We start from the raw sequence: 144179 nt of genomic DNA on the forward strand, positions 1-144179 counted from the left end.
CTGGACAGGGGCCCTGGAACTCCCCAGGCCATTAACACGAGGGATAAAGGGGAGGACAAAGCAGAGTATTCCAGAAGCAGACCCAGGGGCGTGGAGGACTGCATCTGGAGCTCACCCTGCTCTCAGCCTCATGCTATGGAACACAATATATTTCCTTGGGGCTTCAGGAAGTTGGAGTCAAGGTTTCTGTGGCAGAAAACTTCCAACCCTACAACAGCCAACCCTGCTAGAGATGCCCTCTCCATCCAATCAGGTTGAAAAGTCACCCCTGCCAGGCTGGGGATTACACCCCTCTTTCCCCACCTGCCAATCATCACCATAGAAATAAATCCTGGAAAATTCAGGATCTGATCTAGAAGGATGGGGTGGGTGGTTGGGTGATCCTCACTGGTGAGTGATGGGAAGACGGGACCACCTTTTCTTTCTAACCTATAGTTCTCTGGTGGTTGCACAAGGCTCAGGAAGTCTTGAGCCACCTATGATCTCTATTAGGAAGAATTTTTTTGACCAAATAGTGTATCCTGCCCACAGCATGAAGTCCTTTCAGGGCCCAAGGGAAATCTAGGCCATTCTTTTTTTTTTTTTTTAAGGCTTCCACTATATTAACATAAAGAAGTAATTCCACTAAAGTTTGTAGAAATCAGGGTACAGTTTAAATGTTTACTTTCTGCAAAAAAATGTTTCACCTATCTCCATCTGCCACGTTGGCACACACAAAATGCACTGGAAAAGATCTGGTTACGGGAAATGAATTTAAAGTTGTAGTTTGAACATCTTCCTTTTCTAGTTTTTTTTTTTTTCCTTAGTAGGATCTAGGCTCCCTGTGAGCCTTGAACTCATAACCCCAAGAGATCAAGAGCCCCATGTTCCACCCACCCAGTCACCCAGGTGCCCATGGATAGCTTCGCTTTTTTTTTTTTTTTTTTTAACTTAACTTTTCAGAATCCATTTCCCGCATTTGGTGCACCAGCACCGCTTCCCACCAAACCTAACTCGTATTCTGAGCTTTGGGTTCCCAGCTTCATGATGCAGATTATCAGGGGCAGCAAGGACCATCCTGATCACTAGGAAAAAAGTAAAACTTCCAGCAGCTTAGGCCAACGATGAGCTGAGGACCCTCCAAGCTCTCAGGATGCTGGGCCTGGGCTGCTCCCAGGCTCTGGGAAAGGCTGGACCAGGGTTTCATCTTAGCGAGAACTTAGAGACGCTGACTACAGTTCCCTCATTTGCCCCCTCTGAAAGTAATACGGACTTTAGCCAAGAAAGCTGGCTCATCTTATTACTTGAGAGACTTCATGATCCCTTTTCTGAAGCAGGAGAGTACCGTGGTTAGAAAGCCGGCCCCTAGACCTCGAGTTACTTTACCTCGTGCCTCAGTGTCCTCAATGCTGAAACAGTAATTGGGTTTTAGGAGTAGGACGCACCGAGGCCAGGAAGCCCCGCTTTGGAGAGCGCTTTTGTTTAGAAAAATAAAGATTCCATGCCAGAAGCCCTGCTAACCGTGGGCTCTACTCCTTTCATGCAAGTAAAGTTCATGCAAGTAAACAACACTGTGATTCAGGCTTCTGCAGGAAGCAGGGGATGGATGGCTCTCGTTTGGTGACAAACAATAATAAATGGCTTTGCCTGTCTAGTCTCTTTTCCAGAGTCAGGGAGGGAATGAAATGACCAGTAATTATCATTGAAACTGCTGTTTTATCTCATATCAATCAGAGCTATTCATTCTGGTTACTCTCAGACCCTTGGGCCCAAACCACAGTAAATCCGGGTCACAGCCAGTGTGAACACAGAAGGCCAGCCTTTAAGTCTCTCGGTGTGAAGGGCTGGTACTGGATGCCACCGGCCAGCTTCCATGAGGAAGCCAGCGGAGATCCTCATCTAGGAGCCGATGGTTCTCCATGGGGCCTGTTACCTGGTTTTTAATATTCTGCATTCGATGGCACCACAGCTGTAAACAACTCCTCACTCCCATTTCTCCTGGAAGTTAATTTGCACTGTGTCAGCACTGGCGGGCTTTTTGCATATGTTCAGGACAAGCTGATATGAGCAGGCCTGGAATGAATAATGTTTAGTAAAATCAATAAACCCTATTATTAGTCACTAAGGGGACTGATTTTATGTCTATAAAAGTAAAACAATTAGAACCGTATTAATGGCAGATTCATCATAGTAATATAACGGAGCCAAGTATGCCTGCCTTTTGGGAATCTTTAATTTACCATTCAGTACTGACTATGTACTCAGCTAGAGAACCGGCACACATAATATAAACAAACCCTGGCCTTTGGGCAATTCATGTTGTCATAAGCAAAGACAACACCATAACAGTTCGGGCGAAGAAACAAAACTTCATTTAGTGATTAATGTAAACCAGTCGTGAATAATGTTCCGGTAAAAGCCTAGAGGGAGAGACTATTCAAATCACATTGTGCTTTTGGCCATATATTTCTCTGCACGTCTGGGCACTCCTGTTTATCACAGTAGCAGAGCGAAGCATGGTCAGATGCACCTACTTACACTCTATCCACTTAGGCGCCTAACTAGTAGTGATCTAAAAGGCTGATTGGTGTGTCCTCTGCACACACCCAGTCACTTTGCGCCTGCAAGGCAAGATTGGCTTTCACGGAGTTTTTTAAAGATGCTTATTACTAAAGGCAGGAAAACCATCCAGAATCCATAGCATCACCCAGCCGCCACAGGAACACGCGATTTCAGCAGAAGATGTAAGCTGACCTGGGTCTGAATTGTTTGGTCTATTCTGGAATTGCAGCAGTATGTAGGCAATCAACAGACATACTTTAAACCCTATTCTTGACGGAGGAAACGTACTGGCTTAAACAGCATGAGAAAAAATTACATCGACTATTCAAGGACTCATCAAACTGAAAACATCTGATAACTTTAAAAAATGATGAACAGTATGTGAAATTTTCATATAGGTAGGAAAAACCACCACTACCGAGGTTCTCAGAAATAGTCACATGGATGAAACTCAAAAGACAGGCAAGCTGAAAATTCAGAGAAAAATCTTCTTCTGGAGAAATCTATTAAGAACATGGACAAATGTGTAAGGCACCCGCAAACGTAACACTTTTTTTTTTAAGGCGATTTTCCAAAAGCAGAGAAAACACTTTGATTACTTCGATTGCAGGGATCTATTTATTCGTCTGAGAAGCTAAGGTGTCCAAGGAGGAGAGCTAACCAAATGAATACCAAGAACAAAGTTTGTCAACGTCAAGAACGTTTTAGAACACCAAGTGAGAGAACTGCCATTAGCCGTGACAGTAAAAGAAGAAACTGGCAGCTGGAATTGAAGCCCTGAGATCAACCAGCCCAAACGCCTGAAGCACATGCACACTACATGGTTTCTGCTTTGCTTTTGCTTCCAGCTGCAACGCCTTCCCCCCCAGATCTGGGCAAGGACTGCTTGCTTTCCTGTCTCCTGTGGTGAGGCTTCCCCCATCACTCTAGAGAGTCACAGACAGCCCCCCCTCGTATGCTCCCAATACCTACTCCCACGCTCTCTGTCCACAGTGTTGATCAACCATCGAACACGCTCTGGATTATTTTATTAGGCTTACCACACCTAATAGAAAATGCAACTTTTATGAGGACAGGAAGTTTTATCTGTTGTGTCCATGGCTCTATCCCAGTACCTACACAATGCCTGGGATAAAGGAGGTGCTCAGTGCTTATTCGAAGGGAGGGAGGGGGGCAGGAAGGAAGCTCATTCTGTACATGTGGCATAAAATATGCTAATGAAACAACTCAGTGACAGGTTAAATAAATGGCTGGCTGACCAACTTTTCTACAGTCCACACATCACAAGTCTTACATCTTTGGAATATCATTTCCTATCACAGAAATCTGGAACTACTGATTTGTACCAATATTATGCTCCATGTGTGGAGTAAACACCCAATAGATATGCACATGTCCACGGAATTAAATATACCACTTGGATGTTATACCTGTGTATCATATGAGAAAACTCGGTATGTGCGTACATTATCTTTTGAATTGAATATTCATAGTAATAAGAAGCCTTTCTTTGAAAATTAGAATCACCATCGGCCGTCTAGAAATAACATGAGTCAGACAAGAAGCCGTTATAAAAAAAAAAAACCTTTTTAATTCTGATTGCCAAATTATTTAAGGCAGGTATAAAAAAGGAAAGCATTCAATATACATTTTACATAAAATAAACTAGATTACAGCATAAAACAAGTAACCAGGCAATGGCGTTAAAGTCTCTCTCTTCTAAAACTGGATAATTGTAAACATTAAAAAAAAAAAAAAAAAGGACTGCAAGACTATTCAAGTAATAGAACAATCACAGATGTCTCTGGTACGCAGGCTATTGGGTTATTTGCCATTCAAGATTATCAAAAAAATGACACCTCATTATTCACAGATGCTCATTATTTCCCCATTTTAATCTTTACATTATATACAACACAGTTTTTGTGGTACTGGCAACCCCATGCCTTCCAAAAGTCTTTTTTCCACAACACACAAGTACAAACAGTGACTACAGGAACATTTCACACTGATGTGTCTTTAACGGGAGCCACCAAATAGACATCTAAATTGTACCCAAGCGTCATCATCACAGCCAGCCTTTCTGAGGGCCTTACAGGGTATCTATGAAGGATATGCAAGGTTCAGGCACACTGATACAGAACGTCATTTATTTACAATCGAAAAGGAAAAGGAAAAGGAAAAGTAAGCAGCCTTTTGTGGCTAACACTTCTTCAACATGACAAATACGTTTTCTTTATTTCCTTTACTGAGTGGTTTGCGACTTGGCAGCAGACCCTGTGTGTGCGAGCCTGGTTACTGATACAAAAAGTAAAGAATATATATATATATATGTATATATACATATATGTATACGTATATATATATAAAACAGAAGTTTAATTACAGCAACATTTGTTACTCTGTGATAAAATCTGTAATTTACAAAAATGAAATGACTGGTTTTTGCCTGCCATTAAAGGCATTTCAAATTAACACCATGGAACTGATGTCTGTATAAAGCGCTTCCCCATGTGATCCAGTCACATGACAACGTACATTTCCGATCTTGTTATTCTCTGCAAAAGAAAAGAAGACGCTTAGCACAGGGTTCTGTCCACATGTGACACTGCAAATATGAAAACCCCAAGACTGATAGACTTATCTTAGTTCTAGTCCTTTCAAGACATTCAATTCTACAGAAAGTGAATGAACACAAGGGTAATGATATACACTGCAGAAAAAGAAATTATTTTCCCTTCTAAAACAACCTGAGGGACAATTAAAAGTATCAAAGAACAAACATCACCTTTAGCATTATGAAAATAAATAGCTCCCTTTGTGACTTTATTTTTAAGCAGGATAAAACAAAGGGGGTCATGGAGGGTTATTTTAAGCAGGCTGTGAGGACAACCTGAGAGACTTCCAACTGTTCAAAAACAACAACAACAAAAAAAATTAAAAACCCCACAGATTAATTACTAACCTACATTACAGTTAAAGAAAGGAGGGTCCTGGAAAGTAAGCTGTACCTGAAGCACCAGAGACAGAGAGGTACATTCGTTACAGTAATATAAAACCCTCTGGGCACCTGGATGGCTCAGTGGTTGAGCGTCTCCCTTCCACTCAGGTGGTGATCCCGGAGTCCTGGGATCAAGTCCCACATCGAGTTCCCCAGGAGGAGTCTGCTTCTCCCTCTGCCTGTGTCTCTGCCTCTCTCTCTGTGTCTCTCATGAATAATAAAATCTTTATATATAAAAAATCCCAAGGAGCCAAGTGTTTGCTCTAAAAAGCCTAGACTTAATTTCCTCCCACCCATCATGCTGTCTCCCTGTAGAAAACGGATTCCAAATGTACAGGATACTTACCTTCTTTGTGCAGGAAACATTCCTGATGCAGATGCCTGGGCAGCCACCTGCTGAGAGGCAACGAGGGCAGCGGAGGTCAAGCCTAATGGGGAAAAAAATGCAGGGTTTCTGTGACATTGGGTGAGAGAAGAGCAGGTACGGGTCACACAGTAAAGGGCTACAGCAGCAATCTGTCCTTTCCTAAACACGCACGGTATGTTTCGCTCAGCAAGGACCGAGCACAGACCACTCAGCCTAACCAACATCTATCCATTTATCCCATACTCTGTAGTTTTCTTAATAGCTACTCAAAGGGAATATAGAGCTTTCCATCTCTCAGACTCTGCATGGTGCTAAGTGGTCTGTACGCATTCCCAAATACGAAGCTCAGAGCTCAGGAGAAATAATAGGCACCAGGTCACAAGAGGAATCAAAAGTCACGGTAAATGATGGAAACAACACACTATTTGCTTAGAACACAGTACTTTCTTTTTTTGTTTGTTTGTTTGTTTTTTCAGTACTTTCATCATAACTTTTATCATTTCAACATTTCCCCAGTGAAAGAAGACAACACATTCCGTAAGGCACATGCAATCAGTGAGTCAAACTTAGAAATACTCTTAAGTTGTACCCTGCAAGAAGAAAATGGCAGTCAGAGAATGTAAGAGCTCCAGATGGCATAAAGTTGCCTAAGAGGAAGCAATTTTTAATTCTACAGAAAACAATCCCGAGAAAAATAGAAAAAACAAATGCTAACCTAGGGAAAATTACTCTCCTTCTATGTCCTCTCTGGTCTTTTTTTTTTTTTTTTTTTTAAGATTTTATTTATTTATTCATGAGACACACAGAAAGAGAGGCAGACACAGGCAGAGGGAGAAGCAGGCTCCCTGCAAGGGAGCCTGATGTGGGACTCGATCCAAGGACCCCAGGATCACGCCCTGAGCCAAAGGCAGATGCTCAACCACTGAGCCACCCAGGTGCCCCTCTCTCTGGTCCTTCTTAATGCCACTAGTTGACAGCAGGCAACATGGGCTGAATAAAACAAAAACAAAAACAAAAACAAACAAAAAACAAACCAAACCAAACCAAAACAAAAAACATGGGCTGAATAGAGAAAAAAGAACCTTCACATTTGTAGAGCACTTCCCACTTTTGGAAGTACCGTTAGGCACGTAATCTTATATTCACACAGCAGCATAAGGGGCAACATGGCAAGTGTAACAACTGTGTCTCTCCAAAATTCCTAGGTGGATGCCCTAACCCACCAATGTTTTTGAAGACAAGACCCTAAATAATTAAGGTTAAATGAGGTCATAAAGATGGTACCCTGACCCAACATCAGCATGCTCTTACACTCTCTCACTCTCTCTCTCTCTTTCTCTCTCTCTCTCTGACACACAGAGAAGAGGTCATGTAAGTACAGAGTAAGATGGAAGCTATCTACAAGAAGGCAGAAACAGAGCATTCACCACAAGCGACCATGCTGGCACCCTGATCTCAGACTCTCAGCATCCAGAACTATGATAAAAATTGCTGCTGTTGAAAGCCATAGAGTCCATGACATTGTGTCCTGGAAGTCTGAGCTAACTAGGAGAGCAAGAACCTGGCAAGTGGGTCGCTGGTAGAGATAGGGCCAGGACCCACCTCCCCCACCATGAGGTGTCCAAGTTGGGACAAGTGGCACAAGCTTAGCTAATAACACCACCAATCGAAGGCTCTCTCACGTCGATTCTATGGCTTTTCAAAATGTTCCTCCATCGTGAAAGTCAGGGTAATGATTGGCTGCAAACAGACCCTGAATTAGAGGTGATTAAAGGTGTTAAACCTAAACACATCACTCCCATTACTTCCGGGGGCGGGGGTGGGGGGGTGGGCGTGGGGTAATGAGAAAGGCCTGCAGAAATCAGCACAATTTCACCCAAGCCTCTCACCATCCCTTCCTTTTTCTCCCCGCAATTTTCCTCGAGGAGCTATATCTGATCTCCTGATTGTTATACTCGGTGCCCCAGACAGCGGCCGCCACCTCGGTCTGGGAGATAACGGTAAGCCGCCGATAACATCAACCAGTGACAATTATTAAGTGGGAGCCATCTCATGTCTCAATAGAACACAAAAGACACGGGCGATCGTCTCCGTTGTGTCACCAGGGAATCGGAGGAAATAAGAATTAGGAACTTATTTACTCCCCAGAGTTCAGGTTAACCCAAAGCTCAATGTATTCATTTTAAGACATGAAATGTACTGTGGGCACACGGTTTTCCCCAAGCAGAACGAGCCACACGATAGCGACGGAACGGCTGACCTTGGAAAGGGTCATATTGACCCGGGATTAGTGGGTAACCCATGCCAACGTGGGTGTGGTGATGTGTGTGCAGGTGCCGCTGGCCGAAGGGGGAGTGGCGGTCCCTCTCTCTTTCGGCCTCCCGTTCCCGCTCCGCGGTGGCCTTTTCCACGGGCTGCAACAGAAAAGAGACACAGGTCCCGCTTCAAACTCTGAAAAACCACCAGCAAGGGTCCTAAACCACCTCCGTCCCTTGAGCGGTGTGTGTTAATGATTAAGGAACGAAGGCGCAGGTAATTCACATTCCTTATTAATTGACGACAATTTCCAAACGCAGGCAGGGATTGAGCCAACCCTGAAGCAAGGCTCCCACCCACAAGTAAACCGAGCGGCATCCACGTAGGTTTCCCTCGAACTGCGGCAGGAAGGGGACTAACTCTTGGTTCTCGCTCATACCCGCAAGGTTAGGAGTGGCCCGATCTCTTCCCAGAAACAACTTTCATACTGGGGTCAAGGCGGGGTTGGGGGTCGGGGCGGAGGAGTTGTGGACATTTAAGTCAAGTTTTTGAATTATCCTGGTCTTTTACGTACATTTGGTGGGGAGAATCTATCTCGTAAAGTTAAATACGCCTGTCTCTGTTTTCGTCTGTTGAAAATACACGTGTCGGCGCTGTATGTCAATACCGAGTACAGGAAATTGCTGCCCTCTGCCTCTGGAAGCATTCCAGAACCTGTCCGTTTTTGAAGGCGCATAAAAAAGCTCTCAGTTCTGCCAAATAACAGTTTAGTCAAGGACCGTCTTTCCCGTACGTTTCTGCCCACCAGAACTCCGCCAGCCGAAAGTTCTTTGTTCTCACTTGAAAAAAAAAAATCTTTGCACTAGAAGGAGTACCCAAAGAAATAGACTCCTAAATCATCTCTCCTCGCTTCTAGAGTCTCTGGTCGGCTCATTGACAGCACAGATCCTACATTTTATGCCACACTTCTCTTTTCTAGGCAAGAACTACCACATCCTTTGTCTCTTTTCACAACAGCCTCTGGAACTAGCAGATTCCCTTTTCCCTTTTCCTTGGCGGGGGAGCGGCGGGGAGCAGTGAGGGTGGAGCTGTCTTTCACAAAGCCACTTGTTTGCAGGGCTTCGGGAAGTTCCAGGGACAGGACAATGGGTCAAGGCCAAAAGACTCTCACGTGATCACCCTGGCAGACCAGTGTAACAATAGGTCAGGCGTCAAAAATCCTCCGCACCGAAAGTTGGTTCCTATGAATTTAAATGTCCACCTAACAAGCACCCTCCTGGGGAGTCAAGGGTACAGTGCCTCTTGCAAAAGAAAAGCTCGTGAGCACTGCACACATACTTCTGACAATTCCCCCCCACCCCCCGCTCCCCGCCCCGTGTGAAAGCATCTCACTTTTGAACATTCCCCGTTCTTTATGTGTGAAGATAAAACAGCATCTTGAAATCACAGCTGGGTTTGAAAACCATTTATATTTCAAGACCGTTTCCTAGCTTGTCCCCTTTCCTCGCCCCCCAAAACATGGTACTTTTAAGTAACAACAAAAGGAGGCTTACGGCAGGAGACTTGCTGCGGTACTGGTTGGCATGCTGCTGTAGCAAGTCCAGGGCTTTCGATTCCGTCGTTGTTTTCGTGTTGATGCTAGGGCTGCTACTGACTTTCTCTGCCTCTTCTCTCCCTGACATCTTCCCATAAACAGGATAATGAAATCCTGGAGAGAGATAGGCCCCTGCAGATACACAACAAATGCCACATCAAGTTATGGGCTACATCTTTAAAAACAAAAACAAAAAATAACATCATCTGGGTTACATGAACTTGGGAGAAGAGTCGGAGATCTTAAAATAGGGGATTATATTAAGAGTGGGCTACATCATCGTTAAAACTGTAGGTAGGCTCTCCGATTTTCTTCTCCCAGTTAATTCATCCTGATGAACGGAGGTTATAAACAGAATTGAGCTTACAGCCATTTCATACATTTATGTGTCCGCTTAAGTGAAAGGAATAGGAACTATAATGATTATGACAGTAAGTGCTTAGAATATTTTCATAGGCAATAAAGTATGTGTCAGTCTAACAGCTAGAGCAGACCATCAGAGTCTGCACAAACGAGAGCTGAGGACGCTTGACATTTTACTTAAACAAAAACAAAACCCACTCCCCCAAAAAACCTCATATGAAGTAAGTTTCACCTTGGGGAACTGAAGCAAACTAAAAACAAGCGAAACAAAGGTTACTGTTGAAGCGTCTCATTTATCCTGAGTTTTTCAAACAGCTAATATTTGCACGCAGCCTGTTCCCTCCAATATAGCGAGAACCCGCAACACGTACCAGGGTAACTGTGCATTAGGACGGGAGAGACAGCCCGGTATGCAGGGTGGCTGGGGTCATACATCTGTGGGTAAGGATAAGCATGCAAGTACTGTATGTAGGACTGATGCTGACTCATGGGCGAGGACACCGCCACTCTCGCTCCCCGAGAGTCCTTCCAGTTCATAGGCGTCTTTCCATCATCATTTTTCAGCTTGTTCTCCTCCAGAGACTGAGAGTCAGGACGCTTGGCCTCCTTGGGCTCTTCTTTAATGCTTGTTAGTGATACAGGAAGGCTGGGCACGCCACCCTCCTTAGTGGGGGTCTTCCTAGGACTATCCTCTTTTAATTTCTTTTCCCTATCAAGCTCTTCTGACTTTTGCTGATCCAGGTACTTGGGCTGGTATACGTAATGATGCCATGTCCTTGAATCTGGATCCTGATTTTGAGGGAAAAAAAGAAAGAAAGAAAAGAAAAGAAAAGAAAAGAAAAGAAAAGAAAAGAAAAGAAAAGAAAAGAAAAGAAAAGAAAAGAAAAGTGGGGGGGAGATTTGTTTTAAAATTTCCATTTTGAAGCAAAACCCATTAATCACCATGACAGCATTATTACTCTTACTTCTAATACTAAGTTAACGTGTATTTCTGGGTTTGCACTGTGCAAGAGCATTACCTCCCTCTTTCCCCAAGTCATGACGTCTGCGGTAGGCATCATTATTAATCTCTTTTACACAAGACAAAACCAAAGCTTTTAAAAGCTCCAGGAACATCAGGGTCGCACCATTGCCCAGGATGGAGCTGGGCCCTTCGTGGGATCCTTCAACATTAAACAGCACGCTCAGACATAATTTAATCGAAAACTCATTTTCCCTTTACTATCTCACACAGGCAAAAAGAATTTTAAAAACTCCCAACTCGGGCTGGCTCATAGTAAATTTAAATCATCATCATATCAATTAACATCAGTTAGTGGGGGAAACTCTTGGTTTCCTAACATATTTTCTTCACCTACAACAGCTGAGGCTTAATACACGGGCTCATGTCTCCTGTGCAGACATCTTAATCAAAACAAAATTTCAAATTAATAGCACACGTTATAGCTTTTCTCTTAGAAAACAAAGGCATCTCTAACCACCCCCACCCCGTGCCCCCAAAGCGTAGGGTTCTAACGCCCTTTGAAGCTACGGCCTGGTTCAGGCCTCCGCAAGTGGGGCAAGGCCTCTGCAACCCCCATCCCAATCATGACAAAACCCCACTGGGTATATTTAGGTCCTGAGAGAACATTCATCCTTGGGCCTACATCTTAACTTCTGGGCAGTAACGAGCATGAAGACAGGATTCTGTGACTCTGGTTCCCCAGGGACAAAAGCATGGGGGTGGAGAGAGGGGTCGGGATGCCAGAAACCTCCAGCGTTAACTCTTAACTCTCAAGAGACCACAGTGAGTCAGGACGTGTGCGCTAGGACAGGAAGTGCCAGCACACGTGTGATTTCACAGTGGCTGGTTTTCAGGTGCCGGCCCATGGAACCTCAGGCTGGCTGGCCAGGGGGATCCGGGAGGACTACGGGAGGCCCATGCACCCAGACACCCCCGCCATACTCCACACTTTGCCTCACAGGCGATGGGCACCGAGCCCTACTTTGGGGCTCTTAACATCTAGGCATCTTGGACACCGTGTGGAAGATGGCTGGGCCCCAAGTTTTATGAAAGAGACGAAAGATGGGAAATGTGGACCGAAGGGCCCAGCCTTAATAATATCCCTTGGAGGTGCCAGGAGAAATTTGGGGATGTAACAGAACAAATGTTGTAGAGACCAGGCTCAGGATCTCAGCAGCCACCAGAGTTCCCTCACTCTGGACTCAGTTAAGAAATGGGGGGACCTCATCAGATTCACAGTGAGTGAACGGCACAGAACACCAGTCTGCCAAGCACACATCCGAAGTTCCTGTTACCACACAACGCGACAAGGCAATAGTGAGGACCGCGACGCTTGAGAGGTATGAAAGAACTCCTGAGGGAACCTTGTCAGATATTTTTTAGGAGGAGAGGGGATCGACCCTAAGGAGCCCCTGGCTTATTTCCTGCGAAGACGTCTAACCAGATCAAGCCCAGACACATCCAAGTCTCAGACTTGCTCTCTCCCTGTGGGGGCCACGCTCCACAATCTTACTTGTTTAAATCTCGAGGTTGGATCTACACCTGTCTGCTTCATAGAGTCCATGACAGATTTCATTTCTACAGCCTCCTTAATAAGCTGGTGGTTTTCCATCTGCTTAGCTTTGAAGCTGTCGGCCTGAAGCTGCTGCTGGTGACTGGGGAGAAGCTGTGATTTACCTGTCTCCTCAGTTTTATTAGGCACTGGCGGCCCTAGTTTAGAATGGGTTTTGTTAGGCTCCGGGGTAGAGGGAGCTTTTGAGATTGTGGCAGACGGCAGGTTTTTCTGTTTACTGTCCTCCTTGCCCAGCTCTTTCAAGGGGAGCTCGTTTTTCCTGTCGCAATCTCCTCTGCCAGCCTGGGCCAGTTTCTGCTCTGCCAGCCTCTGATCCTCATAGTACTTCTCGTACTGCTGTCTATAGGCAGGGCTGGTGGCCATCAGGGACTTCTGGTCCATATAGAGCCCATAGGCGTACTGGCCGTAGTAAAGTGACTGCGCCAGGGCAGGGTGTCTCTGTGTGATCACTGACTGGTGCTGAGGCTGTAAGGGTGCTGAGGTATGGTCCACTTTCTTGGCATCGAGCTGCTCCACCTTGTCTTTCTTGTCCGGGTCCTCCTCAGACTCCTTCTTGATCTTCATCGCCTGCGCGCTGGCGCCGTTCCCAGCTGCAGGGACTCCCACCTGCCCGGGGTGCATGTAACTCGGAGAATAGTAGGGATCGTAGCCATGGTAGTAGGGTGAATGGGACTCTTTCATCTGAGATGATTGTGCTGGAGCCGAAGGATGCCCTTTGACAACACCATCCTTACTGGAAACGATGTCCGACGGGGAACTGGCCTTGGACCTCATGCCCTCCGACCGGCTGTCGGAACCGCCATCGTCTGCAGCATCGGAGATGTCCGAATAGGCGGGGCTGCTGGTCTTGGCCGCGGACCCCTCTGCGCCGTTCTGGGTGAGCACGTGCAGCGGGGCCAGGGGCGCCTGGCCGTTCACCAAAGTGCTACATTCCATCCTTGAGGCGCTGCCTATGGAGGGGCTGGGGGCGTTGTCCGTGAAGGTGTAAACCTTGTCAGCCTCGGCTTTGATGCTGGCCATCCGGCTCTCCTGGGACTCTGACAGCCCGTTGGCCAGCCCTTCACTCTTGCTGAGATGGTCCTTTAAAAAATGCCCAGATAAATCTTTGCCAGCCCCCTTGGCGTCCTCGAGTTTGCCCAGCTTGGCATCCAGCTTGGGGCTCCCCGACTCTTTCCCCTCTTTGTCCTTCAGCTTCCGCTTCTCCTTCTTCTTTTTGTCTTTGAGGGACACAAGGGCGGGGTTCACGGTGATGGGCTCTCCCATGATCGTGGGCTTTGGCTGAATGGGTTTCAATGGAGGGCTCTTTGGTGTGGCCTGCACGACGGTCGTGGTGAGGGAGGGCAGTCCGGGGATGGTCCCCGTGGTGGTGCTCGTAAAGGTGGCAGTGGGGATGGCGATCAGCTGCGGAGGGGCGGGCGCAGGGGCCGGGGCGGGGGCAATGGGCCGGGCAGTTTTAAGCTTGGAGAGGTTTTTGTCCATTTTGCAGTTGTTGGCTTTCTTGCCCTTTTCTTTGTCGCCCGCGTTCTTCTTGTCGATCAAGCCTTCTGCTTCCAGCTTAGGCATCTCGGCGGCCAGGCCACCGTCGGGCGCGGAGCAGCTGTCCAGGGTGGTGGTCATGTTGGAGATCACCGGGAGGTTGTTCAGCTCACTGTGGAGGCCTTTCTTCTTGCCCGAGTTCTTCCCCGCTTTTGAGCCGAGGACAGAGCCCGGACCGTTGCTCATCAGCTCTCTCTTCCCCTTGGGGGTGCCCGGGGGATGCCCGGGGCCGGGCGATGCGGGCGCCTTCACCTGCTCGTAAGCCGAGAGGCTGGTGCTGGGCTCACCGCACTCGAGCGCCACGTGACTCAGAGCCTCCTCGCAGTCCGAGATCTTGTCCTCGCTGTCGGGCTCGAACTCCAGCTTGTTCTCTGGGTCCAAGTGTGCGTGAGCCTGGTGGTACCGCAGGCCGTTAATGTGCTTGTACTTTTTGTTGCAGTTGGGGTGGGGGCAGTCGATTAACACTGGAGAGGAGCAGCCTTGGTCCAAAAAAGTAGTCTCCGGCTTCCCTTGAGGAGTGGTGGGAGTGCTTCTGGAATTTGTGCGGACCCGCTTCCCGGGCTTATTGTCCTCGGAGCTGGAATTCAGGTCCAGCTCCATCGGGGGCTTGTTTTTCCTTTTGTTGGTGGAGGAGGGGCTGGCTTTGACGTCCTCAGCGGCACAGTTTGGGGGTGTCCTGCGCCCACTGGCGTTGAGGCTGCCCCGCCGCCCCTTCCCATTGGCACCCCCTCTGTTCTTGTTCTGCAGCCCCCTGGACTCGGTGAAGCTGGCCTCTGAGCCCGGAGCCGCCGCGGCAGACCTGGCTCTCTTCCCTCGGCCCCGGCCCCCTCGCATCTCCAGGTCACTGGTCGGTGACTCACAGAACCTAGGGAAGAGCAAGCGACACATGTCAAAATGAGCACTCCCAAAAGAGCCGGTGAAAACACCAAAGCCACACAATGCAGGCAAGGGTGGCCAACACCCCCAGCAGCTTGAGGGCTGGGCCCAGAGAGGGAGAACACACCCTCTTCTTCCGCTATTTCAATCCCTGCGAAAGAACAGGCTAGGGAGGGTGTATATGCTTTAGAACACCAAAGAAAAACGGCTCGGATAGCTAGTTCAAATCCAGTTCCAATTCCCGTTTTAAGAGACAGAAAACAAAGGAGTGAGGGAGACGGGGCAGGGAGGAGAGCTCTCGGTGACAGAAAAGAAATCCTGCATCTGCATTTCACTGTGTGCAATCCTGAATTGCCCGTTTCTCTTTTGCCTGGTTTCAATTACAGGCAGACTTTTATGCATTATTAATCTATCTCTCAGGTTTCTTTGCAAAGAGAGGATGGGGGAAAGGAGAGGGGAAGGGGAAGGAAGAGAGAAAACAGAGCCTGAAATAAAAGGCCCTGTGCCTACCTGGGAGGGGCCCAGTCGTGCTTGGTGCAGTCCAGTAGGGTCCCTACGTAAGTTTTGTTCCGCCACGTGACATTGACCACTAGAACACCTGCGGGAACGGGGAATGAAGGAGGTCAACAGTTAGCACTGATTCCTCTATTTCCAAATGATGAAGATGATGATGATCATGATTTTACCAGCAAAGTTCTGCTCTCATTTGCTTTCAAAAGCTGTGGTTTGCATTCTTCCTCTTTCTGGTTTCAGTGACCTCAAGTGAAAACCCACAGGAAATTGTGTGTGTGTGTGTGTGCGCGCGTGTGTAATGCCTGTGCGCATGCGGTACAAAAGGGTAAAACTGTGTGTGAGTGTAATCAAGATACTGCTGACAGAAGGAAATGGTTTTTGCCATGTCCTGCTGTAAAACAGCAACACTCACCTCTTAATTTTTCTATTATTACACATAATTGCTCTCGTTTGGCAAGCAGCCAACAAAAACTAAGCGCCAGTTACCAGTGCTTAAACCAGAAGGTGACTGAAAGGCATCGGCTTTGTTTCCAATTCAACAATATAAAATGGTGATTTTTATTTAGGAAAAGATTATGTGGGTGCACAAAAATACACGTAGAAGGGGAGTGTGGGGGGGTTAGAGTCCAGATAGCAGACAATCAGCTATAATTTCTCTTTCCTAATCCTCCCCTCTCTGGCTTTGTGAGACAAGAAATCAGCCACGGTATGGTATCTGTTTCACTGTTTGGTCTTGTTTCATATTAAGGACTCCTAAAATAGCCCTCTTAAGAAAATAAATGTGCACAATAGGTTTGCTCTTGGGGTTATCTTTAGAATCAACTTTAGTAAGCATTTGCCACAGAGGATTAGAAGAAAAATCTCAAAACCAACACACTTGTTTCCTGCAAGCCATTCTGCTTTTCCCAACTGCTTTGCAGACAGACAATTTAATTTAGCACTGCATCTGTGAATTACTAAACTTAAGTGCACTTAGTGTACCAAATGTCACTGGAAAACAAAATAGAACGTCCTCTTTATTTCTCCAGAGGACCAGCGCTGTATATTTTTTTAATCACTCCTTAAAATTAAATGTATAATAAAAGGACCTAGGATTGTGAGACATACCTAAAACATTAGGGTAAATAAAGGAAACACTTAAACGAGCCTTTGTTTTCTTTTCTGTACCTACAACCCATTCCATCTTGGAAACACCAAGGGACATTAGTCAAAGTCTACTTCTAGCTGGTTTGCTCACTCGCTCACTGCCATTGTGAATTGCAGAGGAAAACCTGTGTTGCACTCCTCTATGGTAAGGGACACCTCACAAGGTAAGACTAATTGTCCTGGGAGCCTTTTAACAGCAGGGGAAAATATCTGAATGGTTGGGACTCAGGTAGTGGGGGAAGGCAGGCTTTCTTCCAAAAAGTCTCAGGAAGAGATTTGAAAATTGTTTCCCATATGGTCTCTGTTGCTATTAGGTGACAGCTGAATTTACTCACTGTAGCAATGGGGGGGGGGGGGCGTGGGGGGGGGGGAGGAAAGGGGACTGGAATGAAGCAAAGCAAGCATTTCCTCAAATCACGGGTTGATTCCATTCTGATTCCCTCAGGGGAAAAAAAAAATCCTGAAACCACTGAGTATAAAAATTCATATTGAGATGAGAATCAATGGTAATTAGGCATTTGGTCAAAATTTGCACAAGACAGAACAATTGGAGGAAAGGATTCTTTATGAGCACATCCCTCCAGGAAAAGGGAGGGGGTGGGCGGGGAGGCGAAGGGGAAGATGGAGCTGGTTTTCTCATCATGTGCTCTCTGGGGCCCTGTGTGTGGTGTCAAAGACCTTTGCAGCTGCTTAAAATTCTTCAGCATGTCAGCTATATTTACAGTGCGGGAATATATCTGTATCGCCAGAAGGTTACTGCATTTGGGCTTTCGACGCAATAGGCTGAATCACCGCGTTCCAGAGTCCCTGATGTAGCACAAATGTATAATTAAAATTGCTTGAAAGGAAACATGAAAGAAACAACAAACCCTCCATTCTTGCAGTAATAAAATTAAAAACAGGAAAAGTCTGCACAGACACTTAACATTTGTCTGCAGTGAAAGGCTTTTGTTATTGCTTTTCCCCTAAGGGGCTCGCGTTTCCAGCGAGCGGCGGCCGCCCATTGGCCGGCACCTGCCGGGGACGCTCGCGTCTGATTGGCTGGGCCCGGGCGGCCGCGGCCCGGGATGAGGGCTCGGCGGCGGGGCCTCGGGGCTGCTCGGGGCTGCTCGGGGCTGCTCCGGGGGCTGTTCGGGGCGCGGGGCCCCACGCCGCACCCCGGGAAACGCGGGGGCCGCCCGCGCCGGCAGTCGGCCGCCGGGAGCCGTCACAAAGGCTGAGCTCGCGCTGCAGCAGGCACGCCCCGCCGGATGCGGCCTCTAGAAGCCACGCGGGCAGACCTCGTGTGCGAGCCCCGGTGATGCCGCGAGGTCCCTCATTATCTGCACCGGCACTGGGGGGGGGGGGACCCCGCCGAGCCCATTCACAACTTCCAACGGGGCCTCGTTCCAGCTGCCCTCGGCATTTGAGAATGCTCAACCCAAACGCTCCGCTCCCGGGGAGATGCTGACGAGCCTCCATCAGGCCCGGCTGATGGAATACGTGTGCTCGGGTCTATTTTTCTTTCTGCCACAAGAGTATTTCTGTCTGCCCAGGATTCACGTGCGAATACACACACACGCACACACGCACGCCCATGGTGACACAGCCACACTGGAAAGAAGGCTTCAGGAATGCTGCTCTTATAAACTACAAAGTGTACTGTTTCTTTGTAAGGAAGTCTGTGTTTAGACAACATCCCATTGTGCGGGGCCAAGGAGAAGGGTGGCGGTTTAGCTCTAAAACATGCAAACGGTTTCTCCTTTTGCTCAAGTCTCAACATCTTGAATGCATTGTAACCCAACCACGGGGGCATGTCAAGTGGACTCCACTCTTTAACTCACCAAAATGGAAATGAGTCCTTTAAAAGTTCTACTTTGAATGTCATAAATCTGGGCACAGTTGTGTTTCTCGTTTATCTTTTGTACGATGGAAATAAATACACATTTATTACGAAAGGACTTAATATTTCTTTTAATGCACATTTATTCTTCCAACCGCCTAGCCCATGACCCAGGTGCTGGGGACGCTCTACGCCAGCCTTTTTCATCTTTATAGTCTCCAGGATCCCTCTACGTTTACTGTCCTCCTCTTCCACTCATGAGGATGCTGTTTCTCAAAATGCTGGTAATGCCTGCCCTGTAACGTTTTCTTTTCCCAAAGATCTTATTTATTTATTCGTGAGAGAGGCAGGGACACAGGCAGAGGGAGAGAAGCAGGCTCCATGCAGGGAGCCTGATGTGGGGACTCGATCCCGGGTCTCCAGGATCACGCCCTGGGCCGAAGGTGGCGCTAAACCGCTGAGCCACCCGGGCTGCCCCGAAACGTTTTATATTTGAGAAACATCTGAAGATTGTTGCCAATTACAAATACAGCTGAAGACAGCAATGGATGATTTGTGTGTGCTCACCACACAGGGTTTTCCTATTTATATTAAGGCTCTGAATTAGATACTGATCTAAGAATCTAAGCTACTGCCCCATAAAACTTGTATTATCTACAGGACATTCATAAGAACGTTCTCTGTGTTCTGTGACCTAAGCCTAAGGTAACAACCTTAACTCAAGCCAAAAGAGCCCTGAGATCTTGTAAGGATTCCACAGTCACAGGGTTCTAACTATTATTTGCTCTTGTCAATACTTAGCAGTTAAGTGCTCCCAGAGAGACGATCAGGCCCATTAAGCATTTATTGTGTATCTTTAGGTTATATACACTAGATACTTATTTGGTGCTATGGGATCAGCCACATTCTAGCGAGACCTCCATCCAAAGTCTATTCTGCAAGAGCCTGCAAACTTCTAACAGAACCAACACAGGCATACCTGTAATCCAGAAAGGGAAGTATAGATTATGGATTATCCATACCTAGAGAGCAGGCTCCTTGATCCATCAAACTAGACCCTGGATGAGATTTTCCCAGGGTTTACCTTGCCCACAGTCTCTGCTCAGAGGGTAGTTTTAGGTGACTAGGCTCCTAAGCCAGTAATCCTAACCCTGGCCTCATCTGATGTGTCCAGTGATGGGCATCTAAAGCTGAGGCAACCAGAGACTTATTCTGGGAATCAGAGTCAGTCGTAAGGCAAATTGACAACATAAGTAGAAATCTCAAGGTCACAAGGTACCAAAGGCTGAGAGAATTTAAGTGGATCAAAGCCCCAAGGATACAAGAGCTAGGAGATGAAGAAGCCAATGGGTGCAAGACCCTTAGTACTGGTGTGTTCCTTCTTTCTCCTCTTCATCAGTGATAGGGGCTCAACAGCACCCAGGATTGCCCCATTATTTTCCAGCCACCTTGGTAAAAAGCTGTTCCTGGTTCTCAATTTAAATCTGTCTCTGAATACCTTGGCTCCTGCTCGTACCTTCCGATACCCTGCAGAGAAAGTCTACCTAAAGTCCAGCCAACAGCCTTTCACCCAGGCAACGGCAATGGCCATGGTAACATTTTCACCCCCAGCTCCCTCTCCTTTTCCCCGCTCCAGCCTACGTGAGTTTCTTCAACCACTGTTTATGCCACAATTTTAATCCCCGGACGATGTTCTATTCCAAATCTCCAAGGAGAGTTCAAGTTCCTAAAGAATCAGCACCAAAGAGAGACAAAGGCAAATGTTATCTCTTCTCTGAATGCTCTCCACTCACACACTGGTGGTGCACGCACATCAAAAAGCAGTTACCTCCCTTCTGAGTCTCCCACGGAACTCTATACCCACAGTCATCTGACCAGTGGATGCTCACCAGAAACCACACTTCCCTCCGAGTCCACAGCTAGACCCTTCTTAGCCTCCCGCCCAGTCAGACACGGATCTGTGGCACATTCAGGTCTAGGACAGCTGGCCCACAACAATCCCTACCCCACCCCGTATGTCCTTCTCATTTCCTCCTCTTTCTGGCTGGCTGGGACAGACTAGGGCAACCATGAAGACCACCAGAGGATGGCAGAGTGTCCTTCATCTGGGACCCAGAATGACAAGGAAAACCCACCAAAGGACTACCAAACTCAGACTATTAGGAAAGCAGCAAATAAACTCTTCCCACATTTGCATGCCACCGAACCTGTCTTAACCTAAATGCACAGTCCCTTGACATCCTACTCCTCTCACAGACAGTCTGCCTCTCCTCCAACCAGAACACACTCCCCGAACACAGGAGCAGGGTCTGCACCCACCGTACCTGGGAGCACAGGACCCAGCTGACAGAGAGAGCTCGCTCAACACCTGGGCATAATGACATGGTGACAGAAGGGAATCTAGATTTGAATCCTTCTTTTCACGGTTACCATACTTTTTCAATAAGCATCATCTCCCACTAGCATACAGATGATAGAAATTCTCTGTGGAAAGACTGTACTCCAAAGATGTTATAAATATGGTTTATGAATTACTGTTTCTGGTATTCGTGAAGATGTTTCCTCAAGAACTGGGCAAATGCCTGATTTCCCAGCGGATCAGCATAACTCTGTTTGTATTACAGTTTAAAGACTGTTTCAGAGTCTTTAAAGTACCTCATCCCTGGGACAGAAGTCTCTGCCAAGCATTGCAAATGCCAAATTTGGAATCAGACGTCGTTTTTTTTTTTTTTTTGAACTCCTATTCAGACTACCACATCTGGATGGACTTGGCGTGCACTCATGCAGAAAACAGAAACCTCACTCTAATAGCACCGAAATGTAACCCAGTTATGCCACAACCCTTTTTTTTTTTTTCAAGTTTACACATTTCTTTCCTTTTATATATTTTTTCTAGGGGAATCATTAGTGACAATAAAAAGGCCACATTACGCTGGTTTCATGAGTCCAGGATAATGTTCATGCATTTCAGGTATCCTATTACCTATATCTTTATGCAACATGACTATTGTACCAGGTATGATTTATCACCATTATTCCTTTGTACTTCCACCTCCCTCCCCCAACATTTTATTTTTGTGGTTTCATTGTATCCAACCCTAGTACCTTCTTTAAAAAGACTGAGTCTTGTGTAGTACACTTGTTCCTTTTTTTGCCTTCAAAGCATCTAACCTTCAGAAAGTTCTTTCTTCAAAGGACAAAGTTGAGTTTCTAATTCTTGGGGGGAGGAAAGGAGATGTTTAATTTATGACTGAGGCTGCCAATGAAATCTCTGACAGCTAAAGAGCAGAGGGACTTTCCTATTCTCCATGCCAAGTATCTATGGAGCACTAAGGACAAGAAAAATATAGTCACATGACCAGAAAATGCAGGTTTTTTTTTTTTTTTTTTTTTTTTAAAGAGCCCTACTGCGGAGCTGAATGTTTGAAGAGTCACTTTAACCACATCCTGTAATCAAACCATCTGGAACACAACGCTGCGATTAGTCACTCTGAACACTGGGCTTTATCTGAACAAATAGTGTATGGCAATGGAGCATGGGAGATAGGGCAGCAGCAACAAAGGGGAGTGTAATGAAACACTTTATGCCCTAGTGTGCCGCCACCCCAGTCATAAACCCCAGACACACACTGCTCTGGTGTTAATGTACTACTTTATGAAAGCACAGTGAGCTTAAAGATTAAAGAACTGACAGGATAAAAATTGCTGGTTTGGATAGATGTTCCCTGTTGGCGGCTGGAATATGTTGGCACCGCTCTATCTACGTTAATTATAACCTCTCCGACGACAATTCAGCATTCCTTTTAGGGTCTGGTGTTATTTTCAGGGCATCAGGAACAAGGTTCGCTGAGGGGAGGACAGTAATGATTCTCCATTTGCCAGAGGTTCATCTGAACAAGGAGATACTGCTTTTCGGTTCGTCCAAACCCAATCCATAAATAAAGGTGTAGCCGCAGGAGATCCACTGGCTAATCGAACACCAGAGAGCAAAAAGCAATGGCAAAATGGTGTTGTTCTAATCTACATTTTAAAAGACGGCATTCTTCTTTGAGCTTACTTATCTCTTTCAAAAGTACATTTGATCACTGGGATACCATCTATGGAAATTTTATTAAAAAAAAAAAAAAACTGAAAGGTTTCCCCTCCCTTAATACACTGAATAAACCCTAAAAGGGGAGGAGGGGGGGAAAAACATAGCTAAAGAAACCTTGTTTCCCCATGGGCCTTATGGTTTAATACACAAAAGAACACAGAGCCACTTCCATCACTGTCACCTCCCCCGCAGCCTTTGTTCTGAGGCCTGATGAGCTGTATTGATTTGGGAAAATCATTGAGCTTCTTGGAAAACTAGACTCTCGCTTATTCACTGCCATCTATTTCTTTCCCATGAAGACAGGTGGTCAATATCCAGTTGACTGGTCAGCTAAAAGAGGCTCTTGCTGCTTTTCTTTTCTTGCTTCCCTAGTAACATTATCCTTTCCCACTTTTAGAAAATACAATGACCTGTTAAAAAGTCTTGTGGGTAAGAAGAGGGAGAAGAAATAAGGCTTTTGTAAGGCACCTCAAGCAATACTGAAGTGCTGTCCTACACATTTGCATGGGAGCCTGCACTGCATATGCGGCTAATGACAAGATTTTCACTGACCAAGCATTATACAAGTTTAAGTATTAATGAAAAGTCTGATAGCCCAAGACAGAACTTTAAGAAATATACCAAATCAAACCAGATCACTAGAACTTAATGTTCATTTCAGAGACATTTTCCTTTAAAAAAAAAATGAGTACATAAGTTTCATTAAGTTTCTTAATTCTTAATTATAAGATGGTCTAAGTGTCATTATAGACATCTCAGGGAACCAAAAGCATAATGGAAAAAAAAAATCACAGGGAGACCTTTTACAAAGTAATTTAAACATGATGAGAACAAAAAGCACTTGATTTCAAGTTAGGCAGACACAGGCATCCTAAGGAAACATTATCCTTGCTGCTTGAGGCTCTTTATTTTATTTTATTTTTTTGAGGCTACTCTTTAAATATATATACAATACAACCACTCACACCAGGATTTTGCAGAGGTGCAGGGAGTCCCCCGCTCCCACCTGGGGATAGACAGGAGGACAGGTTTCAGGTGACAATGTTGGGAACTCAGGCTTGTCCCCTCACCCCACCCCAGCTAAGTCACACTCAGCCAGGCTGCATCAGAAGCTATCCCTGCAACCCCAAGGGGATGCTCTTCAGCCTGTGGTCTATCAAGGCTCAGCCAACACACAGTAAAATGAAGTGATAAGCTCAAGTAAAAGATAAAAGATGAAGGACAGAAAAAAACCCCACAAAGTCTTGAGACAGGCATTTGGAAGAGTTTCAATGCATAAAGTGACCATGTACACATACGGAGTCGATGTATATAGGTATACACTTGTATAAAGAGGTTTCTTGTCTTTGATCAAACTTTCCAGTAAGTAACGCCTTGAGGCTGGCTGGCACAGAGATAAGCTATGGCACCACTCAGATTTCTGGTGCGAAGTTTGAAGCCTGGATTTTTCTCCTGCTCCTTTGCAGGCATGCATTCATATCTCTGAAAACTGATGAGTTCAGATGAATGATTTTTAGTTCCTCAAACCCTCTCCTTTTTTAAGGCACAATTTCCTCACTAGAGAAGCAGGATTTCTCATCCCTCCTCCTCCCTTTCTTCATGGAAAGACCAGGGGTTCAGTGCCAACTGGAACAGAACAGACTCATCTCCCCTACTCCAGCCTCATGAGCTTTAATTATTAGCTCATTAGGAGATCATTTTTTTTTTCTTTCTGAACATAATAAAAGCATTCAAAAGTTTGGGAAAGTTATCTCACAAGCATTTCTTGAAGTAGGCTTACTCTGAGCCATGGTCACAATACGATTCTTATCCTATTAACTCCTAATATGCTGTTCCTTTACAAGTGTTATTTTAGGAGGCAGCTGTGTACAAGGGACCCAGGCCCACAATGCATAGCGAGGATGCCCCCCACCCCAACCTCACCCAGAACGGAAGGGACACAGTCTCAACACAATCCCACTGTCAGACCCGCCTGCCACCAAAGATAAGCAGCTGAAAGAATGCAGGCCTTTCGTTTCCTGTGCTTAATATTAACCATGGCATCTTTTCTGCTTACAGCTTCTACAGCGGGGACCTCCACAGGGTCGTTGGTTCCCCTTCAGAGACAGGTAAAGAGAACAGCAAGACCAGACAAAAATCAAACTATCCTGCAGGCAACAAGCCCAGCTCTACACCACTGCCCCTAGAAGAGAGTGTTCTGAAGCCGAAAGCGGGAAGAAGGGTGCAAGATGCTCTGAATTTGAAAAGTCACTGACTGGGTACTTGTACTGCAATGCCAGGTACAGACAGCAGTCTGTTTCTTGCCCACTGCTCCCCGCCCCCAAAAGCCCCTCCCAGGCAGGAGCAGGGTAGGGAGGGGCACTGCGGAGGCCAAGCAATCGCTGAGCTGAATGAAATTCCAACATTCCAGGGAAATAAAACCTAAGAATGAAAAACCTCATATACTTTGGGGAAAGGGAGCAAATTCCAGGAAAGTAATAGGGAGGGACCTTTCTCCTGGCCTGGCTCACAAAGCTCTAGTGGGTCAATCTGGGTGGGTGATTAGCCAAGTTTCAGGTTTAGATGCTAGTGAACTGCTTGTCAAAATATGTGTAATACAACTCTAGGTTACAGGACTGTGTTTTCAAGTAATTTCCTACCATCCCCAGTCCTTGAGATACAGGGAGACAGTGGGAACCAAATGACAATTATGCTCACATCAAAAAGCCGCCACTGATGCATGCATCTCACTGGGACCCAAGAGCCAGGCTTCATATAAATTATGATGCTTTATTTAAAGTCAGAGCGCTTATTTGCTTTTGTGCCAGCTCTGGGCCTTTTTCATCTCCAGCTCTCGCCGGCCCAGGAGAGCACACATTCCTACAGCTTTGCTGGCCACCAGCTGTGTCCCCCATAAATCATAAATCCTCTGAACAAGCCATTCTTTACAAAGACCAACAGCATTTACTGGAGATGATCACTCTGCTATTATTCCACTTGCTGAAATTTAAAATAGCAATTTACAACAGCGGCTGAAAACCAGGGAACTGTGTGTATGTGCATGTGTGTACACAGGAAGGCTCTGCGTGTCTATGGCACACAGAGGGGCACATTTTGTGTGTCACCTAAAAGTCAGCTACTCTGCAAATCCAAAAAGGAAACCAGGGATGTGCCTGTCAGAGGAACCAAAGTCAGTACCCTCACAATTAAAGGCAGTGGGGTGAGTGAGGTGCCTGTCATGGAACAGTTCCTATTCTCACCTGGAGGCAGACAAGCCCTGCAGGCAGTGGGGGAGGGAGTTCGCACACTCTCCTAGTGAGGCCACACAATTATGGCTCCAGTTCAGACTGTAATAAGGAAAGCTGAAGGAATTAACTCCAATCAAGCTCACTCTGCAGGCAATTTTATTTTGAAGACTAGGTGGGGAAGACAGAGTAAGAGTGTTCAGTAATCCCAGTGCAGCATCCCAAGCGCCCGAAAAGATGTCTCTGGAGACAGGCCCACCTGGCTCCCAGCCCGCTCTGCAGCTGGGGCTTCAGCTTGAACTAAACTCTCTCTGCCCCTCGGTTTTCTCATCTATAAAACAGGGACAATCAGGGTATCAGATCATCTGGTGTGATTTCTGTAAAGCATGGAACACATGCACTGGCACAAAAGAGCCACCCAGCAAACGGACTTTGGCTTCCTCATCTTCAAAAGTCCCCTGGAACCCAGGTCAACAAGCTGAAGAATGGAGGGAGATGCCAAAATACTAGGAGTTCCGCACAGAGAGAACAGCCAGCAGCCATCCACAGTGCACTTCGTCCAGGTGAAGCACCCTCGGACACGGGCATCCACCCAAATCATCCCGGAGTCCTGGTGACCAGGCTGTCGTGCACATGGTACATCTGTCTTGTAGAATCTCACGAGCTGCGAATTCCAACCTGAAGGGCTTATGTTATTTCTACGCCTACCACCCATTTCAACCAACATCAAGTTCTCCTTCCTGACATCCCCACTGTTGAAAGCAAACATCTCCTCCTCCTCCTCCCTCCCCACACTCCAGACCACTACCAGATGAGACATGCAGTTCTAAGGCCCTAAAATGTCCAGTATGGTAATGGGGTAAGGAGACCTCACCCCCAGTTTGCAGGAACAGCCACCGAAACAGAATGCCTGGCAACTGTCTAAATGACAAAAGGCAAAACTAAAGGTCCCCAGTACCTGACCCACAGGAATAAGCCCCCGCAGCAAGGCTCTGGGGATGCGGGGAGCGCATTAAAGGCCAACTCATCTTTCCAATTACCATCTGAACAGCCGAGATTTCTCCACAATGGTCAGAGGTACCTCCCTCCACCCCCAATCCCAAGTCCCTATCTTTCAGGGAAGAAAAAGGCCCAGCAGAGTTACAAGTATTTCAATAATGTGCTTAGAGACCAGCCCTTTTCTGTAAACAAGCCTAATGAAGCGTGACTAATAGTGCTCTCCGAGCGCAGAGCGAGGGAAAGGGGCCTTTGTTAGCACTTACTGGACCAAGTCATCGTTTTGCTAGAGCAGAACAAAACTTGGCTGGTTATTGATTGACCAGTCTTGCTCGGTGTCACCGCTTTGCTGTCTGTTTCTACATGCCGTGTGTATAAATACATGTGTTTATGTGGGCGCAAGATGTTCTATACACACACGCATACAGCCACATGCAGCCACCAAGCTAACTTAGGGTGACACTGCTCTGCAGAAGGGATCGAGTCTTCAAGGCATTGCTCTCTTGATACTTGTGCATCTTCTGGTCCTCAATATTCCCCACCGTTTCTCTCCAAGCTGTCAGGACCATGAACCTCAGTTTCAGAGCCTGTAAGCCGATGCTCCCCATGGACACTTAATAGTTTCCAAAGTCACCATGATTTAACCCAACCTAGTTATTACGTTCTACAGGTGATTTACTTTTGTTTTTTAACAAATCCAAACACCTGGTGTTTCTCTCCCCAGCCCCCCACCCCCATTTTACTTCTCAATTCTGAAGCTCCTGAAACCTGGCTCCATGTAACTGCCAAGTAAATACACCTTCCACAGCAGCTCCAACACTCTTCTGCAATTAAAGTTCATCTTAAATGTTAGTAACACCCGCAACAATGATGGCAGGGAGACCCAAAGCTGACCTGGACTTCTCTTCTGAACCGACAGGAATTCAAGTCAAAACTTGGCTTTCCTTGCAACTCTTAAGCACAAATTTCCGTATAAATTATTGACTGCACTTTGGCCTCATCTGAAACATTAGCCCTGCAGGCTGATAAGTTCTGACCCCAGGTGGCACATCAACCCTCTCCGAAGAGGCTGGAACATTAGTGCTTTGCACTGGGGACTCAGGCGTGAGAGCCAATCAATCAAGCTCCTGACAGCTTTTACGGCCTCTGAGCATTAGGCCCAACTCAACCTCCAAGACTCCTATTGTTTGCATGATTCTCTTCTTCTCTGGTCTGATGAAGTTAGGGTTAAGTCCAAGGCTTCAGCGAGAGAGAAAGGCTATTGTGAGTAACTCAGTCTTTTATTGACTCTGACCTGCAGGGCAGCCAGCTTGAAGTCTCTTCCAGAAAGTAATGCACTGTTAATTGGTGCTCATCATCAGGGTGTGTTTTATACACCTCTTTTCAATGAAAGAAGACCTGACTAAACATTTCAACATCTTTTCCAGGTTGCCTTGTAATTCTCTCAAGAGTTAAATTCTCTCTCTCTCTCTCTCTCTCTCTCTCTCTCACACACACACACACACACACACACACACACACACGGACAAAAATCTGCTTCATACCCATCACGGTCCCTGGGCTGCTGAATTGAATACCACCATGAACAAGGAATGTTTGATCGCACAATGGTAACACTCGTGAGTTGGCATATGGTGCATTCAACTATTTTTTTTTTCCATGGCAAATATCTGTGGGGATTAGTACATGGCGGGGGTGGTGGTGGCGGGGAGCTGGAGAAATAAGATTGAAACATATTATTTCCTTCTGAGGTCCTCTGCCTGAAATAACCAAAGATCTTTTTTCAGCTGAAACTAGTAGCTGTGTTTGTGAGTAGCCAGCAATAGACTGCGTGGCCTGGGCAGGGAGAGGACATAAAGCCACACGGGCTTCATTTGAAGAATGCAGCACGCTGAAAGGGATGCAGAATTACTAGGTCCAAAAGCTTTCCAGTGTCCTTTGAAAGAAAAACCAGACAAATCATTATCCCTTCTTAGACAAACAGGCCTCCCAGGGGAGGGGAGAGATAAGGCGGCGGCCGGGCAGGAGTGAAGCCCCAGAGCATGCAGTCTGCTTCCCAGCAGACCTGGGCAGCAGGTGACCACATAGGTAAGCCACACACCAAGAGTCCCCCCAACACCTGTTGAAAGTATTGAACAACGGGCTACAAACTAAACACTGTGAAAGAGGAATTTTTTTGGAAATCCTTTTTCTTGGATACAGGAGGAAGAAAAGCACAAAAAAAAAAAAAAAAAAACCAACAGGCTTAGCTTTTCACTCAGCTTTTTTGCTTGAGAAATCTTCAGCCACAAAAATCCTACATTTAGCTAAGAGATTATGCTGTTTAATTTAGTACCTCCCAGAATCTGAATTAGTACACATAAATTAGGACATACTTTTCCAAATAAGTGAACAGAAAGCCACTTTTTCAATTAAACTCTGCTTCATTTGTGTGTTTGACGATATACCAACTCCAAGGTATATGAATGTAATGCTAGATTTGATAAGCTTTCTGAAAAGGTGGTAGTTAAGAGGGTAAACTGTGCTTTCAGACCTGATAAAGTGTCTTGCCACAAAGGACTACGTTTTCTGGTGCCATTCCGTTCGACTCAACTTCAATATCAAAGAAAATTAGAATGTTCTAATTCAATAAGAATGTACAGCCAAAGCACATGTAACTCATAAATATCATGTGCAATCAAATCTAAAGAAGTTGTGTGGACTAGTGAAGAAAACACTGAACGTGTGACCTGTTCATATAAAAGAACTTCCTTGAGTATTCCTACTTCTTTTAGCCCAGAAATAAGTTTGGAAAAGAAGCGGAGAAAACCCAACTACGGTATGCAAGTCATAAGGACCAATTTCAAAGGGTTAAGTCTCAAGTCACCAAAGAAGGAACCTGCAACAAAACAGGCATCCATGAAAATGTTTAAGCCTATGGACAAACTGAACTCAAGACAGAATAAATCCTGATAGAGTGGTATAGGAGGTCCCCTCGAAAGCTTCAAAGAAGGAGATTCAAAACTAATACATTTTCCACAACAGGGGTGGGGGTGGGGGGTGAAGACAGAAAATAAAGAGAAGAAATACAGTTGGCTTTGTTTTCTGCAGGCCACGAGAATACCATCATGGCATAGATGATCCAGATGATCTCATTTACTTTTCACCACCTACAGGCCAGGTTCTTTGATTATTACTATTTTACCGATGAGCACATTGACCCCACGACAGTTTATCTGACAGACTTGCCCTGAGTTGTTAGAGTCAAGAGATTAGAACACAAGCCATCTGACTTCTGATACCATGCTCCTACGTGCAATGTGTGAGGTCACCTAAACCTAAGTTTATAAATAACAGTTTCGTGAGGGAGCTGCATGTGTGTGCGTGGCAGCCCACGAGCTCAGCGAGGCCGTCTAGGTGGAGAGCGCTGGGATGCTTGGGGTTCTGTGCTGTGGATGTGCTTTTCTGTATCTCACACTCTCCCAGTAAAACAAATAGATTCGTTTCTTTGAGGCGTATCTTCCTGGCCCCACCTTCAGTGATTGCACACTGGAAGCTTATAATCGACCACAGTGAGAATATATACACCACAGACAGCAGCAAACATGACAAATCAGGGTTTCCTGCCACCACCACCACCACCACCACCACCACCCGCAACAGAGCCAGTTGTTAACAATTTACCAGCACACCAATGGTGATAAACCTTCATTTGATGAAATGCCATTCTTCTTTCCCATAAGATGACATGAAAGAATTAGTAGGGTCTAGGGAAAGCAGGGAACCTGGAAACCCTTCCATATTTATGTTTGGGTGCTTAGAAGTTATCTGAAGTGCAAAACTGAGGGATAATTCTAGAACTCACTATAGACTACACTTCTAACTTATAGCATTTTAGCTGTTGTTTCAAAGGAGTCACAATCTGCAATCCCAGACCTCTCCTTCCGTTTAACACTCAGACCTAATTGGTCACCAAGCTGTGACTGTTTTGACTCCCACTAAACTTCCTAGCTCCATCCCCTCCTCTTCATCCAGACCACTGTCCACAGTCGGGCCATGGTTACTTTTCCACTGTCACCACTCCCCTCTCCCCCACCTCACAATACCTCAAAGTGACTTTAGATGTACCCTGCACACAACAGGTTACTTCTGGCTTCATGCTTTCCTACTGCCTTTTACAGGGAGAAACTAGCCCACCTTAATCTTTAGAGCCTGAGTCCTGGTGCACAGAACTGCAGGACGCCTTGAGGAATGCCTGACTGCTCCCGCAGATATTTCTACCACAGGACTTAAATGACATTCAGAATGCCGGATTTTCACCTGTCAACCTCTGTAGGTGACTCAGTACCAGTACCAGTCTTTCAAAGTGCCTGGCAAAGAGCAGATGCTCAATTTTCCCCCCAAGGCAAATGAAATATTAAAATGAGTAGAAGCGTATAGAAGCCCCTGTGTTATTTTATGTACAAAATCAAAAGAAGTGAAATTGCAATGCCAATGATTATTTGTCACCTGAATCCGATTCCTCCCAAGCAAAGGAGCGCATCTCAGTGGATTCTTTCCAATTTTACAATAATTGGTAATAATATAAATGTAAACAATGTGGGTTTTGAGTTCTATTTTTATTGGAAATTTTTGTGAATTAAGTACTCTGACAAGTTAGAGAAACCCAGAACCTTCCTCTAGGATTGCAAAAGCCATCCACTTTTATTGAACTATTACAAAAGCAATTGATGAGCTACATTTGTCGCTCACCTGATGTAGAAGCTCTAAACACAGACCATAACCGCCCAGCCACGGTAGATCCGGACCGTTGGCCTCTCCCACTACTCCTTGCAATTTAATGAACAGTCATATCCAACAAATCTCCTCCCAATGGGCCTGCCAGTGGTTATTCTCCCAGACTCTGGGGCCCCAAAGACAGATTTGTCATTGCTTAAATAAATTTTACAGATGTAATAGATAAAGGCAATAAAGAAAACAGAGCTTTTATAAAACAAAGTTGACAGAGCAGAAAGCTATCTCTCCATAATGGGCACGTACGTGTGTACGTCCTGGGCTGCGTGGGTGTACCAAAGGGAAATAGACAATGAAGGTTAGGAAGCATGAAATGACAGCCTTCTTTGCCTTTTCAGGGAACGTAAATTTTATTTGCTGAATGTAAATCTTAAAGCCATGGTTTTCAATCTGCATGTGTGATCACCAGAAATTGATTTCAAGGAGATATAAAATTATTTCCCTTATTGCTCAGCAATGCAAATCTCATGTTACACATTCATGACAAGGAATAGTGGAAAACTCTTGTGATGGTGTCCTGTTGTGATCCTTCCTGGATGTGGATTATTTCACCCATCTTTTGGGTAGGCGTGCTACCAGAAGCAGTGCTGGTACTGGTAACTGGTACTAACTGCAAGTCAGCGTTACTGGAAGTGTGTGCATGCATCCTGGGTCCTCAACAAGTGGCCCATGACTTTTAATATGGACTTCCTTGGTGCCAGACGCAAAACTGTCTCTGCCAATGTGCTTTTCTGTATCTCACACTCTCCCAGTAATACAAATAGATTAGTTTCCTTTGAAAAGCATCAGATCTTCAGGCTGTGAGGCGCCTAATATAAAGGAAAGACAGGGAAAGGAAACTACTTCAATGCAGTTGCCTTCACAAAGTAGTAACGAGGCACTTTGTTTCCCCAGAAGACTGGGAACTCATTTTGACTTGTGTCTTCACAACTCAAATGATCCAACTCCAAATCAGGTTTGTTGTACGCGTTTTGATCTGTACAACAAACTGTGGTGTTTAATGTTTAATCCCAGTGAATGAGGTTAGTCTAGTTTTACGATACAGCATATTGTGAAACAGAAACTTGGTAGATATGTGTAAGTCACAGTTTGCACGTAAATATTCTACAAGATAGAACCAATAAAAAAGATTTTGGGGGGTAAAAACAGTCATGCTCTATGAGCACAGGTGTTATAATATATATGTCAGCAAATTGAATTTAAATTTTAAAAAATCTAAAAAAAAAAAAAAAAAAAAGCCATGCTAAAAAAACAAAAACAAAAAAACTGGGCCATAATAGCAACAGTGTAAATGCCAGCCATCCATACATAGGTAGATACAGTAATACAGATGCAGCATGTATCCTCTGGAACAGGAGATTATAAAGATGCAAATTTCCACTTATTATAAATTAGCAATTCAATTGAAAGCAAAAATGAATTGCCTGATCCCTGAATGCATGAGGTATACAGGATCAATCCTTCAAAATAACTTCTACTCAAAATGCACTTACAAGCACAGTCATTACATAAAGGAAATAAAAGAAAAATTTACGAAGATGGGTTTGGGGGCTGGGGAGGAGGCAATAAATATTTTTTACAAAGCATCTACATCTGAAGCACTGTTCCCCACCACGTCTTCTCCTGTTGTTTACATTCTAGGTGATCCCAGAGGAAAGGTACTTCTGACAAGCAGGGAAAACAGGCTCCGAGGGGAGGACGGTTCGTTCACTGCAGATCCCAAGATGCGGTCACTATCTGACCATGGCTCTTCTCTCCTCTCATGTCACCTTTGTTGGAGGGATCTGCAGCCAAGACACCTGCTAGCTTGATATGGCTGTCAGGACACACAGGGCAGTGTGAACACACTGTTAATAACTGGAAGAATATCTACTAGTATGAGCGTCTGCCCATCTTGTAGGCTGGAATCCCAAATTAGAGAGAACATGTTGGCAGGCTAACGAAGAACACTGCTGTCTCTGCCTAGAAAAAAAATACTACAATGCTGGGAATTCTACTTTGGCTTTTTTTTTTTTTCATTGAAAGTACATTTAATGCTGTGTATGAGGCATTATTTGAAATGTCTTAAAGTAGGCTTTCTAACAACCCAACGAGGAGAGTACTATATACTCCCCACTTTACAAATAATGGGCTGATGCATAAAGAAACAGTAAGTTATGTCCCAAGATCACAAAGGCAGGACCCCATGGCATTGCAATGGAACCCAAGGGGCCTGACTCCAGTCTGTGACAGTTACCCAGTGTCCTCATGGAGAAGACACCAGGGCATACACACCTGGCCCCCAATTTAAGGAGTCTTCCTCTTGCACTCATTTGTCAGGGTGCCAAATTCAAATGACAAGAAACACAATTTACACAATAAACTTCATCATATCATGTCCTGAATTCCCTCCAAAACAAACATATCATACTATTTTCAAGCACAAGAGAATCTTAGCTATCACTTATTCAAAACTTGCTCTCTTTATGAGGAAGTAACTGAAACCCAGAGATTAAATGGTTGATCCCAGGTACCCCCCGCAAGGGAGAAAAGGACCAAAACCACAGTTGGGTCTCTTACTTTCTTCTCTTCCAGAGATCCTGCGGGTCCATACAGAAGTACCCAGGATAGGTAGGCAGCAGCTAGAATGACATGGATGGGGCTCTCAATGCTTCTCTGGTGAGCAAGAGGTTCCTTTAAAGTCAATCACAGAGTCTGGGGCCATTGCAGAATTTTGCCCCAGTGAGACTAACACACATCCAAGTGATAAAAAGTTACTCTGGAGAAGAGGGGACAGTCAAGAAAAGGCTTCTTTGAGGTCTGGATAAAATCCTCTGGATTAAGTCCCAGAACAAAGTCCTGTGGTAGATGAACACAGGAACCAGGGATTTAACTTTTCATTTAATCAATCCTAAATTTCTTGGCCCAATTAGGAAGGCAGCTGAAGGTGAAGATCTCAAATTTATGGCACATAAAATGATTAAAAAGAATCAGAAGACTCCTTGCTGCAGAGGGCATAGTGGGCATAGTGCTAAAACACAGTTCATCTAGTGCCACATTTAGTGTACTGAGAATGAGGAAGAAAACAAGTCAGATAAAGCTATACCCATCTGCCTTCAGTGAATACAACCACAGGCTTCCTGGGACAGCACCCTGATAAGAAGAGAGGTAACAAGTCACAGAGGAGGGGTCTGGTGACTCCTATGGTCCCCCTCCCCCCCCCCCCCACTGCTACCAACACATTCTGCCAACAGACTGCATCTCTGTGCTGTCAGAAATCACATGACAAAAGGTTTATCTAGACTGCACTGAGAGCCTCTTGTTCTACTTCCTTTTATCACAAAGCTCAAAAAGTAGCTGCTGATGCCTGAAATGCACGTCCCCAGGTGGTGACTGTCTTTGCTTCGGAAGAGGTGGTGTTCTTGGAATGGCAATGGGTCGTCACCCCCTTCTGGCCTAATGGACATGGTACATGGCTATGGGACCTGGCGAGAGTGAGTGGGTAATGAGCAATACTCAATCCAAATGGAGCATTACTGACACCAAAATCCACGGGCTTCGAGGCTCTGGCTTTTTCTAAATGTTAAGAATCAGGGTTCCACTTTTGAAAATATAGAGCAGGTTTCCAGATGTGGGTCCCTGGCTGAACTACAGAGAAATCTGTGAATCTCACTTCTTTCACTCAAACACACACACACACACACAAACACACACACACACAAACACATGCATACACACCCCCTAGAAGATGGCACATGTGGTTTGAAACCCAGGCCTATCAGACTCTAATATTTTCCCAAACTCCCTGGGTGATAAAAATCCTCTTGAGTGCTTATTAAAAATACTGATTCTTAGCTCAACTCCAAACATCTAAGGTGATTCTTATCAGAGCAACTAGGCTAACAGACTTTAAAGGAAAACGTACATCACACAAAATAAGACATACATAAACCATGTTGAGTTTTTCAAGGACAGAAATGGGGAAGAAGGATTATGCTTAATTACCTTCCAGCATGCTGGGGGATAGGGCTGCAGGTGGGGATAGGAGGCATTATGCTATTCCTCTAGGAAAAGTCACCAAGGAGCCTGGAATGATGCTGAGAACTTTTCATCTGCCTGAGCCTTTGGACAGTAGTATTAATACAACAGCTTAACTTGGGTTTAAAGAAAGAATTATTTCACCATCCGCACTAATCTCTTCTGGCAAGAGGCAGGGCTCCGCTGTGGCGACTCACAAAAGATGATGGAGTCCGGCAATCCCTTCTTCAGAGAGGGGAATTGGGAGCTTTACAAAATATTAATATCATCTCACTTCCTAAGATAAAGTGATGCGCCAAAGCATTGGAAATTCTCACACTGGAGCTGCTATATATTTTCTTTTACTTTTTTTTTTCTTCTTCTTCTTTGAACAGAACGGAACTCCAAATAAGAGTGTCCGTTTTCACATCACAGCCTAAAATATTAACATCTTGATATGCTATGTAATTGTGTGCTCTTTTACCAGAAGTCAAATAATTGGACAGGTCACCGGGCAAGATAAAAGAAATTGTAGCTCGGAGCCAAGACTAATGACGCGGCTAGCTCTTCCACCGTTGCAGACAGGGGGACACTGGCATGGGTGAGGGGGGCTGTGTGCCTGAGGGGACCTTCTCACTCCCCATCATCACCCTGCAGCAGAATGAGAGGTAATCAGTGCTTTTCATTAGGTTTATCGAAGGCCTTTTCTTTTAAAAGGTTAAGAAAAAGACAGGCAGGCAGGCAGGCAGGCAGAAAGAGAAGCAAACGAGCCAGCCTTTTCCACCCTGCTCTACCACCAAAAAAACCTCTTGTGAGGTCTTCAAAAATAACAATTCAGCAAAAAGTGACAGCAGAGCAACCACTGAGTCAGCCCTTCTAAGTCCCCTTCAAACAGCTGCTTGCAGGGAATCAATTTTCAGTGTTGTTTCGGTTATCCTTAGAGAGAAAACTTTCTACCCTCTCTCCTCTCTCCTTTGGAAATTTGGTAACCATAGTTTCTGTATCCTGCTGAGACCTGATATGTAGAGCTCTATTCTACCTGCTATTAAGCTGCTGATAGCAGTGTTTCTGTTGCAATTTATGAGCAATGTCAGTTGAAGGCAGAGAGTATTGTACACACTATATTTTCCCAGCTGGAGATCTCCGTGAATGGAAAGCAAAAACATGAATACACATGCACTGTGGGCTTGAAAGAATAAAAAGGCAGGGGAAAAAAGTCAGCAGGCTAAAATCAGGTGGGTGGTCTTGATTATAAACCAAGTAGATAATAAAATATTCAAAGGAAGCTCTAACTAAAGGGTCGGGGGTGGGGGGAGAGAAACACGACATAAAGAGAAGCCCAGTCAAGTCTTTTTCTGCCTGAATGTCTCACTGTCAACTCGGAGACTGGTGATGTGCCAGGATGCACCTTGCCGCCTGGGGTTTTAAATAACTTGCCATAACCAAACAGTCATCTGAAACCACAAAGACAAATCCCATTCCACATTAAGTTCCTCATAAGGACCACAGCACAGAGGGAGCTCAACACATCGTTTCCAATCCTCTCCTCTCAATGTCTCCACACAATACCTCCAGAGCCAAATCTGCCTCATTTTCCTTAACCAAAAGCATTTTGTAAGGGGACAGAAGTGGGGTTTTATTTCTGTTGTTAAGAAACAGATACATCATATTGTTGCTGGGCCGTGAGGTCTGTGTCATCACAGAGTGCACCAAAGAGGGGATCGTCCTCACAGAGACCCAATTCTATAGAGAAAGAAAGGATCAATGATCAGTCACGAAACTACCCAGCAAAATTATTAAAAAGCCAAAAGACACTTTCTCTTCCTAAAAACTCTACTGAGAAATACAATATAAAATATTAATAGGCACCTTGTTAAATAAACTTGATTTAATTCTTTCCCACCAAAATAAAATGCAGAATTGGTCTGTATCAGTGGTTTCTGATTCTGCTGCATATCTAAAATATGGGAGAAAGGCTTTTTGTTTTGTTTTGTTTTGTTTTTAAACAACTGTGCCATGCCCTGACCCCTAATATTGTGATTTGGTTTCCTAGCACTTTTTTTAAAACGTGATTTTAATACTCTCCCCCTCCATGAACATATTAATTCCCTAAAGAATGAATCAAACTGTGCTCAATTATATCAGTAGGCTCTATTCACTGGGAAAAAGGTCTCCAGATACTAAAGGAAACCTATGTGCAAAAAAAAGACAATAACAGAAAGCGAAAGGATCATTCACTTATCAAAAATGGAGCATAGTTTATGATTTTTCCCAAGGAACGCTGGAACAGATGCGCAATTGAGGTAGTCGACTGTCCTCCTAATCAGAATTTAGTGGGGATTTTTTTTATTACGACCCTCATCTCGTAGTACCAACAATACAAAATAAAAATATTTGAGCCTGTTAAATTTACCAAGCTCAGAGCTAACCCAGGAGAAAAGTAATTACCATTTAAATAGCAACATGAACTTCTTTGAGGGAAACCGCCTTTTGATGTTAGCATCTCCAATGCTAAAAGGCAAAAACAAAGTAAGTAAATAAATAAATCTCAGATCTTAAACATTATTCACTGTTTTCCAACCCAGAGAAAACAAATAGGTCTCCTAAAAGTTCTCTCATCAGAAAGAAGTAGGAACCCCAGTCATTTATCATGGGCTTGTAGTTAGGACATGATGACAGCAATAGGGTCCTACAATAAGGACCTTATTTCACTCATTCTCTAAGAAAAAACTAAGAAGAAAAGGGAAGTGTAATCAACTGCCTTCTCACATGATGCAAAAAATGTAACATGAGAGTGGGCATACAGAATTAGTATATTTCTGGAGCTGCCCTCCAATGATGGGTAACCTGACTGCCAGACCTGAAGTCATGACACCCTCCACTAGGCTGGCCCGTTAACTATCATTCACCTTTTCAAGCTCTTTCCAGTGGATTCAGCACAAAGTTGGCTTTATTAAACTCCATCCCTTAACTCACAGGGGAGGATGGGGCTCTTCTGCCTACAAATGATGGAAAACCTCTTACAGATGACAAGAACCACCAGATAGTACAATGTAGCATATTGTACACAGCTGCCACTCTTATTGCAAGTGATGAACCAGTTGGTAGATTAAACAGGTTGTACATTATTCAGACACTGCAAGACATTCACATTTATCCAAAAACCACAAGACATGATCTTCTAATCTCTTTCCTAGTGGCTCACACAACACTAGGCACATAGTTAGTATCCAATCAGTACGACCCAACAGCTCTTGCTTTCTCACCTTTGCTTATCTACTTGTTTTTAATAGAATGCCACATTTGAGTATCTCGAAACTAGACTAATGAAAATAGAGCAAAACACAATCCAGATAACAGCCCCAAATTTTAAAAAGCCCAGGTGCAGGGGTAAGAAGAAGATCTTCAAGTACAATAAGACTTTTTTTTTTTCCATTGGTTTTGCCCTATGAATTCCTACATATTCTAATAAGTAGGTGAGGGTTAGCCATACTCCTGTGGTTAAATATGTATCTCAACAGGCTTTTTATTTCAAAGATTTATGCAACCTGTACTTAATTACCATTTAACTACAGAAAGAAAAAGCAATTACAAATGTCCACTGAAATGTCATAACTGACACATTTTGCTGTTTGTATACATTCTCCTAAATCTGAAATACTTTTGTTTTAACTGGTTTCTTTGCTCAGAGTCAAACCAAGCACATTATGAGAAAATTCACTCACAAGCATAAAATAATAAAAAGCTATATTGACTGGGCTCAGGCCAGGTCCCCCAAACTTGCATGATCATAAGAATCACTGATGGAGTGAGTATGGGATTCCCCAAGTATTCTTCTGGAGATTCTGGAGTGGGTCTGGGAATCTGCATTTTAGGAAGCATTCCAGGTTAGTCGTACCAAAATACAAAACTGTGCAGGCCTTCCTGCGTCAGCTCTGGGTTTATACAGCCCACAGTGGAGCACGGTGGTTCAAAAACTGGGGCGCATTAGCATCATGAGAGAAATCTTTTAAAAAAAAAAAATCCTGAGGCCCATCCTGCTTTAAATTTGAACCACTCTGAGCAGGCCCCAAGCATCAATATGTCCTCTCTTCCCAGAGAGATTCCTGGAGACAGATAAGTTTCTAAACAAATCATCTCCTCAAGTGGTTCTCAACCCTCACTGCTGATCAGAATAACCTCAAGAGTCACAAAGAAACTAACACACACACAAAAAAACAATGCTAGATTCCATCCTAAATCAACGGAATTGGAGTATCTGGATGTGAGGTCTGAGCCATGGCATTTCCCCCCGCAAAGTTCCTAAGATGATTTTAATGTGTGGTCTGGGTTGAAGAGAAAGGGTCTAGTAGATTCTGAGGTTAATACAAAGTATTTAAACAACTTAGTAATAAGCTTTTATCCAAACACTCTTTCTCTGCCTGGCACATGACTATGTTTGTCCAATGGAATCACAAATCACAAAGCAAAACAATCCTTCCTCTGAAGGATACTGCAACTTAGCTGGCAGATGAATAATATGCCTAGATAAAAGAACAAGAGAATATCACAAAGTATCAACAGGGGTCAAATTTCAAAACTCTGAATATCTAAGTGTAGATAGGAAAATAAAAATATTCTGAATAAGTTTCCAGTTCCTATGAGCTAAGTGCATTCAGACATGTGCATATTCTCATGGGAAGTTACTGAAGCTGCCTGGGAGTCACAGGTCAGAGAGAAATAGTCTTCTGGAGCCTTCCAAATGACAGGTACTTTTATTTTTGAAGACTGTTATTTACCTACAGGAAAATTCTGAAAGCTGTTTTTGTTTTTTTTTAAGATACTTATTTGAGAGAGAGAGAGAATATGAATGGGAGAAGGGGCAGAGGGAGAGGGAGAAGCAGATTCCCCACTGAGCAGGGAGCCCCATGCAACACATCTTTCACCTTGCTTAAAAAGGAATTTTATATCTGCTAATGTTTTATACTTACTCCATCCATAACCCCATTTCACAGATGAGAAAAATAACAAGGCTAAAGAGTTTGATGACTTCCTTAAGTCTCTAGTCTCTAGGACACATATAAAGACTACAGCCAACCTTTAATTAGAAACCTACTTAATCTGGGGCGTCTGGGTGGCTCCAGTGGTTAAACATCTGCCTTCAACTCAGGTCATGATCCCAGGGTCCTGGGATCGAGCTCTGCATCAGGCTCCCTGCTCGGGCATCTTCCTCTCCCTCTGCTTTACATGAAGTTCAAGAGAGGCCATGCAAGGCTGTTGGGAATACTAGTGGAGAAACAATCAGATCACCAAGTGGCAAGTGCAAACAAGAAATACTCTATGAACTCAGGGAGGAGAGGTGAACACAGCCCGTGTAGACAAAGCAGCCACTTCTTGTGGGAGGGTTTCTTTTCCCACGCTTATCTTTTTTATCTTAAAATTCCTTTTGACTCTTCAAGCTGTAGTTTTGACAAACATTAATGAAACGCATTTTGGAGCAGCAGAAACTTTTATCTGGACCACAATTAAGAGACAAGAAACAAAGCTATGTTTCCTTCACACTGGTGTGTAAATACAGGGCCTTTCTTTGAAGTGGGTAATAAGTGGTCATCTTACAATCTATGATACCTGAAATATTTTGCGGCATACCCTCTTGGCAAAATAAAGCTTAAAAAAAAAATACCAGCATAGTGTTTAAAATAGATTGGTTTGTTTAAAAACTGCCTCAGATACCAAGAGACATGCTACAAGAACGTTCACAGGGACACACGTTTGAAAGAGCAAAGAACTGGCCAGAATCCAAAAATCCATGGGCATAAGAAGGGATAAATCATAATGGTATATTCAAACACCCTGACCCAGCAGTAAAAATGAATCAGAGCTCAATGCTCAGTGAGAACACCAAGTTGAGAGAAGCACTGTACATGATTCCATTTATATGAAGTTCAAAAACATGTAAAACAATGTGCTTCCCTAGGAACTTATAGGTGCAGTAAAATGTGGAAATGAAAAACCCCACAAAATGCAGATTTGTGGTTTCACGGAAAGCAGAAATGGATGAAGGCAGGGGCACATCAAGGGTTTACAAAGGTCCTGAAACTGAGATTTTCTATTTTTTCATGGAGGTGGTAGGAAATACATGTTTGCTTTCATGTTATTCTTTACCATACACGTCTGCAATAGCATTTTGCATATATTATTTTTCTTTGCATTTGACATATATTTAATAAAACAAGTTTTTGGAACTGACTTTGAAGGGAAACTCAGACCTTCCTCGCCCAAATGCTGCTCTGGCTTGTTTCACATTTGTATGCAAATGCCTTTTTATTTTATTTTTTTAAAGACTTTATTTATTCCTGAGAGAGAGAGAGAGAGAGAGAGGCAGAGACACAGGCAGAGGAAGAAGCAGGCTCCATGCAGGGAGTCTGACACGGGACTCGATCCTGAGACTCCAGGATCATGACCTGAGCCGAAGTCAGACACTTAACCGCTGAGCCACCCAGGAGTCCCACAAATGCCTTTTTACAAACAGAAGCTGAACACTTTTCCATTTATCCAGTATGTCGGTGACCACAGCCTGGAGAAAAGAGAAGCACCTGAAAACGCAAGATGAATTGCAAGTGAGATCCATTTTCCCTGAAAAGCCATGGGGAACTGGAGCTGGTGCTCTCCCCTTGAACCAAGTGTAAAGCCTATGGGACCCCCTATCTAATGGACACCACACAGGGTCTGTGACACTTACTGCAGCAACGTTCGCTATTATAAGGGCATATTTTACAGGAAACCAAGGATTCATTTTCTCAAGGCTCATAGGCAAGAATCTCCAAAAAAAGGGGAAAAAATAAAATTATTACATATCCGTGAAAATCAAAATTCATAGAAGAGTGGCAGGCAGCCAACCCAACTAGCCCAGGTCTGCTCCCCCATCTGCTTGGCCTGTTAACTGTCGGAAAATACAAGCAAATCACTTCTTCTGCAACTAATTCTCAATAGGGCTCCTAAAAACCAGACTCCATGATGCAACTTTAATAAGACGGAACAGCTTATTATGATCAATAAAGCAAAGCCTTCCAGCATTGCAGAGCCAAAAGCTGGCTCAAATGCCTCTTGGACAGACATGGAGCATGAACACCATCCTTCCCCAGCACTGCGGAAGGCCCTGGGGCCAGGAACCACTCTGATACCAGGAATCAGCTCTGTCCTGATTCCCCTCTACAGATGAACCCAAAGGCGTTCTCATCCTGCTAGATTTTATTAGCCCCAATATATGGTAATTAATTTACTGCAGCCTCTTTATTCATAAATGGATCAAATAAAGCCTTACATGGCTTTTGGCAGCTAACCCTTACTAAATTGCGGTGACTAGAAGTTTGTTCAAATGCTGCACATAAGCCAGCCCCTTCAGCTTGTAAAGTTCAATTAGAGAGTTCTTAGCCTATTGTGTGCCTTAAAGCTTCAAAGAAGGCATTATTCATGCATTTGCCATTGCCAAAAAAGAAGAAAGCTGGCCAAGAGGCAATTCCTAGAGGGCTGATCCAGGCATTACCAAGAAATTTTCAAACTTCAGCTCTCAGTACCCAAACGCCTCCACTTTGGGACAAAATCTCAGTGGACTGTATCAGACAAAAATTAACCTGATTAACTGTGGAAATCTACATAATAATGAAAGTTCTGACCCAGAACACACAAACAACCACCTACTAGAGTTTCTTTTTCTATATTCCCCTTACAAGTGGCTGTTGGCAGGTTCCCGTAAATGTGGCCTCAACAGGCTGGAGGCTCAACCAGAGGCCAGAAAGAATGACCTGGAACCACCATCCCCACCACAATGGGCTGCCATCTTGGTTCCGACGGTCCTATCTCAAAACTGGTAGGCAAAGCCAGGGGTGAGGCCTGCTGCAGGTGGCTATGTGTCATAGCCAACTGGCATTTTCAGAGGCTGTATGTCAGGTGCCATCTGCATTTTCTCTGTAGGCAATCTACTTCAGGCAGTGCTTTGCCCACGAGAGGAGGCAAGAACTTTCGCTCTAATGCTCCCCTTCCCGGCAGGTTGGGTGACTGGACTCTAGTTCACCTTCCCGTGGGAGGTGCTGTGGTTGCCCTCACACATGAAAAGGGGTTGACGTATTTTCTCAAGAGCATGCCATTAAGTCAGAGAAGTCCCCGGCCACTGATCTCCATGCCTGTCTGCAAAAGAAGAATCTGGAGCCGCTGGTTCTGCAAACATCCAGCTTTTCCTACTGCGAGGCAGGAGACTAAGAGAAAGGAGCAAGAAAACAATCCCACTGTGAGCTACTGCCAGGAAGGCCAAGGCTCTAAATCTCCTGGAAGCTGAAAACAAATGAGCAGCTTTGCCTGTATCAAGCCGGCTGACTGCAAGAGGCTCCTTTTCACTTCAGAATTACAAACTGCTCCTCAAAGATAACACTTTTCAGGATATAAAACCATCTCCTTCAGCTTACTGCCAGCCTATTGACTCGACTGCTAGAACAGCAGGAAAGTTCCCAGTGAGCGCCACCGTGGGCTCGAGCATCGTGTGGAGAGGCAAGGGAAGAGAACAGGTGGCTTTCAGAGTCGTGCCTGGCCTGATCACCCTTCTCCTCACTGTTCATTCCTGCAGATGATTCTCTGTTCAATCCTGCAGGATTCATTCCTGCAGATGACACTCATTTGTTGGTGGCTGCCCACACGCTTGGCACCACAGGCGTGCACCAGTCAGGCAAAGAACACGGAGTAAGAGAGCAACGTGGTGTTTACCATGGTCTTTCACAGCCATCCCACTCAACATGGAAGTACTCTATATTCTGCTACAGTAGAGGGGGCTAAATGAGAAAAGCCCCTTTCTAGGCTGACAAGGAAAACCTGAAAATACAAATAATTAGTTACAAGTGCTTCAGGTAAGTGAGCAGGGTGCTGCTTCCAGATACAGTCTGCTCCAGCGCTGGGGTTCAGCACGGAAGTCCGCCAAGGAAGGGACCTTAGTTTTAACGAGGCATCTGCACAGCATCCATCCTTTGTAGAAAGAAGAGCTTATAAGAGACCTCTCTCAACCTCAGTGTCTTAGAGGTAGAGGTATTAAAAGCTTGGTCAACAACCAAGGGAATGAGACTTTTGCTAAAGGAATGGATTTTTTTTTTTAGACTTTTGCTAAAACAAGGAAAAGAATCTATTGGGGAGAACTTGTGTTGCTAAATATAAGATAAAAAGAACAGAGCTCAAGCCCAAAATAATGATCTGGCCAGGACCTGGGAGGGCAGCAGGTAGGGCTGGGATTGGGAGAGTCTGCTTCAGAAGCTACTAAATTTGGGGTCCCTCCGTGGCTCAGTGGTTCAGCATCTGCCTTTGGCTCAGGTCGTGATCCCACAAGGGGTCCTGGGATCGAGTGCCTCTGCCTATGTCTCTGCCTCTCTCTGTGGGTCTATTGAATAAATAAATAAAATCTTTTTTTAAAAAAAAAAAGGTGGAGAAGAAAAAGAAGAAGCTACTAAATTTTTTTTTGGTTTGGATAACCAGTGGGCAAACAACAACCAAAAAATAAGGCAGTTTGTTTTTTCATTTATATGCCTCTGTTTTAAGTTCCCAAATGTAGAGTCTGTCTGGAAACGAAGTATAACTCCTGCCACATTGGGGGCAGGGGACTAATAATAAATTGAATGACTTGATCTCCCTATGGAAGTTAAGTGATCATCATGATGGTACATTCCAAGTTGATTAAAACTATCTCAGCTTCAGGTCACGAAATAAATGGTAGCTACCAAGAAAACTTAACAAAGGAACCTAAAGCTCTTGAGTTTTCTCATTTGTATGTGGATAATACTATAGTTATAAAAAAAACGCAAACAGACAAACAAAAAAGTTAAGATTCAATTTTTACACAACAGGGAGTAAAACCTACAACCTTCTTCCTGAAATTGACACCAAAAAAGTCGGTGACCAGGAAATCAGAGAAGGCTTTTCTGGAGAAGCTGATCAAAGCAAGAGAAAAGGCATATGGAAACCCCCACCCCCACCCCTGCTGGGAGATCCCCTAGAGAGACATCCACTCATATCTTCCTAGACCTTCAAAATGCCCTCCCACACATGTGGGACTTCAAACCAGCTTCTAAGACTATCATCCCCACGCAGACAGCCAAGGATCATCAGGCGTTTGAGGAAAGTCTTGGAAGGAAAGGCTACAGACAAAACACACAAAGGAACTTAGAAACAAGGCTGACAAAAGGAAGGAAAGGAGGGATGGAATGAAGGAAGAAAGGATGGGAGGAAGGAGGAAGAAGGAAGGTAGGTCCTCAAGGAATAAGACACTGCAGTCATGAAACTCAAAAGGAGGCTATTAATCCCCATAACATTTAACAACAAAGAGGAGCTTTCAGAAATGAAAAATATGAGAATAGCTTTTTTTTTCCAAAGACAATATTTAAAGAATGAGGAAACTCCCCAAATCAGAAACTATGTCAAAAACTATAAACCAGAGATTTGAAAACGGAGAGAAAAGATCAGAAAAGTAGAAGACCAAGGGGCACCTAGGAGGCTCAGTTGGTTAAGTATCCAATTCTTTATTTCAGCTCAAGTTGTGATCTCAGGGTTGTAGGATTGAGCCCCTTCAAGCCCCATGTCAGGCTCCATGCTCAGTGAGGAGTCTGCTTGAGATTCTCTGCCTCTCCCTCTGCCCCTCCCCCCCCACTCCCACTCTCTCTCTAAAATAAATAAATAAATGTTAAAAAAAAAAAAAAAGGGAAAGTAGAAGACCGATACAAGAGGTTCAACCTCTAACTAAAAGCAGCTCCAGAGAGAACACGGAAACGGAAATTGTATCTCCTCCAAAGAAAGACATCTGTACAATTTCTAACACTGACAGGGCCCAAGTTCCTAATGAGAGTACCAAGCTCAGCACCAGAGATTAAAAAAGACTCATGCCAAAGGATGTCACAGAGATAGATCAGAATGCTGGAGACAAAGAAGAGATAAAGGCTGGGTGGATAGGGGGACAGCCATTACACTCAAGATCTCAAATCAGGATGGCGCTAAGCTTCTCAAGGACAACACTATGGAGAGTTCAAAGCAGTGGAGCTACGCCTGCAAGTCTGGCAGAAAATGATCTTCACCAACTCCTCATCTAGCCACTTCATTCATCAACTATGAGGGTTGAAGGAAAATGCTGTATGTGTGAACATCCAAGATTTCAACTATTTTACTCCCGGTGGACCCTTTCTTAGAAAACTTTTGGAAGATGGGCTTCACCAAAATGAAAGACAGAAACGAGAGCAAAGCATATGCCAATGCAGGAAATGGAGTATCCAACCTCAGGATGGGATCTTCAGAATGGTGTACAGAGAGCCCAAATTTTTACAACCATTTCACGAGGCCTCTGCATAACCCCTAAAATACCGGTCCAGATTGGAGCAGATGGGAAGACTCTGGAGAGACTGCTCCAAAAGATAAAATGCAGAGAATGCTGGCTGTGTTTCAACAAGTGAGAAGCAATTTATAATTCTGGCGTGACAGTTCTTGGTGAATTAGTGAGGGGTGCATAGAACACTAAGCAAATAAAAAGTGAGGCAACTATTAACTGCAGGTAGAAAGTTGAGGGAGAAAAGAAAAGTAATCGTAATACACTGCTCTGCTGTAAATAATAAATACATACTCATAGTAATGTAAACACTGAATACTGACCTGAGGAAGAATTATTTGTTGTAGGCAGTTCCCAAATGGTCCCAAGTAATTCCTACTTCTTGGTATTGACACCCTTATGTGATACCCTCCCCTCCTGGAACCTGGGCTTGACTTACTGACTCCTAAGGAACCGATTAAGTGGCAAAAGCAATGGGTTGTTCTAACGTGAAGTTATACTAACACTGTGATGTCCACTTTGGGCTCAGTGTCTCTTGGATCTCACCGTGGAAGCAACATACTCTGTTACGAGAACACCGATGGGGGAGGTTCCTCTTCTGACTACTGACCCACAGAAAATGCGAGATAATCCGTGTTTGCTGTTTTAAGGTCTTCTGTCTTGGAGTCATTTGTTGCACAGCAATGGATAACTCACAACTATATTGGGAGAATGGGGAGCAGTCAAATATAGTTGTGTTGGGGAGCTAAGTATGCACTAAATCACCAGTTTCCACCTTTTAAAAAGCCTAAAGCCACACAATGACATCACAAAATACCTACAGAAACATGTGTTTTCAAAATATAATGAAAATACCAATGACAAAAGTTTAAAATAGCTGCCCCTGGAAAGCAGGAGTAGGTGAAGGAAAAGATGGGAATTTTTCTGCCATCACATTCCTAGTAGAACTGGCTTTTTAAACTATAAACACATGTAATCTGAATAAAACTTAAAGAGAAAATTATACCACATTAAGTGTTTATGCTCATGCATCCAATAAATTTTCTGTTTTGCAGGCTTCTTTTGAACACTGTAAAGATTCTTTTCTTTTTCCTTTTCTTCTTTTTTTTAGATTTTATTTTTAAGTAATCTCTCCACCTAATGTAGGGCTTGAATTTACAAACCCGAGATCAAGAGTCGTACACTTGCCCCCCTGATAGAGCCAGTCAGGCACCCCTGGACGGTGAGGATTCCTAACACAAGGTGTAGATGGAGTAATGCAGAAGTCATTGGAGCTTGTGTGGGCCTTTTAGAGTAGGGGTTCAAAAATCTGCTAATGAAATTGATGATGCTACCTTTTAGGAATCTTTTCAGATAATGTCTTCCATGTGCTCATTCTTCTGTGGAATGTACCAGAGCGTAAAATAAATGTCAGCCTACTCAGAACAGACTTCACTTTACTTGCACAACTGCTAATAGTTCAATAAATGGTTTCAGTAAATAAAGAGTTCCAGAAATAGATCGACTTTGGGACACTCAAAGGCGTGGCTACCTGCTGTTCAACAGGATTTGGCACAAACCCAGAAGGTGATTTAAGGGTAACCCCATTGAGGCTCACTTTTGGCTAACAATTTTCTCCAGAATCTGCTATGTCTGAAATGATTCTGATAAGAACATTCTATGGGAGGCATCTGGGTGACTCAGTGGTTGAGCGTCTGCCTTCGGCTCAGGTTGTGATCCCAGGGTCCTAGGATTGAGCCTCACATCAGGCTCCCCCTTCGGGATCCTGCTTCTCCCTCTGCCTATATCTCTGCCTCTCTCTCTCTCTCTCTCTCTCTCTCTCTGTCTCTCATGAATAAATAAATAAAATCTTAAAAAAAAAAAATTAAGCACATTCTATGGGCTTCACACCACCTTTTGCCCCAAAGCTCAGGTAGCTCAGGTAGGTACCCTCAAGGGATTACATATTCTAAAGCCTCCCATTTTACAGATGAGGAAACCAAGGCCCAGGAACCAAGGAAATGCCCCTAGCTTTCAGGGTGGGCAAGGAATAATGTCCACAGAAGCAGAGAGAAGCAATAGGAACACTCTAAACGACCCTCATCAGGTCATTATGTATACGTGTATTTTTAGGGCACATGGGGATGGTGCGAAGTAGGCATAACCAATATTAGGGGACGTTTTCCCTTTTCTCTTAAGAACAATATACTCTAGTAACTGCAAAGTTTTAGCAATCAGATCATTTTGATTGGGTTTTTATCCTGGTTTAGCCACTTGTCTTCCCCCAGTTTTCCAAGCAGCAGTTACAACTGTAGTACCGAGAACTCCGGAGGATTCTACAATGGTACTTTTTTTTTTCATCTGCTAAATGGATAGATTTCAAACACTGCAGTGAAAAAAGATAAAGGAGAGTTTTTAACCAAAAAATTATACTGTTCCTTGCTGGATACACTCATGCCCTTCCAGAAGATCTGAATCAACACAGTATTTTGTATGAAATACAATACCTCTCACGGGAGATGATAAAGGCATGTAGCTTCTCATGTGCTTTTTTAGTCCAGTGCTGTCACCCAAGAGGCTTTTTACTAATCAAGTAACCAAAAGACAAGAAGTTAATGTGCAAAGAAGAAAGGCTTTGGCTGCTTCTGTGCAATTATGAATGTCCTGGATTCTAATCAAGCATATTATGCTTACCAACCAGCCTGGCTCTCCTCCTACCTCTTTGTCATGTTTCATTAATTACCAGAACGAAAGAAATAGGGCAACGGCACCTATTTCTGAATCATACAGGTTGAAGCAGCCAGAATTTGCAGAGAGAACACCACAAATTTAGACGCCCTGACAATCCCCTAATATTCCCTTGTAAACACAAGACAACTTTTCCTACTTTCCAAAATATGCAACGATTTACATTGAGCAAATACATGCAAGTTAAGGGTGCACGAGCCTTGGCAGAGTATCTGCATCGTCCTTGGGGCAAGTGTAGAATGAAGCCTGAATCTGCTAATCAGTCGAGGTCAGGGTGGGAGTGAAATGTGAAGGGGAAAAAAGACTTATCAATGAGTCAGAACCCAGACCCCAGAGGATATGGGTTAGCTGCCTGCCAGGTCTGAATTATTCCCCAGAAGACCCCACTGTGATCCAGCCCACCTTTCTCTGAAATTTTATGTAAGTCTATGTGGCTCACTGGACCCTTCCCCAGCCATCACTGAAGCTACTGGAGCTCTGTAGTATTCGATTCTCCTTTAGACCCTGTCTTGACTTCCACTGAAGTCATAAATTCCCCACAGTTTATTTTCTTCCCTTTGACAAAATGAAGACGAGAATGCTAACTACAGCCTCAAATACTCAGCAGTCACACTCAACATGTTACGCTTGGTTGAAATTCCATACTTGGAAATGTGCTACTGCAAGAAACTGCAAGCTCAGGAGGACTGGTATGATGGATGCTATTTATTTCAAGAAGATATTTAATTCAAAAGTCAGATATAAAGGGAGATGTCCTAGAGGTCATACACTTTGGATTCTCTAGTAACTGACTGAGGATTTTGCGGTCAATGCTCGCCTTCTGAATCACTCAAGATGAACATGCAGTCAATAGAATAGTAAGTAGCTCACCGAGTTCTGCTTCTTTGAAAGCTGACCCTCTGTTCCTCTAATCCTCCTGGGTTCATTTGTCCCACTATCAACCTAGACCTTACCACTTTTTTTAGAACTCCCTGGGAACACAATACTGCCTTCTGGTCACCCTACCAAGCAGAGGTTTTATGGAAGAGACAAGTTCAATATATAAGGAAGACTGTCATAGTTCTACTCTGTGGCTCTTCACTTGTCTGCCCTTGGGTATTCAAAGACTCTTTGAGCTCAAAGCATCTCACAGCGCTCAATTACTGCAGCCAGCTCGGTTCCAGGCTCAGAGTGCAAAGCCAGGGCCTTCAACCCAAGGTGCTTCCAGGATGTTGGGGTAAGAAATCATCTTAGAGGTGTATGCTCGAGGTGCCAGTAAGAAGCAGCTCACCGCGAGGCCTGCCTGGGACTGGCTGGCTTTTCCTATTCTGAAAAGCTGCTGGGTATTCTCCTGAAGCTGGGGAAAGCACTGGAAAGCAGTCTTTGTTGGTTCTCTTTAAACAAATTGGCCTGTGCTGCTACTTGAGGGAAATAAGACACATTAAATGTTCAACTTGACTTACTTCAAAAGTTGTCTGTCAACGTGGATATCGAGAAGACATAGACAGGACAACATACAAACCGTGCAGATGTACCAGAGAGTCCCCCAAAAGCTGGCAGGATACAAGCTGCCCACTGAGCCAGGAGAACATGTGGCACTGCCTCTAATGCATGGGAAGTGGTTGGCCATTTTTTCCCTTGTTATGAAATATGTAGTCAAAAACAACATTCTGGGTATTTTTGTAAAAATATTTGGTGAATATTAAATTTAAAAAACATCTCACTCTATAAGCCGAATTGAGTTCCCACATTTCAGTCAAAACCTCAAACTGACAAGCAAATGTTTATTTGCCTTTGAGCATATTTTTTAAATAATTGGTTACATTCATACATACACACACACACAGACTTAAAAACGAGGAAGGGCTGGTCATGTGAGGTACAAAACAAGAATCCAGAAAGGACACACAGACATATTATTCAGAACGGTCTGGGCCTCAGTTTCTCTGCCAGAGTAACAGGGCTCATGATGGGAGTCTTCCACATAAACGAGAAGATGCTATTTAGATGGTGTTGGCAGAGCCACGTAGAGGTCCCCAGGGAAAAGTGTTCGATCACTCAGACACGCCAAACGTGCCATGTGTCATGAAAAGAAGGCAGCCGCGTTTCTAACTTCCAAGGAGTGAAATACTCCACAACTGTTTCAGATACATACTTGAGTCAGAAAGCTTAATTTGAAATGAAGACCATACATGGGTGTGGTATGTTTATAATTGTTCCATTTACTATTCACTTATAAGCAATTATCAAATGAGGGGCAAGGGGCTCACCAACTCACATCCCTTTGAATCCTACCCGTCTCGGGTTTTCTCTGACTGTGTTACATCAGACTTTGCTAGGTACTCTGCAGTGGTGCCCACGAGCCTAACTCCTGCAACGTTCTTTGCTGAGAATGCTTTTTGCAACCTCTGATAGGCCTTCCCCATATTACAGCTTATTTTCCTTTTGCCAGAAAGGTATTAGCCATCTTATCTGAGGACAGAAGGGCAAGGGAAAGGGTATGTGTGTGAGAACACTTTGGTAGATTACTATTTTTAAAACTACCTGGACAGTTCTTGCTGCTGCAGCCATACAGGGCAGCAGCCAAAGGGAAGAGGCTAAGGAAAAAGAGAAAATGAACGTTGGAAGCAGGGAGGCAAGGCAGGGCTAAGGTGTGCCAGGGAAGAATGTGCAAACAGCCTAATAAGTCAAGTGACAAATGATGTATTGTCAACAAATCACAAGGTGCAAAGGTTTTCTGTAAAGATCTTGTCCTTAGTCTACCCTTATTCTGAAGGAGCAAAACTCAAACAGGACTGGCTGAGGTTGCTCCCCATTCAGAATGGATGCTTGATGGACCCAGTTTTGCCCCTGGGTATTTGAATTCCTCACACCCGGAAGTCTTTTTTAATTTGTTTCATTTGGGGGGGGGGGGGGCTATGTCAACATAGACAAAAACAGAAGTGATATCTAAACCTCTGTGTCATCCAGAACAAAGTCCTCCCAGGACTTGGGAGGGCTACACACTGCCTGGGGACCCTCGCTGGCACACCTGATTTCTCTGACTGAGCCACTGTCATTTTTATTACAAGGGGAAGAAGGTCGTGTTCCCTTTCTGTCTAGGGCAGGACCCTGGATGTGAGCATTGGAGACTATGCATTTGACTTACAACCCATCCCTTTTGCCACGAAAATGTCAGTGAGACCAAAGTTGTCAGAGAGGTTAAGAGAGAAGAGCGTTCTCAACCAGGGCCATGGACACTGGTACAATTTACCAGTGTCACCGTTCGGGAAAGCAGGTAAGCAATCAATAAATGTTTCAATGCATTGACACAAAAATGTTTGTGTCCTCTGGGTGATTGTTTCTTGAAAGCTGACCCTAGAACAATAACTGCAAATTAATAAAACAGTACAAATATTTCAAGTGCAAAGATACACTAAGCAGGGTGATATCATCTAAGAAGCTGAAACCAATGTAAATATCCATCCTTAGAGGAATTTGAATTAACTATTGCGTCCATTCCATAATGTGTTTTATATCAACAGAAAATGCATCTCAGAAAATGTTTTGATAACATCAGAAATGCTTGTTTTAATGTTACGATTAAAAGAAAAAGTATTCAAAACTCTATTTACCAAATGATCTCAACTATGTTTTTTAAAAAATGTATTTAAAAAGCAGAAAAAGGAGTAAACCAACAAATTAAAGAGACTGCCTGAACAGTGAGATTATAGATGGTTTTTTTTTTTTCTTCTACCTCTTAGGTGTTTTCTGCCCTGCGGATGTCCCAAAATGGCCAGGTATTCCTTCTAACATCAGAAAATTAAAACCATACTGAGAAAATGAATGACAGAAAAGAAAAAACAAACCAAATCATTTTGTTTCCCCCTTTTTTTGAGATTGGTCTAAGGAGAGCAAAGTTGGGAGGTGAATTTTAATACAGTGTAATCAGATTTTATAGTGGCATTCCCCCCCACCCCTCCAAAGGAAATCAGTGACAACGTCGTTTTCCAGAGCAATATTTTCCAGATTGTCTAGGCCAAACTTAATTCAAAAGTAACATATTCTTGACTAGAAAGCTATACTATGCAAACTTAAACAGGTATCAAGACCATATCACTTTGTTCTGTGAATTTATTCAACATTCAACAAATATGTATGGCACACTTACTCTGTGCCAGGCGCTAGAGATCCAACAGTGAACAAAACAGATGGGATCTGTGGACTAAAGAAGCTTCCAGCTTAGTGGGGCAGAAAGGGATGGTTTGTATACATCAACCCAGATGAAGCAGATTCAGTTACTCCTGCCAAAATCAGATGCTAGCACTATAAAGAATTTCCTATCATTCTGTGCTTAAAAATAAAATAAAAAACTCCAATTATTATGTAACATCATACTCTCTTCTTTCCAAAGAGCACTCTAAAATATACACGAACCTGTGTTCAGGGGAAATCCCAGGACTAGGTGTGAAGAGCAAGGAAGGGCTCTGCAAGGCCAAATAGGTGTGCGGTCTTGCACAGGTAAATCCCTTTCTTTTTTATTTATTTATTTATTTTTTTGGTAAATCCCTTTCTAAGTCTCCTTCATGAAAATACGGACTAACATGGTTTACTTTGGACTGTGTTTAAGGTTTAAAGGAAATTATTACCTGGCAAGCATGTCCAGCACAATGCCTGGTATAAGCACTCAATAAAACCACCTTTCCTCTCATCCATAAAATACACATAAAAACAATAAAGAATCGAAGACAAAGATGCATTAGATCAATGAAATTGGGATCGGGGCAAGCAAAAGGGAGTGAGTACCAATGGGTACAGGTTTCTTTTGAATCATAAAAATGCTCTATAATTAATTGTGGTGATGGTTGTAGGACTCTTAGTACATTAAAAAATACCCAATGAATTATACACTTTAAATGGGTGGACTGTATGCTGCGTGAATGATACTTCAATAAAGCTGTCATAAAAATTCTATTTTAAAAAATCAACGAAATCCTTTTAATCAATAAGCGGAGGTGGGCCAAAAGCTATTCTTTGCAACAATGAGAGTATCTCCATTTTGAAATTAGAAAATGCATCTTCAACTCAAGGTCGCTGTAATATTAAGACGCTTTCAAGATTTTCTTACCAAAGAAATCTTGGTAAACTTCAGAGAAATCTTCTCTCTTATAGGGAGAAGATAAATCAAGGGAGGACAATACTACAAATGCAAATCTTGTAAGACAACTTCTTAAATCTTTTACTATGTTCAAGTCTAAAGAAAAGTTGAGTTTTACACACCTCACATTCTGTATTCACATAGAATTTTAGCTACAAATACCAATCAACCTAAAAAGGTACTACTAAAAGGCCTTTAAAAGGAGTTTAGGGATGCCTGGGTGGCTCAGCGGTTTAGCACCTGCCTTCGGCCCAGCGCGTGATCCTGGAATCTTGCGATTGAGTCCCACATCGGGCTCCCTGCATGGAGCCTGCTTCTTCCTCTGCCTGTGTCTCTGCTCCTCCCCACCTTCTCTGTGTCTCTCATGAATAAATAAATAAAATCTTTAAAAATAAATAAATAAATAAATAAAATAAAATAAAGTAAGTTTAAAGCTGATGGCTTCATGACTTAAGTCACCACCAAAATATACACACAAATGACACAAAAGAAATATGTTTGGTCTAAAAACATGAAGCTGAACCCTACCTAAGAGCATCCTCTTTTTCACACTGACAAGCGGTAATGTTACCATGGTATTGCTTTCCAGAAAAACACACCATCACTCATCATGTGCAAATGATGGCCCTATCAGGAAAGCATCAAACAGGTAGGTCCGAGAGGAAAGCAAAACCAGGAAGACGGCCCAGATAAGCCTCCGCCCTTCCTCATACTCCCCTTCCTTCCTTATACCCCACTTCACTCACAAATGTTTATAGACTACATACTACAAAGACTTGGCCTCCATTTTTAATTTGTGATTTTTCTATGAATCAGGTAACAGGAGTTTCTGTAATCTTAAAAAGAACAAATACTTTGATACGTTTTATAGTTATTTATAATCACATCCTTAAACCAAGTTTATTTAAAAAAAAAACTATCACCATTGGACACAGAATAATCAGAGGTAACCAAATTGGTATACGGTCCAGCAAATATACAAATATGGTGTTCTATTTGGGTTGACTTTTGCCTGTAAAAATAGACGGTACTTGCACACTTTGAAAGGCTCACCATTTGAGCTCCTCTGCCACCAGTGGTGATGAATCTCAACTTTTCATTGACAACCACCACTGCAAGGCTGCCCAGGATGCTGAGGGTCAAGTTTATGGCCAATACACAGAGTGGCACTAACTAATAATTCTTCCAGCCCTCTAAACCTCTGGGAGCTCATGCTGAAGATCAAGGCTGGATGCTTTTTCTTAGTAGCACAGTGATTAACCGACTATGCTCATGTGCCAAACTCACAGACCAGGAGCTGATTTACCTCCATTCAGCACATTACTGCCAGGAGGAGCATGCTCATTAGCAATCTCCAAGTTCCCTATGACTGCAGAGTTATAATCATCACTGGTGTGGCGGGTAATGAAATGCAGAAGCGAAACTGGACAGCTTACTTGCCTTGTGAGTCAAAGCTGAATTTATAAAAATCACTGGGAAATACCTCAGTAAGTAATAACATTGCACTTAGTAAAAAAAAAAAAAAAAAAAAAAGGCATTGCATGAGTTCCGAGCTCAGACACCGAAAGCACAAAGTGAGCCTGGATTCATATTTAATCTCTTCTTAAATCAAAATTTAAAATGAAAGTTCTTTTTCCAGTAATAAGTTCAGTAAATCAATACTGCAGCATAGGAGTAAAAATACCCTATGTCAGATCCATGTCAATTTCTAGAGGATCATTTGCCTTTTAATGAATGAACGTGAAACCCCTACACTGCACATTGAAACACTATCCTCTCTATGACTCTGGAGATGCAGAAGAATTTAAGAATATCTCCGGTGGTTTAAAGAGAATCATTTACTTCCCCCAATTAATTACCTTTAAAACATTAATTCCCAAGATCGCTGTTCTTGGAAAACACATAGAACATAAGATGAAAAACCTCATACAAAGAACCATTTTTCCTCTTACACCAGGTGCTAAAGTCTTCTCTAAAAAACCACTTTCATAAGCTACCATTTGCATTTTCACTGTCCCCTCTGAAAGCTCCCTGTGATGCTGCGAGTACAATCTTTTTCATTGGCTACTTTATTAACTCTCTTTAATACTCTGGATTTCTGAACGATTTCAAAAATAATCCAGCAGAGACCACACGGAAATGAAGCTGCCACTGGTCCACCCTACCATATGAATAAATTAGGAAGAGTGGTACCAATTAGTCGTTCTTAACCTCTGTGAAGTCCAGGTTCAGGACCAAACGCTGGACCCTCTTTCTCACTGGCACAGTGATTCAGCAACGACGCTCACTTGCCAGACTGCAGCTTCTAGACATTATCTACCCTGGGAGGTAAATAGAGCAGGGGTGTAGGGTGTCTGTCCATTTTATACCTGAGAAAATGAGGCAATGACACAGTGACTTCCTTAAAGGGAAAAGGTCAAGTAGCTTGCAGAGGGTTAGGACATCCCCTCCTTCCCCTGAGACTGTGGTTCTCAATCTTGTTTGCACATCAGAATCCCCTGGGGAGCTTTGGAAAAAAAAAAAAAACACTAATGTCAGGTCACCCAACCAGATCAAACTGCCATCCTAGACCAAGTGAATGCCTGGAAGTGGTGCCTGGGCATGTTTTAAAAGATCTCTGGGGGATTCCAAGACACAGAGCTGAGAACCCCAGTCCTATAACCTATACATGTTTTAAAGGCCATAGTAAATGACAGATGTTGACAATGAAGTACAGGCACAGCTGAACGAAGTATGTTCTCGGATAGGGAAGGGGGAGAAAAGCCCACTAAGAAGTATGATTTAATAATAATCCAAAGGAAAATCTATTCATACGAGCTAAAAAGCCAAGTTCAACATGTACGTATTTACACACTCTGCTGTACACATCATGTTTTTTCCGGTTTTACCTCCCTTACCCCCACCCCCACCCCCAAAAGAGTAAATTTCCAAACAAATAACTATACAAAGGCATGTGTGTCCCTAATGTCAGGAATGAAAAGCTAAGGAAATTCTTTCCAACATCTGAGAGTAATTTTGTGCAATACGTCACTGCTCCTATGCAACTCACCTTACAGAAGAGAGATCAGAGTAGGATAACTAAACATCCAAATGCAGTAATAGTTTTTCTCTCCTATTAAGCACGCTCTGAAACCCACTAATTATTTCCAGAGGGAACTTCTCTTGTAACGCATTACTCCTGAGGACAGTCTGATCCTCAGGCAACCAGGACTCCACGTCCTGGCAGCGACACTAAGGGGAAGTCCATGACTGTAAGAACCCTCCCCACATGAGGATTCCACGCACAAGAAGCAATCAGAATTTAATGCGGATTTCATATTGCAGCCCTGCTGTTGCCAACTACCTTCCAAAAAAAAAAAAAAAAATCACAAGAAGACTCCATATTCCCCCAAAGACTGCAAAGATACCAGCTCCTGAAATTTCTAGGGTCTAATACAAACACACACACACACACACACACACACACACACACACACACCTACGAATACACATAACAAATTCAGTTTGTGAAAAATGCTGTCAGGTATACAAATAATCTCAAAATGAAAATACCAGGGAAGAGATTTCTTTTTTCAACTCCATCTCCAAGGCCATTAGTCACAGGCAACTGGCCCTTTCCCGAGCCCTCAGCAAGGAGCCTGTCATTAGCATGAACCCATAGTAGAAAACCACGGTGGCTTCACTTCCCCTCTGCTTCTTTCCAAACTCGGCCCTTTTAGCTCTGCCAAATAACTAGCTCCAAATGTGTTTGTTCTCTCTCTCTTTGTCTCTCTTTGTCTTTTCCCCAAAGAGAAAAATTAATGGTCAAGTGGGTTTAATTTTTAAATTGGTACAAGAGCCTGAAACACACTGTACTGGGGGGAAAAAACCAAATGGAATGCTCTTGAGAATGGCTGCACATTAAACACACATTTTAGGACCCAGGCCTTCACAAAGGCAGGTTCTCAGATACTGTGGAGGTTGGAAGCTTAGTTTATGCAGCAAGAATAACTCTATTAAGAGCCTGGGCTCCTTCGTGTCACCACACTCAATATCCACACATTCCAAATACTGGAAAATGTGAGGCAGTAAAAAAGAAGGCTGGCACTACAGGAGGTTCCACTCCTGTGTCTGAAAAGCGCCGAAAGCCATCAGTGTGATACAGGAGGATAGGGGACACCTGAGGGTAGGGGACACACCCATGGCCAGAGGGATCACAGCACATGGGAGTAGGGTGCATGGACTTGGGAGACGGGTGACTCAGAGAACACGGTGCTACTGGTGAGGCTGTGCATGCTGCATGCATCGCAACCAAACAGAAATAATGAAAGATTGTAATAGTAACCCTGATAATACCACAGAGCTCTTTAACCATTTGCCCAGAGTTAACTAGAGTATCTGAATACATTTTTTTCCCCGAGGAACTCCGTCTTTCATTAGCAGCTCAGGTTCAAGTCAAAACCAAGCAGACTTCCAAGTGAATCAAAAAAATAACCCAAGACTTGCAGGCGTTCCAGAAAGTTTGTAGCTAATTTTACAACATCTGCCACCCAGTGAGGTCACACTGCAGGAACTCGGTCCTGTCCCACACAGGAATAAATAAAATCATGACCAGCAATAAACCGACAGGCGCTAAGTCATAGCTGAGAAGTAAGCGCAAGGCGCCACTTTAGACAAATGAGCAAGTGATTCAAGTACAAGAAAATCTTTCTTTCTAGTTTATGGAAATTCAATCTTAGCCTTTCCCAATCTTTTTGTGTCTGAATAATCGGTACCCTAAGCTAATTGGCTACAACCTTATAAATGTCTTGATTCTTCGCAGACACCATTAGCTACCACTTCTGCTCTCAGGGAAAATCTGAGAAGGCCAAGGGTGTACAACCCAAGGAGAGGCACTAGAACGAAAGCTTGCTCCCCACATGGGACTCACCCCTGGCACTGGACAGCTTCTAAACAGACAAGTGAGAGAGGAAAATGTGAATTCTAGCTCCTCCTCCACCGACTCCTCCCAATCTGGCTGCAGAGCACTGTTCAAAGTACAGAGAGGGTGCCCACCCTACCTACCCCCAAACACCAGCCATTCGTAAAGCCAAAAGCCAATGGGAACCACTACTTTCAGTTGAGCACACAAAAGATCTCTGCCTATCTCTTCCAGCTTTCGTTCACCTTCTCCGGTTCCTTCTTCTATAGTGATTTTTCCTTACTGATGCTACCCACAAAATTTGGTATCCAATTACAAAATCTATCCCTCAACAGTATAGTTAACGCAATACACAGAATTCGAAGATTCTCCCACGATTTTCTGCTTTTCTACCTTGAGATGGGGTGCGCTGCTTTCCTCCTTCTGATAATTACTGAGACACCTGTCATCTGATTTTCATTCTTTTTTTTTTTTTTTAATATATTTTACTTTCCCTCCCGTGAGTTTCAGCCCTTGGTTTCTCACCTTGATACAGAAGGACCTAAACAGTGATTCTGAGTCTCAGATTTCTAGTTAAACTCCTTCTTGCCCTCACTCCTCTCCCAGCTGGCTAAGATACCGACACAGGTCATCTCCCTTGTCCTTGACCAACATAGCTTGGAGGGAAAGAAAGGGTTGCCCCTCTGTTCTTCACTTTCCTTTGTTTGCCTGGGGCACATTTCTTCCTCACCTTTTCTATTCCTCTCATTCCACCAATGGAGCAATGCAGCGCTCCCCTTGGTATTTTAGTTTTTAATTACCTGTGGGCCTCTACGGTCAGTGACATTGGCCATCGGAAACACAATGGGCCTGGTGACCGTGTGCTAGATGTTGCCAGCCAGCGTTCAGATCTACGGTAGGGATGGCATATGCCACATTTATATTTCTAACAGCAGTGACAGATGAATCCTAACCCATTTCTCTTGTGATGACCGGATTACCCTTGGCAGGTGGCCTGCTGAGCTAAGGGGCAGGGAAGGTGGCTAGGTCTCCAGTCACAGGAGAGAAATGACTGGTGCAGCTGGGGTTTGAGCCTCTGATCTTGGGCTTTGTTCGCTCCATGCACCAATCAGCCACAGCTACATCACGGCCTCGGCCCTCGCCAAATGCAAGAACCCGAGCTCAATTCGGCAGGTAAATTCAAGCCTCAACGACACAGGTCAAGACAAACAAAACCACCAAGTCCGGACAGACAGATCAGCTGGCACATCAAGGAGAAAGTGAACTTGAGAGCAGTCTGTCTCCCTAATTTCCATGATCCCTTCTGGGGGGAAGAGAAGGAAAAGCCTCACCCTGCTTCCCAGACTTTCCCTGCTAGCATTTAAAGCGCAGACCACTTCCAGGGACACCTCCTCCATCCTGAATGGGGAAGCAGCCATGAACATGAACAAAGACGGGGGAATGCGGTCATTTCAACAGAAATCCAGACAGTTGAAAAACCCCTTTTCTTCCTCTCTGAGGACCACAAGACAAAGGCCCCTCACCGGGGGACGTAAATAAATACATCACGGGGAAGAGGGCATAGGGAGAGAGAGAAAAGTGAATTGTATTTACCTTCTTCTGTTTCATGCCACACGATCCCTTCCAAATTCACACTGGTCCCAGGTTCACAGGGCCCGAGACACTCTGGCTCTGTCAGTACTCCAACTTCACATGTATTCACACCCACCGAACGAGTCCGAACCAAAAGCTGCTCAACCGGTGCTGCAATATTGGATGAAGACGGGGAAAAGTAGGAGGGCAGAATCTGAGGCGCGAGGCTGCTGGAAATCGGCGGCGGTGGTGCTGGCACTGTAAACAGGGGGTCAACCTGAAAGACAGACAGGCTTACTGCAGTGGCGCTGTATTCTCGGAGCGGTTTCCAACGCAGTCTGTTTACATCCCTTCTAGAATACATCACCATTCCAAATTCTATTTGCAATTATCATACGCTTCGAGTGTTTGCACGGTGCCAAAAGAGAAAGCAGGATAGCAACGACCATCTGACTCCCCCCACCCCCACCCCACGCCAAACAAGACAACCACCGGGGCTCTTGTGTTCCGACTTAGAGGTGGGACCCCCACGTCCTAGACTCGCCAGTGGACAACTGGTTAGCCTCAGTCTCCGTGAATGAAACACGCTCTGCAAAATTAAGGCTATTTCCCCGCCTGTGATGGAATCACACTTTTCAAAAGCTACAATATTCTCCAAAGGAGAAACCCCAATAAACACCGCAGATGCATCATTTTGGACAGTTAAGCACAGGAAATGGACTAATATTGTTTTCAAAGTACTTTATAAACCATAATGAATTAAATCACTGCGAAAATACATTAACTTACTCTGCTGCATATATAAAATACATAAACTTGATTATACACACTCAAACACATAAACTGGATATTATTAGCATGTATTAAGCATCAACTCCTAATTAAGTTCTCTACTGCAAAGTTTAGCAGAATTCATATAAATGGGGAAATAAACCCATGTGCCCAGCATCAACAGAACCGGAGTTTCTCCAATGCACGCATCCTTTTGTGGTTTGACTTGGAAAGATCCCCGATGAATCTGATCGAGTCCTGGGATTCGTCCCTCTAAATCCCAGGAAATGGAAACGACAGCCAAGATAAGAGTTTACAGTGCAACGGTTTATCTCCTTTGCAGCCCTGTCCTACTGAGCAGGGAAGGAGATCTTCACCACAAAAACCTTCAGTAGCCTGGCCATGATGAAACCAAAGGCTATGCAGGTACTCAGTAGGTAAATCACCAACCAACCCATTCGTTCATCAGACCTGTTTTAACCATTGTTAGAACTGTCACAGAATAATCATGGCCCTGCTGATAGGTGGTCAAATGTGGAAGAGCCAAAGGCAAAGCCCACGGCACCATGATCCACATTCCCTAGATCCTCCTGTTATACACAGATACCTACACGGGATGGTATGCTCTATCAGCTGAGCCAACAAGTCGTATGTGTAAAAAAGGACACCCAGAAGGATTTTCTGGTAAGATGCCATCTGAGTCTGTGGTTCATCTATTCCCAATTAACCTTTATGAGAAACCAACACGTGGCTGCAGATATACTATTACATAGTCTTCATTGTTTAAACACACACACACACACAAAGAGTGTATTTCAAGAGAAGTTACATGAGGAAGTGTGCTCCCGGTTAAACAGCTGAAGCAGTCATCTGTGTGGGCTCCTTGTTCATATGACTGCAGGAACTATTTCTACAGTTTGCCTTTCCCTAAAATGATAAACTGACGTTCACTTGCCTGACTGATCCAAGACGCAAGAGAACAGCCCTTCACCCATCTGCATGGTAAAGAAACTTAATTTCCTGCTCTCAGAGCTGCCATAAAACTTCTTTTGCTGCACGCTTTTTATTGTTCTGCATTCTTGATCACAGAGCCCAAGAAAGAAAAGCATTTAACGGCCCCAAACCCCAGATCCGGTGATTTATGCTTTCGCGTAAATAAAGCTTCATGTGGATCAAAGTTCACACTGATATTTCCTATTTTAAAACTGGGCTGACAAATGAAGAAAGCGGTTCTAACGGAGGAAATCTAAGGGGGAGGGGGGCGGACCCGATGCTATCTTGTAGTCTTTACTACAACTGAAAGATTGTGCAAGATTAGAACCGTTTTCCAGAATTTAAAAAAAAAAAAAAGTCAAGGAAAATTATAAACCAGCTCCTATATAGTCTTTTTTTTTTTGCATGTTTGCCAACAACTTCTTAATGTGTATAGTTAGCTGTAAATTGGCTATAATTGGTTGCTACATATATAAACTGAAAAGACAAAATGGAACAATATGCTCAAAATACTCTTTATATCACTTGATCGACAGCCTACATTAATTCCAAGAGAACAAACACAGCTTCAGTTGGATAAACAAGAAAATGGGATGAAATAAAAGGAGGTAAGGTGCCCAAGAGGCCATTAATTCTCCGATTTGGAAGGCAAAGCCTATAATAAGGCAAAGCCTACAAAACAAAGTTATTAGGACAGGGTGTTGGACACTGGGATTTTGGCCTCAACTCTGACACTAATTAGCTGGTGACTTTGGGGAGTCACTTAACCTCTGCTGAACACCACTTTCCTCAACTGGAAAATGTATCCTCCAGCCTTCTACTGATGACAAATCCTATCACAATACAACTTCTGGACTAAATCTCTATTTCAATATAACTATAGTTATGCATGTTGTATACATACAGATACACATACACACACACACACACACACACACACACACAACCATACTCTTTGGGATATTTAAGAGAATCCAAATATCAAACCTCTAAAGAATCTAGAAGGCTTGGAGAGAAAGGCCATAGTATCCTAGGCCTACCAGCAAGTTAACTGAGTTTATTTCCAACCACGCAATCCAAATGTAATGGTAAAAGCCTGGCTGACAGAATTTATAAAGGAGACCTTGGAGCCCTGTCCCCACCAGCATGTCTTAAAACAAGAAGCTAAGTTTCAGAGGGTTTGACCCTCTGAACTAACCACAGACAGTCCCTCAATGCGATAACAGGCTAAAACTCTTTAACTCGATAGGAAAACTCAACAGGCAATACAGTTAAGACGTTCAACTCTTTGACCTACACCATGAACTTCTGGTTCTTTCCACAACACCGGCTTCCTCAAGATAGCTCACAAGCAGCCGTTCCTTTTGATACCAGATCATCACTACCAGTGAGAGAAAAAAGGAGAACTTTCCTCCCTTGTTTTTTCAGAATTTGGAGTCTGGTCTACTGGGAGCCCCTCGTCCCCAGAGGTCACCAACCACAGAGGATGGTAGGGAATTACAGCTCTCCCAGAGGTGTTTTATTTGGTAGGCATGCTACTTCCAAAAACATGATTTTTTGCCAACACAAAAAATGAGGGGAAAGTCTGGATGTGTACTATCTCTTAAAATAATAATTAGAGAATGTGCTGGGCTGGGCCCACATTCCTGGTGGCATCAACCGTCAGGGCTCGGCTTCCCTTTGGCCTCACGATGATGTGCCTGGTGGCAGGCAGCTGACTCTGCATGTCCAGCCTTTCTCTGAGACAATCACAAAATGTTCTACGTAGAGGACCACCTAGCCCAAACTCCTCATCCTAGAAACGTGGCCCATGTTTGCATGAGGGCAATAAGCTATCTGATGGCAACCTAAGTGAGCAGAAGGAAGCCGCATTCTAGAAGCAGAAACGTGACAGAAGGGAGTTCAAAATACACGCCCTGGGAGCCATAAGTGAGGTGGCAGGAAGATAATAGTGCCACTACTTCTTTCTGCCAGCTAATGCACCCCTACAGGTTTCAGTTCTCTTGTGAATCTTCTGGTGCCCAACACAAAGCCACATGCACCATATGCAAAGCAGGACCTGGAGGCATTTTCAGTAGTGTTTTTACCTCCTGCAAAAGATCAACTCCACTGCACCCTGACTTCCCGGTCACTGATCCCTAGACTCAACCGTGACTTCTTCAACCGATGAGGTGCATTAACACACACGGTAGCAAAAGGACTCCCTCCAAGTGGCACACACTTGTACTTGCTGGTGGTGGATCTCAGGCAGTGATGGGTTCAAATCCTGATCTCCCCACTATTTGCTGTGGGGCCCCCTAAGCATGCTACTCTGAGGCTCAATGCCCGGGTCTAAGATATGGAGGTAAGACTAACGGTTACCCCCAAGGGGTCACAGTGAAGACTCAGTGAGGTAATTCATCCAAAATGAAGGCTCAACAAAATGCCTAGCTTAGTCAATGCTGGCTTTGAAAAAGTTAAAAAAAAAAAAAAAAAGTCGCTGGTCTGATATTACAGTTCTCTAACCCTGCATGCAACCTTACAAAGCTCCTTTTTATATCCTACTATATTTAACATAAATCTATAATCCCCTCCAAATGCATGGTTAAGTGCGGTTAAAGTGTGTTAAAAGTATAAGAAAAAGGGCTTAACCCTGAGAAGCTCTGCCCCAGGGAAATACTGCTCCTTTCATACATGGGCATCTGGCAACAGCTGACCCAGCTTCATCCCTCCAACCCACTCCTACTTTTACAGCAGATCCTGATGAATCCTATACCTCTATAAAATCTCCTTCTCCTAATCTCTACTTGTACCTTTTTTTTATGCACTGCTGCTCCCCCCAAAAGTCACCTCTGAGTTGCCTCAACTTGATCACACAGCCACCCAAGAAATAGTAACAACACCCCTGCTGTGTGCCAGGCACTGTGCAGCCTGCTGGTGAAACAAGAGCAGGCCAAACCCAAGGCCTCCAGGCCTTCCTGCCTCATCGGCAAGACTGTGGAGCTAATCAAATAATCCTACAAATGCAGCCAAATTATGCAGCAGAACCACATCCCAGGAGCGATCCATCAGGCCTGAGTGCAAAACACAGTATGTAGTGAAGGAAAATGCGGCGGGCATCAGTCTTCAACACTGGAATCCCAGCACTACCTTCAGCTACCCGACCTTTGGGTGAATCACCTGATCCATCTGAGGCTCAATGGCTTCCTCTGTAAAATGGAAATAAGGAGATCCTACAAACACCCCAGAGCTCAGTTCCCGGTACAGCACTCAACAAACGAGAGCTACTGCCATTGCCAATATTATTATTGTTATTACAAATATACTTGAGACCCGAACTAAAAACCAATAGGTGGTTTGGCCCTCCACAGCCAAATACCAGGATGTGCTACATTTCAAGGCAATTCAGGGGAGGCGATTACGAATACCCTTGGGGAGAGGGGGGCAGAGACCACTAAAATAGTACTAATCGGATATTCCATGCAAAAAAAAAAAAAAAATCAGTGGGGAATTATTAGTCTAAGACTACTAACATCTAGAAGAAAAGACCGTAATAGAAAACTAGCCAGTTTTAGCAACGGTTCCTTTGTCAAAGCTCCTTTCTGTCATCTTGATGGGACACTGATGTGACCTATTACACCCCCCCACCCAAAAAAAAAAGAGAAGCAGGAAAGCAGCCATCTCCAGTGGGGGGTGGGGGGAGGGGACCCATAAGTCTAACAGCTGCTGGTGGCAGCCTGTCAAACTGAGGAAAGTTAATGTCAAGAACAGACGCGCGGCAGTCTCTCACTGTTATTTTTGCATGATTATTCCCAGGTGTTGGTGCACGCTGAGCAGTAGCCTGGCTATTTATCACTCGAGAGAGCCTAAGAGCATGGGAGTGGGGGAGTGGGGGAGGTAGAGAGAGGCGGGAAAGGAAAGGTTATTTACACAGATAGCGGCACTTAGTGTGTGTGATCAGAGGGCTGCGGGAGGGGGGATCTGCGGAGAGATTCTGGCAATATTTTCTCAGTTCACCTTATTTCAAGGGCTTTCCTGAGCGCTGAGGAGCAAGGCAGGCTCCAGGGCCAAGAGCACTGGTGGCAGCAGCTCTGCTTCGCTCCAGCACTGGCTGTGTCACTACTGAGAGTGACAGGCAAAGAGGAAGGGTGGCCAGGGCGGGGCTGGGGGCGCTAGGTGGGCACCCCTGCACCCCTCGGATCCAGCAGGGAGGCGGTAGGGCCAGGAAGAGGGAGAAGGGCGGGCCAGGGATGGGCAAGCCTCCCTGGAAGATGTCCCCCCACGCCCTGGGGCAAGCTGGAGCCCGACAGGGGACCTGGGGTTTCTTACAAATCTTGCAAAAGTCTCCACCACCGAGCTCATCTGGCCATTCATTAACCCCTCAATCCTGCGGATCCTCAGATCAACACCAAACGGAGTGGTGATGGTACCTGTAATTCACTCAGTATTTTTACCTTCTTGTGAGCACGCTGGGGCACGATTATTTAATGCTCACATTTTCTCCAAATCACAGTATTTGGCTGTTTTACGAGATTGCCCACAGTCACCTCTTTCATTTAAAACACATTAGACCCGGGACGCCTGGGTGGCTCAGTGATCTGCCTTTGGCTTAGGACGTGATCCTAGGGTCCCGGGATCAAGTCCCACATCGGGCTCCCCACATGGAGCCTGCTTCTCCCTCTGCCTTTGTCTCTGCCTCTCTCTCATGAATAAATAAAATATAAAAAATAAAAATAAAAAGATAAAATGCATTAGACAGACACTGCCCTTCACATAGGGGAAGTCACAGCTATAGCTATTTGGAGGTGACCACCGCCACCATCTCTCACTTTGCATTTTAACCACCCATGCTACCCAACATCGCTGCTGCTTCATGTAGCAAAGCAAGGGGAGCTTAAGAAACCCTTCGAACAGATCTTTTCCCCAAAAAGGACCACCAAGGATGAATTCCCATCCCTGATAGGGAAACTTGAACATATAGGGGTCGCTTGCTCCGAATTCTGGCCTTCCTAAATGTGGTAGAGACTTTTCCTTTCGGAACCACCATCAGGACAATTTACTCAAGGCCAAATCTCTCTGATTTCAAAGTCTTTGGGCTTTCCTGTAAAAGTACGAGCAGGGACAGCCACGGTTTAACCCCTATTACCTAGGAGGGGTTATACTGTATGCTCTTCTGGTCCATCCAGAAGACTGAGACTGAGAAGGCAAGTATTTACAGATGAGGAAAAGGAAATCTTGGAAAAGTAAGTAACTGTAAAGGGTCACTCGGGGTTGGTGGCTGAGTCAGAACTTGAACCCACAGCAAGGCAAGAGGAAAAGCAAACTCCTCAAAATATAAAATACAACAACACAAGATGGAAAGAAGCCTTTCTCCCAAGGTAATTTCACATCCTTCTCTGTATGTCAGAAGCCACAAACCTGAATCACCTTTCACTGCCCATAGGTCAGAACAGTGCCTCTCGGGGGGATCTAGGCAAACACTGCAATCCCTTCCAGAAAACTCGCTGAACCCGAAGCTCGGGTTTGGCGTGGTTATTATTTTATATCATCCAGTTCTAAAAGCTACAACTACATACAACGGCTGGGCATTGTACTATTACTTTCATTTTCTCATTTCCAGCTATGACGACCAGAGGCTGCCCAAAATAAAAGGCCACAAGCTTACCTGCTAAAAGCAGCTTTTAAAAAGCCTTAGCCGCAGACCTGGGAGGGTCTGCCCGGGGGACTGACCGAGGCTCTGGCCCCGAGACAGCTGCTTCCATTTCCCACCATGCCAAAATCATAGAATGCCAATCCAGGGGCTCTACAGGGTGCTGCCTGGGTGGGAGACGGCACCAGGAGGAGGTCACTGTATGTCACCCCAGAAGGAGCCCTATGCTCAGATCCCAAAGCACACACACACAAAGGCCAGCAACACGTACAAAGTAGACTTTAAACAACAGCAGGTATGTTTACCTTCATTCTCTAGGCATTGGCAGTTTTCAAAGCAAAACAGAAGGTACCGGGGTACATAAAAAATAGAGTATAATTAAGCTACTCAATTCAGTGTCTTAAATTTGTTTTTGTTTTGAAGCCAAATAGAATTCTCCCCCAGGAGGCCCTCAACTGTATAGAGTTCCGGCAGAGGGGCACCAGGGCAGGTGCAGAGGACACAAGGACTCCATCCTGGAGGACTGACTCTACCGGACCACATCCGTTGTCACACGCTTAACTTCCTTTGTGTTCTCAGCAAAAAACCCGTCCTACTGCTGAGCCACAGATTCTTCTGCTGTCTCAAAAGTGCCGCGAACATGTTCCACTGCTCACAGAGGAGCACTAAGTGACCAGGGTTTTTACATCTTGTCCATAGGGTTCTCTGATTTCCTCTCATCCTGCCCATTTCCAAAGTTACTTAAACCACAATAATCAGCCACAAAGGAAGGAGACCTTCATAAAAGTACTTTTAAAAAGTCTATCTTCCTTTGTTAATTTTTTTCACAAGTTCCTTGACTTTGTAGAAAGCTGAATTCCTGAAAATGTCCACACAAATCCCATTTACATCCATTAGACGCGGCTCCCAATCCCCTAGGAATGAAAAAAACCAGCTCGGTGATAAAACTCTGGATTTTTAGCTCTGCATTTTGCTTAACATGGGTGTAGCTAACAGTACTAAGCAAATCAGTTTCAAAAACACCTGAATAATGAATATCTGAGCAGATACTACTGGCCAGCCTTCCAGTACCCATCTCTGCATGATCCTTATTTCTCCTTAAAAATTAGGGAAAGGTCCTAGGATTTTCATTCTACTTGACACAGGCTTAAATTTAAGAGGAAAAAAAGGGGGGGGGGGGGGGTTAAAAAAAAAAACAGAAAAAGGAAAGAAAGGCCCATTTGGAAAAAATTACATTATTCCTCTTCTGAACTAACACCAATTCTTTTCTTGCCCCTCTGTTAGGAAATCTCACCTACAATCTGCTACAGAGAATATTTTCAGTTAAAATTCTAGAGATTTGAGCTGCAAATGCAACACATGCTCATCACAACGAATTCAGTCGTAAGGAAGCACCTGAGTCGCACTGTAGAGGTGAGATCTAAGATGGTGCCTTAGCAGGGGTCAAAAACCTGCTTCTGCAAAGCATGGTACGTCAGCCCTAGAAGGGGACAATTCTAACTCCCTGCCCAGGATACCATCTGGGTACCATTCACTCTCCACTCTGCAAAATCTAAACTCTGCTCACTTCAATTCATCCCATGTCTGAGAGGCACAGTGTGAACATCTTGACTCCCTTTCCTCCGTGCCTCCCAAATGCTGTTCCAAAATACTGATCAATTTCAATAAATGAATGAAAGCTTTGAAATTTTAATTTCATACTGAATCAAAATAAATGGCTCCTGAAAGCTCTCTATGCTTTACCACGGAGACAGAGTGGTGAGAGAGAGAGAATCACAGAGCTCCTCCAATCATCTATACACAGGCTCTCAAGGACACCTCAGAGACTTTCATATTCACTCTTATTAGGTCTCTATAGAAAGGCAAGGGTATATTTTCTCATCTGAAGTCTTAAGAGATAAGTTACTTCTCAGCAGCCAAACTAGAGGCTGTCGGCTATCCCAAGGAGGGCTGCTGGGGCCTCTACCAAGCTCTGTACCCAAACTACAACTTTTGAAAGTTTCTTCTCACAAAGCCCCACAGAGAAAGAGCTGTTCACAGGACCAGAATTTTGTTTTCCCTCCTGAGAACAAAGATTCTAGAAGCCAACAGGTCACTCTTTAGGGAGACCCTTTCTTCTAATGGTTCTAATGGTTTCTTATGCATTTCCATCCAGAAATGTTATCCACATAAAAATATGCAGCTCAGAGGGGGGATCAGTTTTATTTGACAGCCTTCTGCATGAAATTTTAACATGAACATGTATGACATTTCTAATTTTTTAAAAACTAACCTTTTAACAAAAAGTTGTTAAGCCCTTCTACTGTAGGATAGAAGTAAGCAACTGCCAATGCAGAGGAGAGACAGCATATAATTAAGGCTATTATTTCAAGTCCTTGGGCAGAGGTGCTGAGATCAACAAGTCAAGGGTGGCATAAGGATCTAGTTTGTGTGACAGGAAGACCATGCATAGAACCCATATCATCCCCTTTACAAAGGCTGCTGCTTAAACCCACCTCCTTCCCAGGGAAGTCATTCCTTCATCTGACAAATGTGTTGCCAGGTAACCACCATGTACCTAGCAAGGCCACAGGAGCCCTGGAGGGACACCAACGCCACAGGGGGCACCAGCAGCAAGTGGGCAGGGCTGAGGTGGCATACTGAGGCAGCCCCACAGGATGGGGTGGGGTGTGTGGAAGATGAGTCTTAAGAAAGTGCACGGGGGTAGTAACCTGGGTGGATTGCTGCCTTCGACTCAGGTTGTGATCCTGGGGTCCCAGGATGGAATCCTGCATCAGGCTCCCTCCAGGGAGCCTGCTTCTCCCTCTGCCTGTATCTCTGCCCCTCTCTGTGTGTCTCAAATGAATAAATAAATAAAATCTTAAAAAAAAAAAAAAAAAAAACAGTGGAGGATGGATCCTGGGGAGAGGACAGGGAACAAGGACAGGGAACAAGGGCAGAGCTGGGCCATGCTAGTCACCACCCAGGGGTTTTTAAGGGGTTTGAAACACAGAGGGTCAGAGTGAAAGCAGGGGAAAAAGCAGGCAGCTCATGGTGACCCTGGATCAGGCTAATAACTTAGGGGTAATTGCGGAGTTGGCAGCCAGTCCTAAAGACATAAAGTAGGGACATGAGTGGGCCAGATTGTTCCTCTGGTCAAAAGCACATGGGACACGGTACAGGGAACAGAGTAGAGGGGAACCTGAGAAAGGAGTGCAGTTAAGAAGCCATGCCAGTGGTCCAGTGGTGAGGTGGTGGCAGTGGTGAGGAGGGCAGGGGAGGACAGGCAGTGCTCCACAGGGTTGGAAGCAGGATGCTAAGATCAGAGTGGTGGGAGGGGGAGGGTATGGTGTCCAACACCGGGACCAGTCTAGAGAAGTCCATGCCCACTCCTGAGGGGCTGGCCCGTGCCCTACCCCCATCCCTCCTAGAGGAGCAGGACTGCTAGCTTTTTAAAGAGTGGTGACTCTTTTCTCTTTTTTTTTAAGATTTTTATTTCCTTATTTGAGAGAGAGCAGAAACTGGGGGAGGGGCAGAGGAAGAAGCAGGCTCCCCACTGAGCAGGGAGGCCGATGTGGGGCTCAATCTCAGCACCCCGGCATCATGACCTGAGCCAAAGGCAGGTGCTTAACCGACTCAGCCACCCAGGTGTCCTAAGGGCTAGTGTTAATGGAGCCCTTAATTTCAGCTTCACAGCAACTGGCAGCCACACTATCTATGGCTCCAACACCTCCTTGTAACCTTCTGTTTCAATCCAGCTGAAGACACTGTGAAAATTAATAAAGGGAGGCCCACTCAAAAGATGGGAAATTCAGCAAGGGACAGAGGAGTGTTCTCATGCCCTGTCACTTGTCATCAACTGCAGACCTAACAAGAAGAGAGGACCTTGCAGGTAGATACTACTTCACTACCCTAGAAGGAAGAAAGGCTTTCCTCCTGCCCCAGCAACAGCCCAGCCAATGAGAACCAGTCATGGCTCAGCCAATGAGAAGGCCTCATATTTCTAGCTCCCAGTTTACTACAATAGACTCAGTTTATAAGAGCCTTCCCACTTCCCTCTGTCTTCCATAAAAGAACTCACTCCTTTATTCTCCAGGGTTAGCTATTATTTTAGCTGTAACCTGCCTGTCCCATATTGCAATTCTCTGCTATTCTCAAAGAATTCCATTTTTGCTGGTAAAATAAGTGGCAGTTTTATTTTTAAGGTTAACATAAAAATGTATTGTGAGCAACTATATACCAACAAATTAGGCAATTCGGGAGAAATGGATGCATTCCTCAAAACCTACAAATTACCAGGGGATCCCTGGGTTGCTCAGCGGTTTAGCGCCTGCCTTTGGCCCAGGGCGCGATCTTGGAGTCCTGGGATCCAGTCCCACATAGGGCTCCCCGCGTGGAGCCTGCTTCTCCCTCCTCCTGTGTCTCTGCCTCTCTCTCTCTGTCTCTCTCTATATATATGTCTATCATAAAATAAATAAATAAATCTTAAAAAAAAAAACCTACAAATTATCAAAATTTAAACAGGAAGAAATAGAAAACCTGAACAGGCCAATAACCAGCGAGGAAATTGAAGCAGTCATCAAAAGCCTCCTAAGAAACAAAAGTCCAGGGCCAGATGGCTTCCCATGGGAATTCTCCCCAACAGTTAAAGAAGAAATAATACCTATTCTACTAAAGTTGTTTCAAAGGATAGAAATGGAAGGAATACTGCCAAACTCGTTCTATGAGGCCAGCATGACCTTGATCCCAAAACCAGACAAAGACACCACCTAAAGGGAGAATTACAGACCAATATCCCTGATGAACATGGATGCAAAAATTCTCACCAAGATACTAACAAATAAGATCCAACAGCACATTAAGAGGATTATTCACTACGACCAAGTGGGATTTATTCCCAGGATGCAAGAGTGGTTCAACATTCGTTAAACAATCAACGTGATAGATCACATTGACAAAAGACAAGACAAGACCCATATGATCCTCTCAATAGATGCAGAGAAAGCATTTGACAAAATACAGCATCCATTACTGATTAAAACTCTTCAAAGTGTAGGGATAGAGGGAACATATCTCAATATCATAAATGCCATCTCTGAAAAGTCCTCAGCGAGTATCATTCTCAATGGGGGAAAAACTAAGAATCTTTCCCCTAAGGTCAGGAACACAACAGGGATGACCACTCTCACTGCTATTGTTCAATATAGTACTATTTATGTCCTTTCCCTTTCTCTTCCAACTCTTGGTACCATATTAAAAATATGTTCTCTCCTTCCCTATGTTTCTACCCCCAGCTACATATCACATTTTCCCCAATGCAAACACCATCCCTTTTTGAAGCAAGGAGCCTTTGCAGAGGAAGTGTATCTAGGGCATTTCACCCTGCCTGGGCCATCAGTCCACAATCTGCACAAGGATCACAAATGAAGGTGGGTGGGTCAAACAATGCCAGCTAATCCATTTTAGTTATTTCCTCTTTAGAGTAGAAAAGGAAAGGGCTAATGAGGGAGTAGGAGAGAGGTCACCCTATCTTAGCATTCATATTTCCAGAATACGTAATCTTACATGTGTCTTATTTCAGAACAGATTTTAGATGACTGTAACAAATTATGAAGGCCAATTTTACAGTAATTGATCCAAACTCCTATCTATCAGATAATACCTGCTCTAAATCTTGGTCATATAAAACCTTGAGATGTCAGGTCCGAAATAAATGGATGACCGCAACTTTTAAAGTTGACTCTATAACCTGACCAAGATTTCTTAAACAATGAATTAGACATTTTATAAAATGGTAGCCTTCCTCCTCCCCCCAAAAAAGGGCAAAAAACTGGGGACATAGTCCAGATACTAATACCAAACCCTGTGGGCAAAGAGCCTCTCATATTTATATTAAAATGTGTATTTCTATTATCCTCCCCCTCAATATTACAGTAATTTCCAGTTAGTCCATAAACACCTGCAGACAATGTTAGCATGAGACTAAGCTAAATTTAAGTTAATTTGAATCATGATGTAAATCATCAGTCAAGAAGAACTGGTATCTTCTTAAAATTAAAGAATGCATACTTATATTTGCCATAATCGTAATACACTTCATAAAACTTACATATACATATATATATATATACACAATACTTTTTTTAAAGAAAGTTATTATTTAAAGATGGCAAAAAAACCTTTAAATTATTCCAATTATCTTTATCTTTAATATTACCATCCAGCCCTTACACATGAACACGTATTTTACACATCAAAACCATATTCAATCTTTCAATAGCTTTTTTTCAGATTTTACAGCTACATCAGAAACTCCAATATGGCTGCTTTATGTATCAAAACTAAATGAAGAACCCATTTACATCACTGAAAGACTATCCTCTCTAAGTTAATCGTGAATATCTTTCCATGGTTTATTGAAATCAAATAACCATAACCCAAACAACTTATATTTATATTGCTTTCTTTAATAAAAAAGGGAGGGAAGGGGTAATTGCCTTCAACTAGGAATCAATTTCAGAAGCCTAAATATCTTTATTTTTCAATGCTAATCAATGAACAGGATTCACTGACAACAGTACTTATTTTAATTACAGGCCAAAAATTTACTAGGGAACAGGAGTGTTCATGTCAGAGCCACTCCCAGGCAGTTAAATGTAGGACCCAGAATCGAGGACACAATTTAGAAACAAAATGGGAGAAAACAGTTTCATACATGTAAAAATGCCAAACTATTATAGAGAAGGCATATCTGTCAAGCATTTAACTAACAATTTTAAGTAACTTTAAGAATAACTCTGAAGCACTTGGAATTCTTATCAAACTTCTGGGTTCCAGGGGGTGAGCTAAGAGAAATTTGTTTCAGGTAGCTTTGATGTTAAGTGCATTCTCTTGCATTCTTACATTCTAGAGCCCCAGAGAAACAATTTATTAACAAAACCCTTACTCCCAATCTTGGCCTATACATAGTTTTATTCTGAATACAAGTTAGACATTTTGATAAAATATTTAACTTTGTCACACCTTAAAATTATACAGACATCTCTTAAATGCAATGTGACTTTACACTCTGTAAAGAGAATTCTATTTGTAAAAATCAAATAATTATGATATAACTACTTCTTGGAATCTAGTATTTGACCTAAAAAAAATAATAAGTGAAGATGGATTAACTAATGTTAGCAAAAAGACCCTCAGGGGCTCTGGAGTAACACAGCCCAGGGATATGCAAAAGTATAGAAGGAGAACAGCAAAACGAGCTTGGCAGTTATTTAGTTGCCTTTTTTTTTTTTTTTTCCAGATAAAGTTACCGCAAGGACACACGATTTTCTAATAGGATAAAGGCCAAGGCTCAGCAGAGGCTCCAAGTCAGCCTACCATGTGCGTGCAATGTGCAACCTGGTTGCATTTCTGCAGTGATCAGACCTCTGGGCAGATGGGGTACTCTGGGTGTGTCTGTGGCAAGCTAAGTATCCCCATATGGGCAGTGAAGGAGAGCGACAGACATGATTTCTGTGGCTGTTACCTCTTTCTCTTGTAAAACCTTCTTGCCTTCTCTTGCCCTTCTATGCAGCAGAGTCATACCTCATGCCTGGGTTCAGTACATACTATGATTGAACAATTAGTACAATCTCACAATTCTAGATGGCTGACCCCAGCTATGTCACAATCTGAGTCCAAGCCCATATTCTGAGAACTTTCTCCCCTGTGGCATCTTCTCTTCTTCTCCCCGAGAGGTATGGCCCTAAGAGGCAAAACTGCGCCCTGCCACCCATACCTGTGCATCTTCCCAGTGAGAGCAGGTAATCTTTCTCTGCCTATCATTCTCCAAATGCCTTGTTAGAGGAACAAAAAATTCTCTTTCACATGGTTAGAAAGTCTAATATTTTGTCAAACAGAAATGAAAAATAAACCTAATCTAAGCTGTCACAGAATCATGAAATGCCTCTGGCAGTTCTATCAAAGTACGTAGACATGTACGGACTCTTTGAAGAAATGAAACTGCAGTTTATCAAGTGTGATTTATAAGCAACACTGATGTAGCTGGTAGATAACACTGCTGTCTAATCATCAGTAGTCAGACAACAGCCATGTGAACACATCAATTATGGGCCACTGCCAAAAGCCCTTGAGATCTTGGAGATTAACAGCCAATCCTCTGTTTTACAAGCTCACATCAAAAAGAATATTAATAAGAGGAGGGGCGATGTGAAAGCTTGTCAGAGTAATTCAGCCACTAAAACAAGGCATTTTTTTCCTCTCTCCTCTCTGTTGAATTGGCCCAAGGAACAAGCTGGCATCAGCTACAAAGTGCGACGCTGCCAATTTCTTGGAAAATGTTTTTCACTAACATATGGGAACTTGTAAGGGTCTGCAAAACTGCTATTTGGTGAAGAAAGACAGGCAAGCCTTCTCTGTGTCCCTTTTTTAATGCTGAAATGAAATTCGTGGGATCATTATTGACTTATTCCTAAATTAATATGCAGGGTAGAAAGTAGAAACACCAACTAGCTTTTGCTCTACCCTCAAAATAAAGGAATGTTGGTAAACCTCCCATATGTAGGATACTTCCACCATCTACCAAGATGCAATTCACTGCAAGAAACGACAAGTGCCAACCTACACATTCACGGGTTCTCTCAAATGAACACGGTTCTTCCCAAAGCAGGACCAAAAAAAAAAAAAAAAAAAATCAAAATGTGTGGTCTCTTAACTCTGAGGATTTAAATGTCTTCTTGCCAGCCATCTCAGGAAGACAGATATAAATCCCACCGATATTTCTGCAATTAGCATCAAACCAGCTCTGCCTACCCAGACACCAAAAGCATTTGGAAAAATATATGCCACGGGCATAGCATTTATTTCTGTTATATCAGTATTTAACATACGCACCAGTGAGGATGGCTGTATTTTTGTAAATGATCAAATTAAACCAAACAGCTGGCGGCTCACAGTTTCGTGGGGTTCCAGCAGGCTCCCTAATATGCGAACATGAGCCACATGACAAAATGCATGGCCTGGGTTTCCCTTTGCCACTGAGAAATCGCCTTGCTATTTTTATTTGTAGAACACTCTGCATTCACCAAGTGTTTCCCTAATATTTCAATTGTTGTTCATCATTTCAAAATCAGCATGGCGTAGTGGGAAACGCATTAGGGGAGGAAAAAGAAGCATGGGGTTTCTGTGGCTTCTCAGTAGTCAAGCTGTTTGGCCCCTAACGAAGTCATTTAATTCAAGGGCTTGCTGACAAGCAACTGTTAAATCTGACTCTTTACCCAGGGTTCAAACACTTGGTGGAGTCTGAGACACCATGTAATTATAGAAGCAAAGGTTTGTGTGTTTATACACACCGCTGCGCTTTCTTTTTTTTCCTTCCCCCAGGAGAGAGAGCTCATAGATGCTCAATAAAACTGTAACCCAAAATAGACTTAAGAAGCACTGAGTAACTGTGAGTAAAGTCAGCGGCAGGAGCAACACTTCCCTTTTCATTATACTGCACACTACACACGTCCGCTCAAGTGTATCAGTTACCAGCCTGACTTTCTTCACCTGTTCCAGTTACATGCTCTCTAACAACCTTGAAGACCATCATCAAAATCAACCGGAAACAGCTTCAGAACTACTTAAGCATCATTTAAGCTGTTACTGAATTCAACAAACATTCCTGGGGCACCTGGATGCTGGTGGTTGTCCAAAGATGAATAATTATTGTTTGCATTTTTGATACTAGAAAGGATAGAGCCGGGATGCCTGAGATGGTTAAGCATCTGCCTTCGGCTCAAGTCATGATCTTCGGGTCCTGGGATGGAGCCTTGAGTCTGGCTCCCTGCTCGGCGGGGAGTCTGCGTCTCCCTCTGCCTCTCCCCTGCCCCACCCCCTCCCAATCGTTCTCTCTCCCTCAAGTGAATAAATAAAGCCTTAAAAAAAAAAATAGAGGATAGAGCCTTCTGAGTAAATAATTTATCTGGGAAAGTTAGTTGGGGGAGGAGGTCTCAAAAAGAAACTATTCCTAGGCTTTGTTGACACTGTACTGGAAACTCCAAAAGATGCTGAGTTCTCACTAATGAGCATCACCATCAACATCTTATAATATATCTGATTACAAGATTTCTCATCTCATCACTTTTCCAGCAAAGGCTCTCTTGCCATCAGAAAAGCACACAACTTGGTGGGCACTAGAACCACAGGGGTGCCCTGGCCATGTAACACAGCAACATTGGAAACTCACTTGGGTGAAAAAGACTCTCACAATAAACATGTGTAGTTTCAATCTCTTAAATGTATAGTGGCAAGTGTATTTTTTTGAAAAATGTCTTCTAATAACACGTTGAGTTTAAATGGCCAACTTCAAGGTAAAAATCAAACCACTGCTCCATTTAACAAGCTATGACTATTAATGACCTATCATTGTAATCAATGATTATACACCAGAGCTGTCCAAGTGGGCCGTCCTCCAATTTCTTATACAAATCTCACCAAAGATAAAGGGGCCAAATTCATCCCTGAGTTCCCAAGATTTTATTACACTCCAAACTCCTGGGCTAGCCTTTGTTTTTGTTTTTTTTTTCCCAAATTAGATTGTTAACTTGGTTTAAACAATTTCCCATGGTCACACCTAAACTCTAAGCTATAATTGGCATTTCTCTCTTACTTGAATAATGACCTTTTTTTTTTTTCCTTAAGAGTAGCCTTCCATTTTAGCCCTGAGGGTTTTGTGGCTGACAAAAAAATCGTCAAAAATCAGCCAGCAAACAGGATGTCACTGCAATCTGTTATTCTGACACAGTACAACCCTTCTGGGTAAAGTATCTTTATTCTTTAAAATTCAACAGACATGCTCTACCAGACCCAGGAAACCAGGTGCAATATAACTGACTTTACAGATGATGGTGCTTTAAAGAATTAAAAATGCCACATGAATGTGAGATATGAAAAGATCCAGATAATTCCCATCAATGGTTTTGCCTGTGATCTCTACATGGAAAAAAGACAAAAGATATGAACCCAGTGGAGCCAGCCTTGAGGCCCTCCTGCAATCCTATGAAAAGCAGATCCAGCTCAGCAAACATTAACTGAGCATTCCCTACAATCAGGCACAGTGCTGGGTGCTGGGTGCTGCAGAGATCAGAGTTAGTAAGATGGCATCCATCGCCTCAAAGGTCTCAGGTGGGCCGGGGGGAAACATACACGCAGACACAACAGCAACAGACCAGGCTCAAGTCAGAGACACGGACGGGGTGTCCAGTGCAACAGGAGTGGGAGACATGACAATTCTCTTTGGAACTCAAAGGATACTCAGAACACATGGTCCAAGAAGAAACCAAGGCTCAAGGATAGGGATATAGTGACATTTACCCAGGATCATAAAAGAAGTCAAAGCCATTGCATCAAGTGGGACCTAGTCTCCCAATTATTCCCATTCCAGAGCTTCTCCCAGGGATCATGACCCAGGCAGCAATCAGAGTAAAGACACCCCCCATCACCAAATCCCACCCCCCACCCCCAAATACTGCAGAGAACACTCTACCTGAAGACCACATGTGGCCACCACCAACAGGATTTATTGGCTGTGCTCTGCTGAGTAAGAGGGCAAGATAGCAAACTGGCAATTTTCTAAAGCTCAGCTGACCAGAAGAGATGACCCCCATAGATCAGACCTACAGCAGTAATACAACTGCAGGCTTTACCCACTCCCAAACATTTCCTCTGGCCTGCGTGGCAATTACCTACATGCTACTAAACCAAAGTGGCTAACTAAGCAAAACCATGGTTCATCTTGACTGCTTAAGCAGCACGCTGTGCAGGTTGTCTCCGGGAGCCCTAGGAGGACTCAAGGAAACACTGGAGAAGGTATTTATTTACCTGGCTGTGAATATTCCCAGGGCCAGTGCTGCAAATCCTTAGTCCTTTCTCCTCCACCTCCCCTTTGACCAAGTACACTAATTAACCACCTGTAAAACACTTATTGAAGTTATATTTAAAGCAATAGTGTGAGGATTTTTTTATAAAGAACCAAACAACAACAACAAACAAACCCCAGAAACAGGAAATTCCAATAACCATTCCTAACATTTGCTTTTGAGGAAAAAAAAAAAAAAATGACAACTTCCAGTAAGCTATCTGAAGCTTTTTCTAAATGCACACAAAGCAGCCTCCCTGTAGAGCTAGAGAGTCAGAACAGACATACGGGACCTGGAACTGTGTGTTTGGGGAAAGGAAAAAAATTAAGCACTCTTCAAGTGATTCAGATGCACAGCTCTGATTAAGGAACAATCATTTAAATGAAAGGTTCAAGGATTCTGGGTATTTGATCAAACATTATTTATGTTTTATTATTTATTACAGAGGATTAATAAACACTATTTATTATAAAAGCCAATATGACCCCAGAAGCCAATCAGATAAAAATCATATTCACCTTCCAGTTGAAGACTATAAAGATAGACAACTACGACCAAAGCAATACAAAAAAAATTTTTAATCATCTCAGAGAAAAAAAAAAAGGTCCTCTTACACTGACACAAAACCCAGAAGCCACATGAGGAAATGACTAATAAACCTGATGACAAAATTTAAGATACTACAGAGGCAAAAGAAAAAAAAAAAAAAAACTAGCAATAAACAGAATCAGGGGGAAGAATCTGCAAGCACAGAAGAAAATTGGAAAAAATGTTTAAAAAGAAAAGTGTATTTAACTAATATACATTGAATTACTTTAAATAATAAAAAATGGCCAACGACTCCCAAGAAAATGAGTCAGAGGTTATAAATTGTCAATATGGAGGAAAATAGATACAATGGCTTGTAAACATGAAAAGGGGAATTTACAATAAAGGGTCACCATCAGAGTAGCACAAATTAAAGTCAAATAATTATAATTCACAGTACCCATTAATTTGTAGAAACACAAGCACTTCGTGTCCCATTGTTGGTGGGAATGCAAGTCATGCCATCAAGGCGGAGATAAATTTTGAAATTTATGTGTTCAGGGATGATCACTAGAGCACTGTGTAACTGAAAAAGGCTGTAAACACCTACATGCTGTTAGTAGAGAATCAGCCATATAAATTACGGAACCAAAGGTAGAAAGCAAAGACAGGACATATCCCAAGATATCCAGTTATACAAAAGAGTAAAGTGCATATTCGTTTCTTTAGCATGCTCGGATCTGTATAAGGAGACAAGAAATATAAATATATATGCTTGAACATATGGAGACTATTTCAGGAAAAGACACACAAAACTGTTCAAAGTAGCTGGCTCTGGGGAGCAGGTCTAATGGAGGGTGGGGGAGGGAACCTACTTTCCATTACATAATATTTTAGTACATTTTAAACTTTTATAGACTCATGTACTGCTTTCTTAATTTAAAAAGAAAACTTGACTAAAAGACATTTTAATAAATGCAACTAGTGTCAAGGTTCTAGACCCATCTCCCACAACAGAGGCATGGTAAAAACCCAGCGGGGATGTGAGAGGTATCCACTGGGGCACAAGAAAAAAAGATGAGAATTTCTATTTATACTCTTACCTCATCATTTTAGAATTTCATTGTTTATAATTTTAGTAATGATCGGTTATATTAATACAATGCCACATGGTTGGGGGGGCACTGTGTGTGCGTGTGCATGCACACAACTGGAGACACCTGGAAACATTCGCTCTGGGGAAAATAATGGTCCCTTTTTAATGAGGAAGCTGCGGAAGGTACCATTGTCTACTCTCTAGGGAAAAAAAAAACAAAAAAAACAAAAAAAAACCCTTAATATTCATGATCTTGCTTGAGGAACAGAGGCAGTAATCAAGCTTAGGGTAGGTTCTCAAACTCTGAGATCCTTCTATAATATACCTCACAGTGCAGCACCCCCTCACATACAAAAAGCCCCATCGCTCCCCTTCTCTGAGTCTTAGTTGGTTCCTCATGGCTCCCTGGAGCCTGACCTCAGGCTTCTTGAACTCCATCTCTGAGCAAGCTTCTCTCTCCTTCATTCAGCTCCAGCCACCTTGGAGTCTTCCTGAACCACCACACACACACACACACACACACACACACACACACACACACACCCTCTCCCCTCCAGGGCTTATGCACAGGCAGTTCCCTAGTCCCTAGAAAGTTCTCTCCCCAGGGGATCAAATGGCTCCTCCTCACTATCAGGTCCCTATTCAAACACAAAAGAATAAAAACTCTCCTTTCCCACCATCCTTCTCTACCACGTCCTCCCTCTTGAAGCACCTAACACCTCCGGAAACATTTATCCAGAATAAACTAGGATATAAGCTTTATGAAAGCAGAAACTTTGCTCACTACTATATCTCCAGGACCCAGACTGGGCTTGGCATAACAATCAACAGGCAAATCAATCAATCAATCAATCAACAGGCAAAAAGTGTTTGGTGGGTTAAGGAATGAGTGAAGGAATGAATGAAAGAATACACAGAGATCTTCGTTGACACCTCCACCATTTCTGGTATTTCTACTGTCAGAACACAACACAGTCAAAGCTCCCTCCCTGATTACAGGAAGCAGGGAATGAAAATTCAATATCCACCTGTTGTCCAGAATATCTGTATTTAGAAGAATTCCTTAACATAGCAACAATATCCTGCACTAATGATAAAAAAGGAAACCTACCAAACCCACAGCATCTGTACACATTTTCTGACTTTCCCCCTGTTGGAGAGGGGGACCTGTCCCAGCTCCAGAGGCCATGCACAGATGCATCCGTGCAGTGGATATTTCCCATGGCCATCCCCACCCTGAATCCAGGTCACATCACCCCTGCTCTCTCTCCAGGAGATCAGTTCTCTTCTACCTCCCTGTATCGTTCCCATTGGCACACAAACAAGTTATCTAGCAGACAAACAAGCTATTTAACAGAGTGCCCTACTTCTAAAAATGATATAAATATTCCCTGGCCCCATGCTGTCCCTTATGGTAAAGTGTGCTATACTCCTCATGTTCTGTTTTCCTCACCTCACACCCAAAATCTAAGCCCTTCAATCAGACTAGTATTCCCTCCAGCTCCACCTCATCTCTTCCCCAGGACCACTTGTATTAAAATCACTAACAACAGTCATCTTTCCAAAGGCAGAACTCACTTCTGATTCTCATCTTAACCTGACTGCTTGGCAGCGTTTGACACATTGTACTACATCCTTCTTGCTAGAATGTCTTCACTGGCTTTTGAGAAGCACCAGACTTGGATGGGTCCTCTTGCTCCTCAATGAATGCTGTGCTCCCCCTGATGCTCCACACGGCTCAGCACTGGCCTCATCTTTCCCAACTACACTCACTAGATGACCTCCTCCAGGCCCCCGACTGTAAAGCCCACCTGTATACTACCCACTTCTCCCAATCTGTGCCTCCAGCACTGGCCATTCCATTGAGTATCATCACTTGGCAGCCATACACCCAGAGGGTGTCCCAACTCCTGATTCCACCCACCTCCAAAATTCTAGATGCTATCCTAAAGTCTCATCCTCTCACACTCCACATCCAAGTCTGTACATCACCTTAGACAATGTGAGCACTTCTCACCACCTCCATGACCAAGTCTATCCCATTCTGTCTCACCAGGACCATTGAAAAAGCCTTGCAACTGATTCCCCTTCTTTCTCTTCTTGCCTCCCTAGAGTCAATTCTCCTATAAGCAGTCAAAAGTAAATTTTCAGAAACACTGTCACTCTCCCTTACTCAAAATTCTAGAAAGGTTTCTCATCATATTCAAACTAAAATCCCAACTCTTCCCCATGACCTACAAAGCCCTGCGCTATCTGGCCTGCGCTCAACTCCCAATTCAATCTGGGCATGGTCTGCCTGGAACACATTCCATGTGTTATTATCTGGGTGGATTTCACAGCATGTGCAGTCAGCCAAGAGCAAGACCAGGAAGCACATCCAGAAACAAAAGTGCAAACATCCAATCACTGGGAGAAAAGCATTTGGTTCCCCTCAAGTCACTGTCAGGCGCTGAATCTGCTCTTTCTTTCCCATCTCAAGTTTGTACTTGACAAGCACCCTACCCTGTAATTGGGCTACAAACCAGAGCTACCTCACAGCTGCTTCAGCCTCACCTCTTAAATACATGGTGCCCATCGTCAAAGTCCTAAGATCGTAAAGAAATATTAACAGAATACAAGGAGGCTAAAGGCTAATCTTCCACTCCATTTTTCCAATGAATCTCTTCTGCACTGTGTCCTGCAGGATTTCCCATGGAAAGAATATGTAACGGTGTATTTCCAAGACAAAGCTTCAGAGGAAATAAGAGGTACCACTGCCTGCACAAACTATGAGGACCTGTGTCCCGTGGGGGGAGCTGAGGGATACACTGGTGAACTATGTTCTTTTCTGACCTGTGTGCCTAGAATCCCAGTAACCCTGACCTTGTACACCTGCCCTCATAGCCCCTTCAGTTACACACATTATCACATTATTTCAGTTATTTCTATTCCTCAAATCAAATTCATCAGATATATTAAACATACACAAAGAAAATATAGCTTATAAAAATGCATATATATATATATATATATATATAATCTATTAATCCAGAAAATAGAAATATATGACATTTATCCTCCTCTCAAGTCTGTGACTTAATCTGTAACTCAAGGGCAGGATCAATCCTTAGGATCTCATATGCCTACTAGGTTCCTGTTTGAAACACACTCCTTACATTAGTTATAAAACTCCCTTAAAAATATCTGTCGTGAATGGATGCCTGGGTGGCTCAGCAGTTGAGCGTCTGCCTTTGGCTCAGGTCATGATCCTGGGGTCCTGGGATCGAGTCCTGCATCAGGCTCCCAGTGGAGAGCCTGCTTTTCCCTGTGCCTATGTCTCTGCTTCTCTCTCTCTCTCTCTGTGTCTCTCATGATAAATAAAATATTTTATACATATATATATTTTATATATATACATATCCATTATGAAATAGGTGTGTGTGTGTATATATATATATATCTCCATTGTGAAATCAAGGGATGATAGGGAGGGCATGGTGGGGAGCCATGTCAGACCCTGCTTCAACCTCATCACTTAAACCTTGCTGCCAGCTTCAAATATACTAAGAAACACTGAAAGAGGTTCTGTCCAAAATCAGCTTTGCAAAAAAAAAAAAAAACACAGCTTTGGGGGCAGAGAAGATGCCTAGCCCAAGGGCAGGATGTTCTTAAGACTCCTGGAAATCTCCCCTGCCTCTCCTCCCTACCAAAGGGTCCCTACAGGAGAATTCCATCCCTTGGCCTTCAAAGAAGTCTACTCACAATGTGAGCATGTCACAGTCTTAAAAGTCACCTTTAGGGTCATCTGATGGATTGCTAGCAGAAGGTGAAACTGTTGATAAACGGAGAAAAATTAGGCTCTCAGCAGATAAGGAGATAGCAGAAGGTAAAAAGCAGCTATATTTAAAAGGAATTTCGCTGAGGGCATCGAGGCAAAGACCGCTTCTGCTTTAGGGAGGTTGACCTTCTGTTTATCTTGCTCTCTGTGCCACCAATGATAAGAGCCTCAAAGATCTACCCTCACTCCTCCTGGGAAGCAACTACTCTTGGTCTGTATTTTGCAGGCTTTCCATAGTCTGAAAATCATCGGCCCCACCCAGCTGTTCTCCTGACCTCCCTCACCATGGAAGGCGACCTCCTGCTCATTCCTTGTGCCATTTTACAACACTGTGGCACAGATGTTAGAACAACAGATGGATGGTAACTGTAACACAGATAAATTTGCCTCATTTCTCCATGATTTCTGAGTATCATGAAATGTGTTTATCAATATGTGGACATATTTCCATTCCTGGGACAGAACTGTGTCTATCTGCTTGCCTTAGGGATTACCACGCCAGAAACCCTAGGCAATTCCACTGGAACAAAGCAGATCTTATCTGTAGCCCCAAGGTCTAACCTTCTGGCCATGATAGGTTTACTCTTCTTGCCTCTCTCTCCAGGTAATATAAATAAAGTCCTCCATAGAGCCCTATCAGCCTACCAACTTCAAAGCTAACTTACTGACCCAAGATTTAGGTCAGTGGTATCCCAGCTACAACAGAGGAAGGAGCCAATTTCTATTCTTTAAGCTTGGATCTGAAGCAACCAGAAGGTGGTCTTGGGTAGCTTTAAAAGCATCAGCTCTGGGCAGCCCGGGTGGCTCAGCAGTTTAGCGCTGCCTTCAGCCCAGGGTGTGATCCTGGGGACCTGGGATCGAGTCTCACATCAGGTTCCCTGCATGGAGCCTGCTTCTCCCTCTCCCTGTGTCTCTGCCTCTCTCTCTCTCTCTCTCTCTCTCTCTGTGTGTGTGTGTGTGTGTCTCATGAATAAAAAAATAAAATCTGGGATCCCTGGGTGGCGCAGCGGTTTAGCGCCTGTCTTTGGCCCAGGGCGTGATCCTGGAGACCCAGGATCGAATCCCACATCCGGCTCCCGGTGCATGGAGCCTGCTTCTCCCTCTGCCTGTGTCTTTGCCTCTCTCTCTCTCTCTCTCTCTCTCTCTGTGACTATCATAAATAAATGAAAATTTAAAAAATAAAAATAAAAAAATAAAAAAATAAAAAATAAAATAAAATAAAATCTTAAAAAATAAAAATAAAAAAGCATCAGCTCCAATTCTTGGAACCTACTAGTGCATGGCCAGCAACCTCGAGAACAGGGAAGGATAAATGGATGCAGACGAGAAGGTGCATCCTTCCAAAGCACTGGGCTCCCTCTGGAGCCCACGTTGGCAGTTCTGGAAGCTCAGGCAGGCCCAGGCCTCAGAAAGCACCATGGCAAGGGGGACACCCACCAGCCAAGAGCGCTAATGCCCTCAGGCTTGATGAGGTAACTGCCAATGCTCTTGAACCAAGAATCCAGGGGACAGGGAAGCCACAGCTTCTCAATACACTTGAGAGAAAACCTTCTTCACGCCCAGGAAATGCCACACATACACATTTGACCAAATAATTGAAACAGAACACACTAAGCCATTAAACATTAAAAAAAAGAAAAAAAAAAAACCCTCTTGATCCTATCTGTTTATGCTGCTTGGCATAATAAATTCTTCAAGCTTTTCCTGGACTGTAGACACACATACATGTTTAAAAATCTCAAATACACAAATACGCTATATTTAGTGACTTCCGGTTACTCTTCATTCTTTCTGGTTGTTCAGTTGTTGTTTCCTGCACTCCCCCAAAGGGTACTTTGAAATCTTTCCAGTTTTTACAATTAAACCTAACCATCTGGACTAAAATCTTCGCATTCACTAAATTAGTCACAGATTTTGTGGGTAAGCTGAGAAAGTAAATGCTGCGCTCGGTGCTAGGATTTAAACCACATCTACCACAGCAAAACAGTCTGCAATAATCTCTCCAATTATGCACGCACATTCAGGCCTCAAATAGCACAGAGGCAAGTACACCTCACTGCACAGAACATTCGCACAGTCAGGACCAGCCCTCAGCTCGCGATGGGAGCTACCACACACCCAAAATGAAAGTCTCTAAAGACCTGTCAGAATTTATTTGGCAGACAAAAGATAAAACGGTGCCTATTTCTCCCCTGCCACCGAACCCCCCCTCCCAGCTGCCAGTGGGTGCTGACAAGCGGCTCCCCAAACCTGAGGTCATCTGCAGAGACCTGTGTCCCTAAGGAGGGGGACACCAAGAACAATATGATCTGAATACACTGGGCGCTTTCTCGATTTTTCCTCGCGCCCCCCCCCCCTCCAAGAATGAAAGTCTTTGAACCTCTCTGGGTTTCACTGCAAGGGTCAGAAAAAAATTCAACGGGTTTCAGGGTCAATGTACTTGGCTGAGATCCAACAACCGCACTGCAGCCCCGGTAGAGCTGGGGGCACCGGGAACCTCGGACCGTCCAGCCCTGCGCAGGATCATCGGTGAGAAGGAAGCCCGCAGCGGTACTGCCTGCCAGGTAAGTGGAAAACACTGGCTCTGGCAAGGAAGTAAGGTCCGGGAGTTACAGTGGGCCTTCTGGATTCACACACTAGCCTTTCAAAGGAGACTGGCAGCACGCCTTGAATATGAGCTAAGATACAAAGTATGAGACACGGGCATCAAAATCATTTGCAGAGCACCTTAAAAAAAGTTAGCACCCTTCCTTACACGTTCCAATAGGCTACAGGAAAGCATCCGCTCCAATAGTACACAGAAGAGGTGAGGAAGGAGGAGCCAGAGACCAGGGGAACCCTCATTATTAGGCAGGAAGGCTGAGCACTGACTCCCTGTTATTTTTTAAGATTTTATTTATTTATTTATTTGAGAGACAGAGAGAGAGAGAGCACAAGCAGGGGGAGCAGCAGAGGGAAAGGGAGAAGCAGGCTCCCCGCTGAGCAGAGAACCCCAAGCAGGCCTCGATCTCCAGACCTTGGAATGACGACCTGAGCCCGAGGCAAGCGCTTAACCACCCAGGAGGCCACGGCTCCCTGTTCTCTGGGTACATGTGAATGGGACTGAAACTGAAATATCCAGGATGTTCAGGTGGCTTTTAAAACCCTCTCAAGGGATCCCTGGGTGGCGCAGCGGTTTGGCGCCTGCCTTTGGCCCAGGGCGCGATCCTGGAGACCGGGGATCGAATCCCACATCAGGCTCCCGGTGCATGGAGCCTGCTTCTCCCTCTGCCTATGTCTCTGCCTCTCTCTCTCTCTCTCTCTCTCTGTGACTATCATAAATGAATAAGAAATTTAAAAAAAAAAAAAAAACATAAAACCCTCTCAAGTATTTACATTGTGGAGGCGCTGACAATTTGGTAAAAGTCTTTCTTCCCAGGAGGGATTAAAGCTATAAAGAGACTTTAAGTTTGCAAAGCCTCCAGGCTGTCATAAATATTAACATGAGCGATGTTTTTTATCTTTGCACTTTTGTTTTGGTTTGCTAAGAAAACTTAGGTTGAGTACGTATTAGCAGTCAACACCCAAAGAAATCAAATTTAGGTGAGCATTTGCAGGGATCTACCTCTTTGTTAAACGCAGTAATCCTTTTTGGCATGATTTCTTTAAAAAACATTTTTACACAAATGTAAGCAACTTGGTGACTGTAACTGCTAAAGTTTATGAGATTTCAAAGTTTAAAGTTTTAAAAGTTATGTTGGATGGAGAAGTAAAATCCAGGTTAGAAAATATTAATAGAAAAGCATCCAAAATGAACAACAGCACAATAAAAAGTTACCAGTTTGACAAGACTGAAACCACCTAGACCTTTTACCCTCTTTCTCCTGTTGCTCACCACCTTCCAAAGGAGAAAGATTTGTAAAATGAAGCTATCAGCCATGATTTTGACTGGATAAATCAAGCCTTTCTTAGTGATCATGATACCAAAATAGTCGGAGAAGAACTTAGAGTAAGAAGGAAAATGAAAAAAGAATAAAGAAAAAAAAAAAAACCTAAAACACAATATCACATTAAGTCAATTTAGTGTTTTTAAAATTCAATTTTTCAAATGTGCATCAAATAACAAATAATTTTCACGTTCCAGAAGGAACGCGCTTTTTCATGGCCAAACAGAACGCAAAGACATCATGTAGCAACAATACTTGAAAGTATCCTGAGTTGTTATTATGGCGACAGTTTATACACAAAAGAACACTTGGAGATAAAAGGGTTTCATTCCCAAGAAAATGAATGCAAAAATAAAAACAGAGGAGTGTTCAAAATGATACTTTTAGAAAACAACACTTTACTAGTGATTTCCTTAAGCCTATTATTCATAAAAAGGATTAGAAGGACAATCTGCAGCCACAATGGAAACAAAGGCCATGATTTCTGGTCTTCTACTGTGCAATATAATCTAGTCTTAAAAAACGAAAAAAGACATCCTGAAATTCAGGCTGCCTGGCAAACAGCCTGTCCACCCCACCCCAAAATTCCTGTACCACTTCACTGCCGTTGCTGGAGAGTTACTCTCTATTTAGTACCATGGCCACTAACTAAAGAAATAGTGGGGAATTCCTGTAACTGGTCCCAATTATTCAAGAGAATGCATTGTCTAGGGCTGTTTTCACAAAGGCCTTCCAACCAGCACCCACTTTCCCACACACCTTCTATCTACTTTCTACTCCCCACTTCCTCCATCACCACCACTCCCCCTCATCTGAAAAGACAGGAAAATTCACCAAGAGCTGCTTGCTGTCCCTCTCTCTCTCTCAGTTGGAAGAAACCTTAAGTTTTCAGCTTCTGAACCAGACAGTAAAGAAATGACAACCTGCCTCTGCCTTCCTCCTCTCTCTCTCTCTCTCTAGCCTAAAAAGTACACTTGGCCAGGCAGCTCTCACCATTCCACAATTCATTTTTCTTTTGAGCAAAATGGGCAAAAACAGCTGAACAGGATCACAATACAGAACACTGGGCATTCAAGTCCTATACCTTCCACCCTATTCTTTCACCTCCCGGTCCAGAGGATTTGGTGACCTAATAAATCTTAATCTGTAAACAAATGGTTTGCTCTACAATTAAACCATTCATTCATTTTTTTTTTTTTTTTAACTGCTTGGCGGCTACCCAATCCAGAGACTTCTAGGTTCCTCCATTATTTAGCGCTCCCAATGGTTAAAAGGCAATAAGCTCATTTGGAGTTTATAAACCTATGCACCATCAACAAAAGCATGTAATGCTTCCAAGATGCACAGTGGCTTTCTACGCGCACAATGGGGAGCTGTGTGGAGTCTCCCCCAAAACAAAAATGCCTAGCCCCAATTAAGCGCCTGGGGGGGCCTTCAAAGCATTTATGCTAAGTTGCAAATACAGCAAGATCCACTTGAACTCCAACTGTCTTGTGTGCTTTTCCTCCCAAGGTAGGGAAAAAGCTGGGGCAGACTGACCTCATTAATGGGTAATTAGTGAACCCCGGGACTTGAGGGGCTAGCACAGTCGTGCCTATTGTGAGCATTTCAGTATGGGGCCACTAATTTCTTTTCTTTTTTTTAACCCAGAAGGTCTTGAGAGTCTGAAAGGCCCACATTTTAAGTTTTTTAAGGATTTCAATCTGCCTATGTTTTCTCCTACCAGTCATAGAGTAGGAAGAAAAGAAGCAACACAAAGAGCGACCCTACTTCTTTTGTGGAATTTTGGCATAGCTCAAAGTTTTTAAATAAAATTACTTACATAGTTGGCAGTCCATATGTAGTATTACAATCACTTTTACTTTAGACAAAGTGAAATAAATGCACCACCACCTGATTATAGAGATTGAACATAATATGTACTAAAGAGATACTATAAATCAAGGTGGGGCCTTTAGGATTATACGTGATGATGATGGGGGTGGGGGGTGGAAAACCAAATGATCTATTTGCATGAAGGTGTTATTAAAACTGATACAGGGGATCCTTGGGTGGCTCAGCGATTTAGCGCCTGCCTTTGGCCCAGGGTGCGATCCTGGAGTCCCGGGATCAAGTCCCGCATCGGGCTCCCGGCATGGAGCCTGCTTCTCCCTCCTCCTGTGTTTCTGCCTCTCTCTCTATGTCTATCATGAATAAATAAATAAATCTTTTAAGAAAATAAAATAAAATAAAACTAATACAAAGCAATGTGATCAACATAACCACATTTCCCATCAATAAAATTCTCCACACTTCAAAACTCATGATTATTACTGATACCAATCTGCCAAGATGCTGAGGACTATAAGCCCGTTTACATTACTTAAGAGTACCATCTCTCTGCAAATACACACCCACGGACCCGCTGTCTTGGTGCTAATTCACTAGTATATGAGAAGGTAGTTTGTAAGGCAAGTAATAAATAAAGCGAAACTTGACCTTCTCAGCCATCAAGATCTAAATAACTCTAATACTTACATATAATGAGGTGAATCAATATCTTTGTGGGGTTTTTTTTTTAAGATTTTATTTATTTATTCATGAGACACACACAGAGAGAGGCAGAGACATAAGCAGAGGGAGAAGAAGCAGGCTCCCAGCACGGAGCCTGATGCGGTACTCGATCCCAGGACCCTGGGATCAGGACCTGAGCCAAAGGCAGACGCTCAACCACTGAGCCACCAGGTGCCCTCAATATCTTTGTTTTAGAGAAAAATCACTGAAAAGGAGTAAATGGGGTTGGGAGTAATGATCTCCCTCAAAGGAGAACCAGCCCCCAAACCTCAGGTCCAGCATATGGTCTTACAGTGGATTCTGTACAGGTAGAAAGGGTACTAAACTCACAAGAAGCCACTCACTATGCTTACCGCAGCCCTAAAGTTCCAACAGCTCCCAGGACAGGCTGGGGATCTAGGCACAAATTTGCAGGATGGCATTACCGCCCACAGTGGCATCTTTAATGCTGGCCCTGTACTTGGTAAGTCAATTAATCCCACAATTCATTTATCTGGGGTTTACGGCTTTTGAGTATCAAATGAAAAAAATTAAAACAAGTCTTTTGTATTTTGGCCCAATAGACTGAAGTTATATTTAGAAGTGACTTTGTGCGTATCTGTGTTGTATTAAAACACCACACCGGGACCCCCTCCATTAAACTTAGGCCAACAACTTTGTTTTCTTTTAGAAATGCTACAAACTGTATTTGCATAACAAACATATGTAATACATTTGGAGAAATCTTGAAAAGATGGAAAATGCTTATTAAGAGGTGGGGAGACCCCACCATAGTTGTGCTTTTTAAAAAACAGAAAACAAAAAAAAAAACAAAAAACAAAAAAACAATACAGGAGGCTTGCAGGGAGAGAGGGGGAAAAAAAAAAAAAAACCACGCAAATCCTGGAAGCCATTCCAAACAGTTGGAAACTCTTCCTCTCAAAGTAAATCCAAGGGCTCAAAAAATAAATATTCAAGAGCATTAATTTGTTTCTAGATGTGTGCGTGCAAGTAAAACAGCAGTCATAATGTGGAAATTTCAGTCACATTTTGCAACTAATTGGAAGCAGATTAGAATTCCGCCTCGGGGGAACGTTGTCAAACTAGAAGCCGGAGCAAATGAAGAAAGAGGTGAGGGCGTCGCGAAGAGCTGACAGATTTACAGCGCTCAGGGCTATAAACGAGCGGCGGGCGGGAGGGGGAGGGGGAGAGGGGGAGGGGAGGGGAGGGGAGGGGAGGGGAAGGGGGGAGGGGGAGGAGGGCGCGCCCCCGCCCGCGCGCCCCCGACACACACGCGCACCCACGCGGCCCCGAGCGCGCGCGGGCAGCCCAGCGGCCACGCCCCGGGCCCCGGCGCTCCATCTGCTGCGGCCTGGAACAATAAACCCGCCTGCGAGCAAAGCAATGGTCCCGATAAGACAGCAACCCTGCAGACTGATAAACTGGAGCATGCAAAAGTCGGTGGGAGAGAAGGTTTCTTTCTTTTAAATGGGGGGGGGGGGGGGGGGGGCGGGGAGGGGAGAGAGAGAAAGCAAGCAGATTGTGGAGGATAATCCAGCAATGGAGTAATGGAAACAGCTGCTCGCTTTCTACTTCAGTGTCTGGCATCTGCTGCGGCATCATGGAAAGGCTGGTGAAAAGATTTGGGCAAGGAATATAAATGGAGACAAGTGGCCAAATGGAGTTTGATGCGGAAAAGCTCGACTGCTGTCTTAAAATCATGTTGTTCCCTTCGGGGAGCAGAAGCAAACAGTATCACTTAAGTCGGATTCCACCTTCAAAGCAGTGCGAAGGTTTGGGAATGTGAAGGGCTTTCCGATCAGTTACTGAAGATGGCAAACAGTATAGAGGGGGAATAGCCCTCCGTGGGTCAAAGGGGTGGGCTCACTGGCCAGAGATCGTCACGGAAAAGTGAAATTGAAGGACTTTTCAATTCATTTCACTTACTTTTTTAAAAACTATATACATATAGATGGAATTTATTTATGAAAATTATATACACATACACATACATACATTATGTGTGTGTATATATACTCCTATCCATCACAGCTGCTTACTTCTAAACTGGCTCAAGGGACGATTTCTATTTGTTGTGCCTATTTTCCCCTTGGTTGCAAAGATTCAGTTCTAATTTCATTTCCATCACAAAAGAATTGGCAAAGAACGAAAAACTCAGAAACAGAACTGGAGTGCTGCTGTGCTAGTCATAAGCCTATAATAAAGCACAGATTTGATAGCATTATCCATGTACTGTGGTGAACCACACACAAATAAACAGTTCTCCATGAAGAATGAAAACCCAAGGCTTCGACTCTTCCAATTCAAACATTATTGTTGCTTTTAACATGAGCCATCCATAAAATCAGCCAAGGAGGGTAACAGGAAATCCAAAAGTCAGCTGGTCTGGCTACGCACACTTTGCAAAACAAAAGTTAGGAGCCGCTTTCCAACTGGTCCCGATGATATTCTCCACGAAGAATGGGTAAAACTGTAAAATCTCGGTATTGAAATAAATGGTATATTTAGGCCAAGTGAATTCTAACACTCGGTAGGTGTAGCAACCCCCCAAAAAGTACAGCCCTCCCGAAAGGGGAAAGCTTGCTCACCTAACTAGGAACAACTTAGACATGACCTTTGAACCTTCGGTGACTAAAGGCGAAAGAAAGACAGAAAGGTGTACCTAAAAGAACCAGAGGGCCAGATGTGCTTTCCTAAGAAACCAAACCAGTTTTCTTTAATCAAAAGGACGAACTGTAACTTCTAGAAGTTTATGAAAGTGTGACCAATTGGAACTTTGTCGTCTGTTGCTAATTGAAGCATATAAAAGAGTCCATTTCTTAAAACATAACTACAAACACTTTTTTTTTTTTTTAATTCACTGCCACATGACAAAAACCAGAATCGAGTTGACTGGTGGAAGATCAGTGCAACCAAAGACCACGCTATTATTTCAAACTGTCAGGGGAAGGCAGTAAAATTGCTACCAGGTCTCCTTAAGTTACCCTTCAATAAAAAGAAGCCATCAGGGAAATAAGAGGAAAAGAAAACACATCAAAACCTTAAAAGTCCCTTTAAGTAAAATTATACGTCTGTGGCACCATGCCATCTGCTCTCTGGTTAACATAATAAGCCAATTCCACAACCTAAATATCTGCTTTCTAAAATCATTATATACAACACAAAATATAATCAATAGATTTTTAAAACTGTAAAAGCTGCATTCATATGGCATTATCGGAATAAACCTACATATCCCTGTAGGCACATTTTTCTTATGGTGCTAGCTGACAATGAGGATTCCCAGGAGACAGAAAAGCTCAGTGGTTGAGCTAGAATAGTCACAGTAAAGAATAATCAAACTGAGGAGGAGGGTAGGGATGAAAAGGAGAGCAGCTTTGAAAAGTCAGCAGTAGTATTTATTCATCACTTCAAACCCATTTGTTCTAACCAAAATGGCCTTCTTTTTGAGTTCTCTCTAACAGCTATAATACATATTTTTAAATCTTCATTTAGCCTCACTGTGGGGGGGTGGGGGGGGAGAAGCCTTCTGAATACCAAATGAGATTCAGGTACTTCAAGGCCTGACCTATCAAAACATATTTGCTTTGTGATCATTTCAGTTCTTCATGTGAAATCCATAATCTCTGTTAATATGTTACCAAAGGGTATCCTTAACCAAAATGTAGCACAAACGTAGAATTCAGCAGAGCAGTCCTGTGCCAATCTCACCCCCTCCTGAAAAATCCTTTGAGTTCTCAAAAAAACCCTTACCAACAGCCGGACTGCTGGTCAACAGACTATGAACAGTTGAACAACCTTTCATTCAGTTGTGAAAGCTTTGTTTCAATTGCCAAGAGACTTTAACTTAAAAAGAACTTGCAGCAGACAGCAGGAAGGCACTCAGTCAAACTTGAGTGGGGAGATAAAATTGAGCCCGGGAGGGGCCTGGGTACCGGGGGTCCCATTTGCCCTGCAGCAGAGTGGAACATAAAAAAAAAACATAAAACTGGTGACACTTATTTTAAAAGAAATCAAGCCCCTACCAACTAGATACTTCCGGTCTACTCTCAACCCAACATCTATGTATGCAACTATAACATATTGCTAAAAAAGAGACAACAGACCCAAAACGGAGTCACTTATGTCAAGCCCCACATCAGCAAAACAAGACTTAACACATAATCTAACTGCAGTTCTAGCCTCTTCCCAGGAATGTAATCTTTAACTAGGTGATCTGGGATTACCTGGTCAGCACCAGTGAGAAAAATCTGTCCAAAAGACCCCTTTTAATCCCCCTTCAGAAGGCGACCCTGCCCAAAACAAGGCACTATGCTAATAAACTTCCTTTTCTTGAACCCTTTCTACCTTTAAAAACTTTTCCTTTCCTATGGTTCTCCAGAGCTCCTTTCTATTTTCAAGATAGGATGCTACTCGGTTCATGAGTCCTTCAATAAAGCCAATTTGATTTCAAAAGTTAGTTGTGTTTTGCTGTTTCACAGATTTGGTGGCAGTGGCAGCACCAGAAGGAGACGTCCAAAGGCACTGGGGACACAGAAGGAGAAACGCAGGCATGGTATCCTTGAGAACTTTGAGTTGTCTTTCTCATCATTTCCAAAGGGAAGGCCATGGATGAGTTCCTCTCAGTTCTGGTTTCCACTCTCTTGGCGTAGAGCTTCTGATCTAACTGGCTTTCCAAAGTTCCTCATTTGATTGAAATCCCTCCCCAAAGTCTCTCCCCACTGCTTCAAGATTCCACATTGGGTAATGCTAGTGGTTATTAGACTGAGTCCAACTTGAAAAACCAGCCTGGGCCTGGAATTGGACTGGGTCTGATTTAAGCTGGACTGTGCCTGATTTGAGCTATTCTGGGTCCTGTGCAAAGCCTTGGGTGAATGAAATTTTAAGTCAAGGCTATTGTTCGTGGGAATCTTGAAGACTACAAAAACAAAAACAAAAAGAAACACAAAAGGCCACAAAATTGATGGCACTGGTCAAGTCATTTAAAGGTGTTACAGTGCTCACCAAACTCGAGCCTTACCTATTGGATAAATTGATGCAACAGGATAAGATTGACACACTAGGTCACCTGCCAACCTCAAGAAAATTTCTGTGCAATAAGACACAATGTAAAACACCACATGATCCCCAACCCAGTTGACATACCCCTCTTAGGTGTTAGTCTGGCTCCAAGACAACCAAAGACTTACCCCCCTCCCCTCAAAAAAGGATCCTTAAAACCCAAAGAGTTAAGTGCGCCACCTTCTGGCATACCGGCTTATTTGGTATCTAAGAACTATGGTCTCAGAAGCCAAAGATCAATTTTTTAAAAACAGCAAAAACCTTACTGAGCTTGTTTTCAGTCCTAAGAACTTGACTAGGTAACTGTAAGGTTTGAGGGTTCCAAAATACGGCCAGACACAAAAACAGGTTAAACTCCATTGGCAGGTTCCTATGCTCAGGGAACTTAGGCCATTATGAGGAAAGCTCCAATGAGATAAGATCATTGAAGAAGTAGGCTTAAAAGCAAGGGTTCCCAAATCAACCAAACAAAACTGCCCATCTACTTTAAGCCTCTAAGGTCTTCAAAATTCCAAAATAACTAAATTGAAAGATTCACTGCAAAAGGGCAATGAAAAATTAAAAGTACAAAAGGTTCCTAAAACAAGAAACTTTAAGATGGATGTAATCCCACTGTTCTCCTCCACCGTTTCAGTACTCAATCTATTGATCCTTTATCTAAATCGACTTTTCACCCTGAAAAGACTTGTAAACACTTTTAAAATAAGACCACCCAAGGCTCCAAGTGACCCTCTTCAAGTATCTTTCACTCCTTGGTCAAAGGCCAAACTAAGGGCCATAAGTTTAAAAATTAAATTTCCTAAACCCGGGGGACATCCTCAAAAGTTTCTGTTGACAGATTATCTTCTAAGATTAATGAATTAATAAAAAGACAGAAAATAAAAGAATGAGGTCATGACTAAAGGTGAACACTTTGAAACGACCATGACAGTGAACAAAATTGGCCAAATTAATAAAATCTTAAAAAAAAAAAATTGGCCAAATTAGAGGTCTAACAGCCAACCCATTATCTACTCTTGGAGGATCCCATAGAGCTGTCCCCCCACCCCCACCTGCCCCGCAGAGTTGCGGAGACTCAGAAATTTTCTGGTAGAATGCTGTTATTCCCATTAAAAGCCAAGGGAAAACCAAAATTAAAATTAATGAAATTAATGAATTCTGGCGCATACTTTAAACCCAACTTGAAGCCTACAGATGGGATCCTGAGAAAATTAACAAAAGCCAGCTAAGGATGAAAATTCATACCAGAGTCACCTATCCCAAATCTCTGTAGCACCCAGTAGAGAGAGGAAAATAAAGTATTTTTAGCACCATCTCTGGGGACAGCTCGTGTCCAAGGTGTTGTTCAAGATTGCCAGAAATATTTACTGTTTGTCCCAGGTGAGAACTGACAAAATATTTCCAAGTTTTTTTTTCCCCCCAGTAGATGGCCAAATTGGAAGCTATTATTCAGAACATGATACGATGTTTTCAGGCCTTCCCCTAAACTAAACTAAAACTGCACCCAGAAAGTAAGAATAGCCTTCTAAAGTCTTTGCGGAAAGACTCCTAAAATTCTCAAAAAATATAAAAACCCCAACTCCTTTTTCAATTTCACGTGATCTAAAATTGTTTTGTGTGTAACAACTAGATTGAGGTTGTTGGTTTAATTGAAATAGGTGTGTCTTTAAAGTTACCAACATTGAATAAAACACAGATGTACAACTTTTATTCTACCTGAGTTTACTAATCAAGTAAGTTCATGATATCTCTGCTACAACATTTATCAACCAGAAAAATAACTTGGGATATATAATGAAATTTTCATAGGTAATTAAACATAATTGTTAAGAACAGATGAGTTAAATAGATGCAAATGAGATAAAGTTTGTGAACTTTTCAGCAACTTGCCTCCAAAATTTTTTAGCTACTTGAAACAAACTTTTGCCAAGTCAAGTTAAATGACAAATTAAGTCAAGGCCACCGAATAAATATCTGGATCATCTCCAAATAAAATAAAACAGTGAAACTAAATACTTGGGTCCAATAGTAAACATATTTTGTGCCACAGCGAATTTGCTATGAGAAAACATTTATTTCTAAAAATTATGCAAAATATTTATAAATTTGCCAAGCTACTATAACAGTGTACAATTGTTTACTTATTTTTCACAAGAACATAAAGTTTTTAAGGGTTAAAAATTCTAATGTATGTGGAGCACCTGAGTGGCTCAGTCAGTTAAGTGTCTCCCTTCTGCTCAGGTCAGGATCCCAGAGACTTGGGATTGTGCCCCATATGAGTCCCATTTCGAGCTCTCTGCTCAGTGAGGAACCTGCTTCTCCCTCTCCCTCTGCCTGACGCTCCTCCTGCTTGTTCACTTGCTCTCTCTCGATCTCTCTAATTAGCTAATTGATTAAAATAAAACAAAATAAAATCCTTGTCTCACATTAAAAAAAATTCTAATGTATGTAATTGAAGCTACTAGAAACAATAAGGGAAACATCTCTATGCAAAGTAGGATGTGGTTTAAAAAAGGCACAAGGTTGGAGATGCATTTTGTTGAAGGAAAAGAAAAGTACTTTTGTCCTAAAGTGAGGGTGCCTCTGTCAAGATGGGAAAAAGGAAAAAAAGATGACAAAATCAGAATGGAAAAAAAGAAAGTTTGTGAAATAAAAAATTGGGAGGAAAGAATTTTATGCATGCTCAAACAGTAAGATTGAAAACATTTGCTATAAGGGTTTTACAAATAAGCTTTAATGTCAGTAGTGTATTTATATAAAACTAAACCTTGATTTTCTTTCATCTGTTGAGTTGTCTGTAAGACATTGTACAACTATTTAATTTCCTGTATTTGCCTGTAAAGTCTTTTTTTTTTTTTTTTTTTTTTAAACTAAGTGCTACACCCAAAGTGAGGCGTGAACTCATGACCCTAAGATCAAGAGTCACATGCTCTGGGATGCCTAGGTGGCTCAGCAGTTGAGCATCTGCCTTCAGCTCAGGGCGTGATCCCAGAGTCAAGCCCAGGATCGAGTCCCTCATGGGGCTCCCTGTGGGGACCCTGCTTCTCCCTCTGCCTATGTCTCTGCCTCTCTATGTCTCTCATGAGTAAATAAATAAAATCTTAAAAAAAAAAAAAGTCACATGTTCTATTGACTGAGCCAACCAGGTACCCCTACCTGTGAAGTCTTAACTCCCCCATTGTTAAATAGATATTTAATCACATTGTTTCACAATGACCAAGTATTTTAAAACCTTTAAAATTTTTGACAAATTTCCCAAAATTAAATCCTAAATGAAGTCTGTTTCACTTAGAACTTTGAGATTTTTCAGAGGGTCCCTAAAACATCTGAAAAGATTTGTTTTCTCTCCTTATAAAAAAGTGAGATGTTAAACTAAGTAGGCTTATTTGCTATGTGGAATTACATGGAAAGCATTGCTAAACAAAAAAATAATAGTAAGACTTCTTTTTTTCCCCTTCCCCCTTGCCCATACCACGACTTCTTTATGTTGTTATTTGCATTTGTTATAAGTGTTTCAGAAACTGTATAAAATTCCTAAAGTCCAATATGTCCTGGTATAACATTATTACCATAGTTCCAGTCATTATTTTTAAATGTGTGCCACAGAAATGACCAAATTTCCTGGCAATTCCCTTATAACGAACTCTCAACTGATCTTTAGCAATGGACATTTTTTTAAGTCTTTTCACTTTCAGGCAGTTACTGTTTTACTCAGATGTTTTCACAAATGTGTTCTGCAAAGGTACATCATCTTTAAGGCTTCAAAATAAGGACTCTGGCAAACACAGGTTTCTGATAACTTTAAGATCATAAAAATAAACTGGTTAATAATTCCCAGAATGAATGGAAAATGTGGATTAAAGCAGAACAAAAATTAATAACATGGGACTGAATGAACTGAGGAGGATGATTATAATTTTTATGACTTCTTATGTGAAATATTGCTAGTTCCTTAATGTTATTTTTCAAGATTTGAGGAAACTTTTTCCCTTATGCTATTTATGACTTACAGTAGTTTGGTAAAGTATATCTTCATGAACAAAGATGAAACATTTACTTTTTTCCTTTGATTTCTTCAGAATTTGGGAACTCTTGAGTATTCTCTTTATGGCAAAATAATTACTTATACAAGTTCAATGAGAATCCAGTCTCTTTGTAACACAACACAACTGGAAACGGTGCTTATATTACCAACACTTTTACTGGAACGTTGTGTTTGAGAGACATTATAGACTCAGGACCAGAGTGTTTTTAAAACCTGAGACTGACTTTATGGAACCAATAAGGCCCCTTGGAAAAACTGGCAGGTACTGTGCTTAAAAGATTCCAGCAATGCAGTCTTAAAAAGAGCATTTTTGGTCAATCACTATTCTTGCTGCATTTACACAAATAATCAAACCAAGTTTAAAGCAAACAAATCACTTTCACTGTGATTATTTCCGGTGGAAATAATGGAAAGAACTATAGAAAGTTAAAAAAAAAAAAAAAGTTTGCATTTAGCTCTTAGATTTATTTCTATATTAGATTCTAACCCTATTAATTGCCTGTAACTGGACTGAGCCCCGAATTCCTCTGTTTCTTAAAATATTTGGTACCACTCCAACTACTGTTTCCAATTTTCTCCCACTTTTCTGATTGGGAATCACTAAGCCCATCAGTATCCTTGGAAGGATGTACCAGATGCCCCTCACTACCCAGATGGCAGCCAAACTTCAGAGACTTGGTTACACAACATATCTCACAGCTGAAGAAGTCTCCACCTGACAGGTCCTATACTCCAGCTGGAGACCTCAAGATCAAATTGACTAGGAAGACAAGTAGCCAACATTGAGGTTCACTGCTTCTTTCCAAGATGTCACACCAAGACTTCATACTTTAAACCTAAAACTTTCTTCCTCGCTTTCTTCATTTTACTCTGGCACTGGCCTGAAAAGGTAATACCATCATCCATATCTCTTAGGCCACTGCAAAGGAGGGTGGCAATCCAACCTCCAAACAATTGTTGGACTTGTCACTACGCTCTCAAACTCAGCAGCCCCAACCCATTTCATCTGACTCCCTAACCATAAGGGTCCATTTCCACATCTCTGGTTAATAATCCCAAAACCCAGGGAACTCTGCACTCAAGTTCGGTGCAAAGAAAGGAATATGAGTCAAGAGTAACTAGAATAAAACTACCAGTGTGGTCTACAAACACTTAAATTTTACTGGCCTCCATGCCTGTACCAGGAGACTTTCATGACTAAAATTAGCTCCCTTTGGCAGGTCTCAATTTCCAGCGTTAGGAGTAAATGCAAGGCTGTGATCAGGAACCCATCCTTAACTCTTGAAAATATTACAGAATCCACCGCCAATGCAAAGTTGTCCCTGAAACACCCTAGACTCTCTGCCCACACTTATTCCTGATAAGAGGGCAGCCCTGGTTTATCTTCCAGCTGAACAACGAGGTGTCTATGCAGTAGCCACCATCACCTGCTATGCCTGGATTTTAACGTTTCTCTGGAAGTTGAAACTCAGTTACTGACTGATCACTGAGCCACTTAGCTTATTATAAAGTGATGCCTTTAGCAGAGTCTTTCCCTGACTTACTTAACTTTGATTGGTTTGGGTGTTGGGGACCATGGCTTCAAAGTGCACTCCAGGCATTGGGAACTATGGAACTATCCTACTTAAAATAATCAGAGTCTTCTCCCTGGCATGCTGTATTCTCTCAGAAGCTTTCAAGTCATGTTGGCAACCACTAATCACTCAGCAAATTAGCTCCCTAAGACTGGGACGCCAGAAAAGGGAGGGAGAAAATGGCCAACTGAACACTGGTGAGCCTGAGGTCATGACCTGCGTGCGAATAACCACCCAAAGGATGAAGAACTGAGAGAACTTCAGATGGGGAACTCATGGGGAGTGGGGCTAATGCCATAAAGTCTGATCACATCTCTACAGTTCAGCAGTTCAGCAGCAGCAGTTTAGCCCTTAATCTAAGGGCAGGGAGTAGGGGAAAGCTGTTAAAAAAAAAAAAAAAAAAAAAGAAAAGAAAATAAACAGGCCCAAAACGGAGTCATTTGTGCTAAGCCCCACATCAGCAAACCAAGACCTAACTCTGCCTGCAATTTCAGCCTCTCTCAGGATGTAGACTTTACCCCGTCGTTATGGAATAACCTGATGGAATAACCTGGTCAGCATTAGTAAGGAAACCAACCAAGTAAGACCCCTTCTAGCCCCCCTTAGGAAGGCACTCTGCTAATAAACTTCCTTCTCCTGCCTCCTTTCTACCTTTCAAACCCTCTCCTCTTTCCGACAGCTCTTCAGAGCTCCTTTCTACTTGCTGGATGAGATACTGCTCAATTCATGACTCCTTGATTAAAGCCAATTTGGTCTATTAATTTACTCAGCTAAATTTCACCATTTAATCATTGTACATACACCTATGAAAACAGGAGTTGCAGGGCACTGACACAATCTGTATATCAGCCTTTCACCTTTCACGATGATCAAAGTCATTCTGGAGGCAAAGATTTCACTGGTACTCTTTCCTGGTCTCTAACCTTGACTGTCCAGATGAAGAAACTATTATTTATTGGCCAACAAGCATAGGGAAGAAGGGTTATTTCCACTGTGAGATTGCTAGGCATGGCCCAGTATGTCCTTAGTTCTGGCTCCCATGTCCTACAAGAATGCTATACAAGAAAGTTAGGAATAAACTGTTTAGTATTCAAGCAAAACCCTTGATGTTCAGATCACTGGCAAGTTCAGAGTGCTGGCAATCAAAACTGTGTTGTGCTCCAGTAATTACTATGAAAAAACTTTCAGTGCTTAATATTAAAGAATAGAATAACATGATCTTTCCACCTCTTCTACACCTCTAGAGTGTGTTCAACATGGCAATTATCTCGGTTCAAGAAGTAGAGTTTAAACTGCACTGAAACTCAATTATACCCATGACTTTTTTAAACAGACTTCAAAAGGCAGGTTTCATCACATTCAAATCGCCGAACAAAATCTTCTCCCCAACTTATTTAAAAAAAAAAAAATAATAGATTTTTAATCTGTCTCCTACGAGACCTCTTCATGTATAGAGATGGTTTCTCTTTAGCTTCCAGACCCAGGTTTTTGTTTTTCTGTTTTTTGTTTGTTTTGTTTTGTTTTTGCTTTATGAAGACAGAGGGATGACTGAGCCACGATGAAAGACAAAGAGAGATCCCACCCGATAAAGAGTCAGTTCGAAGGGCAGCTCTTGGACGCCCAGCCTAGAACTGCCACCATTTAAAAAAAAAATTAAAAAAAAAATCACACACTTGTTAACCAAAAAAAAAACACACACATTTCTTTGCGACTTTTAAAAATGCAAAGGAACCAGGAGTAGTAGATTTATGATTTAAGTGCTTGTGGCTAAAATAGCTTTCCAATTATCAAGGGCCTCTTAGGAAGAGCAAGAATGCATTATGTGTTAATGACCACAACCAGGGGTCCCTTCTTGACTCTTTTGTCAGAACCAGAGCAGATCTTCCCCGCAGCTTCACCATTAATATGTCTGTTTCCTGTCAGCCCACTCAGAGATAATGTCATTTATCTCAGGGAGGCACAAGCCTAGTCATTAGCTTCTATAAAAGACCTCAAACAAAGGCCGGATAACATTTCACCCAGGGCTCTCCCTAAACCCGGAACCAAGCTCGGTGTCTAGGAGTCAGATTCAGAAGTTATCATGGTGAAAAGAATATTTTCCTCCTCATCAACCGTCCCGGATCCAGCTCTGGGGGCGAGCAAGGCCTATGTATAGTAAACACCAGTCCAAAGTGCTATCACGTACAATTAGATTACCCGATAAAAGCTGGCCAGAGTTAGCCTGGGAGAGCCTCTGCCCCTACTGCCTCCAGGGGGAAAATTGACAGAATAATTCAGGTACTGACTAAATAGTGAGATCTTTGAAGAAGTGACCCCTCATTGTGATTGCCTGCAGGAACCGAATAACCATTATAAAGTGTTCAATGGCTGGGCTTCTGGAAATCTTTTAAATAAAAGTGGAACTGGTTAAAATAAATGTAGGAACATGTGTTTTCACAGTGTTGCTCCTATTACTGCAATTTCAAGTTTCTATGAAGTACCAGGTGAACTTTTCTAAATTAAAAAAACACACACACACACACAGACACAGGCAAAATTGGAGCAAATCTCAGCCATTCAATCCTTGTTTTTCAAGCTGAAAACGAAGAACAGATGGTACTTTCCATGTTGTTTGAATCTGGTTATTGAACACCTCTGTGGTTAGGGAGATTTCTGCTTAGCACTTTCGGCATACATTTCATTTACTAACTATAAAATGCTGCTTAGGAAAAATAAGTCTTTATAACACTCTAATTAAAACCATCTTGCAGCCAAGCAATTTCACTTGAAGAGCATTCTTAACCTGGTGACATTTAGACAATGACTCCCCACCCCACTCCCTTCCTCCCCCCACCAGACTATTTGCAAAGTTATTAAAAGTTGCTACACATTACTCATCTCCTTTTAGCACAATCTTGATCCCTCCTATGTATTTTTTTTTCATCTTTCCAGTGCACCTGATACATATCAAATACTATGCTCAGGACTCAGTGATAACATATCAAATACTATGCTCAGGACTCAGTGATACGCCTGGTCACACAAATCCTCCCCCAACTTCCTTGGGTTCTCACAGAACACTTGCTGGGGAAAGGATGGCCTCTGCCTCCACCTCCAAGAGCCCTGTCACCCTCCGAGGCTGCTTCTAGAAAAGTAAGGAGCAGGATCAACGGTGACTGGGAGCCAGCCTTCGTTACCAACATTTTTAACCACTAAATCCCTTATGTAGCTTTCAAAACAGTTTGCTGTCCTGCAACAATGGACTTTGTTTTTTAATTATAGCAAGTGACATTTCTGCCCTTTTATTTCACAGTAGATAAACTGCACTGTCTAAGGAGAATTTGTAGGGGACACCAGATTTGGGGGAAAGGGGTGGAGGCAGGGGGGCGGTTGGGGAGGCTGGCATATTGTCCACAAAACTCATTAATCAAAATATGTTCTTAAACTGCTCACACTCACTTAGAAAATGTGCCAGAATTCCCTAGTGAAGTGTAAAAGGCTTCTACAAGAGAATAAAACAAAATGAATGATACCCCTTATAGACAGGTCCATTTGTAGACAGCACCTTTAGGCTGTTAAGGACCAGCTTAATGAAAGCAGTATGATATCAGGGAAGTAATTCTCTCTGCTGAACATGTACGGAGTAGTCAGAACCCTGAGACACAACTGCAAGCTCTCCTGTGCCTTTTCATGTCTGGGTAAGTCTTAAGTGTTTTAAAGAATTCTCCTGTGTAGTTTTGCATTTTCTGGCAATCCAAAAAAAAAAAAATCGTGTACCCTATTTAGCCTGGCCGAGTGCCTGTGTCTGATAAGTCAAAACTGTAAGACAGCTAAGGAGAGAGACATGCAGAAGAGCCTCCATACAGGCTATTATGCTTCAAAAGAAAGGAGGGGGAAGGTGGAGAAGCAGGTTTTAACAACCCAAAGCCAACCCGTCAAATCTACTTATTCAGACATGTCACTGGTGGCTTAACCACAAAATGGGCTATAGAAATATAGCTCAAACATCTTAGAATTATGGCATGTTTTGATTTTGTTCACGTATTAAGGGAGTGGCGACTTTTACAACATACTTGTGGTTTCCACATAAAGGAGTAGAACACTCATTGATTTAATTAGGTTTCATAAGGTCCAATTTATCATGTTTTACATGACTTTGTGTAGTGTAGAAACAGAATAAACAGACCAAAAATAGACATTTAAGCATGCTGTGAAAATTAACCGGTGACAGCAAGGCTTATGAATCTCCTGTGAAACCTTTCAACCAGGAAAAAAATAAATAAAAAATAAAAACAAAAACCCAGAAGAAAAGCACAGGCACAGACAGACACACACACACACCCCCTTCGGCTTTCACATTAGGCCCCTCCTGAGCCACATCTGATGGCTGAAAATTCATCATCTTCACTTCGGAGCCACTTGCTCTTTGCCAACCCAGACTATCAAGCAAGGCGGAAATTAAAACACGATACAAAACATCCAAAAAAAAAAAAAAAAAACACCCTTCCTCAAAGATGCCTGGGTGTGAAAATACTTTGTCAGGTAAAGCTCATTGGACTCAATCTGGACCCCCAAAATAGGTACCCTCCGTGAGTTGAGAAGGAAGGAAGTAGTCCCTCCACTGAGGTCTCATTCTCCCATGAGTTGGTGGCATTAGGAGTGACACCCCTGGGTGGCATCTGTGCAAGGGAGTGCCATCTCTGTGTGGCAGGGAGGCAAGTGTTCTTAAGAGAAGTCGGTTGGGGGGGGGGGAGGTGCGGAGAGCCTATAGAACTCCGTTCCCGGGCGGACACCCCCCTGCTTGACAGAATGGCCAAGGCGGCAGGATCCAAGCCCCCCAGAGCCATCCCTGAGGGTCCCCTGTGCCAACACCAGCGGCCACGATGGGCGGAGGGCGGTGGACTGAATCTAAATGTGCTGAGCTTTCTCCCCTCCTCCACCCCTACCCCACCCCCCTCCACCCCCTCCACTCCACCCCTCTCCACCCCACCTACCCCCACCAACCTGACTTGTTTGCTCTTCATTTACGTAATTCATATTATCACATTTATACCGCTCTGACTGAAGAGGAGTTGCATGTATATGAATAATTTAATTCTTCATTCTTTATCCAGTTTCCTCTGTGACTGGAAAGTGAAAAGAACACACACACACACACACACACACACACACACAACGGAGAACCGACACCATGCTCTAATCTCAGTTGCCATGACAGCAGCCTTTGAGATACTGAAATGTTCCGATTGCCAGCTAAACAAAATTGTTGAATGTGAACATTTGGCTGGAAGATTAAAAGGCTAAGGGGAATGCAAAAGGGCAGTACCTCCCACATTCCAGGCCGCAGTGAATCCAATCAAATGGCTCTGACTCCTTAACCACAGCCATTGTGAGCACTGGATTAGGGCAATTCATCTAGATAGTTAGAGCAGATTAGAAGTGCAATTTGAAGACTATTGGCAACAAAAGTAAATGCCCTACTGTACTAAGTAATAAGAAGATTTCAGGACGCCTTTTGGCAGAAATTATGTGCAGCGACACAAGGCAACGTAAGACTCGAAACCTGGGATTTTTGAAAATGCAGTTACGTTCGACGGTGTCAAAAGCTGTTGGACCAAAGGCATACGAATAAAAGAAGCATTCGGACGCTTCTTGGTGATTTTTGGCATCACCTGCACTTTAACGTACCTTCCACCAACTTCCAAAATCATACAATCAGAACTTTCTTCCTGCGCTCTGATTTCAATCTCAAATACAAGAAAACAAAAACAGGAAAGTCTGGAGGGAGAGCGGTGAATAACCGTACTCGGAAATAATCATCCAAAGACATCTGCCATTTCTGATCAAGTTAGAAGTCGGAAAAAAAGCACATTACTTAATAAGCGTACTCCCAAACAACCATGCCAGAAACCACAAAATAGGAATTATAGGAATTCTGCTTCTGCGAAGCACAACCTGCGGAATTCATCTGAAGGTTGACTTGATAAAAACATTACTCAGACCCCCAGCTCCCTCCCAACCTGCCCGGTGGACAGAGCAACCTTCGGTCCCAGGGCACCGCTCAACAACGCATGACCATCACCAGACCAGGGGGTCAGTCCCAGGCCTCCCACACCAGCCACCGCAGCCCCTGGGGGCAGTTTCTCAAAGGCAGTCTCTAACTAGACTTGAAGACAATGACGGAGATGGGAGGGACGCTCCGCGGTGCTTTAAACCGGCGATCCCCCGTTACTCAGGTGCGACACAAAATCCTCGTCCCCTCTAAGCCGTTTCCACGTTTCAGGGACAGCAATCCGCCAGGTCTGTTTCACTTCTCTTACCGACCTGTCCACTCCCTAGGCAAGCTAGCAATCCAAGCGAGAACACGCTTCACTCTCCAGCTGAGAACCGTGCGAGGGGACCAGGGGAGAGCCCTAGGCGCCACCAAAACCATTGCAGTCTTGCTACGCGGTTAAGAAACCAACGACCCCAGGACACCAAGGCTGGGGGGCTAATTCAGGACCAATAAGAGGAGCCCATCCAAGGATGATACCCTTTGACAGAACGATCTTGGAGAAAACAGGTCGAGGGAAGAGTGTAAATGAGAATCCTCGGCATACCTCTCCAGGGAGGGGCCGTGAACCCTGCACCTAAGGACACATTACCAGAAATACCAGGGCGGGCATATTAAAACAGAAGACACCTCTCCTTAGGCGAGAAACCGGGACATGAGTCAAGCGGGTACATGAGCAGGTCTTCTATTAAAAGCACACCACAACCGGCTGGCTGGCCAGGAGCCCCGCTGCAGGGCAAAAGGCACTTGGGAACACCCGGGCCCTCCCACCTGGGGACCCAAACACTTGGCAGCGCCCGCAGCCGCAGCGCGAGCTAAAAGCGGTGCACCCAAGTCAGCTCCCCCACTGCAAGTTTTCATGGAAAGGATGCACACAACAGAAACCTCACAAAGAACCCGAGAGCACGAGTGAGAGGTGTGAGGCACACAGAGGCACACACACACACACACACCCTCCCCCGGCACACACAACAGCCCCCCCCTACACACACACACACACAGAGAGACGCACACAAAGAGGAGAGTGGGAAATCTAGGAAGGCGACTTGATCCTACCTTCTCGGTTTTCAGTTTCTTGATTCGCCTGTGGCTCTCCTCCTCCTCCTCTTCCTTCTTTACCAACACAGAGTTTCCCATGAGCCCTGAATCCGGGGCACTTTTGCTAACTTCCCCAGCAGCCGCGCCGCTGCCACTCCCAGCGCCCCCGCAGTGGAAGGGGCTCGCGCCACCTCCATTGCTCTTGGCCCCAAAGGCATAGAGGTGACCCCCCGAAGGGGCCTGGCCGCCACTGCCATTCTGGTGGCCCTGGAGCAGGTCGTGCTTGTCCTTCCTGGATTTCCCCGCATCCTTATCCCGCTTGGCGCCTCGGCTGCTCTGGCTTTTACCTGGCTTCTCCTCTTTGCTTTTCCCGCAGGAGGCCGCTCCCGCGGTGGCAGCGGAGGTGCCGAGGCTGGTACTCGTGCCGTTCGGGTTGCCGCCGCCGCCGCCGCCGCCGCTCACACTTTGACCTAGCGCTGAATTCATGCCAGTTGCCTCTCCAGGGCGCCCTTGGACTTCCTGCCTCCTGCCAGTGCCGCTGATCTCGGGAATCCCATACAAGGCAGCAGAAGGCAGAGATTTATTAGCATCCTTAGAAGTTTTACTCCTTTTCACTTTTGATTTGCTGGTCTCTTTGTGTGAATTCCCCTGGGGAGCAGAGGGCTGAACAGAAGCAAATTTTAGGCCATCAGCTAAGGCTGCGGTAGCGCCGGCCCCACTGGAGGCCAGACCTCCACAATCCTTAGAGTTGCTGCTGCTCGTGCTGTTGGTGGAATTATTCATCTCAAATTTCTGTCTGTCCTTTTCCAAATCAGCGTCCAAATCAATTATTAAATTGCCAACCCCGATTTCCCAATCATCACCACTGTCATAAGTATCAACCGTATTTGGATCCACACCTTTTCCTGCAGTAGAAATGTTCACTGACATCCTGAAGATGAGCTCTCTAGAATAAAAATCCGATGAACTTTCCTTTGGAGATGAGGGGACATTCGTTTAGCTCCGCTGGGCTTGCTCTTAAAAAAAAAAAAAAAAAAAAAAAATCTTCTAATCTTCCTCTTCTTTTTCCTGCCCCAGGAATGTGTCCAAGGATTTTACACCCTTCAGTCCAGGTCCACCTTTTCCTGTGAAGGGGGGAAAAGTCGAATATTTCTTGTCTGGGTGTTACCAGAATAAAAAACGATTAATACTGGGGAGTCAGTAAGGGGTACAGGGAAGGATGGAGAGGAAAGTGGCTCATACATTGTCTCCACAGCCAGGTTTAAAGGGAAATAACCAAACCCAAAAAACTTACCCACGACAGTAAGCATCTTACAGTAGCTTTAAAAAAAAAAAAAAAAAAAGATTCCCTTTATCACCAACACAAGGATAAGCACTTTTTTTTTTAAAGGCATTAAGATATCTTAAAGATCTGAGTCAAGTCCAGAAAGGTTTAAAAAACACACACACACACACAGTTTAGGATTTTTTTTTTCATACATGTGATATCTCAACCTCAGAAACGCAACCTAAACACTCAGACAAGAGGGAGGAACACAGCTTTTAACATCCCCAAACGCGTCCTAGATCTCGCAATTTCAAAGACCAGACCCTGCAAGTTCTCTGAGGCTAGTTTCAGAATGATGTTCCTAAATTTTCCTTTATTTCTAATTTGATTACTTCTTTTTACAAATTGTCTGGGCAATCTGTTTTTTGTTCCCAGTAAGGAACAGGAAAAACAAATAACTACCCCCCCTCCAACAAACACATACCCTCTCTTCCCCCACAGTTGATACAATTGTATTTTTGCAATACACACACACATGTCTTCAAGAGCATTTCTCTATAGCAAAGACAGTGTTAAATAAAAGGCTGAATACCTGCCTTTTGAGGGGGAAAAATATTACATGTAAACAATCCTACCCTATTCCTAGGTCACAGACTTGCTCAATCTGTTAAATATGGTGCCACTGACTGTACGGGGAAACTGATTAAGACATGCCCTTTAAGTAGTCTGCGCCAAGGTGGCCTCAATGACCGCAAATGAGTGTGTGTTTGACAAAGATCAGTTAAAACGGTTTTTAAAGGGATCAGCCCCCTTTTAACAGTTGATTGTCGAGAAAAATAAATAAATATACATACACACACACACACAGACATTGCTTACCTTTAATCCTTTATCATTTTTTAATTAGGCCAGCAAATCAAAATGCCTTTCCCACTCCACTCGGCAAACAAGCCTGTGCCTCATTTTACTTAAACACCAAATGATCAAGAAGGAAGAAACCAAATAACACATCTCAGCCAGAATAATCACTCGATAACATTATTCCACCTCCCCACCCCCCTTTTGGCAAACGGATCAGGAGTCCTTTTCTCCTTAAAAAAATGTGTCACTGTACAGCTGGAAGATAATGTTTCACATTCACAACAGAAGGACCAAAGGTTTTTTTTCCTCTGAACAAGCATCGAGAATAATAGTTTAAAAAAAGAGAGAGAGAGAGAGAGAGAGGAGAGAGAGAGAGACAGAGAGAGCTTAGAGAAAAAAGTTTTCCCAACTTCTCATTCCGCCTTCAGTTCCAGACTTCAGAGTCACGGTGATCAGTAAGTAATGATCCCATGTAGCAAACCTACAGGCGTCCGCTAGTAACAAGACAGAATGTGCTAACATCGGGATAAATTAGTGAAAGGGAAGAAAGAATAAGAAGAAACGACTGAAAATCTGGGCTGGATTCCGCCTGTTAGTCGGGAAGTGGCATTTTTCCGCCCGTCCTGACAGATTTGATTTCTTGAACTAACTTAAGAGGAAAGGAGGGGGAGGGGGAGGAGGGGGAGGAGGAAGGGGGAGGAGGGCGGAGGGGGGAGGGGGGAGGGGAAGGAAGAAAGGGGAGGACGAGAAGCCCAGCGAGAGGAGAAAAAGAAAGGTGTGGGGGGGAGGGGAGCAGATGAATCCGTGAGCTGATAAACCGGTGGTAACAGCACTCGCTCGGGGCGGGGGGCGGGGGGACGAGGGAAATAACGGCGTTTAAAATTGGTTCGGTCTTCGAAACCCAAAGGATGTGATGTTTTCCTGTTTTATGTTGTTTTAAGAAAAAGGAACCGAGTTCCTAGTATAGTCCCCCGAGGGGGGGGGGGGGGGTAAAATCCGCTGTCGCTCAAGCCAATCAGTCATGTGGTAATTCGATAATTAGAGTCAAAAAAAAAAAGATTTTTTTTTTTTAAGGCGACCTCTTTCAGGACAGTTTTTCCCATTGATAGTCGCAGCAAACGGTGCGTCTCCCTTTTTATTTATTTTCCTCTCCTCCTCCTCCTCCCTCGCCCACCCCCCCCCCTCCTGTGTTTAGTCAGATGGCCCCGGAGCTTGGCTTAGTATTTTTAATTAGCTGGCGTTTGGAAGCTAAAAGCAGTAATGAATTGTTGATGGATTGGAAGTGGAGAGTCGCTTTGCTGGAAATGTCGGGGCCGGGAGAGGGGGATGGGCGAGTTAGCAACAACCAACCATCTAAAAGGAGCGATTTTGTTACAGTGCAAGCCTTTCACATCACGTGAGGATCAAGGGCTCAATTGGTTGTCGTGAGAACAAAAATGGTGACAAGCGTATCAAGAAAATACTGATCTGGTCTTTAAAAAAAAGCTGAAGGTCTCTCCCCTCCCCCTGCACACACTCCCCCCCCCCGCCCCCGCCGCCGCCGCCGCCGCCGCCGCCGCCTCCCCGCGCCCCCACCCCCCTGCAGTGGGCGCAGCTACAAGTTATGAATGTGAAACATTTCTCGCAGATCTAGGCTCTCGGAAGTTCGAAGGAGTGAAATGTAATGAGCACAAGAGCAAAGCAGATGTTTTAAAGAAACACCTTATAAACCTTTCCTCAACTTATCTCCAATTTGTCGGCTTTCCCGAGGGGCCGGGGATGGGGACGCCCAGAAGGCACCTCCGAGAGCTACTTGGGTTTTTAGGGACCCCCCCCCCCTCATGTCTTAAACAAAGAAAAACATTTTGCTAGCTCCCAAGCCAGGTCCCGTAATAAACACACCATTGTTACTCTATTTGTGGGTTTGTTTGGGTTGGGTGGGGCTTCCCCCCCCCCATGGTGTTTTTGCTGCTTGTTTTTTTTTAAGGAGGTGGAAAATGGTAATTATAACCATTACATGTAATGGGTGACTATTCCCTTGTTTAATATTAAATTATTGGGCACTGGGATGTGGCCAGAGACACAAATCGGCTTGTTCTGCCTTTGCCCTCTTTTTCCTGGCTCGGTTTGGAAGAGGGTCTTGCCCAGCTAGGAGAGGAGAGGGAGGGGGCGAGGTGAGCTAGGGAATGGACACTGCAGATCAGGATATGTAACTGTGTCACTTTTATTCTCCTTGGGTTACAGCCCAAAAGGTAATTTACTCTAAGTTACCCCGAGTGCCCAGTCAAGCTTAATTTGTGTGAAGAAGTTACCAATGCTTCACCCTCCACTGAATAAAATTCACCCTTCTTGGGTTTGTTGTTCTCAATGCAAAAGCCAAACCCTGTAACTAGTTCCTCATTTCAATGCATAAAACTCGCACATTCCCCTGCATGAAGTCCCCGCTAAGTGCTATATAGAGACACACCACGCAACCGTACTTACGGTCTGTATTGGATCGAGTTGACCTTTTCCTTCTAACTGCATTGAGTGTGTTTGGTTGCAGCCGCTTTATTTTGGAAATTATAATCTCTTCAACAAATTTACTATTAAAGAAGATGGACCATCAAATGTCACAGACCGTCCTGTGTATTTTTTTTTATAAAAGCAAAAATCAAAATGAAAAAAAAAAAAAAGAAGAGAAAAGAAAAGAAAAATCCCCCCGGTGCACACACACAAGCTTGTTCTGCAACATTGAAATCAGGACTGAAACACAACACACACACAGGGGGAGTGGAGCAAAAGGAGCTCTCAGCCTCTATACCTGAAAGGCACTTCTCTTTGTTCCCATTGCCCTTTCGCATCGGGCCAATCAGAGAGCAGCTTTTATGAAACTGGGCTCTCTGATTGGCTAGCTGCTTTCTCTTGGCTGCTGTAGGGGGTTGAGATACACACACGTATAAAACACACTCGGAGAGCGGGTGGGGGTGCGGTGGGGGGTGGTGGTGGAGACAAAGCGTTTTATTTTCCAACCAGATTGGGGTTGAGGAACCTCCTGCAGTCAGAAGGGGGGAAAAAAATGGTGCGCCCGTTTTCAATGACTCCATCATTCACAGAAAACACTTATTTATTAAAACAAATCTCAAACAGGCTGCGAGGAAAGGATGTCGGTAAATACAAGTTTGATTGTGTTATCTAGGGGGAAATAATGTATGTGATCGCTCGGTGGCAGAGGGAGGCCAAATGAGCCACCAGCGCGGAGCGAGGAGAAAACCGGAGGCTGGCGGTGTGGCTTCCCTTCCTTGTTGCAAGGGCTCGGCAGCGCGAACTCCCGAGACTGATTTTTCTGGACTGCAGCTTCTGGCTTTCAACCCCCCCCCCCCCCCTCACCACCACCACTTTGCCCTTCGTCCAATCCCTCCCCCCCCCTCCTTGTCTCTCTTTTTACTCGCTGATTAAATAAGAAAAATCGATCTGGGGGGAAAGGCGGTGATGGGGATACAAGTAAACCTTTTGTTTCCAGCCTTCTGGTCTACAAGCACTCGAGTGTGAACGCTGGCAACCACTGAACCACCACTACGGGAACAGTTCTTCCCTGGAATTTGTAACAAATCTTTTCCACCTGGTCCTAGGCCGCTCCAAAAAAAAAAAAAAAAAAAATTAAAAAAGAAAAAAGGTCCCAGCCAACCATATTAACACCTCGGGCCAGCCTCATTTTTTTTTACACAATCGATCTGTGGGAGATAAATATACTAGAAAGATTAACCCGTTAAACAGTCCCAGTGTGCATTTTTAAACAGAAAGACGGTCAGAGGTCCCCTTTCCCCAAATCTTTAACCCTATCTTGGGGGAAGTGGGGTGTCAAAGTCCTCTGACGGTTGCACCGCTCAGTCCACCAAGACTACAGAAATATGTTAGAGTTTATTATAGGACGAATGCCAACAACCAACTTAATGGGACTCTGAGGTCACGGGATAAGAGGGGTTATATAAAATAACAAGTTCAGTATTGTACCGTAACAGCTAATATACTTAATGTATTTTTATATATATATACTTATATATTAAGCCTTTAAAGCACTTTTATTTTTAATTTTTCACTTGTTACTTGCCATTACTTTTAGGAGCAACAGTGTGGAAATTTTAAAGTCAGAGTGTGATCTGAGTTTAATTGAAAGCATCATGATCCCAAGCATTAAAGATCCAGCACTACTGTAATTTCGGCATGACAACTGCAATGTGAGAATGTGTCTTCACTGAGTCAAATGGACATATAAAGTGGATTAGTGCTTGCCAAAGACAGTTTATGATGTAAATATTCAGTGATGACTTTGTGGGTCAATAAAAATATTTATGTCACATGTTTTAAGTAATGTCTTTTGACTCATGTTTGCGCTTTCAATATATTTAGTTCTTAAGGAAAAAAAAACTCCAATTAGTTGTTTCACTACCCACGATGAACTCAGTTTGATGCTGCAAATAGTAATAAACAGCAGTTTCCACCCTTTCCTGAGGTCTATAAACTAGAGAAATGCAGTCTAGAATAGTCCTTAGAACTCCCTAAGTAGATCTGTATTCAAATCAACACTGTACATCAACAAATAAAATGGGGCAAATTAGCCACCTGATATCCACTTACCCTCCATTTTCACTTTGATATTTGTTTTATATCGTTGAATGTACAGATGTCACAATTTTTTTACATGCCCTTGATAATAACACAGCATCATATGGGTGATTTAAAAAACAAAACAAAACAAAAAAACTTTTCTTTTTCTGTTGGAAGAGTGGTTCCTCCAACCTCAGGTCACTCTTGGGCCCCTCCAGGGTCCCCAGGGTATCTACTCCATTTCAGCTTTTGAAAGACCACGGCTACCCCATACATTATATCACCTTTTTAAAAACGATCACCGGCTCTTATAACTGGACTTCAAGAAGCGCAGAAAATAAGATCTGAAGTCGGTAAAGTTGGAAAGGGTACAAGCACCCTTCCAACACACTCCCTTGGTAAAAAAGTAAATCACACGGCCTGCAGCGTAGGTTTGAGGATAACTAAAACCAAAGCTCAGGCTTCCTATACATAATCTGATCTAACCCTACCATTAACACCTAACCCTAAAATTTAAAGACTTTTTTGTTAAGCAAGCCCACCTACCAAAGATCGAGGCTTACGCCAAACTCAGTCAATAGATTTAACCCAAACCAGTTTCCTGCCATTCCATCATCTCCAACACCCCATTGGCGCCCCACCCCCCATCGCCTGCCCTCCACATTCTTCCCCAAGATTTGAATAAGCCGGAGTTGTTATGCTGGCTTTGCGTGTGTTTGTTTTGTTTTGTTTGACAAAGGAGGCAATCAAGAGACATCAGAGGGCTATCAGCTAATTGATGAGTGAAACTAAGATAATTAACTACCAGCTTTAGAAAATCAGAGCTACTCCCCTTACAAAATTGGGAAGTTCTCGGTCTGGGAACAGAAAATTTTATCTTTGTCTCTTACAGGATCACAGGAACACGGGAGTCCCCCTACTAATATCCAGGCGCACAAACTCGATGATACTGGCACACTACTGTATAGTACGTGCACTTTGTGACTTAACAGTTTGGTGCGTGTCTCCCCGGGGATGTGGTAGACGGGAAGAGCGGGCCGGAAACAAGTCTAGAAGGAATGGTAGGGGTGGAAGCCTCCGAGAGGATAGTGTAAGAGAGGCTGTTAAAGAGGGTTATCCGTCTCCGATCACTACCAACAGCCCTGCCCCAGGACATTCTGCACTGATTGCAAGGTGATCAGAAGGTCCTGGCACAGGACTTTGCTACTTAATTTTAAGGGCAAAAGAGCTCAAAGTGGAGGAGGCCAGAGGCTTCAAGCAGTGACACAGAAAAAGACAATAGCCTGTCTTTGGTACCTCTTTCCTCTGAATTGCGGTATATTATTAGGGATCAGAAACAAATTCTTGAGCTGCGTTTATTTGGAAGGGAGTACATACCTGGTCCCAGCTCTTCTAAACCCCGGCCAACATGGACCCTTGAGACTTAACTCAGGAACGAGTGGAAAAAGTGGAAAGCAAGGATATAAAAAAATAAAACCTACCTGGAAATGGGCTTAATTTATGGGAAAAGGAACTTAATTTTTAGACATAATGAGAAACCTTGTAGCTGCCCAAGGAGATTGTGGAGAAAGATTCTTATCGGTTTGAGGTTGTTTATGAACAGACCTGCCTCAAGGCAGCGGGCAGATGATCTGCCCTGGTTTCTAGGGAATGTAGAGTTGGTGATTTGAACACCCACACAAACACTAGAAGGTCTTCACTCTTTTTACCTGTGGGTAACATCCTTACTTGCCACTCGCAAAAGATCTTTTAGAGAATACTTTCTCCGCCTTTTCGTAAATGCTTACTAAATCCAATTCAAGTTTCTGTGGAGCGTTTTTAACAACATCCATCTCTAGACAACTGTCACCAATAAGAAATGAGTTAAATTGGTTAAATATTTGACATTATTGCAATATCCAGAAATTTTGCCGGACCTAAATAAAGTGACAAGAAGCAGACGTCCATGGGAGAGGACCAGACTGGTACAGAGAAGCATTTCAGGTCCTTTCCTGGGGGCAAGGGTGGAGGTTGGGGTGGGATTTACATAGAAAAGACACTGGTGGGATCACCCTGCCCTGGAAGACCTGGGGGCCTTGTGATAACACATTTCCTGAATATGGACATCGACAACATGTTGTGTAACCACACAGCTGTGTAAACTTTTCAGGTCACTTCTATACACTGTTAGCTCACCTTCAATTTCAAATCCTGGGAGTACAACAGAGGGACTCTCTGTTAGGAGAGAGATGAATGGCTGTCTTGACAAATCTTTCTAACAGTTTTGTTAACAAACGAAATGACATAAAGCAAAATTTCCATAGCTCTGATTTAAGACCACAATGAAGTTTGATCGGAAAGAAACACAAAGTCTAAAGAAGATGCCTCCCTCTAGATGTGTATCTATGTCCCCATTCCTCTTTCTCCCAATCCTCAAACTCAAAAGAAAAAAGACAGCAAATCCTGTCCCTTGAAAGCCGTGCAGCCCTAGAGAAACTAGCAAATGTTGCAAAAACAGTGCATTCTTCTAAAGGAAAACATTTGTACACTGCTCACATTGAGAGGACTGCAATGTAGGTCAGTGTTAAGTGTCTGAAATCTTACCTCCGCTTGGCGCAGGCCCTTGCGGCGTGGTGCACGCTACTATATCTGAACGGGTGCCCAAACAAGGTCTGCGGATCAGTTAGCAAAGTAAGGCAATTTACCTCGCATGTAATGAAGCCATTTCTGGAAAAGGATTTTTCTTTTATGCCAGTGGAGACTGGGTACATAAAGAAGATCAAAACACAAGCTACAGTTTTCTAAAACTACTTATTGGAGATTGCTGTTGCTGGTTTTATTACAATATGTATTTTACAGATTTAGGTAATAGCCCTGATTTTTCAAATCGACCTCTGTTTAGACACGTTTCACTTTGGGCTGTTTCTTGTCTGCAAAATTACAGTCATTTGCACGTTATTACAGTGAGTAGGAGACAGATTGTATTTAGCGTTGGGTGGGGGAAGGGTTATTATGGGAAGTGTTCTGCTACGGTCAGCACATAATTTCAGCCTGAAGAAAATTGCTTCTGAATGGCTGGTCTGTTAGCTAGCCAAGGAATGGTCACTGGGAGAGCCTGAAAAATACTTCTGCTTAATCTGCATTATAGAATTATTCTCATTTCCAGAAAGATGGTCTGTGGAAAGAATGATGGTTACACTAAATGTAAAAACTTGTAGGTGAAATGTTGTCACCGGTCTGTTTGACTCGAAAACAACAACTCCAACCAAAGACCAAGCAGGAAAGGGCCAAAGGGGAGCAAGATACAGCCAGTGCCTTCTGCTCCCATCGTTTTCCCTTGCTTCGCTCTCTCAGCCACCCCTCCTGCCACTTTTTAAAAATCTCTACGATTTAATGACAGTGGGTCTTTAATATATGTGTAAAATTTTCTGAGAGCAATACAAAACACACTGGCAAATGCATCACCACATTTCACACATACATGACTCCAAGAAAAAAAAAAAAATGTTCCCAGTGCAGCTTCTTCTTGGAAACAGTAACACAATCCCCTTAATTGTGAACGTATTTCATGGAACTCTTGGCGCTAGAATGTAAAGATGTCTCCACACTTTACAAACTACATTCCATTTGTGCATATTTCACAGAGCTGGATGAATACAGCAGAGCAGAGATGCTTATCAGGAATAGTAACCCCCCGTCTGATTTTCATTTAAATCCGACCTTTAGGAGTCTCCTAAGGAGTCTTAATATATGTAGTTAGGGAAGAGAAAAAAAAAAAAAAATCCGGAGATTCAAGTTGAGTTTCAAGAAAAATAAAAGAGTACCATTATATTCGTCTCCTTTGGCTGCTGAGTATCACTTTTGTTGTGAACAACTGTGCCTCTTTTGTTTTCAAAACAAGCTTTCCTAAAGGATGAATCACTGCAATCGTTTGGAGACTATGCAATAAACAACAGAAAGGCAGAAAGTTGTTTCGCTACCTCCTTCAGCAGCGCTCGGCCCATCCCCGCGGCCCTGCGGAGCCTCCAGGCCCCCAGCCAATCATCATTATGGAAATGTGCTTCTCAGCCTCCTGATTGGCTGAGTCCTGGGCCAGTATGTTGGGGTTTCCACAGCTCCACGTACACTGCGTGCTGGCCTGCTCCGTGGACCCTCTTCCAAAAATATTGTAATCACTTTCTCTTTTCCCTACTTTTTTACCCCCCTGCTCTGGTCCTTTCTTTTCTTTCCTTCTGCTTCTTTTTTTTTTTTTTTTTAAGATTCTTCATATGGTCCAGGGAATCACCTTTGATTTTTTTTTTTTTCCCAAACACCTTTAAAACGTAACGAGCATACTGGAGAACTGCTAGGAATCGTATTTAAGGCCTAGGACACTTATTCTGACCATATTTTAATGTTTTCTATTTCTTTGGGTTCTTACGGCATTTCCTTAGATTCTAGAGGAATCCGGGATCCCTGGGTGGCACAGCGGTTTGGCGCCTGCCTTTGGCCCAGGGCGCGATCCTGGAGACCCGGGATCGAATCCCGCGTCGGGCTCCTGGTGCATGGAGCCTGCTTCTCCCTCTGCCTGTGTCTCTGCCTCTCTCTCTCAATCTGTGTGACTATCATAAATAAAAATTTAAAAAAATATTAAAAAAAAAAAAGATTCTAGAGGAATCCCACAAGATTTCAATGAACACGTTGTTCTGGCATATTCTTTCATTTTTATAGTCTTAGCATTATCTGTCCTGACCAGAATTGTCTCTGAGATTTGTACAATCTGAAACATTACATTAAAACATGGTTAATTGAGTACTGAAAAGTAGTCATGTCAGACTATTTTTAGGAGCAAAGGAGACCATGTATTTTTTCTTCAAAGCTAAGATGCTGCACCTTCTCTATAATTTTAAAGTCTTTCATAATTTTTCAATGTTATCTCCAAAGACCCACAAATGTCTTAGGGATGCACAATTCTTTCAAACTTAGAAGAGGTTTGTAATTCAAAAACCTCTGAGCAATAATGAGAAATATGCATGTGACTTACCATGTTCCAGAAACTCTTCTTAATTTTTCATACATATTAGTTCATTTAATCTATGTTCATAGCAGTCTCATGAGGCAGGTACTGTTATCATCAGATGAGATGATATGCAGAAAAGCTAAGTGACATTTTCATGTATCACAGCCAAATCTTGGTGGAGCCATTATTAAACGTAGAAAGCCTACCCTGAATCTGAATACTTAGCCACTGTTCTAGACTGCCACAAAAACATGGGTCCAGACAACTATTTCACTCACTTTGTTGAGCGTGGAAACATTAGCAGGTGGCCCATGACTTCTCTTCGTAAAAGAATAATGAATTTAACTGCTTTTCAGTCAAAGAAAAGACATTGTGGTTATTTATTTTTTTTATTTTTATTATTATTTTTTTAACCAGAGATCACTATTATGCCATGCAGCATACATGGCATCTAGGACTCAACATTTATTTTTTAAATATCAATTTCTTATTATTACTCAACTGAAACATTTTAAACAAACAAACAAAAAGTGTTACCATAATGAGTCGCAGAGTGAGGTTAAAAAATGACATAGGACTGGTCATTACTACAATTGCTGGTATATACATTGAGATCATAATACTATTCTTTATGTAACAGACACATATATTTGGACATTTCTATATTAAAAATCAAAAGGAAAACAAGCTACATCTCGGAGAAGGAAGAAGCTATTCAGTAACAGTTTATCCCTTGGCTTTGGAATATTTCTGGCATTAATCCAGTAGGGTAAAATTGTCTCAAATGACATTGCTGAGTATACAAACAACAGATTATACTCGCTTCCTACCATTTGTTTCCTCAGGTTTTTGTTTATTTGTTTGCTTGTTGTAGGTCCAATTCACTTGCTGGGCCATCTATGGAGAAGATCTGTAATGTTCTGTTTGTACATGTGCTTAGGAGACTCCGTTGAACACTTTATAACTTTTTTTTTCTTAAAGATATTTATTTATTCATGAGAGACAGAGAGAGGGGGGCGGGCAGAGACACAGGCAGAAGGAGAAGCAGGCTCCACGCAGGGAGCCCGAAGGTGGGACTCGATACTGGGTCTCCAGGATCACTCCCGGGGCCAAAGGCAGCACTAAACCGCTGGGCCACCCAGGCTGCCCACTTTATAACTTTCTTAAACTGTAGTTCAATCAAGAAGGAAAAAAATCAATCCCATATGGAAACATATTCAATAGAAATTAAGGAATGAAGACTCAATATTTCACTACAGGCATTTTATATGTTGTAAGAAAGAAAAAACGGTATTATTTCGATTTCTATAGCACTTCCTATCTTACTGAAAGAAATTGTAAAAATGAAACCAACAGTTTACTCTTTCATTTTTATTTTTTTAAGATTTTATTTATCCATGAGAGATGCAGAGAGAAAGGCACAGACATAGGCAGAGGGAGAAGCAGGCTTCCCGTGGGGACCCCAATGCAGGACTCAATCCCAGGACCCCAGGATCATAACCTGAGCCAAAGACGGATGCACAACCACTGAGCCACCCAGGTGTCCCTAGTTTAACTCTTTAAATAAAAAGCAACATACAGTGAAAAACAGTAAATGATATAAGCAACATTGAACAGAATTAGACTAAATGATGAGAAAAACTGTTTAATCTTTTCAGAAAGACAATGATATTGAGATTAAAAAGCATTGAAGAAGATGAAACATGGTAACAGTTCCTATTCTTAACAAACAGGATATAATTTTGTGAAATAATGAAATTATAACACAAGGAGTCACTGATAAAACTGTTATAGAAGAAAATGGATAAATCATTACATATAATGAGATTTAACTATCACTGCAAGAGAAATGATACGTGATTAGAAAAAGGAATAGAGTATAAAAAGAAAGCAATGTTTCTATCCATGGTCCCACATTACTGAAAGCCTCATGATAAAGTATCTCAGGGCCTATTAAAATCGTCCTCTCAAATCCAAGCATGTGTCCTATCAACCTTTCATTTTATTTAACAAACACCTGGACAGCCCCTTTATTTCACTCTGTGAATGGCACTGCACTGAGCATTTTACAAATACAAACTCATTTCCTGTGATTCAGTTTGAGATACTCATTCAAAAAACCTCGATTGTGTCATACAGGTTTACAGAAGATACAAAAAGGAATAAGACATCATCTCTCCTCTTAAGATGTTTCGAATTGTGTAGCCGAGATAAGACACTTGCCCAACTCCAAAGAGGATTTAGGGAAAAAAGTACAAAATGGATTACTTTGGGAAAGAAGAAAAGCTAACTTTACCTAAGGAATCAGTACAGATGCATGGGAAGGAAGTTGGCCAAATCCTTATGCCACATTAGGATGGAAAGGGAGGAAGGTCATGCCAAGCCAAGGAACACAGTGCACATAGGCGTAGAGGCAAAAAAAAAAAAAAAAATTACGAGAGCAGTGGTAGGCCAGCTTAGCTAGATCGTTTGCTTCAGGAATGGTGGTTAGGTTAGAGGCTGAAGCCTTGCTGTAGACAGGGCCATTATGAACCTGTACAGAGGTGTTTTGGTGAGAGAACAATGGAAACTGACATCCAAGTCATGCTCTACTCACTGCCCCGGCTCTGTGCCTGGCAGCCTAAGAAATGGCAGCCTTTTATAACGTATAAACAGGTCCTCTAGGCTGCAATGGATTGGAAACTGCCTCTGTCCTCTAGGAAGAAGAGTGAGTTTACCACAAGGCAATGGATGGCCTAACTCTAGAAGGACTCCGGAAAGCCCATGGATCTTTTATATATTAATTGACAGTCATATAAATATAAAGGATTGGTAGAAAAAAATCCAAGAGGTAGTGAGTGAATTATATTACCCATGCCTGGCTAAGTTCTTGGAAAGTGCAATGTCCAATACCGTTTTTTTAAAACTAATGAACTTAGAATGAACTTCTCTATGCAAGAATAGTAGAAAAGTTTCCCCAGAAACGTAGGAGACGATAAAGGTTAGCGAGGAGCTCAAGGTCTATTCAGGTAAGATTTCAGCCCACAAGTATCGTCAGTGAACAAAATGATAAACATGTAATCAGACAGCTCTGAATTTAGAAACCATCAGCTTAGAAAGTACGAATTCTGTAAGAATATTCCACAGCCACATTAAAGAAACTAACTGGAGCAGGGAGGGTTCTTTATGAATGAAAAACTGTTGAAAGATAGGTCCTTATGAATGAAAACATGTCGACTGAAGCACAAGTTATGTCAACAAGAAGAACGTAAGGTCAAAAATGGAATCTCCGGGGAACACTGACATCTAAGTTTGGAGAAGAAAATAGAACTGTGTGGATGATGAATGAGTATGAGTGAGCAGAGAGATTAAAACAAAAAACAAAAACCCACACACAAAAATCCACTAGGTAAGGGATACCTCTGAGAAGAGCATGACCAACAATTCCAAGTATATCAGGGGAATCAGGTAAGTTTAAGATGAAAAGCCTCCACTGAGGGGTACCTGCTGGCTCAGTGGTTGAGCACCTGCCTTTGGCTCAGGTGGATCCTGGGGTCCTGGGATCAAGTCCTACATCAGGCTTCTCCAGGGAGCCTGCTCCTCCTTCTGCCTGTGTCTCTGCCTCTCTCTGTGTCTCTCATGAACAAGTAAATAAAATCTTAAAAAAAAAAAAAAAAAAAAGAAAAGAGCCTCTACTGTTTCTTATTTGGGGGAATTACTCAGTGATCTTAGAAGCAGCAGAGTAAGTAAATTGGTAGCAAAAACCAATGGCTTCATGACTGAAATCGAGGGGACAGATGGACAGATCAAATGAAGCCTACTGTCTTGAGGAGCTTGCTGCTGAAAGGGACCAGAAAAGGAGAGTTTGAAGAAAGAGTCTGGGATGGGGAGACTTTCTCGTCGTCGTCGTCGTTGTTGTTGTTTCATATTTTTCCAGTCCAGGATGAGACAGCCTTCAACATACAACTTGAGAGAAAAGAGTCAGTAGAGAGAATAATTGAAATTTTAGAGGTTCACTGATGAACAAAGATCCTTGCTGAGGAAGGAAAGGACGGGAAATAGTTCAGTTTTGTCTCCAGCAAGACAATTCACCCAGGATCAAGTGAGCAAGGATTTCTAGCACAGGAAACCCGAAATGAGGGGATGAAGCAGAGGCCCTGGGAGCTGCTTCAACAATGCAGCTGCCCCTCACGTGCCCTCAAGTTCCACAAGGGCATCGGTGGAGCCCAGAACAGTCCAGTCCCAGCAGGCAGTGGCAGTGAAATAGCTAATATGAATAGACACTGAGATAATTAGAATTTTTTTTTTATTTGGACACCTAACACTCTTAATAATTCAAGATACCCAGTAACTTTTGGGAAGCTGATGAGTTAAGGGGAAAAGAAACTTCACTTGGGATATTATAACAGATTTGTCTTGTCAGAGTATAAAAAATTTAACATGTATTGTGCTAAATTAGTCTCTCCATTTTTAACAGGATTTCGCTGACAAAAATAAGAAGGGACTTTAGGGCTTCTCTTTACACTCCAACTTTAGATCCTACCGTCTAAGGTTCGAGAGGCTTCTGTCTGACAGCTACAGGCAAATCAAAAGTGACATTTGTCATTGATCCACATTTGAGGCACTTCCCTCAATGCAAAGTGACGGTGCTCACATTAAAATCTGCCAGTTTATTTTATATTGCTCTTTTATTCATCCACTTATATATCATTTATGAAACACCAACTATATTCCAGATACCGTGCTAGACTTGATGACACAACAAAACAAAACAAAATACTTTCTGGATTAATTCTTGAAAAGGGCCCATTTTTTCGTATTTTTTTTCTTTAAAACAAATTTTTTTTTAAGATTTTATTTATTCATTCAGGAGAGGCAGAGGCACAGGCAGAGGGGGAAGCAGACTCCCTGGAGGGAGCCTGATGCGGGACCAGATCTCCAGACCCCGGGATCATGCCCCGTGCCGAAGGAAGATGCTCAACCACTGAGCCACCCAGGCATCCCTAATATTTTATTTTCAAAAAATTTTTTTAAGTTGGATGGTCTCTTAGGAATGAACATAATTCTATAAAATCATGAAGCTTGGCACTCCAGAAATAAGAAACTAATGAGTAGGACTCCCTGCATCCCTTAGTGAAGCATAGATCACTATCAGAAAACAGGGCACAGGATGTCCAGTTCCAGAACTGAGCTTGTCAAAACTTTGAGAACAACCAGGTCACAAACACAACACAAAACAAAACATGAGGCTGTTTTAAGAAGAAAACAAAACAAGCATAACCTGTAAACTCAGCAGCCATCTCAGAAAATTTATTTAAATTTATTTAAATTCAATAGAATGGGGTGCGTCTCAATTGGTTGGGTGCTCAACTCGATTTTGTTTCAGGTCATGATCTCACGGTGGAGAAATTGAGCCCCATGTCAGGTTCTAACTCGGCAGGGAGTCTGCTTGAAGATCTCTTCCTCTGCCCCTCCCCCACTTGTGAGCACGCATACTCTCCCTCAAATAAATAAATCTTTAAACACAGATAAATAAATTCGAGAGAATGGTTCAGAAAGAGCAAAGTTCCTAGAATGATAAATATCATTTTGAGGTGAATAGAATCAATGTATGTAATTAGAGATGATTACACAAATATACTAAACATCTCTCCCCAAACATTCAAAGACACTCTAATGGAAAAAAATATTTGGAAATGGTATATTATTCTCAAGAGGAATCAGAAGAGATTTATGGAAACCATAAAATATTATAGCTCTGGAAAAATATGATACAAAGAAAAAATGTAGGAACTGGATATGCATGTAGTATCTGAGAATAGTACTAAAACTATTAAATGAATTCACCATGGAAAAACAGGTTACCTAAGGTTTTTCATATCCTTAAATATGTATTACATCTACTTTTTGATATGAAAATTTTGGATATACTTAGTGTCTGATTATTTTTTAAAACAATTTTATTTAGATATACCTTATGTGCCATAAGATTTATCCATTTTGAGCATATAATTCAATGGATTTTAGTATATTTATAGAATCTTGCAACCATCACATCTAATTTTAGAATATTCCCATCATCCTAAGAAGAAATCTCATGCCTCTTTACCGTCACTAATGGGGTTTCTAATAACAATTTCAGAAACAACATTTAATGATTTGGTACTCTACAAATATTATTCACATAAAAGTTATGATTGGAAAATGAGTTTGATATTTAAACCTATGACTATCACCACCTGAAATCACCTCCTGGAAACATCTGGATAATCCTTTACAGAACTTGATATGAGAAGTACAAGTTTCGATAAAGAAAAATCCTGATGAAGAGCTCATGATAAGAGGCACCTGGGGATCCTTGGGTGGCTCAGCGGTTTAGCGCCTGCCTTTGGCCCAGGGCGCGATCCTGGAGTCCTGGGATCGAGTCCCATGTCGGGCTCCCTGCATGGAGCCTGCTTCTCCCTCTGCCTGTGTCTCTGCCCCTCTCTCCCTCTATGTCTATCATAAATAAATAAATCTTAAAAAAAAAAAAAAAAAAGAGACACCTGCTCAGTAGGTTGGCCATCTGCCTTTGGCTCAGGTCATGATCCCAGGGTCCTGGGATCAAGTCCTGCATCGGGCTCCCCTCAAGGAGCCTGCTTCTCCCTCTACCCCTGCCCCCTGCTAGTGCTCTCTCTCTCTCTTTCAAATAAATAAAATCTTTTTTTAAAAAAAGAGCTCATAATAATTATGAGTTATCTTTTTTTTTTTTTAAGGCCACTCATCTCTGAATTCCTCCTTTCTGCCCACTTTGCAAAAGTGGATCTGAGCCCTTGAAATATTTTTCCTTGCCAGTTGCACAGTGTTAAGCCTTGTTAGTAGAAGGCACTAGAGAGACACTGCAGAAGGGTTTTGTATCCTGGTTCTAGCCGATTCACTTGGCAGGCTCCTGCAGCAGGAGTGGCTTCTCTAGGACCAAGATTCTGTAGCCTAACGCTCCGCCTCTGCAGTGTACAATGACCAGCAGCTTTCCTCCCCAATCCCGTGGCCAATCTTGTAGCTAAATGCCTCTGAAGAGGCAACTCCCTGTGTAGAGCCTTCTCCAAGTCCCTCGAGGATGGATTTCCTGAAAAGTCTGCTGGCATGGGCTCACAATGACTTCTTTGCCATCCAATGACCCAAGGCCATGTTGTCTCCAAAAAGGTTTGGATCTCAGCTGTGGGTGTGGGGGAGACAGAACTCTTCTTTGGGTGCTTTATCTCAGCACAAAGGATGATAGCTATACTATATCATATTACTTATGATATGATATATGATATAACATATTGTTATTCTTATATTCTTTAGAATTCCCCTAACTTCTTAGTAGCTGATTACAATCCCCTGTTATACTCAATGATCATTTATATCAAACTTTCCCTGTTCAAATTACTATTTGGCTTCTAGCACCTGATTCGATGCAAACTGATACAAAAGTATAACATGAGCCAGAAATACCTGCTATTTAAAAGAATCTTTATAACTATCCCCATATCAACAGAGAGTTTAACGTCCACTTACTGTGGATCAATAAGTATGTCTAATCCTTGGAAAACTATGGCTCAATTTAAGAAGACAATCGACACTAATTTCCAAAGGGGAAAAAAAAAATCACAATGCTGAGTCACAGCAGACCAAACACTGGATCAGAACTGAAGTGACCTGAGAATCTTGGCAACTTCAGCCACTGTTCTAATGGTCTATTAGCAAGCAATATCCAAGCAAAGTGGCTTAAAATAATAACCAATTTTCTATATTCCATAATTTTGAGGATCAGCAATAAAGGCAAGACTTGATAAATCCTTTGCTCCATGTGGAGTCAATGAGGTCCATTGGTGGTACTCAGCTGGAGCATGGGCTGCTCTAGAGGGTCAAAGACAGCTTCACTCACATCTCTGGTCCCCTGAGGAGGTGTCTGGAGGGCTGAGCTCAGATGGGACTGTCAACTTTAGTGACAGCCCTTCCAGCCTGGTCCACTTCAGGATAGTTGCACCCCTTACTTGGCACCTTAGAGCCCTAGGAGTAACTGTTCTAGTAAAAGAAGTGATAGTTTTCTGACCCAGCCTTGAAAGGTACATAGGTTACTTTTCTGGTGACAGGCCATCCTGGTTTGTCTGCTTATGAAGACTTCCCTGGGACACTTGCAGTGTTGAAGCCAAGTCCCAAGACACCCAGAATGTTTGGTTCCCACTGGTACCATACTGTATCAGTCAAGGGGTCACAGGACCACCCAGATATCAGGGGAAGAGACACAGACCCCCAAAAAAGTCTATGGGAGAGTGTCAAAGCATTCAAAACTATGTTTTTAAAAAAACACCCAGCACCTGAGTGGCTCAGTCGGTTAAGTGTCCCATTCTTGGGATCCCTGGGTGGCGCAGCGGTTTGGCGCCTGCCTTTGGCCCAGGGCGCGATCCTGGAGACCCGGGATCGAATCCCACATCGGGCTCCCGGTGCATGGAGCCTGCTTCTCCCTCTGCCTATGTCTCTGCCTCTCTCTCTCTCTCTCTGTGACTATCATAAATAAATAAAAATTTAAAAAAAAAAAATTAAAAAAAAAAAAAGTGTCCCATTCTTGATTTTGGCTCAGGTCATGATCTCAGGGTCATGGGATTGGGCTCTACACTGTGCATGGAGCATGCTTAGGATTCTTTCTCTCTCTTTTCCTCTGCTTTTCCACCATCCCTCTCTCTTTCCTGCTCTAAAAAAAATAAATGAATAAAAAATAAAAATACTCAGCCAGTTAATCTCTCTGGCTCAATTTCTTTATTTCAAAGACATAAGAATGATTTGCAGAAGACAGCTTCTAAACTTTGATCCATCTCTAAACCTTGATTCTGTCAATGGGAAACAGAAAAGGCATCAGGAACTCTGCTTGGGGTGCACCGAACTCATGGCTGGTACATCTAAGTTGCATAGAGATGACTATATTCAAAGGGCACCTTGCGTCACTGTTTCTTCTGATTCATTTCTTAAATTTCACAGTGTGTGTAGTTGTAGGTCATTTTTTAATGACTCTTGCTCAGCAAACCTGAAACTCTTTTAATTAGCAGGCTTTTATCTGTCTTCATTTCTGGGACTATATTCTTTCTTTTTACTTATTGGTATTTTATTTTTAAGTAATTTCTATGCCCAATGTGGGGCTCGAATTCACAATCCTGAGTTCAAGAGTCGTGCTCTTCATGAGCCAGCTAGGTGCTTCTTCTCCTCCTTTTTTAAAGTCTTGATTAATGTCGACACCCAACGTGGGGTTCGAACTCACAACCCTAGGATCAAGCATGGCCTGCTCTTCTGACTGAGCCAGCTATCCATTATCTCTGTTCTCCCCATCTGGAAGGCTTATTGGATACATGTTAAAACTTCTGGAAATATCTTCTGTGTTTTGTAACTACTTTTTCATATTTTCCATGGTTTTGTCCGCATTAGTCAGCTAGGGCGGCCATAAGAAAATCCTGCAGACTGGGTGGCTTAGTAACAGAAATTTCTATTCTCACAGGTCTGGAGACTGGAAGTCCAAGCTCAAGGCCTGTCTCCGTGGCCTGCAGATGGCTGCCTTCTTGCTGTGTCCCCGGACAGCTTTTTCTCTGTGGGAATTCATCCCTGGTTTCCTGTTTGTACATCCAAATTTCCTCTTGTTATGAAGACACCAGTTTTCATGAGGGCCCACTTACATGACCTAATTTAACCTAAATTACCCTGTTAATGGCCCTTTCTTCAAAGACAGTCACATTCTGAGATACCAGGGATTAGAGTTAAACATGAATTTTGGTGGCAACACTGATCAGCCCAGTCCTTTTGCCCTGTGTTCTGATAGAAACTGTGGGCTCAATTTTCTTGCATATTTATTGAATCACAGTACATCCACTCAGCTTATTTCTTCTATTGAGGATTTTAATTTCAATAAACATCGTTCTTATTTCCAAAAATCCTAATGTTTCTTCTTCATATCTTCCTATTCTTTCATATATGCAATATTCCCTTGACTCTATCTCAATAGCATTTTTTTTCCTAGTTTAAATACATGATTCTATTATTTGAGGCTTTTCCCTCAGGACCGAGTTCTGCTTCCTGAATTTTGAGCCTCTTTTTTACACTATTTTCCCTCATGTGTTTGGTGATATCTCACCATCTGAGTGTGCTCCAGGCTCATCTTCTGGGTTGGGAGCTCCTCTTGGCATTTGTAAGTCACCCAGGGCCCTGCCTCCAGCACGCACCTGTAAGAACTCCCACTTCAGGGACCCCCGTTTAAGGTTTTACCCTTCTTTTTTTCTTTGAGATTGTATTTATTTATTCATGAGGGACACTGAGAGAGAGAGGCAGAGACATAGGCAGAGGGAGAAGAGGCTCCCCGTGGGGAGCCCGATGTATGACTCAATTCCAGGACTCCAGGATCACGACCTGAGCCAAAGTCACAGGCTCAACCACTGAGTCACCCAGGTGTCCTTCAAGGTTTTATCCTAATGGCAAAGCTACATCCAAGAAAAGGAGGGCAACTGAATGCAGCAAGTATTTCCCACCTCAGTAAACCTTGTGTTACACAGGGCTCTTCCCCAACTTGAACTCCTTGCTAGAAACCTTCATTATTGCTTTCTTATTCCAGTTCAAAGCAGCTAGGGTAATAATCTGAAGTAGAAAGCCACTGTTTCCTACTATTCAGTTCACTAGGCAAAGGAGCAAAGAATTGGACTCCACCTGTGCAGCTTTTTCAAATATGGTTCTCTGGGGGCCCCAAGGACCCTGGTGGGACCCCTGTGGACTCTCACCCATGTTAGGTCACTGTCGGGATTGATGCTACGTCCCCAACGATCTGACATGCTAGGTGGTTTTCTTCTATCCATGCTCTTCTCTACTGGTTTCTATTTTCCAGGAATTTCTCAAAATCTGTGGCCCTCTCGTAACTCTCATTGTTCTGCGGCACTCTTAAAAGTGATTTGCTGTCATTTCAGTGGAGTTTTGGGTGTAAGGAGTTAGAGAGTTTGCTTAGGCTACCATCTTGATAGAATCTCTATTAAGTTTTAAATGAACATGATTATTTTTATTCCATCTTAAAAGGTTGTTTTTTAAAAAAAAAAAAAAAAACAGGAATACAATACATATGTAAGTAAAACAAAAAGGCATATGCTTCCTATCAATGTCCTCCTGACCATACTTCTTTCTCCAGGAGAAACTTCTCCCAAAACTTTACAATGTACCTTTCCATATCTTTTTCTCCATGCATTTATACACATATACATGATATGTAGAGGCGTTTTTTTTTTTTTTTTCTCACTAGAACTGGAATTGCACTCTTACAACTACTTTCTACAATGGCTTTTTCACTTTTTAAAAAAAACTTATTTATTTAAATAATCTCTGCCTTGAACATGGGGCTCCAACTCATGACCTTGAGATCAAGGGTTGCACGTCCTTCCTACTGAACCAGCCAGCCACGCCCATTACTTTTTCACTTAACAATAAATGATAAACATTTGCCCAGGTCAGTAAGTATAAAAAAAAAATCTCATTCTTCTTATGGCTACAAAGTATCTTTATTTTTTTTATTTTTATTTTTTAAAAGATTTTATTTATTCATGAGAGACAGAGAGAGAGAGAGAGAGAGAGAGAGGCAGAGACACAGGCAGAGGGAGAAGCAGGCTCCACGCAGGTAGCCTGACGTGGGACTTGATCCCAGGACTCCAGGATCAGGCCCTGGGCTGAAGGCAGCACTAAACCACTGAGCCACCAGGGCTGCCTACAAAGTATCTTTAGCATGAAAATACTATCATCTATTATGTCAACTCTCCAGGTGACGGATGCCATGAACTGAATATTTATGCCCCTTCAAAAACTCAGATGTTGAAATCCTAATGTCTAATGTGATGGCATTTGGAGATGGGACTTTTAGAAGGTACTTAGGTCATGAGGGTGGATCCCTCATGAATGAGATTAATGTCCTTGTAAAACAAACCTCAGAGAGCTAGCTTGCCCCTTCCACCAGGTGAGGACGCAGTGAGAAGGCAGCTATCAGTAAGAAAGGACTCAGTGAAGAGGTGGGCTCTTACCAGGCACTGAATCTGGTGGCGCCTTTATCCTGGACTTCTAGCCTCCAGAACTGTGGGAGATAATTTCTCTTGTTTTTACGCCAGTCTATGAAATTTTGTTATAGCAGCCTGAACAGAATAAGAATAGATAATTAGACTGTTTCCAGAGAGCTTGTGGTTTGATGTCAACCCCTCCAAGAGTTAGCAAGGTATTATATGAATCAAGTATCAAATGACATTTTCTATCACTATAGAAAATATTCTTAAACCACTATTAAATATGGAAAATGGACGCAATTCCAGGAAAAGCCATTTAGTCGTCTCTCTTGTGCTTGGGATTAAAATTATTAGACAGAAAATACTAAGTTACAGTGGACATGGCTGAGCATGAAAGCAAACATCTCATCAAATATTTGCTTTACACGGGTCATTTCAAGTTCTATCAACTCAGAACACATTGCCTTAAACTGTTGGAATCCAAAAATAGTTGTGCTACTGTTCTCCTTATTGTTCCTATTCATCCCAGATCAGTTTACTTCTGTGAGATGTTTTGTCCTAATATTTATTTAAGCGTTCTCTGGGTGCCAGGCATTCAACTAAACCTTTAGCCAGAGGATTTCACTGAACCCATAACACTCAGAAAAGTATTACCCCCATTTTAAATTAGACAGATTCTGTTCAAATACCAGTTTTATTCTTTGTTAGCTGTGTGGCTTTGTGCAAATAACATAACTTCTTTGAGCCTGAGTGTCCTTGTAAAGAAAATAAGGAACATACTGTAGCATTAAATAATTAACAAACATTTATCAAGTTCTTACTGTGCGCCAGGAATTCTCTCAGGCACTGAGCAGCAAAGATGTTTGGAGGATTAAATGAAATCATGCAAGTAACATGATATTTGGCACAAAACAGGCAATTCAATGGTAGCTACTATTATCGTAGCTAGAAAGATACCAATCTGAATTTGAATCCAAGTCTACATGAGGCCAATGCCTCTCCTCCCCACCCTATTTATTTATTAATTTATTCAGTTGTTTATTTATTTATTTTAAGATTTTATTTATTTATTTACTCATGAGAGACAGAGAGAGACAGAAAGAGAGAGAGGCAGAGACATAGGCAGAGGGAGAGGCAGGCTCCATGCAGGGAGCTGGATGTGGGACTCCATCCCGTGACCCTGAGCCGAAGGCAGATGCTCAACCGCTGAGCCACCCAGGCATCCTCCCACCCTTTTAAAATGACTCCACGCTATCTTCCTAAAACCTACACGTGATCGTACCTATAACTCACTGTTTCTTTTACTGATTTCTGCAATCCAAATTCTATAATTCCTCCAAGGCTAAAAAGCAAACTGAGGGGCAGCCCAGGTGGCTCAGTAGTTTGGCGCCGCCTTAGGCCCAGGGTGTGATCCTGGAGACCCAGGATCGAGTCCCATGTCGGGCTCCCTGCATGGCACCTGCTTCTCCCTCTGCCTGTGTCTCTGCCTCTCTCTGTGTGTCTCTCATGAATAACTACAATCTTTACAAAAAAAAGGCAAATTGAGGGATGTCTGGCTGGCTTAGTCAGTAGACCATGCAGCTCTTGATCTCGTGGCTGTCTCAGCATGACATTGATTGCAGAGATTACTTAAAAATAAAACCTTAAAAAAAAATTTAAAACAGTAAACCTAATCCCACCATGGTTTCTGCTCACAGAGGTATGCTTAATTTTAACTAATTTTTTCCTTCTCTGATTTCGTTATTTCTTTATACTGTGCTCTACACGATCTAGTTTTCCAAAGGCGGTCATCCATTTTTTCCTCTAGTGCCTTCTTAAATGTACCTCATCTTTCCAGACTTTACGTGGGCAGACCGTACTTACTGCTTCTTTCATGTTTCTTGTACAGGGCAAAAGCTGTGACTACACATGTGGTAGACTGAGCAATACACAAATGAAATCTGATTTTACGAAATCTGCAGATCAAAAGAAATGGAGGGACAACTGTGATACCTCACCAGCCGGAAAGAGGAGAGCAGTAGAAGATGGTGTGGACCAACACTAGAACATATCAAGGCTCAGTGGGTTAAGGGACTTGGTTTCAGCTCCAGTCATAATCTCAGGGTCTGAGGATAGAGCCCTGTATCCAAGGCTCCACGTTCAGCAGGGAGTCTGCTTGACATTCTCTCTCTCCTTCTACCTCTGCCAACTCGTGTGCACACTCTCTTGAAAATAAATACATCTTTAAAAAAAAATAGAAATAAAAAATAAACATATTGAGGCTTTGTGAAGTTGAAAGAGATTCAAACCAGTGCCCCTGATGTTACAGTAATAAAACTGGGAAGGTGAATGTAAGTCAGCAAGAGTAAACATCTGACCTAACAGTTCATTCAGGGTTGTAAACAGGAACATCACAGTTCAAATGGCAAGCATTTTCACTGCTTCCTATAACCAGCAATGCTATTCCTTCTTCGCTAGAATTCTAGAGTTTTCTTCTTATTTTTAGTTGATTATTCAATGATTTCTATGCCACGATCCATACCAAAAGAGGCAATAGGGCAATAAAGCTGAGCATAGCCAGAATTTTTATCTCAAGTAGCCTGTCACATCTAAAATTGTAAACTACAAATACCGACATCAGCTTTTCACCTGCATGTAAGTGTAGCTTTGTACTTTTGTATTTTTATGCAATAATTCCTTGATGAATTCTACCCCTCAAAAAGCAATGTGGTTAGTTGGTAGGAGAGATCTCTTACAACAGAAGAGGATTTGGGGATTTACTATTAGTGGAATGAGTAAGCTGGCTGAGAATGGGGGCAGGCACCATGGAAAGCATTAGAATCCTGGATTCAGAGTTAGAATCCTGAGTTCTTGTCCTACATGTCACTAATCAACAGTGGTGCCTAGGGCAAGCCACTTAAGTTTTCTGCTGTGCCCTAGTTTTTCTTGTTATAAATTGGGACAATAAGGCTTGCTCTACTTACCTCATTAGTTCGTGGTGAGGGTCATAGGAGTTAACATGTACGCACGTACTTTTAAAAGATAAATGCAGTGCAATGCTGTCTGGAAATGCAATGCATTTTCATTTTCTATGTTGACTGGTGAAACTATCAAATAAACCTGTGATGGAATAATATGCCATCTTGACTATTGTGGGTCATACAAACAGGTAAAATACATTTGCTAAGATTATATACTAAAACTGTATTTCCAGTATTAAGCTGATTTTCAGTATGAACTGACAAAAAGTTTTACACATATATGCTTAAGAATATGTTAGAAACTGATATGCTAGAGACTGATGACTATAGGAGATACTGAGATAAAGACATAACAGCAAATATGCAATCTAGATCAGTTAGTTTAACACTAGATAAAGTAATTGTGAGGTTGAGTGTTTTGCTCTAGTAGAAAATGATTTGAAAATATAACCTGAACGTGTATGAAAGTAAATGCTACTCAATTAGAATCAAAGATTTTTAGCTGAAAAAGACCTTAGAATATTCTAATCCAGCTCCCTTAATTTTGCAGCTGAAAACATGGCTTGCATGTGTTCTGTCCGAGACCACACATCTGATATTAGTGGCAAGATGGATTACTCAGAGCTATCTTTGAAGCTATTTTTCTTTTTCTTTCTTCTTTCTTTCTTTCTTTCTTTCTTTCTTTCTTTCTTTCTTTCTCTCTCTCTCTCTCTCTCTCTCTCTTTCTTTCTTTCTTTCTTTCTTTTCTCTCTTTCTTTCTTTCTCTCTTTCTCTCTTTCACCATTTTTCAACTCCAAAGTGAGAGATTGGCTCAAAGTGGCAGCCAGATTCAGAATCTGAGATTCCATAAATGGGTAAGATGGACATTGCTGGTGTAACTGGTCTAAGAGACTACATAAAGCTCATGGACAACCATGAGTAAAGGCAGATTTGTTGAATGATTCATTCTAGTAAAAAAGCAAAAGTGGGTCAAACAAATTCTAAAGGAAAAAATAGGCTATCCAAGAGAGACCCCGAGCTGGAGATAATGTAGACACAAGGAATAAATTCTACAAGTTAAGACTAACTAACCAAAATGCACTTCGGAGTAATAGCAATACAAGAATAACGATACTACTGTCACTATACTATTACTACTGCTACTACTACTTATAGCTAACTTTTATCCCTTTTTAAAAAAAAAAAAACCACAATTCTCTTTTTAAAATCTCACACATATATACAAAATTGAGAAAGAAAGTATGGAGGCAGAGAGTGGGAGAGCTGGAGCCTGGCTTGCATAAGTCCAAAATCCACATACTCAACCACAGTGGTCCATGACCTCTAAAAAAAGGAAGGACAGGGGATCTCTGGGTGGCTCAGCGGTTTAGCACGCCTGCCTTCAGTCCAAGGCATGATCTGGAGTCCTAGGGTCGAGTTCCGCATTGGGCTCCTGGCATGGAGCCTGCTTCTCTCTCTGCCTGTGTCTCTGCCTCTCTCTCTCTCTCTGTCTCTCATAAATAAATAAAATCTTTAAAAAAAATAAATAAAAAATAAAAAAGGGAAGGACAGTTAAAGAACATGTGTTGGATTTAGCAATGCCAGCCCTTGACTCATAAATTAACTGGTAGGGGTGCAATATATGACCTCCATGAACTACCAAAGAATCTGAATACAATAAACTACTCAGAACATACATAAAAACTTTGTCTCAAAATTCTAACTTCACATAAACATTCTGCACTGATATTCATATGCCTATGAATTTTCACTATATTAAATAGACATGATAAAGTGGATGTAAAGTGTCGATTGGCTTGTAATTCAGCCTAGTGAACTGACCTTTACACCAAACAACAATCAAAAGCGTAAGATCATTTCCACACTAGTTAAACATTCATAGGATTATAGAATCAAAAATGTATCAAATGTTGATATATATTCTCTTTTTAGGAGAAGCAATTTCTGGGCCTCTATCATATTACCAACATTAATTCATTCCTTCATTCTTTGAACAAATCTTTACTGAGCATCTATTGTGTGCCAAGCTCTATTATAGGTACCGGGTGTATCTGTTACATATAGCAACGTTCTGCTGTCATGGAGTTTGTATTCTACTGAAGTTGAAAAATAATAAGAAAGTAAACAGTTAAATATATATGATAATTTTAGATAGTAAGAACACTTCTTTAGCATTTTATTTAAAAATTTTTTTTAAGATTTTATGAATTTGAGAGAGAGAGAAAGGGAAGAGGAGCAGAAGGGGAGAGAGAAGGAGGAGCAGACTCTCCAAGGAGCAGGGAGCCCAACCCCAGGACCCTGGAATCATGACCTGACCCACCCAGGCACCCCAAGATTTTATTTTTAAGTCACTTCTACACTCATTTTGGGGCTCAAACCTACAAACCTCAGATCAAGAGTCACATGTTCTATTGCCTGAACCAGCCAGGTGCCCTTCACAGAGTAAAAACTTTATGGAGAGAAAAAAACAGAAGAAAATGATGTGAGGGAACCTGACATGGCTGGGAAGAATTTTAACTCTCTAACTGCTCCCACCCCTTCATTAAAGATCAACAAAGCACTCCTCTCCTAAACATGGACTATGAATTGAGTTTAAAATAGGCATCAAAAATACATTTGCGTTAAAGGGAATATTAACTAAGCACTGCCCATTTGAAATAGAATGAGCCCCAGGAAAATCATGTCTTGGTTCCATGCGACCAAGGGATGTGCAAGAGCAGGGCTCCCTAAGCATTTTCCACTCCACCACTGGCCATTGGCTGTGGCCTCTTTGGGGCAACACAACACTGGAATTCCAACCAGCTGTTTTGTTTTGTTTTTTAATATTTTTTTAAATTCAATTTGCCAACATATAGTATAACACCCAGTGCTCATCCCATCAAGTGTCTTCCTCAGTGCCTGTCACCCAGTTACCCCATCCCACCATCCTCCTCAACTCCTGCAACCCTTTGTTTGTTTCCTAGAGTCAAGAGTCTCTCATGGTTTGTCTCCCCCTCTAATTTTTCCCACTCAGTTCCCCTCTTTTCCCTTATAGTCCCTTTCACTATTTCTTATATTCCACGAGTGAAACCATGTGATTGTCTTTCTCTGACTGACTTATGTCGCTCAGCATAATACCCTCCAGTTCCAACCACAGGGAAGTAAATGGTAGGTATTCATCCTTTCTGATGGCTGAGTAATATTCCGTTGTATATGTAGACCACAATTTCTTTACCCATTCGTCTGTTGAAGGACATCGTGGCTCCTTCCACAGTTTGGCTATTGTGGACATTGCTGCTATGAACATGGCCAACCAGCTGTTAGAGATGAAATAACTGTCTGCTGTGGTCTGGTTGGCTGCAAAATAAGGCACGCAGCACATATTTCCTTTGTTTTAGCATATCCATGAATAAAATTAGGCTAACACAAACTAGCATTCTGAAGTAATCAAGAAACTCTCCATACTGGCTGGGCCATTTTCATGATGTTGTCATTTCCCTTCCATAAGCAACGAGGCTCCAATGAGGAAATAGTGCCTGTTAGGCTTGGTCATGTGAATGCAAGCCATCACTCAAGGTCAGAGGAGTAACGCTAGGAAAATGTGGAGACCTTGATTTCACAGTCAGGGCCCCTGTGCACCTGTATCAATATGGAAATGATGAAGGCAAGATGATGACAGGAGACTTGACTGGAAACAAGCTGCAATAAAAATTGGGTTCAAGGTAGTGTTTTCATGAAGAAAAAATCTTTGAAAATCTACAGTGTGGGGCAGTGTGACTGAGGTGGGGAAAGAAGTGGTGAGGAGGGAACAGGAGAAATATGAAGAGGGATGAGAAAGTAGGTAACAAGGCCGGGGGAGGTGGTGGGGTGGGTGGAGCTGATTCTTCCATCTTGGGGCTGTGACTCTGTGCACCTGCGTTTCTCACAAAGGAAGTCCCCGTATCAGATTTTCTCCTGCCTTGGGTGGAAGCTTCTCCTCTTACAAAAACAGTGCCAGCAAGGACAGTCCACTTTGAAAGATTTCACTGAGTTTGTACCCAGGCCACATAGGCTCAGTTAGGAGAACTATCCCCCTGTGTTTCCTCAGAAGCAGCCCGAGGAATGTATTTTCTTCCAGCCGGTCCAAAGCCCCTGTGGGACGCAGGCCCCATCAAATGCAGATTGACATCTATTTGTAGCACAACTAGAAAAGGCAGTTTCATTCTGAATTATTTAACATGGCAACATTTTGCACATATAAATCATGTCCAGCTTTATTAGATTAGGCCAATTGAAGGAATATATACACCTGCCTGTCATGTAAAGCTCTTCATCTTGGGGCGTCGACTCCCCAGGGGGACATCCCAGGAGGTAAATTGAATACTGAGTGGTTTATCTTGAGATACAGCCTGGATTGGAAATTGAAATTCCTGCATGGACATCGAATTTCACATCAAAAATGAGAACCTAGTTCATCTCTCTTGGTTACCAGGGTACTAATCACTCTAAAAACTGAGATTTACATGACTATGGCCATTCTGTGCCCTTTATGTTGGAGCTGGGCCCCCGTCAATGTGATAATGTTCCTAAAGCCCTTTGAGGTCCTCAGATGAAAGGCATTTTACAAACACAAACTATCACTGGCATAAATCAGCCAAGTAGCTTGATATTATTTCTCTCCGTCATTGGGTTTGCCAGAACGGCACAAGAGATAGCAAATGGCATACAGTGAGATGAAAGGACAGAGATTAATAGGGGACTGGCTGCTTTATAATCAGATAAGGCCTGATGATGTACAGTTGATAGGCCTGATTTTCTGTTATGAGAAAGAAAAAAAATACACCCGGGGTTGTTCTCATTGTACTCGAAATCTCAGAGAAAAATCTCTTTCATAAAAACAGGCTGTATCTCAAATGCTCTTCCTAATTTAAGTTGGGGGGGGGGGCGGGGAGAAATCACTTAGTGCCACATAAGCGGACAGCACAGAGAAAATGGGATTGTATTCCTTCTCTCCCCTCCACCTCCCTCCATCCCCCTTTTTAAAAACCTTGTTAAAGGGAGAAACTATGCATTTGAAAAGAAAAACAAGATGAGGAGACCCAGTGCCATTACTTTGGAGAGCTGAGAGGTGGAGAATGGAAAAGCTATTGGTCTCAGTTTTGCTGCCACAATGGCCTTTTATGAGTGGGATTAGATACGCCGAGAACTGGTACAGCATTCCCTGGTGCCCCGACGACAATTTGGAAAAAGGACGATAAAAATCAGTTTGTCGTAAGGTTAAATCACCAAAGACTTCCTCGATTGGCTTTTCAGATTGTTTTTCCTTTGGAAAGAAGATGAAAAAAGAAAGAAATATGGGCTAAAAGCTGATTTTTCCCCCCTGTCCCTTGCCCCCCCCCACCCTCCGTGCAAGATGTAGCATTCAGAAAACATGTTGAGCCAGTTGAGGCATTAAAAAGATCAGTCTCTGGCTGTTGAATGAAAGGCTCCTGTGCGTGTGACTCACATACTAAATGGAAACCTGCCTTCAAAGCCTATTTTACTGCCTAATTATATATACACAAAATGTAGCTGTCTGTTTCAATCAAATCATAAGAAAAGAAATAAAACTCCTCTAAAGATGCAATTTTCATGGTTTGTCATAACCTTAGAAACACTGCTAATGCAAACGGAGGAAGTACAGCTGCATGGTCCAGATAAGGTTCCAGTAATTGTTTTTCTTTTAATTATTACTTTATAAAGACATTATACCTCCTACTCTGAAGAAGGAAAATTAGTGTCCTCTGTCTCCTTTTTTTTTTTTCCCCTCCCTTCCCATTTTCACACCAGGCTTGTTGATATGCATTTCAGATGTGGCTAAAAGCCAGTGTAGCTATGGAAATAATATTTAAGTCACCGCCATAACTACAGGCTTTCAGAGGATTCCAGGGAGGAAGCCTTTTCCAAATTTATGTTTTGAATTGAGTAGAGCTTTCCAAAGCACAAAACAGAGTGCCAGGGATCAGGATAAAGTGCTTAGACCCAAACAACTGTTTGTACTCTGCTTGCATGGAAATAGTTTCCATTTGTAAGAGCGGATATATTTATTTTTGAAAATTATTAATTGCACGAAAATTTTCATTGTTGTCATCCTCACTGAGGAATGATGTCATAAAACACACAAAAGGCTTCCCCCCCTCAACATTTCATACGTACAGATCTTTCTCGTGCAATAACCCGAAACTGTAAAGTTTAATAAGCCATTACTAATTTACATATTTTCATAGATTCAAATCATTAAAATGCAATGATATTTTAATGGCTTAATATATATCTAATTGCAGATTAAAACTTTCAAACACTGGAGATGGCACTGAACGGACTACCAAGGGATTCCAAGTACCTAATTCAAAAAACATTGGCAGCTACTAACATATCTGAGGGAAACAGAGTTCATTACTGGATGAATACATTGATTATCTTGTAATGTGCGTCTTTTTAAAAAGTCATCATTGTAAGTACACTTACCAGTCTCCTCCTCAATCTCTTCCCACCCACCCCAGTTCTGTTAACTTGGAACCTGCTGTATTAATCCATACAATAAACAAATTGATTAAGAGTTCCATGTTGATTAAGCAGATACAATCATAAAGCTACTCTCGAGGACTCTGAGAAATCCTGCAGCATGAGAAATATGTAGAAAATCAAAAACAGGCAAGAACTGAATGAGGCTTAGGCTCTCAAAATCATTGCCTATATCCTGAATTCCAAAATGGGAGTTTCGACCTGATGGGGCACCTGGGTCGCTCAGGGTTGAAGGTCTGCCTTTGGCTCAAGTTGTGATCCTGGGGTCCTGGGATTGAGTCCCACATCGGGCTCCTCATGGAGAGCCTGCTTCTCCCTCTGCTTCTCTCTGTGTGTCTCTCATGAATAAATAAATAAAATCTTAAAAAAAAAAAAAAGGGAGGGGGAGTTTTGACCTCTTAAAAACAAATGTCCTGGGTGTCTCAGTCAGCTGCACATCCCACTCTTGGTTTTAACTCACGTTACCATCTTGGGGGTTCATGAAATTGAGCCCCATGTGGGGCTCTACACTCAGCATGGAGTCTGTTTGTACTTCCTCTCTTCTGCCTCTCCTCCCAATCCAACACGCTTGCTCTCTCTCTCTCTCTCTCTCTCTCAAATAAATAAATGGAATCTTTAAAAACAAAAGTGAACGTTCATGAATGTTCATAACAGCATTATTCATAATAGCTAAAAAGTGGAAACAACTGGAATGTCCATCAACAGATGAATGGATAAACAAATTGGATACACACATTCACACACAATGGAGTATTATTC

At 43.0% G+C, this 144179-nt stretch overlaps 1 protein-coding gene and 3 long non-coding RNA genes across 11 annotated transcripts; 3 read left to right on the forward strand and 1 right to left on the reverse strand.

Moving 5' to 3' along the window:
• Positions 1-4109: 4109 nt before the first annotated feature.
• ZNF608 (zinc finger protein 608) lies at positions 4110-115149 on the reverse strand. Of its 8 annotated transcripts, none has more exons than XM_072840801.1 (10): positions 114847-115149; positions 110274-111379; positions 61336-61591; positions 15621-15708; positions 12639-15099; positions 10494-10911; positions 9719-9891; positions 8170-8323; positions 5889-5970; positions 4110-5099 (listed from the first exon to the last, which is right to left on the reverse strand). In XM_072840801.1, exons 2-10 carry the CDS (start codon positions 111183-111185, stop codon positions 5093-5095), a joined length of 4551 nt encoding a protein of 1516 aa, XP_072696902.1. In that variant the 5' UTR covers positions 111186-111379; positions 114847-115149; the 3' UTR covers positions 4110-5092. The 8 variants fall into 8 exon arrangements, with proteins under 8 accessions (XP_072696902.1, XP_072696905.1, XP_072696901.1 ...); XM_072840804.1 differs by lacking the exon at positions 114847-115149 and adding an exon at positions 112794-113022; XM_072840800.1 differs by lacking the exon at positions 114847-115149 and adding an exon at positions 112402-113022.
• On the forward strand, positions 76340-78617 carry LOC140641250 (uncharacterized). Its single transcript, XR_012037795.1, has 2 exons — positions 76340-76488; positions 78068-78617. It is a non-coding gene; the product is annotated as an uncharacterized lncRNA (long non-coding RNA).
• On the forward strand, positions 88432-107664 carry LOC140641252 (uncharacterized). The gene is made up of 3 exons (XR_012037797.1): positions 88432-88591; positions 93483-93616; positions 96988-107664. It is a non-coding gene; the product is annotated as an uncharacterized lncRNA (long non-coding RNA).
• Positions 112036-116709, forward strand: LOC140641251 (uncharacterized). Its single transcript, XR_012037796.1, has 2 exons — positions 112036-112838; positions 116465-116709. It is a non-coding gene; the product is annotated as an uncharacterized lncRNA (long non-coding RNA).
• Positions 116710-144179: the final 27470 nt, after the last annotated feature.

The sequence above is a fragment of the Canis lupus genome, chromosome 10 (genome assembly GCF_048164855.1).
Source record: "Canis lupus baileyi chromosome 10, mCanLup2.hap1, whole genome shotgun sequence".
In the NCBI taxonomy this organism is placed as follows: domain Eukaryota; kingdom Metazoa; phylum Chordata; class Mammalia; order Carnivora; family Canidae; genus Canis; species Canis lupus.

Bases quoted from the DNA above. Each gene is read 5' to 3' on its own strand.
- ZNF608 (XM_072840801.1), bottom strand. From the start codon at position 111,185: ATGTCAGTGAACATTTCTACTGCAGGAAAAGGTGTGGATCCAAATACG. The intron at 15,709-61,335 runs GTAAATACAATT...CCGTTCCCGCAG, and splicing joins GTGGCATGAAACAGAAGAAG to GTGTTCTAGTGGTCAATGTC. The intron at 9,892-10,493 runs GTACGTGTTGCG...GTGTATCTGCAG, and splicing joins CCTAATGCACAGTTACCCTG to GGGCCTATCTCTCTCCAGGA.